The sequence below is a fragment of the Saccopteryx bilineata genome, chromosome 7 (genome assembly GCF_036850765.1).
Source record: "Saccopteryx bilineata isolate mSacBil1 chromosome 7, mSacBil1_pri_phased_curated, whole genome shotgun sequence".
Classification (NCBI taxonomy): domain Eukaryota; kingdom Metazoa; phylum Chordata; class Mammalia; order Chiroptera; family Emballonuridae; genus Saccopteryx; species Saccopteryx bilineata.
Window position 1 is genome coordinate 41560708 of NC_089496.1, and position 125208 is coordinate 41685915.

General features: G+C 40.5%; 2 protein-coding genes and 1 long non-coding RNA gene across 6 annotated transcripts; 2 read left to right on the forward strand and 1 right to left on the reverse strand.

Moving 5' to 3' along the window:
* Window positions 1-38104: 38104 nt before the first annotated feature.
* On the reverse strand, window positions 38105-45208 carry LOC136310159 (uncharacterized). The gene is made up of 3 exons (XR_010726521.1): window positions 44879-45208; window positions 40545-40618; window positions 38105-38508 (listed from the first exon to the last, which is right to left on the reverse strand). It is a non-coding gene; the product is annotated as an uncharacterized lncRNA (long non-coding RNA).
* A 7719-nt stretch (window positions 45209-52927) lies between these two features.
* KLHL7 (kelch like family member 7) lies at window positions 52928-95896 on the forward strand. 4 transcript variants are annotated; one of them, XM_066238342.1, is made up of 12 exons: window positions 53155-53290; window positions 59939-59988; window positions 61523-61625; window positions 62501-62594; window positions 62849-62973; window positions 66422-66597; window positions 68846-69020; window positions 73083-73225; window positions 87297-87537; window positions 89725-89926; window positions 93771-93868; window positions 94840-95896. In XM_066238342.1, exons 2-12 carry the CDS (start codon window positions 59950-59952, stop codon window positions 95121-95123), a joined length of 1680 nt encoding a protein of 559 aa, XP_066094439.1. In that variant the 5' UTR covers window positions 53155-53290; window positions 59939-59949; the 3' UTR covers window positions 95124-95896. The 4 variants fall into 4 exon arrangements, with proteins under 4 accessions (XP_066094437.1, XP_066094439.1, XP_066094440.1 ...); XM_066238341.1 differs by lacking the exon at window positions 53155-53290 and adding an exon at window positions 53786-53917; XM_066238340.1 differs by lacking the exon at window positions 59939-59988 and having other exon boundaries at window positions 52928-53290.
* Window positions 95897-100976: 5080 nt separating this feature from the next.
* NUP42 (nucleoporin 42) lies at window positions 100977-114936 on the forward strand. Its single transcript, XM_066238345.1, has 7 exons — window positions 100977-101173; window positions 106595-106826; window positions 108289-108383; window positions 111338-111414; window positions 112162-112248; window positions 113441-113525; window positions 114140-114936. Exons 1-7 carry the CDS (start codon window positions 101065-101067, stop codon window positions 114742-114744), a joined length of 1290 nt encoding a protein of 429 aa, XP_066094442.1. The 5' UTR covers window positions 100977-101064; the 3' UTR covers window positions 114745-114936.
* The last annotated feature ends 10272 nt before the right edge of the window (window positions 114937-125208 follow it).

Genomic DNA, 125208 nt, shown 5'->3' on the forward strand with positions numbered 1-125208 from the left:
ATGCAGGTTATTTTGTGTAACCACTGGAACCTGAGCACATCTGAGCCAGCTCCTACATACAGTCTGTCTGTTTTTTACCTTGTTAACTCCTCCTACCTCATCCCTCTCAAATCAAATAAGAATTAATTAGAAAACAAATAGACCAATCTGGAAGACAGGAAGTCATTCTGGGTTTTTACTAGAAATGGGAAAAAAACTTCTAAAGCAACAAATGATCTTTTCAAACATGCCACACATAAATAAGAAAATATGTTACTTGTGAAGCAAACATATTCAGGTAATAAGGCAGACCTATAGATCAAACAGAACCCCCTTTCCACGAGCATAGCTAGGATTATTAGCAAATAATAGCAAAATGCAGTGATAAGGGCAACAGAGCTAGGTTCAAAGAACAAGAAGAACACACAGGAAGAAATTATTGTGGTTAATAAAGGCAGAGAACTTCACAAGGAAGGTGACATTTTAATTGGATCTTAAAAGGTAGATAGGAGTTTGCCAGAGAATAAAGTCAAAGGGCATTTCAGGAAGAGGAAAACAGCATGTTCAAAGGCATGGAGTCGTGAAAGGGCACTGAGTAGATGGTCAGATTGAAAAATGGGCAGAGCTGAAAGGTGAGTAGCAGCCAAAAATTTAGAGCGAAAGGTTGAGAGGACTGTAAAAGGCCTCATGAGCTACACTAAGGTATTTAGCTGAGCACTGTCCAACATAGCTTTCTGCAAAGATGGATGTGTTCTATATTTGTGTTGTCTAATATGATAGCCACTAGCCACGTGTGACTACCAAGTACATGAAATATGGCATAAAGAACTCAATTTCTATTTGAAGTTTAACAAGTCCTATATTAGCTCAGATTTATACTTATTCTATAGGCAATGAGGGACCAACAGAGTCTTTTAATCATGTGGACAACACAATCAGGTTTCTTTTAAACGGTGAGAATCCTAAAACCAGTGTAAAGAGTATCTGTTCTCTTAGGACAATCTGACTTTGGGCGAGGGGTACGCAACATAATTTAATGACAAAATAACCTAGACATGTTTTCTTTGAATATATGTACCCTGATTTATTAATGTCATCCCATTACCATTAATAAAAATTTATTTGCGTCGACCTGGAAATGCTGAGGTCGCCGGTTCGAAACCCTGGGCTTGCCTGGTCAAGGCACATATGGGAGTTGATGCTTCCTGCTCCTCCCCCTCCTCTCTCTCTCTCCACCCCCCCTTTCTAAAATGAATAAAAACAAACAAACAAACATAAAAATTTATTTAAAAAAAAAAAAAAAGAGTATCTGTTCTCTTAGAGGGGAATCTTGACAGATCACACCAGGGTATTGATGGAGGATTGGCAGGCTATTTTAGGTCAGCTTTGTCAAAGCATGACCATGGGAAGTGTTTACCCAAAGGATAGGGACAGGAAGATCTAAAGAGTAGGTCATACTCTGACATCTTAGGGAACAAAAGTAGTCAAAACCAGAGAAATTGAATTCTGCTTTCAAGTACTGGAAGAATAGACAGTAGGAGAGTGAGGGGTCAAAAAGAAAAAAAAAAGCCAAAGGGTCACCTAGCTCATAAAACAGAAAGAGAGCAAGAGCAAACGGAGAAGTACACACAATCAGCTTTATTGGTCATTATACATGTGAGCCACCATATGTTGGCCTGATTTAAAGTGCCAAAGAATGTAGTGTCACAAAGGCCTATTAGGACCAGGGCAAAACTCCAGGAGAGATGAAGACCTAAACCACACCTGTGGAAGTAGGGATGGCAGAGAGGGGCAAATATTTATTGACTTTCTGCACTATGTAAGGCATTCAGTTTGACAAGGACACAAAGGAATGCTAGAAGCTTATGGTTTACATAACTGGATAACAAACAGGTGAAAAGTTAAGCAAATATTAATTATTCAACATAACAGTAGAAGAGATGACACAAAACCATACATGACTGATGAATTATTCAGATGATTTCCTAAGCAATAACTGCGGTGTGAGTTCAGAAGAAGCAAGCTCTGTAGTCAAGGGCAGTCAGGGAAAATTTTACAAAGGAGGTAATACTAATCCAGATCTTGAAAAATGGATGGAAATTTGAATCAGAAAAAAAAAAAAAGTATGAGGAAGAACCTCCAAGAGTGCCTGGAAAAGGGTTAACAGAGGAGAAGCACAAGCAATGGGCAGAGGGTATGGGAGGCCATTTGGGCTGGCCAAAGCCTGGCAAGCTAGGTTGGGAATAGAAAATAGAGCACCTTGAATACAAATTCAAATGTTCAGGTTCTGTCTTTTTGCCTAGTGGCTTCCTGCCTGTTTCTTAGAATTACTTAGGATACCTTCTAACAACATAAATGGCCTGACCTGGTGGTGGCGCAGTGGATAGAGCGTCGGACTGGGATGTAGAAGGACCCAGGTTCGAGACCCTGAGCTCACCAGCTTGAGTGCAGGCTCATTTGGTTTGAGCGAGGCTCACCAGTTTGGACCCAAGGTCGCTGGCTCCAGCAAGGGGTTGCTCGGTCTGCTGAAGGCCCGCGGTCAAGGCACATGTGAGAAAGCAATCAATGAACAACTAAGGTGTTGCAATGCGCACTGAAAAACTAATGATTGATGCTTCTCATCTCTCTCCGTCCCTTTCTATCCCTCTCTCTGACTCACTCTCTGTCTCTGTAAAAAATAAATAAATAAAATTTAAAAAAAAAATTAAAAACATAAATGCCCAACCATACCCAAACCAAATAAATCAGAAAATTGAGGGTGGGGGGCTGGAAGTAGGGTTTATTTTAAAAGCCTCCCAGGTGATTCTAACATACATCCAGGGTTGAGAACATAGAAATGACAGCATAACATTTTTCTAATGCCAAAATCAGGACCGTGCATAGGATGGATTCCGTGGAGAGAGAACTGAAGGCTGCCTAGCATATTTACATATCTGTTTCCTTTCTGCAAGAAGACAGGAAGTAGTTTTCTGCCTGACTTCACTTCCCGTTTTGCAGTGGTAAGATGAATTAGAAGGCATTTTAAGTTGTCTGTCCTCTAGAGTAAAACCAAAACATAAATTTGTGTTTGTAATCTATTCTCCTTTTTGTTACAATTTGTGCATATAAAAATAATTTTTAACAATAATAGTCTGTCGTTAACCATTGCATATAGCTGTTAATATTTTAGCAGTAAAGCATCAGGAAAATGCCTGAGAACATTCTATTATAAAAAGGAAATTATTTTAACCTACTTTTTTGAAGTCAGCATATTCCAGACCTTCCCCACCCGCGTTTTAGCTAACTTCTGATAGCCGTAGGCACAATTCTACATTAACTATTAAAATGCATTTCCCTTCTTGCGAATAAGTTTATTAAAATGTCAGTTGAACATTATAAAGCACGAACATTTTCCCAATAATATTAAATTTTAGGAACTTTAATTTAGCTCAAATATATTTCTATTAAAATCATCCAGAAAATAGCTAGCTAATATGACTATTTTTAACAGCTTTATTGAGATATAATTGACATATAACATTGTGGATGTTTAAAGGTGTACAATGTGATAAATATATATATATGGTGAAATATATATATATGGTGAAATGATTTATAAGGTTAGTTAACACATCCATCACATCATATAGTTACCTTGTGTGTGTGTGTGTGTGTGTGTGTGTGTGGAACATCTAAGGTCTACTCTCAGCAACTTTAAAGCATATGATACAGTATTATTAATTATAATCATCATGTTGTACATTACATCCCCAGAACTTATTTATCTTATAACTGGAAGTTTGTACCCTTTGACCAAGATCTCCCCATTTCCCCAACCTGGACTCCGGTCTTTGGCAACCACCAACTTATACTTTGTTTCTGTGTAATGTGACTGTTTTAAATGAAAGAATCAGGAGAATTTTGTCTTGACAAGACATGAAAAATATGTTACTTTAATGGTCAGTATATTTTTTTAAAAATCAAAACAAAAAGAATGTGACTCAGAGGTCATTCTGTCTGGCTGTGCCAGATTCCCCTTCTAGGACAGCTGCTCCAGCCAGTGCCCCTAGCTGAGGCACCAGCTTAAGCCATAATCTGTACTATACAACCCCCTCCATAGAATCAGATAACTGAAGGGCAGCCAGGTCAGTGAGCGGATGTGAACACTCTACCAAAACAGGGATGGTGGTGACTACCTACACCCATTCCCTTTCAAGAATTTGAACTGGAAATGAAAAGGAAAATCAATCACGTGGAAGGAGTTGAAGCTAAAAAGTAAGGCAGTAGGAAGAAGCCCTGAGAAGCCCTAAGTGGGGCAAGTTATGGGTAAACAGAAGACATTAGGCAGAGAAAAGACATATAAAGTGGAGGGTGAAGTAATTGGTTACAAAGGAGCAGTAGAAGTAGAGACAGAGTAGAGTAAGTCACTGTAGCAAGATGGGGACCAATGATGTCCTGCTGTCCAGAGGACGAGGAGATAGCCCACTTTCTACACAGCTGCACAGAATGACTCCAGAGCCTGGTGTTTGTGTACAACATCTGTAAGGTCCAATGGCAGCAATTCCCAGACCCATATAAGACTCCCATGTGTATCACCTAAGATATTCTAAGTGAACTGTTGTATAAACCAGTAAGTAGACTTCCAGAATGATAGACCAAATTAAAGAAGCTGGACCAGTTGCATTTTGTAAAGATACATTTATCTATCAATGGTGGTTACAGGTTTTTCTGAGAATGACATCTAGAAAGAAGAAAACATTCTCCATATCTTTGAAAAAGACTCATGTATTATTTTTAATATCTTGATAACAGATATTTTAAGGGAAAAGTCTTCCTTCTCTTATCTTTTAATAGTGGCACCAGAGCCAATTATATTTATATTTACTAGAAAGCTATGTAGATAGGCGTGGAAAACCTAATGACTAACTGCTACCCTCAAATTATTGGAAATTAAAAATATCCACATATGTCTTCTTAGACATTTTATTAACCAATCTCTTCTAGAAGAATTATTGTTGGATGAATCTAGTTATGCAGCTTTTGTGAATCACATTTTTGAAAAATACTTACTTTACGACTGGGGAAAAAGATGAAAAGATGAATACAAAACAGCATACATGACATGGTCACAATTTTGCAAAATGTTTGGGTCAGGAGACTATTATTGGCAACATGTAAGCATGGAGAAATCATGGGTGAATTTTTTTTCTTCTTCACATGTTTTTTTTTTTTTTAAGATTTTTATTTTTATTTTTATTTTTTTTTTTTTTTTTTACAGGGACAGAGCGTCAGAGAGAGGGATAGATAGGGACAGACAGGCAGGAACGAAGAGATGAGAAGCATCAATCATTAGTTCCTCGTTGCGACACCTTAGTTGTTCATTGATTGCTTTCTCATATGTGCTTTGACCACGGGCCTTCAGCAGACCGAGTAACCCCTTGCTGGGGCCAGCGACCTTGGGTCCAAGCTGGTGAGCCTTTTGCTCAAGCCAGATGAGTCCACACTCAAGCTGGCGACCTCAGGGTCTCGAACCTGGGTCCTCCGCATCCCAGTCTGACGCTCTATCCACTGCGCCACCGCCTGGTCAGGCTTCTTCACATGTTTTTAATTACCAAATATTCTACAATAAATAGGAGTTAGTTTCATAACCAAAAGAAGAAGAAGTACACATTATTTTTTTAAAAGAAGTAACATATTGCACATCACTTATTGTTGGTTCTGCCCAAGTGAACCTCAGTTAAAACATTTTTTCTTTTACTTTCAGTCAATTTATTATTCAAAAGTCTTTAAAGTGCTCTCTGAAATCCACAGAGAAGCTCCTATTGCTGCTGAAAGCCAAAGACTTCGCTAGTGAGTACTTAGTACAGAAGCACAAACTTGTATGTAAATTGTCTCTTCCAATTGGGGGCCCAGATAACAAAAAACACAGAAAAAATAAATATAGATAGATACCTTTAATAAACAGGGACACCAGTCCCTTGAAGCAGAACTGTGCTTTTTCATCTTTGGGACCCACAACAGTAATAGTAATAGCATGGCCCACAGAACTTCAGAAATACAGGCTAAAAGGAGAACATGAAAAGATGGCAGTTTCCTCTGCTGTTTCAGTTTGATTTACCCATCTTTCTCAGGTTTGACACCCATCCCCAAGTCCATAGGCCATATGGAATCATGATATCTCCCCTTTATAATCACTCACTATTCATCAGAGGCAAAGTACTTCAGTTCTATTCAGTGTAGCACTTCATTGTATATCACCTTGAATATTACCAAAATTGTCTCCTATGTGTTAACACTCAGTGAGTTGAGGCAGCAATCGGTCACAGACTTCTTTGGTTTCCTTGCTGAGTGGTATCCCCAAATAATTCAACAAGCACATGTAATGGTTGATGGGTAGATGAGTCTGGGAAAGAGAGGGATGAAAAAGAAATGGCAGGAAGAGCCACACTCCTTTGTCAGCCCATTGACATTGGTATGTAATTCTTGGGCTATGCGAGTCCAATGTATGAATAATACTTCCATTTTCCAAATTTGTTCTCATATACTTAGTCACCATCACCACACCCTGATATTTATGCCAATAAAAAGTTTCAGAGAGCAAATTCAACATCATCAGCAATGTTCAGCAAGGACACTCTCAAGCTGGTCTTTCCTAATACCCGTTATGCTGGCGGAACCAAGGATGCCACCTCTAGACTTCTCTATTCAGCTGAGGCATGTCCTCAGCACAAGCATGGGATATGTGTTCAAGCCCAGCTACCTTATATCATTCAGAGGATACCATCCCCAAATAACTTCTACCTCTATGAGCTGAACCATGCTACTAATCCATAAATTCATTCTTAGGGATTATTTTTTCAAGTTTAAATTACACTAAGAGAAGAAAAAGTCTTATCAGTTATTAAAAAATTAGCAAAGATTAAATGATTGCATCCCTAAGAAAGGTCAGAACAAGCTTTAGGAAAGAAAATAGGGAGGCAAAGGGAAGGACTGTAGATGTCTGAGCATAACAGTATCTAAGGACATCTCTCACTCTGGAGACCTTGGGCAGTAAGACCCTAATAGGAGCTTAGAAAAATCAGGGGACTGTGGAGGGAAATAGATGCTAAAAGGGTCAAGGAGGGGCAAACTGTGTTGAGTTGGCCCATTCTTGCCACTCTGTGATTTTAATTATTTTTTTAGTTGAAAGTACAGATACAAAAAATTAGAGAAAACAAAAATATTATCTCAGTGGACTGTTACAGATAAACACTGAAACCACTGACCCAGATCAAGAAAAAGAACATTGACAACAATCCAGAAGCCCCATTGCTCCTAATCCTTACTCCTTCCTTCCTTCCTTCCCAAAAATAACCTCAGTTTTGACTCCTACTGCTTTAATGGGTCTATGCCTATTACATTTTTTTTTCAGGGACAGAGAGAGGGATAGATAGGGACAGACAGACAGGAACGAAGAGAGATGAGAAGCATCAATCATCAGTTTTTCATTCCGACACCTTAGTTGTTCATTGATTGCTCTCTCATATGTGCCTTGACCGCAGGTCTTCAGCAGACCAAGTGACCCCTTGCTCGAGCCAGCAACCTTGGGTCCAAGCTGGTGAGCTTTTTGCTCAAGCCAGATGAGCCCGCACTCAAGCTGGCGACCTCGGGGTCTATAACCTGGGTTTTCCACGTCCCAGTCTGACGCTCTATCCACTGTGCCACTGCCTGGTCAGGCCCTACTACATTTTATGTAAGTGGAATCATACAGAATATATACTTCTGCGTCTGACTTTTTCTTTCCCTGTTGTGTTTGTGGAGTCTATCCATATTTCTTGTTGTAATTATAGGGGTTTTTTTCTTGCTGTATGATAGTCTACTATATGAACATGCCACAATATATCTGACAATTCTACAGCTGGTGGATGTTTGGGTTGTTTTCAGTAGAGGGCTATTACAAATAACGCTCCCGGGAGCAGTCTTGTACGTTACTCCCAATGCACATTATCTGCACTTTGGTAATATAGTTCCAGGAGTAGAATTACTGGGTTTAAGGTCAGCATATGCTCTTATTTGCATAATACTGTCAAATCATTTTGCAAAGTAATTATGTCATTTACACATTCATCAGTAGAATATGAGAGTTCCAGTTGCTCAACATCCTTGTCAATATTTATATTACCAGTCTTCTAAATTCCAGCTACTCAGGTGGGTATGTAATGGTATTTAATTGTGGTTTTAATTTGCATTTCCCTGATGACTAATGCAGACCTTTTCATGCTCTGCAATTTTAAGACATCTCTGTAGGTCTGTTTCAATGCAAATCACTGCTCAGCCACATTTTAATTCAGAATCAATAATAATTTTTAATTAAAATATATTTGACTTGCAACATTGTATAAATTTAAGGTGCACAGCATTTTGACTTTATACATTTATATATTGTAATATGATTATCATTGTAGCTATAGTTCTCACCTCTAACATATCACATAATTATCATTTCTTTTTTAGGGCTGGAATAATTAAGATCTAGACTCTTAGCAAGTTTTAGGATTATAATACAATATTGTTGTCTATAGTCACTGTGCTGTACTGTATATCAGTTCTCTAGGACCTTGGTGACAAGATCAACAATCATTTCTGAAGTCACTATTGTGAGCCTCAGACTGTGTGTTAGTTGCCTCCATGTACATGGCCTAAGGTTGATGGTGAGAGATTTTTCTGGTCCGGACGATTTCTGGTCTGTCCTGCTGGTTTAGTTCAAGTACACTGTCACTGACGTTGTAGATGTGCCAACAAGGGTGAGGGGAGGGGAGTGGGAAAGAGGTTGAGTATAAAGAGTAAAAACCAGGCTGGGTTTTCAAACTTTACAGCTTGAAAATAGTTAATGACAGTTTGTACCACTAAATAATTTAACCTATCAGACATAAAATAAGGTGATTAATAATGGAATAGATAATACCAGTCCTTATAAATGAAGGAAACAGTGAACTTTGATGGCCGTTTGGTGGTATTGTGAAATAAAAATCTCCTAGAAAGATCTTTCTTTGAATGACTCATAGACAGAATGGATTCGCTGAAAATGTGACTTAACCTTTGACAGAATTATGTTCTCTGAGGGCCAAAGAAGGGTTTAGCTTGGCCTCCAATCCCATCTGACAGTTTTTTACAGAGCTGGTTGCTAATTACCTTCTTTTGCATCTCAACCAAGAAGTGGTGCTAGAGCAGTGGTGGTCAACCTGGTCCCTACCGCCCACTAGTGGGCGTTCCAGCTTTCATAGTGGGTGGTAGCAGAGCAACCAAGTAATAAATAAAAGATAGATTTAACTATAGTAAGTTGTTTTATAAAGATTTATTCTGCCAAACTTAGCGAAAATCCGACATAAAGTACTTGGTAAGTAATTATTACTATATGCTTTAACTTGCTGTAACTCTGCATTATAAATTTTATAAAGTAAAGTTACTTCCCTACTTTATAAATCACCATTACTGTGGAACCGGTGGGCGGTTAGAAATTTTTACTACTAACAGAGATACAAAAGTGGGTGGTAGGTATAAAAAGGTTGACTACCCCTGTGCTAGATGATGTCACCTCCATCACAGAATGACTGAAGAATGTGAATATCCCATCCCAGGCTTCATTTATGAATTACTGTGCATGTGGAAACCGTGGCCAGGAATGAGAATATGAGGAAAGTATTTGGGAAGGGTAATATTACACACTAAGTAACAACCTTAAACAGGTAAACACACCTTTGTTTAGCAGATCTCCTACTGAAATCTCACTGAAAGGGAAGCCTTAAAAGACATGGACCTTCTCTGAGCACAGGGCCAAGGGCTGTCTGAAATGCTGAGCCACATTCAAGGGAGCCAAATTCAGGGTGGGAGGAAGGCCAGCTCCTGGCTGAGCCGGAACTAGCTTTCGATGACAAGGAGTGAAGGGGAGGAAGGAACCTTGGAGGAGTGGGCAGAAAACAACTTAAGGCAAAAGTCAACCATTTTCCAATATTTCCTGAGGCTGGCACCAAAATATTGGAACCTAAAGTGTCCTGCATTCCTCGGAAGGCCAAAGCCACCACTGAGCCTAATAATAGACTTAGCATTTTGACCACCTTAATTACCTATTTATTACATGTGGTGCATTTGAAACGATCAAGCTGACCTCTCCTGGTGAGCCAGTTTTTTCTTTTCTTTTCTTTTCTTTTTTTTTTTTTTTTTTTTTTTTTTTGTATTTTTCTGAAGCTGGAAACGGGGGAGAGACAGTCAGACAGACTCCCGCATGCGCCCAACCAGGATCCACCCGGCATGCCCACCAGGGGCGATGCTCTGCCCACCAGGGGGCAATGCTCTGCCCCTCCAGGGCGTCGCTCTGCCACGACCAGAGCCACTCTAGCGCCTGGGGCAGAGGCCAAGGAGCCATCCCCAGCGCCCGGGCCATCTTTGCTCCAATGGAGCCTTGGCTGCAGGAGTGGAAGAGAGAGACAGAGAGGAAGGAGAGGGGGAGGGGTGGAGAAGCAAATGGGCGCTTCTCCTATGTGCCCTGGCCGGGAACCGAACCCGGGTCCCCCGCACGCCAGGCCGACGCTTTACCGCTGAGCCAACCGGCCAGGGCCCAGTTTTTTCTAATTCATCCAGTTTGCCCAAAGAGATTAAAGGTGGGCTTTAATATAATCACATTTTCATTTCTCTGAAATTTGTACCTTATTTGGATAAACAGCCTAGTGTTGGTGGCCTATACCTGCCTAGAGAGAGAATCTTCATCCTTCCTTTTCCTTTCTAAAAGACACAGAAGGCCTGAGAAACTGAATTTTGTGGCAGAAATAAGATAACCAGCAGACCCAGACAGTCTAAGAGATGCAGAGTGGGAAAGTGGAAAGGACATATTGTGGAACTAGAAGTCGGGATTAGGCTGAAACCTCATATTGATCTTGTAAGATGTGTGACTTTGCACAGCTCTGTGGATCTCAGTTTTGTCATCTGTAAAATGAGGATATTAGACTCTGATCTGAAAGTAAAATGTTCCCTTAGTTGACACATTTGGAGTTTTGCTCAAAGTTGTTACCCAGAAAGTTAGAAGTGTGGCAAAATAAGCCTAACTCTTGTCTATCTCCTTCTTAGAGATTGCTGGCTCTGGTCCCCAGGAGACTGTCACTACTCATATCGCAGCTCTTAGGCTGTTTTGATCTCTGGTTTTGTCTGGTTTGGGTCAGTGGGAGATTCCTGCAGGAGAATTGAGGGCTTAGAGGAAAAGAGAGGAAGAGGCAGAGGAAAAGGGGGGAGGGGAGATAGAGATTTCTTTCCTGCTTCCTTGTCCTGCATCTACAGGCCCAGCCTCCACGGGGTGACCTCTTCTCCAGCTGCTCACACTTTTGCTGTTCTTGCCTCCCCAAATTTACAATGGTAACAGCTTCCCACTGTCACTAGTACCTCAACATCCTTGCTGGCTCCCTCACCCATGCCCTCATCTCTGTAAATAGTCCCTTTACTAATTAATACCTCTTCCGCTGAATGGTTTTGAGCAGGGAATTCAGTTTCCTCCAGGATCCTGGTTTATCCAAAAACTTCCTCTTCAAAAAGGAAGCTGTGGATTATAGAACTCCCTATGCCCTCTCTCCTCCCACTTGATGCTAGCTATTATTTTTATTTCCAGAGAATGATGAGGTCTGATGGACATTGGAGAAGGGAAATTTACAGAGTTAAGAGTTTTTATTATTATTATTATTATTATTATTATTATTACTTACACTATTCTTTTCTAGCTGGACTTCTTCAGGGCAGCAACTCACAATAATATGCAGGTATACTCTTTACATAAAAGAAATCCAAGTTTGGAAATGGTTATTTGGCTAACATAAATGTCAAATCACAGGATCCAAGTTCTGAAGACCATTTCCTCCCTCTCTACACTTCCTCCAACAAGAATTATTGGACTTAACTTTGAAACGTAACCAGATTAAACAGTTTCCAAAATTTCCCTTCTGTTTTTGCATCCAAGGTATCTCAGTCCATGACTTTATTTTTTATGCATTTTGGTTGTAGTTGGTAGTTTTTTAGAAGGGCTGTACCAAATTTCACTTAGTTACTGAAGTTTACATATTTTCCTTTCTGACTATAACCCCTCTCCCTATGTCTCCTTCTTCCCTTCTCCCCCAATCATTAAGAATCGAGGCCACTTTGTCATCTTGGACCAAAGGGATTTGAGAACCTTATAGATTATCTGAAGTTTGACTAGAAATGTCTGTGATGTCTGAAAACTAGACATGTTGAAGACGCAGAAGATTGGCAGGGAGGTGGGGAGTTTGCAATGGTGGAGAATTAAAACTGGAGCTTTCAGCCTGACCAGGCGGTGATGCAGTGGATAAAGCATTGGACTGGGATGTTGAAGGACCCAGGTTCGAGACCCCGAGGTCACCAGCTTGAGCATGGGCTCATCTGGCTTGAGCAAAAACTCACCAGCTTGGACCCAGGGTCGCTGGCTCCAGCAAGGGGTTACTCAGTCTGCTGAAGGCCCGCAGTCAAGGCACGTTCAATTAACAACTAAGAAGTCGCAACGCGCAACGAAAAACTAATGATTGATGCTTCTCATCTGTCTCCATTCCTGTCTGTCTGACCCTGTCTATCCCTCTGACTCTCTCTCTGTCTCTGTAAAAATTAAAAAAATTAAAAAAAATTAAAAATAAAAAATAAAAATTAAAAAAAATTAAAAAAAACTGGAGCTTTCAGAACACTAGAAAGCTTTGAGGTGGAGAGAAAAAAAAGCTTTTAAAAGAAAAAAATAGCTTGGCTTAGCCTTTGCTGAAGTGTGTGCCATGGAACCCTGACACTGAACTTCCTGTGCGGGTAGAAGGGGGGGATGGGTCATGGTCAAATGAGTTTGGGAACTACACAGTGCAGAATGCAGCACCTGCTTGGAGAGCCCAGAAGCACATTGAAGGCACTGAGAACTCCTGTGGTAACGAATTCTGTTTAATGGCTGAATCCCCATGTTCTCCCTCAAAATGTTTAGTCATGGAAACTTTTAAAATAACACCTATTATCCTCCTCTTGCAGAGTGATCAAGGAATAAACTTTCAGAAATACAGTACGTCATACTAGAGGCAGAAGCTCGGCGAGCGCAAAGGAGAAGACATGATTTCTATCTTCTCCATCTCCTAAGCAATGTGGCTCTTGCCCCGGGATCCCAAAGCAACCTGCAGCTCTTCTGCACCCTGATGAACGAACGTTCTGGCTCAAAATGGTCTTAGTACCAGACTGGCAATTGTGAGGTGTCGCACCAAATGTTTGTTGAATGAATTAATGATTGGATGAAATAAGCCCTTAGCACAATGCCTGACACAGCGTACTAAGTAGCAACAGATGCTATTATTTTTTAATGTTTATTTTAATAATATTAGCAGTAGATAGAACGAGGGAGAGAAAGACAGACAGACAGACAGACAGACAGGAACAGTGATCCATTCCTGTATGTGTCCCAACCAGGAATAGAACCAGCAACTTCTGCACTTTGGGACAATGCTCTAACCAACCGAGTCATCCAGCTAGGGCACAAAAGATGCTATTTTTACTACTCATCATGATCTTTGGTTTAGGAGAAACAGAAGAACTCAAAACTTGTTACTGGTCTCTCAAAGTAACTGAAAAGCTTAGTTAGGTTCTGTCCTCAACAACATACATTTCCTGAGAAAAGAGAGGACCTAATGTTCATGCAACAGTAAAATGACCTTCCGGAGAGGAGTCTGATATGGAAACATATCAGAATCACAGACAAAAAAGGTTGTTTGTTTATAGTCATAAAGAATGAATGGTATGATATATGTATGTAGATATAGCTACACATATACATATCTCTATGCACATATATATGGAATATATGTATATATATATTCCAGTTCTGTGATGCAAGAAGGAAAAGCTAATATGTTATTTCAGAGTTTTGCTTTTTTATTTTTATTATCCTCATAATTACAGTCATTTACAGTAACAATATACAGCATGAAGGCGGTGAGGTCATTTATTTCACTTCTGCTCCTACCTAGTCTTATAAAACGGAATGAAGGCTCTAACAACCTGCAGTTATTGAGACGATGTGGATCAGCTTCTTTAGAAAGAATGTATCTTGCTTAAGAATTTCAAGTGTTTCCTAATTTAGGAATGTACTGGAATATGTTTCTCACTGACAACTACTAACTAAACGAATCTTCTGAAAGAAAATTGTTTTCCTGCTCACAGTATATTGTGAAAGCATTAAGAATAGGGTCACTGAGTGCTTTCTGTGACTTAAAGCATAGAAATAGATTATTATTTATATATGTGTTATCTCATTAACAAAAGATATCATTGTCAAGTTATTTGGGAAAGGAAAAGCTGGCAGTAAATTAAAATATTACTTATTTCAAATACTGGACATGTGTTTTCATTTCATTGAGTTTTGGGAATTTATTTGACATTAAGTAGTTACGTGCGGCCAAAGTAACAGAAGCTCTGATTTAAAGTAACTTAAACAAGGAAACTGGCACGGTCTTGCATACCAGAAGGTGCAGAGGAAGATCAAGTTTCTGGCTTAGTTGATTCAGTGGCTCAATAATGTCATCAAAGGCTTGGGCTCTGTTCCTCTCTCTAATCTGTCATCTATAGCCCTGGCTTATTACTAAAGCTCAGTCTCTCCTCGTGGCAATAAGATGGCTGCCAGCAACCAATAATTAATTGTTCATTATTCATCTACATCAGGAAGGAGTAAATCCTCCAACCAAGAAATATGAATTCTTGCCTTTAGTCAGGTTGGGCCAATTTTACTACATTTGCTCATCCGCAGAACAGAGGAATAACATTGATTGTTCTAAACCAGTGATTGTCAAAGTGCAGTCCCCAGATAAGTAGCTTAAGTTTCTGAGAACCTGGAAATTTGTTAGAAAAGCAAGTCCTCAGTCCTCTCTCCAGCTCTACTGAATGAGAAATGCTCAGGGTGAGGACCAGCAATCTGAGTTTTAATAAGTCTTCCATGTATTCTAAAGTTTGAGGACCAATGCCAAAATTCACCCTTGGAGACAGGGAAAGGGTGGATACCTGGACCAATTAGGGTTATGTTAGGAAGGAGGAAGAGAAAGTTATGCCTTTTGAGATATTAACAGTGTCCCCAGCCTGGATTTTTTATGAATAGTTCTGGTTTCAAATATTCCATTCCATGGGGTTTATAAGCATGGTCATCTTTAAGAGGACCATCTCAAAAACGCTCTTGAAACCCTCTCATGAATGTACTACCTTGAAAAGATGATGAGCATATATCAGGACTTAAAAGAGCTGAGTTCCAATTCTATTTCTGTCACTGATTAACTCTATATCCTTGAGAAATTCACTTAGACTCTCTGAACCCCAGTTTTCACCTCTGTAAAGGTATTGGAAACAGAAAACCTTTACGTGCCTAAAAATAAAGACAATTATAGCCACAATTTATTGAGCACTTACTACATGCCATGCACTGCCAAGGATTTTATTTAATGCACTACCATTTAAAACTTAGAATAGCCCCCTTTAAAGCCTATTGAGTTTGGGCAAGTTACACTCAATAGGCTGCTGAATGAAGAATCTGGGATTCAGGTCTATCTGCCCTTATACCCATGTGTTAATACTGGCTAACATTGGCTCTATATTGTCCCATTCTCTCCCAACCCCCATCAAACTAACACTTTGTGATTCTATCATTTATTTGGTTTCATATGGTTTAGCTCATCATGCTTTTTTATTTTTATTTTTTGCCTTTTTTTTTTTAAGACGCAGTTTGATATAATGAAAAGAACATGGATATTGAATTCAGGCTACAATTTGCATTTTGGCTTCACCACATTCCTGATCTATGACTTTAGGAAAATTACTTAGCTTCTCTGAAACTTAAATTATCAAGCTGTAGAAATAACACTTTGTATGGTATTTTTAAGGATTAAAAGAGATAAGACATATAAAAGTGCTTAGCACAGTTCCCGAACTACAGTTGGTATTGAATAAATGTTTATTTCCTCCCTGCCTACTGCCTATTGGGAAATGTCATTTGCTGAATAAGGGCAGGGGGGAGGGGAGGTGGGGAGTTGTAAACATTTATCCATTTATTTCCCCAAATATTTCCACTCATTAGTGACCTTATTAAGTAGCATGAGAAATGGAAAACTCAGCCTGTGACTTCTTGGCCAAAACTTTTCTAAATGTAAGAACCCAGGTAGGGAGGCTCATGCAGGACAAGAACAACTCTAGAATTCTCATCAGTCCTCCCCCCAAGCCCCCACCACCCTTATGCATGCTCTCCTAATCAGCTCTTCCCAGAGTCTTTTCAAGTAGGTATGCAGCTCTACATTTGAATTTGGAAGACCATTTCCAGGTATCAGAAGTATCCCTCTTAACCTGTGTTCATCGCAAAATAGAGCAGTCACTCTGGGGTGAGGATTCCCCTCTTTCCCTTCACAGGCTCCCCTGCAACAGAGGGTTGACAGCGCCCGCCCATAGATGGAGTTCTAGGGAAGTTACTTGGCTCGTGATAACAAAGGCCATGGCTCCCTAGGAAAGAATCCTCTCTTTGAAGCAACTACATCAACAAGGGAAGAATTTTATCCTCCAAGATCAGAGTGTGTGTTGTGCATATTTCATGAGTCACTCCCATTGGATTTAAAGGCTTGTTTAAGAAAAAAAAAATTGTTATGGCTCTATCAACACATCATTTTTTAAAGTAAAGTGGAGTGGAGTTAGGAAACAAAGCCCTTTCAAAACCTTGAAAAATAAGAAGCTCTTATGTTTGCTTTAAATTTTAATGTTATAGATGGTTGTGAGCTGTTTCATTTTGCCATCTTGAAAAAATAACAGATTTTTGGAGTAAATTTACAATAAATGGTTTATGAAGTTATTTAAAGCTTATACTTTCTTTTAACACTATTCAAGCAGAGTGGACATTTATAGCTTTATGTTTTCCAAGGGCATGACCAATATCCCTTATAGTCATATTGTGAAGCAAGTGTTTGGCATTAGAAATTAATGCAGAGACTAACTCTCTAAAATGTTCCTTATTGGAACCAGGAAGCAGTAGTAGGTCATAAAGATGAATGTATGTTATTATCCCTCTGGTTGATATAAAAAACACAAAATGATAAAAATCTTGTTTTATGGTCTCTCTTTATCTAACACAATACCAAGAAAGCCTACGGCCATTTATCTTGTGTCTTTACGAGCAGAGGAGAATATGAAACTGGGAAATATCCAAAAATGTCATTATTGATAGTCATCCTTAATAATTCAACTCTATAACTGTGCCACATTTTCCTATAAAGTTTTATTTATAGTATGTACTTATTTTACATTTGTGTATTTATATAATATACATATGAAATGGATAAATGTTTTTAATTACTAACTACCAGAGCTGGATTAATAACCAAGGATCTTGAAACTCTATGCAGTGAAACCCAGACACAAGTTTTTAAAGCTCCCCAGGTGGTCGTAATCTACAAGCTCAGTTGAACGCCACTCATCCAAAATGTTCTACCAACCACGCATGGACAAGAACATATATACTTTAACTTCACTGGGAACATCTAAGACTAGTAATAAAGACTCATAGCACAGACAAGTTCAAAAGCCTTGCTACTTGCTTTCTGCCTGCTTTCTCTCTCCATTATCCATCCCTCTTTAATATCTCCTTGAGTAGAATATCCAAGACTGGTTTGCCTCTGTGTGTGTATGTGTGTGTGTGTGTGTGTGTGTGCGCGCGCGCCTTATACATTTATCAGCAAAACCTTGTTCTTCTACCAAATGGTATTTCCTTCAGACCCAGCGAATGAAACTGGACAAAGCAGAACTTACAGAAGGGAAGTGGAGTACCTCAACCCCTTCTGCTCTCCTACCCCCTTCTCCATCATCATTGAAACCCCAGGGCTTCCAAGAGAACCATTTTAAAACCTCCCATTCAGACCCAACAGACCTTGGTTGTGTTATTTAGGGGCTGCCAGAAATCTTCTTTCAAATGCGAGAGGAAGAGCCCCAGAACAATCTTCGGGATTATACCATAAGCCAGTGGTCCCCAACCCCCGGACCAGTACTGGTCCGTGGGCCATTTGGTATCGGTCCGCAGAGAAAGAATAAATAACTTACATTATTCCTGTTTTATTTAAGTCTGAACGATGTTTTATTTTTTTTTAAATGACCAGATTCGCTCTGTCACATCCGTCTAAGACTCACTCTTGATGCTTGTCTCGTAAGTTCGACAATTATATTTTAAAATGCCACAGTCTTTACGCCAGTCACATAATTTTATTTTGTGCATTTATCGGTCCCACCCTAAAGGCCAGTCCGTGAAAATATTTTCTGACATTAAACCGGTCCGTGGCCCAAAAAAGGTTGGGGACCACTGCCATAAGCAACTCCACCCAGGCAGGTCCTGGATCAATCTCTGCTTTCCTATGACCATGTCATGAAATACCAGTAACTGTGGATTTTTATAAGATTGTTCTCCTCCAGTAATTGGTGTGAATTGTTCTAAGCAGGGCTTTTTCTAATGAGTAATAGAGTGAAGCAAACTATACTGTGTTCTCCCCTTTCTGCTGTCTCCCTGACTCAAAATCAGTCTCAGAGAATGTCCCAAGGGACCAGAAAAGAGACTGCCAGTCATGAACAAGCAGTATATGGCCTGAAAGGGATGTGAGGAGTAAGGAAGGGCAGTTTTACCCTCTTTGCTTTGATGGTTTGAGGAAGTACTCTTGTTGTGGGCAGGTAGCAAATAAGTCTTGATCTATGTGAAAAATAAAACAAAGAAAGGCTGGTTGACATCATGTGCTCTCTCTGGCTACCTCTTGTGGGAGACTGCAGGGGCAAAAACCTTTGTAAGTTCAAGGCTTAGCAAAAGGCTAAGTTCTCCCCCACCACCACCACCACTGCCTCCATATTGGCATTGAAGCTGAGTATTTGCACTCATCCCATACCCCCACTTCACTTGCTTGCTTAAGTTGCCAGAAGCAATTTATGTGCCCTTCCTCTCACCCTTTTTTTGTTCAGATGTTGATTGATTCAGTTATACATGGTGGGGGGATTCCTGTTTATGCCTTAAGAGAATTTCTGTTTTTGCTTCAGATGTGTGATTTTGTATCAAAGACTTCCTTATTTGCATATGGCTATATAATAAAGCAAACCGGAGGCTGTTGTGTTCTGACTTGCCATCAGCTTGCAGAGGCCTCCCAATCCCATCCTTTTTCTCTTTAAGTCTGTTTTCTTCATTCCACATCTTTCTCTCTCAGGACCTGGAATTACTAGCAGTTGTGGTTCCTGGCAACCTCTCAGTCTTTACCACTAGTCTTTGTGAGCCTTCCTCTAAGGGCTTGAGACCTGGACTCATCATTTTGATTCACCACACAAAAGGAGGCCTGGCTGGAGCTGCTACCTGCATAAATGTTCTGTGCCTGACAACAGCCCAATGGCTAATCTCAGAACCAGTGCTTAGAAAAGCTAACCAACTTGGCTGACACAGAGTGGTGGAGACAGCATTCCACTCCGTCCCTGTCTGACTCCAAAGCCCACAGGCTTTCCATTGCCTTCTCTTGTCCTTGGGGGATGAGGTAAATTTAGAGTCAAACCAGGCCTAAGTTACCGTATTTCCCCATGTATAAGGCAATCCCGTGTATAAGATGCACCTTAATTTGGGGGCCTGAAATATGAAAAAATAAATAAAGTTACATAAAATTATTGAACTCAAATTCTATTCATCATAAAATTCGTACAACTCCTCAACAAGCACAAAAAAGTGAGAAATACACAAGTAAAAAATCTACATCCACTGTATAAGATGCACCCAGTTTTTAGACCCCAAATTTTTCAAAAACAGTACATCCTATACGTGGAGAAATATGGTAGGTTTGTTAGTAGTGGTCCCTAGGAAGACACAGGGAAACATGGAGGGAGGGAGAGGACAAAGCGAGGGAGAACACTACAGACAAACATCACCTATTCCAAAACACTGGACCATCATGAAACAGATTCCGGGCCCTGGACATCACTAGATGTTGTATAAAAACTAAATATGCAAAGCTCTTACACTTTTTTGTTGTGTGACGTTTTAATTTGACATTTCAAATTCTGTGCTCTCTTAATTCTTTATCATGTTTGTGAAGCTGTTAGCCCAGGAAGATAATCTGGCTTGTCATAGGTGGTCAAACATTGTGAAACTTTGCACATTGGTTAAGGTGCCAAAGTGACGATTTATCTCACACAGATCACTAACAGGGTTGACTTCCGGCCATGCTATTCCTTGGCTGTATCAGAAATAGGTAAAAGGAATCACAATGTACAAACTTCCAGTTACGAATTAAATAAGTCCTGGGAGTGTAATGTACAGCATGGTGACTACAGTTAATAGTGCTGTATCATGCCTGAAAGTTGCTAAGAGAGTAGATGGTAAAGGTTCTTATCACAAGAAAAAAATGTAACTATATATGGTGATGGATATTAACTAGACTCATCATAGAGATCATTTTGCAATATATACAAATACTGAATAATTATGGTGTACATTTTAAACTAATGTTATAGGACAATTATATATCAATTGAAAAAAATAAAATAAATAGACTCCCAGGTCACTCCCTGACTCAGTAGTTCATTCACAATTTGTCACTGAACTCCTCCTAGCTGATAGGCACATGGATGTGATAATAGACAAACCAAAAGGAGGTGGCGTTTTAACAAATTTAAACAATGTAGCATAAGTAAAAATTAGCTCCAATTATCCTATTTCAACCAATCGTTAAAAAAACGTATAAGGCAATCAGGAAAATATGGACATTGTATATTTGATAATGTTAAGGAATTTACTGCCTACTTCTTTTGCTGTAATAATGATATTCTTGTTAGTTTTGGGTGTTTTTTTTTTAAAGAATATTTACCTTTTAAAGCTACATACAAAAATATTTACTGATGAGCCGATAAGTCTGGGATTTGCTACACAATCATTCAGTGTTAGTGGGAGGGAGTGAAGAAGAAGTAGGCAAATACAGATGAAAAAAGATTGGCTGAATTAATAATTGGAGAAGCTGGGTGAAGGGTACATGGAGGTTCATTATACTATCCCTTCTTCTTTTGTTTATGTTTAAATTTTTTTATTACAATGTTTTGCTTTTCTATACATAGATCTAATTAATATGACATAATTGAAATTGCAAGGGCTTTGGAATCAAGTAGATATGAGTACAGGTACTGGTTCTTTTCACTAACCAGTTAGGGAGACTGAGCAAGATTCTTAAATTCACGGAGCTGCTTCTTCATAGTTAAAAGGATGAGACTAACTTGTACCTTATAGGTATATTGATAATTAAAGAAATAATATCACTAAAGCAGCTAGCACAGAGCCTGATACATAGTTGACACTCTGTAACTATAGTTATAATTGTATGTTGTATATTGTATATTGCAGAAGTAGGCATTTCAAAGAAACTTGGAACAACATGTTTTAAGAGTTCAGCAGTGGAAATAAATCTCAAAGCAGAATGAAGTGAACCAACAAAGAGGCAGAGGTGGTACCTTTCACAGAGAGCCTGAGGTTAGAATTTATCTTCCTAGGCAACAAGGCAATTGTTTGGAACACAAAAGGGAACAACTTTCTGTTTATCTCATTTCTAAGGTAACCACTGTATCACTAGTGAAACAGCTCAGGTGTAAATTGGACATGGTTTGCAAGGTCTCAAATTCCATTTTGTTTCAGTATTCAAATGAGAAGGAGCAGAAAAACATGTCCTTGACTGGGGAAGAGGAAAATAGGATCCAGATTATTTTTTTATTAACATTTTTTCTCTAACTTAAATTTGTACTGATTTTGGATCTCTTGTGTGAAAATGGATTTTTATTAGACAATTGTGCTTAAAATTTGCTCTTTCTTCTATTATAAATTAACCAATTAACGGCTTTACCATCCAGCTACTCAAACAAGAACACTGTTATATATACTCGGTAAGGCCAGGGGCCACCGCCAACATCGCAGCCGTTCACATGCAGGTTCTCATTGAATTCCGACAGATGGTAGAAAAACAGCAGAGCCAAAGATTGGTGGGTCATACCTTTTATTCTAGCCTGGCACCCAGCTGGAGAGTAAACACAAACACACAGAGGGCTCCAAAACCCACTCACTCAGAGCTCACAAAGCTACTGACATCCGAGTTTTCCTAGAATCAAAGGTCCCTACTAGCTTAGTCACCTCTAGTTCCCCATCTCCTCCTCTCTGCACAAACTGGCTTCTCCTCAGTACCCCGCCATCTTGGCTGCCTTCTCTTCTTTTTTTTTTTTTAATTTATTCATTTTAGAGAGGAGAGGGAGAGACAGAGAGAGAGAGAGGAGAGACAGAGAGAGAGAAGGGGGGGAGGAGCTGGAAGCATCAACTCCCATATGTGCCTTGACCAGGCAAGCCCAGGGTTTCGAATCGGCGACCTCAGCATTTCTAGGTCGATGCTTTATCCACTGCGCCACCACAGGTCAGGCCGGCTGCCTTCTCTTCAACAACATGGCCTCCTGCCTCCTACCTCCTTCTTCTTCCCCTTCTTAAAACTTTTGGTGCAAAAACCCCTCCTCCAGCAAACATTAGCATAACCAAGCCCCTTCCCATGCAGGAAGATAAGTAGCCGTATCACTGGACAGCGCCATTTTTAACAATAAAAGTGAGCAAAACCAAAAAATACAGATTTTACAAACTCATTTGCCCAACATACTCATTTCCCTTCCCCCCTAACCTCCCATACACTCTCAATTAGTTTCCAAGTTCATCAGTTTCATTCTCACTTATCTTTTAAAAGTGTGCGGTCACTGTCTTACACCAAGTCCTCAGCACCCCACAATTAAATGACTGTAGCAATCACCAAACTGGTTTCTCTATCTTTAGTTTCTTTTTCTTTTTTTTTTTTTTTTAATCTTTTTATTTATTTATTTATTTACAGGGACAGAGAGAGAGTCAGATAGAGGGATAGATAGGGAGAGACAGACAGGAACGGAGAGAGATGAGAAGCATCAATCATCAGTTTTTTGTTGCGACACCGTAGTTGTTCATTGATTGCTTTCTCATATGTGCCATGACCGTGGGCCTTCAGCAGACTGAGCAACCCCCTGCTCGAGCCAGTGACCTTGGGTCCATGCTAGTGAGCTTTTTGCTCAAGCCAGATGAGCCCACACTCAAGCTGGCAACTCTGGGGTCTTGAACCTGGGTCCTTCGGCATCCCAGTCCAACGCTCTATCCACTGCGCCACCGCCTGGTCAGGCTATCTTTAGTTTCTTATTTCTTCAAATCATATTCTAAAATCCTAGCAAAATAGCATGTTTACACTCAAATCTGATGTTATCACCCTGGGTAAAATACTTCAGTAGCTCCCAGAAGTCCAGATTCCTTAGCATGGCGTACAAAGACCCCTTGTCCACGTTTCTAGCCGTCTGTCCTCTTTGCCTGTGCATTCAAAAGCACCTCGTCCCTTGCTCTCTAGCCACACTAAATGACTTGTCATTTTCTCCAGGTGCCATGTTCTCTTCTGCTGCTATCTGTTTTTGCTTATGCTATTCCCTCTTGCCTCTCTGTTTGACAAACCTTGTTTATATTTCAAGACCCAGCTTGAATCTCCTTCTTTGGTCAAGTTTATCTTTTCATTACCAGTTGCTCACAGCTGCCCTATTTAGTTAGACCTGCTGGTCTCTGAGCAATATGCATATGCTTGCATATAGCCCTATTTCAAAACCTTCTAACAGTAGTGTGTGTGTGTGTGTGTGTGTGTGTGTGTGTACTAGCCCATGAGCACCTGGAGAACAGAAATCACAGCTCATTTATCTTTGTCTCCTTAAGCCTTATCCAGTACCTGACACAAAGCTAGGTGCTCAGGAATATATAAAATGAATAATGGGGCCCTGGCCGGTTGGTTCAGTGGTAGAGCGTCAGCCTGGCGTGCAGGAGTCCCGGGTTTAATTCCCGGCCAGGGCACACAGGAGAAGCACCCATCTGCTTCTCCACCTCTCCCCCTCTCCTTCCTCTCTGTCTCTCTCTTCCCCTCCCGCAGTAAAGGCTCCATTGGAGCAGAGATGGCTCAGGCACTGAGGATGGCTCCATGGCCTCTGCCTCAGGCGCTAGAATGGCTCTGGTTGCAACAGAGCAATGCCCCAGATGGGCAGAGCATTGCCCCCTGGTGGGCATGCCAGGTGGATCCTGGTTGGGTGCATGCAGGAGTCTGTCTGACTGCCTCCCCGTTTCCAACTTCAGAAAAATAAAATGAATAATAGAGGGAATAAATTAAGCATAAGAAAAGCTAACAAATATAATTAAATAACTGTGCTTGAATCTTTCAAAAATATTTATCTTTCCTAGAATGCACTTTGGTAGCTTGGTCCCTTGGTACCTTGCGTTGCTTCTGTCTAAAATACCTTTCTTTTTCAATTTTATCCTTGGTTGATTCTTCAAGAAACTATTCAAGAAATAATATCATTATCTCGGTTAGGCTTGGTCTCAGCCTCCAGGCAGAGTTTCCTACCTTCTCCCTTGGATGCCCGTAGGCTCCTCATATAAATAATGACTTACTAGTCGCTTGAATTGTTGGAATTGTTATTAGGATTGACTGGATCTATCATTAATTTGGGAATGATTAGCATCTTAACAATATTGAGTCTTCCAGTCAATGAACACAGATATTTCTTTCTTTAGAGATTTTAATTCTGTCATAAATGTTCCCTACTTTTCAGGATACAAACTTTACACATATTTTGTAAAATGTATACATAAATATTGAATGGTTTTAGTACTATTGTGAGGTGATACTTTTATTCCAATTTCCCATTGTTTATTGCTAATATATAAAAATACAATTGATTTTTGTGCGCAGCCATGTTAAATTCAGTTATTAGTTCCAGTAGCTATTTGATCGATTCTTTGGGATCATTTACGTAGGCAATCATATCATCTATAAATAGAGGCTGTTATATTTCTTCCATTTCAGGCTTTGCATTTTTTTGCCCCTTTTTTATTGCACTAACTATGCTCTCCAGTAAAATGTTGACAAGTAGTGGTGAGAGTGTACAATCCTCCCTCGTTTCCGACCTTAGGGGCGAGCATGCAGTCTCTCCATTACTTATGATGCTAGCCGTACATTTTTCATAGATACCCTTTATTAAATTGAGGAAGTTCCCTTCTATTACTAGTCTGATTAAGAGTTTTTATCATGGCCCTGGCCGGTTGGCTCAGCGGTAGAGCGTCGGCCTGGCATGCGGGGGACCCGGGTTCGATTCCCGGCCAGGGCACATAGGAGAAGCGCCCATTTGCTTCTCCACCCCCACCCCTCCTTCCTCTCTGTCTCTCTCTTCCCCTCCTGCAGCCAAGGCTCCATTGGAGCAAAGATGGCCCGGGCGCTGGGGATGGCTCCTTGGCCTCTGTCCCAGGCGCTAGACTGGCTCTGGTCGCAGCAAAGCGACGCCCCAGAGGGGCAGAGCATCGCCCCCTGGTGGGCAGAGCATCGCCCCTGGTGGGCGTGCCGGGTGGATCCCGGTCGGGCGCATGCGGGAGTCTGTCTGACTGTCTCTCCCCGTTTCCAGCTTCAGAAAAATACAAAAAAAAAAAAAAGAGTTTTTATCATGAGAGAATATTGAATTTATTTAAATGCTTCTTCTGTATCTATTGGTCATACAGTTTTTCTTCTTTGGTCTATTGATATGATGAACTATATTGATTTAGTTTCAGTACTGAGAAACCTTACCTTTCTGGGATGATCAGGATGCATTCTCTTTTTTATATATTGCTGGATTTGATTGCTAACACTTTGTTGGTCATTTGGGGGCCTCTGTTTATGCAAGATATTGGTCAGTAGTTTTCCTATAATGATTCGTCTGCTTTCAGTATCAGGATAATGCTGGCCTCATAAAATAAGTTTTCCACATCAACCTTTCAAGTACAAATTAGGCAGCTTTTCAATTTTTACCCACTTATTTGATGAACATATTTAAAAACAAAAGAGGCTCTTCAAAGAGATCCCCCACACAGGCATACCTCGTTTCACTACACTTTGCTTTAGTATGAAAAAGCATGTACGTTGACAAAGCCTCTTTAGGATATGGATGCCAAGCAGGAAGCTAGACATACGCATTGGTTCAGTACCAGGATCCAAGACCCCAGCTCCTCCATCTTTAAAGTTTTTTAAAAGAATTCTAAGGCTCACTGTTATTGTGTATTTGTGTATATTGGTCTCTCATTTTGGGACTAGCCAAAAAAAACACCTGTTACATCCAACTGAGTCTGTATCTATGTAATTACTACTCTAATTTTTGTTTCTAAAAAAACAAAAACAAAATTCTTTCTCACCATAATATAATCTCCTTATGGTATTCATCTTTTGTATTCACAATGCTATTACAAGGCTTGGGCATTAACACAATTTAATGAACGAATGAGCACTTTAAAAATTAAAACAAAGCTTTCTTCCTTTCACAAAATTCTTCTTATATCAGAATAATCTCTGAAATAACATAGATGTCATAAATTTTAAAATTTAAATCTTTCACTTCTGCTAGAAGCATTCAGTTTGTCTTTGAGTTTTAAAGAGAGGAAGTCTGATGTTATTAAATCTAAGTAATGGTTATTGTTAGGTTTTCGTTACATGAAGGCTTTTATAAATCTCCATATAATGTTGAAAGCTTAATAGTCTCAAGTTGCCCATTACATTATATTTCAGGAGTTATAATATTGTTGGTTATAATATTCCTTTTGTAAAAATATTTTTTTTAGTCAGGCTTTGAAATCTCCTTTGACTTTCAAAATAACCACAATTTTATAGTTATAGTAGCTTTTTGTGTGTGTCAGTATGAAGCCTTTTTAATATGTATGTACATCATGATGCAAGACATCATGCATCCAAAAAAAAATTTTTCTTTTCCATTTTATACCTTCAATCTAGCTAACCAGTTAGCTGGCCTACACTACAATAACATCTATTGGCACAAACAGGACTGAGCACCCAGAGGTAATCAAAATCAAGAATGACAAAGCAGTCCTTGGGTCTTCCTCTGTGATTACTGGCTGACAACATGAGTTATACAAGCCTGACTCTCTTAAGAACAGATATCATGTGTTGTTTTTATTTTTTGTTGGTTTGGGGTTTTTTTGTATTTTTCGGAAGCTGGAAACGGGGAGAGACAGTCAGACTCCCGCATGCGCCCTACCGGGATCCACCCGGCATGCCCACAAGGGGCAATGCTCTGCCCACCAGGGGGCAATGCTCTGCCCCTCCGGGGCGTCGCTCTGCCGCGACCAGAGCCACTCTAGCACCTGGGGCAGAGGCCAAGGAGCAATCCCCAGCGCCAGGGCCATCTTTGCTCCAATGGAGCCTTGGCTGTGGGAGGGGAAGAGAGAGACAGAGAGGAAGGAGGGGGTGGGGGTGGAGAAGCAAATGGGCGCTTCTCCTATGTGCCCTGGCCAGGAATCGAACCCGGGTCCCCCGCATGCCAGGCCGACGCTCTACCGCTGAGCCAACTGGCCAGGGTTATCATGTGTTTTTTAACTCTGTATCTCCAGTGCCTAATTTTGTGCTCATTGCATTAAAGATGCTCCCAAAATTTGTTGGATGATCATAAATGTTAGTGCTTATAATCCTTTTAAAAAAGCATGGTATCCAAACAATACTGCAAAAGTGATTTCAATTTTAAAGTAATAATAATAAAATGTACTAAAAGAGAAGCTCCTCATCTTTGTGGTTAATAAAATTCTTTAAATTCTAACAATAAAAATGTCCCATGTCCCAAAAAGAATACACAATTTTATATACAATTTCATAAAGATCCTAAACACTATCTCTCTACTCCAGGTTAAGAACCACAGATCAGGAGGTAGTGATATGTTTTTTAGACACTTTAAAATGCATGTGGATAACCTCACACCTGTTCGATTAGCTATTATTAACAAGACAGGTAATAGCAAATGTTGGAGAGGCTGTGGAGAAAAAGGAACCCTCATACACTGTTGGTGGGAATGTAAAGTAGTACAACCATTATAGAAGAAAGTATGGTGGTTCCTCAAAAAACTAAAAATAGAACTACCTTATGACCCAGCAATCCCTCTACTGGGTATATACCCCAAAAACTCAGAAACATTGATACGTAAAGACACATGCAGCCCCATGTTTATTGCAGCATTGTTCACAGTGGCCAGGACATGGAAACAACCAAAAAGGCCGTCAATAGATGACTGGATAAAGAAGAGGTGGCACATATACACCATGGAATACTACTCAGCCATAAGAAATGATGACATCAGATCATTTACAGCAAAATGGTGGGATCTTGATAACATGATACGAAGCGAAATAAGTAAATCAGAAAAAACCAGGAACTGCATTATTCCATACGTAGGTGGGACATAAAAGTGAAACTAAGAGACATTGATAAGAGTGTGGTGGTTACAGGGGGGAGGGGGGAAAGGGAGAGGGAAAGGGGGAGGGGGAAGGGCACAAAGAAAACTAGATAGAAGGTGACAGAGGACAATCTGACTTTGGGTGATGGGTATGCAACATAATTGAACGACAAGATAACCTGGACTTGTTATCTTTGAATATATGTATCCTGATTTATTGATGTCGCCCTATTAAAAAAATAAAATAAAATAAATGCATGTGGATAAATAAAAACAATAATGAAATACTGCCACTTACCTATTAGAATGGCTAAAATCCAAAACATGGACAACACTAGATGTTGACAAGGATGTGAAACAACAAGCATCTATTATATTGAGACAAATAGAATCTATTTATTACAGTGGGAAAAAATGCATGCAGTCCCTTTAAGAAATTAATAGAACAGGCTTATAGTCCAATGTTTATCTCTGCTGCATTTTAAATAACACATCATCTATGCCAGAATTTTACTTTATAAGTGCTCATATAATCAAGTCTCTCTATAACAGAAGGTTATTTTGCTATTATAAGCCCAAAGGAGGAAAAAAAAAAAAAAAAAACCCTTTTACTTAATCCTTGGGTTGATGAAATTAAACACTTCATTTGGTGTGCTTTTCATTTTGATGTCCCTTAGGACTAAGAATTGCCTTTCTCAGAAAGTACTGTAAATCGACTGTGAATTGCTGCGGTGAGACAAGGAAGAAGTACGACTCTATTATAGCTTCTGCCAAGAGCTCTCCGGCACATCTAGCAAGCCGCTGCCAAGAAATGTTTAATAGTGTGGCGGGACTTCTACTCCCCCGATCCTTGTGAAATACTGAAAATTGCTTTTGGTCTGTCAGTTCCATTATAAAAACATCCTAGGCTTTAAAGTTGATTACCATTTTATCTCAGAAAGCAGAGCAGAACGGCAGCCCAGCAAATCCTGATTCCTGTAAGTCCTCATCTGAACCCCTAATGCTTCTGTCAGAGGAAATTCATGCCCCCTACCCTTCTTTCGTTCTTATGGTAGACTGATAATAAAATGATAAAAAATTGACACAGTACTAGTCTTAACAGGAGAAAACCCAATTTAATGCATGTACAGGGGGAGAAAAAATCACAATATGATGCTCAGATCATAAAATGCGGCTCAAAGGAATGATCAGATCAGGCATTTTAAAAATACTTTTTGGGGCCCTGGCTGGTTGGCTCAATGGTAGAGCGTCAGCCTGGCGTGCGGAGGACCTGGGTTCGATTCCCGGCCAGGGCACACAAGAGAAGCGCCCATCTGCTTCTCCACCCCTCCCCCTCTCCTTCCTCTCTGTGTCTCTCTTCCCCTCCCGCAGCCAAGGCTCCACTGGAGCAAAGAGAGCCCGGGCGCTGGGGATGGCTCTGTGGCCTCTGCCTCAGGCGCTAGAGTGGCTCTGGTCGCAACATGGCGACGCCCAGGATGGGCAGAGCATCGCCCCCTGGTGGGCAGAGCGTCGCCCCATGGTGGGCGTGCCGGGTGACCCGGTCGGGTCTGACTGTCTCTCCCTGTTTCCAGCTTCAGAAAAATGCAAAAAAAAAAAATACTTTTTGGACAAACAAACAATAAATTTGTTAGAAATTTGCAGGACAAAGAAAATTAAAGCTCACTAGAATGGACTGTAAGCAAGATGCGGGCTTAGGCAGTATAGTAGTAAAGCATTACAAGGTTTACTTATACAGGCTCTTTTGACTTGGTATTTTTGTTTAATTCTTGTGATAAGGTTGTCTCCCAGGCCTAAGGAGTAGGGAGGGAGCCTATCACATGGAGACTTATTTCCTGCATTTAGAGAGACAGAGAACAGCCAGATGTCCCCTCCCACTCTTGCTACTGCTCAAGTGATTTTAATGCTAAATGATCAATATGCCATTGTGGGATCTCTTGGGTTGGGTTGCCCTGTGTCCCCACACTCACCAAGGAGGAACTATTTTGAGTTCTTTATAAAGCTCAAAGGGAAGTGGACATTTGGGCAGCAGTTGAATGATTTTAGAGCAGCAATTTGTCTTTTGGCTTGAGTTTTGTGGAGTTTGGCTCTGTTATAATAAAACATTCACAAGATAATAACTTTCTGCCTTTACTACTGAGGAAGCCTAACCTTAACTAACAGGGAAAAAATATAATTGGATGATAAAATCATAACCAGGACTGTTCATATTATTCAGGTTAAAAGATATTGTTTTGGTCTGGTGTTATTAAATGTGCTATATACTGTGGTCTAAGGAAAAGACCCAGCCCCAAATGAAGATATAAAACCAATGCAGATGAATCTCTTGCGCCTCCGTTGAGTCCTACCTTGCACGTAGCTTGCTCAGGGTATACCTAGGTACAGATACTAATATCTAATCCACCCAAAGTTCTGGGACACTTTTGATGGAGAGAGCAGATCATGGGAGATGTGAAAGGCCTTGGAGAATCTCCTACTCTAAAATCTCTACCTAAACTCCTCTTAGAAATGCACTTTGCATTGGAAATTTCAATTCTTTTCGTTCAATCACTGTAAATGGCAGTTACAGAGGCCCTAACACTTTTTGGGTGAATTCATTTCCCTCTTCTGTAGAATTTGGCCAAGAACAAGGCCCTAAAGAAATTATATAATCTGGTAAACCTGTTGAAGAAAGGGGAAGACACTTGTGAGGGGTGTACCCAAATACACTACAGCAGCAACACTCCTGGCTTTAAAGTATTTATTACAGACAGCAACAGCAACTAGTCAGACATCTTTGCCTTCTATTCAGTACCCAAATTTATTTGCTAAAAAATTCAGAGGATAAACTACCGATGAATACCTGTTATCACCTTTCCTAACATTCCCCTCCTTTTCTTCAGTACTAAACGTTTTACATATTGTGGCACTCCTTTGGCTAGATCTTAATTTGAAAAGCAACACTGAGGTCTATAGTTATCTTTAAGGTAGAGGAGTCTGAGTTGCTATATTCAAACCAGCATCAACCTGATACTAGTAAGTCATTCAGTATCAGTCAGACCTATCAAGAAAGAATTAGGATTATAGAGAAGGGGTAATATTGTAGACATAACATTAAAACATCATATTCTTAAAACTCATTTATTAACACAGTCATCCATTAGGCCCAGAGAGTCCAGCATTTTGGCCAGAGTCACACAGATGTTAAATAACAGTTAGGATTCCAACCCTTGCCCATCTCATTCAAAGCCCACATCATTTCCACATCCTCTCAATGACCCATTCCATTCAGCCACTATTTTAAGTGCTTTATATTTATTAACTCACTTAATCTTCCCTGTAGCCCTGTGCAGTAGGCACTATTATCCCAATTTATACATGAAGACCCCGAGGCGGTGACAGCTGAAATAACTTGCCCGTGGTCATGCAGCTAGTAAGTAGTAAAGCTTGGATTTGACCCCAGGTGGCCTTGACCATGGTGATCCATTTCAGCCATTAGAAAACGTCCTTCTTTTCGCTCTCTTTCCCCACCCTGGCTCTTCCTGTGCAGCAGCTGAGCTCATGAGCACAGTGGGAGCAGACCACCGTAGCCAATCATCAGGCTCACTCGGAGGCAGTTGACAAAGCCTAGATCTCAGTCCTAGCAGCAAGTCCTATCACCTTTTTCTTACTTTTCTCATCTGTGAAATGGGAACATTCAACCCTATTCCATGAAATTGTTACAAGAATTAAAAATGTATGTTCGTATAAATATTTTTCAGCCTAGTAGCTGACACCATCCAATACATGGTAGCTCTCATTAGTAGTATCATTACAGTTCTAATTATATTGCTCTGTTATTATTATACTAGGGACATAAAATATGATGCTGAAAGTGCTTGCCATTTTTAGTTATATATTTGTGTGCTATTTCCAAAGGGAGGTACTCACATTTCCAATCCTGTGACAGATGACTCATTGTTCTTTCCTCAAAAACATTTGAAGCAAAGTAATAAAAATTTGGAACAATAATATGCTTTATATTAAAACACTGTGTGCCGGAGAATGGCAATTATTTCTCACAAGTACAGTCAGAAACTGGAACCCAACTATTTCCATCAAGCCATGGGGCAAGGATGACAGAAAGACATTAGTTATGAAGGAGGATCTTCTCCAAAATACAAGCACAGTGACTCAGCACAGTGGCTCAGTCCACACGGGTCCATTTCCCTTTACTTACAGTGGTTTAAGGACGAAAGGGTGACACGATAGGGCTCAGTCATTTATAAGGGAAAATCAGCTAAGGGTTACTAAAGAGATTTTCTTCCCTGCTAACAGAGAAAGTTATATGAGAAGAAAGCCCTTTGTTTTTGCCGGTATTGTCCGATGAGGGTGTGATGTTTAGAACAGTGGCAGCTATCTTGTGACCACGAGGGGAAAGCCGAGAGGCTCGCAGCCCAGCTGACAACCCAGGCATCATTAAACCTTCTGGAACCTCCCATCTCTAGGCGTCTTTTTATGTGAGATAACAGACCCATATTATTTAGTCATGTTTAGTCAGATATTCTGTTACCTGCAACCTAAAGCTTCTCAATTAAATTCAAACCATAATGCATTAGGTTCTAAACTAAAATAACTGATGTGTGAAGTTAGGAGAGTTCCTATAGCCCTCTATGAGGGATATGTTACAAGGAAATGAGCAATACACAATTTAACTAGACTCATACCCACAAATTCCTCCATACAGCAGAATGAGAAAAGAATGAAAAGAAGCTGATTTTAAGGATGAGACAGGTATGGACTTGAATCCTGGCTCTGCCGCCTCCCCCCTTGTGTGACCTTAGGCAAATTAGTTAACATACCTAAAACTCGCTTTTGAAATATGTCAAATGAGAAGAAGAACATTTACCTGGTAGCACTTGTGGTAAGGGTCATCTGGGAATAGGTAGAAAGCATTCTCTTGCTTACTCTCTCTCTCAGCTCTGAAGACCCTGATACATAGGAGGGGCTTTGATTCAGTGATTGTGGGATTTGTTGCTTAAACGGGGACCGATCCGAGAAACCGAGACCTAGTCATCCTAGGTTAATAAATCTCCCTTCTCTGCCTTCAGCTAACTCTCTCTTTTTCTCTCTCTCCAACTTAGAAATAATCTTATTTAACAGGGAAAGTTTATTTAATATTTAGTTCCCAGAGTGTGTTAAAATATTAAGTAGACTTTAAAAGTTAATATCTTCTCTTAGAGATTCTGAAATACCCCTTCAGAGGTGATACCCACCCCACATCCATGTAGTTAAGAAATAGCTCTGTTTTATACATAAAAAATATTAAGTCTTCTTGAGGCTCTTCTTAAAGCCCTAGATATCTCTGAAACCACCCAAATTTGGTGCCTGGATCAAAGATCAGTAAGGACCTTTGCCCAGATATAAAAAAGAAATCTAACTTTGATGAGCTATAAATGGTGGTTAAATTGGGCATGTTATAATTAGGATCCCCTTGGTTCATAAGATTGGGAAAGATCTGTCTGTATCAGGGATCAGTAAGACCTGAGCTTTCAGACATCATTGTAATCACTCATTTGCTTTCCTTATGACCGGGAGCAGGTTGGGGTTGGGACGCTCCTATAAAGCCATAAGAGTCAAGATGACTATGCCCTGTAGATTTGAACACAACTCTAGCCCCACTGTCCTATACTAATGCTATCTGAGCTCAAACTGTAGAGAACAGGCAGTCATACAGCAGTGGTCCCTAGAATGCTGTTTCTCTCTTTGCCCAGAATGACTAAACTATTTACAGCTCTCCTCTTGATGAGATAACCAATTTGACAGTCTAGATTTCCCCATAAAGTTTATATCAATATGATTCTGAGTTTTAAAGGGATTTTGAAGGAGATGTATGAGGGAGATAATATCTTCTACTGAGAAAACCTTCTCAGAGTATCACTACACAGGGCGTGATACAATCAGTGTTTTGTTATCATGGCATCTCTGCTAGTCCTAGGTGCCAGCACAGTAATAGAGTAGGTAGAGTGGATGTGGCATTTCCCTCTCTTTCAAGAAATCAGTTCATCTCCCAGATTGTAGCAAGTCCCAATAGAGTGGGGAATTTGTTTGAAATCTTTTCTGGGAGATTCTATAAAACTCTGCTCTGGATAGGATTTGATAAGCTGAACGTTGCATATGAAGTGGTTTCCACTTCTTAAAAAGCCCAAAGAGCAGGAGTGGCGTTAATTCTGTGAGTTATGTATGGCTCCTGCTAGAATAGTGCTCCTGACCTTCCCAAGTGGCTGTCAACCAAGAGAAAAGACGGTATCTCCTTCAGAGGTGCTGAATGCCACAAAGCAGCAATTTATTGTCCTAAAGTTGAATAGCCCAGAGTCTGGCCACAAGAGAGAGGGCAAGAGAAATTATGACAATGTATGACTTCTTTTGATCAAAGATTAAGGGTGGATAATAAATATGACAAGATTCTTATTGCCTTGCCTGCAATGACAGTAATTTGGAGGGGATTAAATTATCTTTTTTTTTTTTTTCTTTTTGACAGAGACAGAGAGAAGAATAGATAGGGACTGACAGGAGGGAGAGAGATGAGAAGCATCAATTCTTCATTGCGGCACCTTAGTTGTTCATTGATTGCTTTCTCATATGTGCCTTGACCGGGGAGCTACAGCAGAGCAAGGGACCCCTTGCTCAAGCCAGTGACCTTGGTCTTCAGGCCAGTGACCATGCAGTCCATGACCCCATACTCTAGCTGGTGAGCCCACACTCGAGCTGAAAGAGCTCATGCTCAAGCCTGCAATCTCAGGGTTTCAAACCTGGGTCCTCTGCGTCCCAGTCCGACGCTCTATCCACTGCGCCACTGCCTGGTCAGGCTTTATCATTCTATCTTAATTTTAGATAATCCTCATCACCCCTGGCTGTCCCCCAACTCCCAGAACACACACAGACATAAAGTTTATGGCTGTTTCCAAGTGAACGTCAACTTTCATATCATGTGCGTCCTAGATTGCTCTCCACAGTGTTGCCTAAGAAGATAATAGACCTAAAAGTGGAAACAAACCTGATTTTCTGAAATATTATTTAACTTGAGCTCTGACAAACACAAAGTGTCAGTGTCGCAACAGCAGAACTTTGAAAAATGCACAGGCTTTTCTCTTCTACTTTTCCTAGTCATGGTTTTCCCTTTAAAGAGCTAAATGCATCCATCTGTGTGCCTACTGGGTGGGGGGTAGTAATTAGGAATGAAAGAAGTTAACAGCCCCTGACATATAAACTAAGATTTTGCAGTGAGAAACTGTCAAGGTGAAAGAGATTTTTTTCTTTATCACTTCAGCTCCCACTTAACATGTTAGGAGCTATACTTGGCAAAGCAAACCCTAAGCTTTTCTCTCTGCCTATTACACTATGCCAAGAAACTTTCTACACTGTGGTGGAAAGACGATGTGATAGAGGACAAGTAAAAGTGAAGTTTCCTCTTGTGGTCCAGGAGATGGTGAGAAGGAAAAGAAAGATCAGAGGAAGGAAAAGGTAGACATTGAGAAACTCATGCTCCAAGGTGGTCATCTGGCCCCATCTTGTGGGATTCTGGAATAGCTACACTGAGTGGCTTCATCGAACACAAGAGGTCCTGGCATGATTAGGAGAATGGAGTGATGAGGTCTGAGAGGAGAGAGAGGGAGAGAGAGAATCTAATCTGTACTCCCAAGCCTCTCTTGGTAACAGAGTTGAGAGCCCACAGCCTGGCGTGGGATCTGTTGTGGCAGTAAAAGATCCCACAGGCCCTGGCCGGTTGGCTCAACGGTAGAGCGTTGGCCTGGCATGCGGGGGACCCGGGTTCAATTCCCGGCCAGGGCACATAGGAGAAGCGCCCATTTGCTTCTCCACCCCCCCTTCCTCTCTGTCTCTCTCTTCCCCTCCCGCAGCCAAAGATCCATTGGAGCAAAGATGGCCCGGGTGCTGGGGATAGCTCCTTGGCCTCTGCCCCAGGCGCTGGAGTGGCTCTGGTCACGGCAAAGTGACGCCCCGGAGGGGCAGAGCATCGCCCCCTGGTGGGCGTGCCGGGTGGATCCCGGTCGGGCGCATGCGGGAGTCTGTCTGACTGTCTCTCCCCGTTTCTAGCTTTTAAAAAAAAAAAACAGAGAAAAAAAAAAAAGAAAAAAAAAGATCCCACAGGATGAACAGCTTGACCAGGAGCTGGATGGGGGGGGGGGGGGGGGGGGGGGGGGGGGCGAGCCAACAAAGAAGGCTGACAAGGTCTTGACTGAACCAGAAAAAAATAACTTTAGCAGCCCCTGAAGTCTATAGCCAAAACTTAAATATACTAACCAGTACACAATTCAGAACCAGGGAAGACCATAGGGCCTCTCTCCTCACCCCATATCATAAGAATACCATAATCTATACTCCTCCATGTTCTTTCAAATAACAGGGCAGTGAGGTGTGAAAATAGGGGAAATCCAAGAACCTGAGAATCACCTAATGAGGTGGTTTAAATTACTGGATCAGAACACATTTTAAACCAGATTAAATTGAGTTTGGTTTGGTTTTTTTCTTTCCAGCTATAAGACCAAATTAGCTATAGACAAAATAAAGAAACTAAACCCCGCCTAAATTTCTATATCATGAGTAATTTTGCAATCCTGCTACAAAAACACCTAGATCAAATAACGTTAAGTTCTCATCGTATTGCACTTGACCACACAAAAATAAATGGTCTTTCACTACCCAGACCTTTGCAATAGAAGGTCTTTTATTTATGAGAGGCTTTTGCGCATGGAAAATGATCACTACTGTCTGTGGTTCAGTTAGTATGAAATGTTTTTTACCTCATGGATATCTTGAGTGTGGTAGATTACATTATTTGCTCCCAATTCTGCCCTCCCACCCCCCACTTTGGCCACGGTTCAGGAATGCAGGTAGAGAATTCTTCCCTGCCTCTTTGATGTTGGCCTTGGCCATGTGACTTGCTTTAGACAATGGAATGTGGACCAGAAAGAGCGCCTGCCAGTTTTGAGCCAAGGAATTAAGGTAGTCACATGTTTCCACTGTCCTGTCTTGCAATTCTGCCATCTACCTTAAGAAGAGCCCTGAGAAACCACTGGTCCCACCACAGAAACACATGTAATATGCCTAAACTTAACTCACAGTCTGAAGGAGAGCCTCCCCAGACCACCTGCAGACCGAAAATATGAAATGCACGACTTGCAAATTGCATTTATACACCATTATTGCAGAAGAAACCTAACTGATGCATTAAACAATTAGCATTTCTTTAAGTACTAAACAATCAACATTATCCTAAACATTCATACACTGTTCATACAACTGATACACCAAATCACAGATTCAACAACAAAATTTCCCAGATATTCAGTGATTACAAACTTATTTAAATATACACTGTAAATAAGTACTTAAAATCACAAATTTAACAGATCAGGTTCTTATAAATATTTTAAGCAACCTGTAACAGAGACAAACACACTCACAATATTATATTGATTACCAGCACTGCAGGGTTTGGGTAGTCAAATGACTGCTGCTCAGTTGGATTTGGAATCCAATCATAGTCCAAAATGATTCTACCCCAAACCACATTATTAAATTAAACCTTTAAGTTAAAACTCACTTTTACTTTTAATTAGTTGCCTTTCCTATAGATTTTCTATTTTTGATACATGGTTTCTCTATATAAAATGATCCATTCTTTCATGTATTTTAGTTCTGGCAGTATCTAACCAATAGCCTTACCACTGTAATATATATAATAGTCTGGCCTGAAGTTACAATAAAAAACTTCTGTTTCGTGAATATCTTACTATAATTAGCAGACTGGCTAGATCAGGGTTTTGTAAACTTTAAAGTGCATATGAATCATCTGTGAATCTTGTTAAAATACAGACTTTGGTTTAGTACGTCTGGAATAGAACCTGAGATTCTGCATTTCTAATAAACTACCAAGTGATGGCAACACTATTCGTCTTTGAACTATATTTTGCATAGCAAAGACGTAGAGATAGCTTCTCCTGGGTGGTGAGGGATTGAGTCTGTGTAATTAATTCTCTTCTTTAGGATATCTGGCTCTTTTATTTCCTTGCAATACATTATCTTCCTGCATGACTATTTACGTGTCCTGAATAATTGTCAAACCTCCATCCTCTTGGTTACTTCAGGTGGTTGCTGGTGTTGGTCTTTTCCTTTCTTGGAACAATATCTGCTTCTGGTGTTCTTTTTGTATATTCTTTCTGAAAGGCAGAAACCGTGGAACGAACCAAAATCATGAGGCTAGTGTGTTCGAAAAGAAAAATTTATTTTAAAAGCATTTGGGTGCAAGTGGGCTGAGATCAGCAACAGGTGTCAGCCCCAAGGGAGGGCTAGGGCAGGAGTTATACAGAATAATCAAAGGGCCCGGGGCATTGCTGCCTCTGCTGGTGCGAGACAGTTTCCTCTGTCTGTGGATTGTAGTGGCATCACAGCTCCTCAAAATCTGATTGTACCCTGACTCAACCGGGGGTATTTGGGCCAGGCTACTGAGTAAGTAAGACCTTCTTCCTCCTCCAGGCCTGCATTGTTCTCGAGTTGGCAGTTGAGTAGCCATTTTATCTATCACTTTCCTTTATACAGACTTATAAATAAAGACATTTATATACTTTATAAATAGACTGTCAGAAAAAAATATGAAAGATGTTGAAATAGGCAGAAAAAACATATATATTGGCTGTCCTGTCTGGCACATTTTCCAGGTTCCATTGTCTTTGAACTTGATGGGCCATCCCAAAATATGGTACATTGACATGTTGAATATTTTAAGCTGAAGGAATCGGAGAAATGGCATGAGCAAGAAGAACTTCCTGACCTTCCCCTGAAATAGGTCATAAAACCCTCAGTGAGAGGTGCCCTCCCTATTCCCAGAGGAAAGGAACACCCTTATCTACAAGATAGGAATCTGAGCAAACAGGCCTTGTTGTTTACCCCAGTTTGTTATATTCAGCTTATAACTTTTATTTTTATTTTTTTGTCCTATCACATTTTTCTACCACTCTCAACTCTTTATCAAACCTAGCATTGAAACAGTCAGGTATAACCACTTCTTCAGGTCTTCATTTCTTTATGAAGACTCCTTTTTGTGTGTGTGTGGGTTTTTTTCTGAAGTTGGAAATAGGGAGGCAGTCAGACAGACTCCCGCAAGCACCGGACCGGGATCCACCCGCACGCACACCAGGGGGCGATCCTCCACCCATCTGGGACATCGCTCTGTTGCAACCAGAGCCATTCTAGCGCCTGGGGCAGAGGCCAAGGAGCCATCCCCAGCGCCCGGGCCATCTTTTGCTCCAATGGAGCCTCGCTGCGGGAGGGGAAGAGAGAGACAGAGAGGAAGGAGAGCGGGAGGGGTGGAGAAGCAGATGGGCGCCTCTCCTGTGTGCCCTGGCCAGGAATCGAACCCAGGACTCCTGCATGCCAGGCCAACGCTCTACCACTGAGCCAACCAGCCAGGGCCTATTCTTTTAAGTTATTATGAACTTAAAATAGTAAAAATAATCATTTAATACTTAATTTTTTCCAAATTTAGCCGGTGGGAACACTGTTAATCTGCTCCTTTCCCCTGTCAGTACTGACCTTACTATATATATATTTTTAAAGAATTCGTGTTTTCTGGCAACAGAAGGATATTTCCTGACCCGTTTACATTTCTTTTCCTGTCTCTAATCTTGGAAACTGCTATAGTGTGAGGAGTCCAGGCTCCTTCTAGTGGAGAAAAGTAGCAAAGGCCCAAATCTGAGCATCATCAGTACCCATGAGAGCTGTTGGTTTGCTGGGGGCATTTGAGAAGTTGCAGAGCTGGAAAATATGCATTGAGTTTCTACTGATTTTTCCAAGCATATTTAATTGCTATGTCCTACTTTTCTTAAAGGCTGAGGTTTATCACTGACCTCTGAGACTTTCTACCAGGTTTCTGCCAAGGGAAAGATGCTAATCTGTAGAAAAACACAGACATAAATAAGTTTCCAGGTGCGAAGAAGGGTTTGGGAGAGGACTGCAGAACAAAAACTGTTTTAATTCTGATTTATTTCCTTACTCTAATATCATATGGGTATTTATTTACACATATCCAGAGAAAAGAAGAGGGTGGGAAACCACAAGGATTTGGAAAACTCACTTTAGAGACAGAATGAGGACAAAATATGAACTATAAGCAAGAAATCAAGCATTGTGTCTCAAGCAAATCTTCATTCCTCTGAGGTTACACTGAGTTCCAAAATGGATGAAGTAAAATATTCACCCTTGGCAGTGATAGAGAAGTCCATGTTCTCCAAGGACAGCACAGCTGTGGTTTGTGATCCCCTGAAGCTTTCTCTAAAACAGGAAATACAATTTTTTTTTCACTATGGGTTTTTTTTTCTTTGCCTATGAAAATCAAGTATCACTTGATTCTAAGGAGTTTTCCTCTTACTAGCTAGTTTCCAACTGAGTTTCCTCCCCTTCGTTGCAGTTCTCACCAAAGCAAATTAATTGCATCCTGCCCCACCCCGAGGACAGGAACCATGACTAATGTCAGATTCTTGGATCTGGGCATGAAATATAATCACATTTGAGTTAGAGGGTTTAGGCCTCCTCCCAGTCCCTTCGTAAGGCAGTCAGAAGAGAGAGAGGATGCTCTTGTCCCGTGCATTCGTTATGCCCTCGCACAGAGCTCATGTGATCTGGACCCAACAACTCTCTAAAACTCTAGATTGTTTCTCAAACAAACAAAAAAAATCAAGTCAAGCATTTAAACGCCCTCTCTCTTTCTCTCCCCCTCTCTCCCTCACACACATGTACACGAACACCTCCCCCCCCACACACACAAATATACACACAAAATAGTAGTTAAATGCTTTTGTGTTACAATAAGATTCTTCCTAAGACTATATCACCAATTACCAGGCAAAGGATATACTTGAATGATTTTTATCCATTTTGAGGGAATACTATAGATTCTGCCAACTGATAATATATATTTCAGTCTTGAAAACAACTTTTCCCACGCTTGTCTGAAGCAAGCAACAAATTTATTGCTAAATTTATTTCTGATCACTGAGAAATTAATAGTGCTCCCCAAAGAAGAGAAGTTATCCTTTAAAAGTCACAAACAAGCTCTGGCTGGTTGGCTCAGTGGTAGAGCATCGGCCTGGCGTGCAGGAGTCCCAGGTTCGATTCCCGGCCAGGGCACACAGGAGAAGCACCCATCTGCTTCTCTATTCCTCCCTCTCTCCTTCCTCTCTGTCTCTCTCTTCCCCTCCCGCAGCCAAGGCTCCATTGGAGCAGTTTGCCCGGGTGCTGAGGATGGCTCTGTGGCCTCTGCCTCAGGCGCTAGAATGGCTCTGGTTGCGGCAGAGCGACGCCCCAAGATGGGCAGAGCATCGCCCCCTGGTGGGCGCGCCGGGTAGATCCTGGTCGGGCGCATGCAGGAGTCTATCTGACTGCCTCCCCATTTCCAGCTTCAGAAAAAAATAATAATAATAAAATAAAATAAAAATCACAAATGAACCAAATTTGGGAATCCATTTGAGTTACTAGATCTTTTGTAGCATTTATAAGAGAAAAAATTGGGGGATGTGTAGCCTCACAAATACAGAAGGATGAAGAAATTTATAAAAGATATTTCATAATTAAAGATGAAGGTAGGGCCCTGGCCGGTTGGCTCAGCGGTAGAGCGTCGGCCTAGCGTGCGGAGGACCCGGGTTCGATTCCCGGCCAGGGCACATAGGAGAAGAGCCCATTTGCTTCTCCACCCCTCCGCCGCGCCTTCCTCTCTGTCTCTCTCTTCCCCTCCCGCAGCCAAGGCTCCATTGGAGCAAAGATGGCCCGGGCGCTGGGGATGGCTCTGTGGCCTCTGCCCCAGGCGCTAGAGTGGCTCTGGTCGCAACATGGCGACACCCAGGAGGGTCGCAACATGGCGACGCCCAGGATGGGCAGAGCATCGCCCCCTGGTGGGCAGAGCGTCGCCCCCTGGTGAGCGTGCCGGGTGGATCCCGGTCGGGCGCATGCGGGAGTCTGTCTGACTGTCTCTCCCTGTTTCTAGCTTCAGAAAAATGCAAAAAAAAAAAAGATGAAGGTAGGGTTAACAGGACATTTAATTGCCTTGTTTTCTGAAAAAGATACTGAAATTTGAGCAGGCATTTCACAAACCTCATTTATCCAATTTCAACACATTCCGAGGTAAAGTTCATGGGCAAGAGGTATTTATACTCTAGTTAGGCTTGAATATATTTGCTTCATTTAGTGACTCTGCTCAGTCCTATATTAGGACTAAGGATACAAAGATAAGGAGAAAAAATCCCTACCATCCACAGGATTTCTCTGGGTCCTGGCTTAATAAACAGTTCTCTGGCTCTTGTATTCAAGAGAAGCAGCAGTGGTTGTAAAGGCAGCTCTAAAGGGAGCAGGTTTTTTTTGTTTTGGGGTTTGTTGTTTTTTTTGCCAAAATAGAACTTTGTGGGGAATTAGCTGGTGAGCTAAAGAGGTTTCTGAGCTACCAAAACTGATTTCACGCATTCCAAATACTGAAAGTCATGGGTGGTGTAGAAAAATACCAGCTCCCATACAAAGATAAATGTTGAGAACTTTCAAAGTTAATACTGGAAGAAAGACTGAGTGAAACCATGCAGTCTTGGTTTACCCTTATCTCATTTTAGTAGTCATGATCACTTTGTTTTCAAAGTATATTTGACTTTACAATCCACAACTGATAAAAGAGCAAATGGTACTACAGCCTTGTGAAGTTAGAGGTTACCTGAAGGGTTGGATAAGCTGTTCTGATTTTATAGCTTTTAGAGTAATCAACCACAAGTATGTTATTATTTTATTGTCCTGTAGAATGTTAACCAGTTTTGTATCTCCATTAGTGTTTTCTTTTGCCAACTCTGTGTGTGTGTGTGTGTGTGTGTGTAAGCATTTAAGGAAATCAAATCTTTTATCTATTCCTTGATTCCCTCACTGAGTTCAGTAAAAATCATATTCATTCAAATAACTTTAAGAATTTTGCTTTTAAAACTCTGTATTGTTCCACACATTATCTGAGATACCTGCCTGCCCTTCAAACACTGACATTCACAGGTACTCAACCTCTGTCACTTTCCTCTTAGCTCCTCCCCTGCCTATAGAAGGAGGGAGCCATCCTAATACTCACCCAAGAGCACTGCTTTCTTTATAGTTTTGATGCCTTGGTGGTTGTGACCAAGAGAGAGAGATTATTTTTCTCACAGCAGCTGTCCGGACCTGTTCTTCCCAGCCTCTCAGCAGCAGACTGCCACCGTGAGAGACCTGACCTGGACTTTTAGATACAGTAGTACAACCATCTTACTCTAATAAAATACCAAAGCTCTGTGCAAGAGAAATGGCCCCCACAAGGAGATCCTGTTTTCAGGAATTATGAGAATCTTCTCTTTTTTTCTTCTTCTTTTTTTTTTTTTTTTACTTTTTATTTCTGTTCAAATATCTCTCATCCCCATAAATATAAGCATTGTTAGCAACTTGTTTTGTAATTTAGTTTCTGGACAGTTTTTCTATGTGTTTTCACATGTTCTGCTATCTTTCCACATCAGAAGGCTGCCCCTTTGAACCGCTGCCTCAAAATAATGAAAGATTTTCCTAACAGAGTGTAACTGTTGGTACAGCAATGGAAAAGCTGGGTATCATGGTCAACCTATTTTGAGGATTTAGAAAATCCTTGTTTGTAATTTTTTCCCTGTGTGTTTGGTCTGTTTTTGGAAATGCTTACCGAGTATGGGGAAAGCTATGTGGAAAAGTAGAAGGGAAGAGGATAGGCAATAAACCTAGAGAAGATGGACAGCTACCTAGAACATCTGGTCTGCAAGTCCCCAGTAACAAGGGAGTGGGGGGCAGAATTCCACTGACTTTACAGGGTCACTCTAATGTGTGTGTTTGTGGGATACAGGAGAGGGCAGTGAGGGAGAACAGAGATAAATATAAGCTCAAGAGAATACAACTCCCCTTGAAATGGTTTGCGGGAAAGGCTGCAAATGGACATTTACGATAAACTGGAGAAAGATGTTGAAGCTCAGCGGCCGCAACCAGCTCGGCAATGGGCGCGCACGAAAGGAAGGCGCCCCCAAGCCTTAGGTATTAGAGATGGATTTGGTAACCCTGGTTGTAAAGCTCCCATAGGTTGAATTACTGCATCTACTGCACGTAAATCTGTCAAAAACCTCCACTTCCCCGGATTTTTCTTAATCACAAACACTAGAGAATTCCATGGGCTAAATGATTCCTCGAATCTATATGTCCTTTTTCTAATTGCTCGAATACTAATTCTTGAAGAGCCTCCAATTTTTCTTTAGTGAATGATCACTGTTCAATCCAAACAGGCTTATCCATTTTAAAAGCACTGCTTGGGGTTTAGAGAGGAGGCTTTTGTGAACAGTAGCTACTAGAGATACTCTATTCCTTGTCTATGGCCTCTTATTATTTTAGGCTGTCTAAAAGTTTCGCTTCGCTGGCTTTAGCCCTGCCAGCCTTCAACAATTGTTTTAAGAGACAGATATAGAGACGGCGTATCATAACACTGTCCCCTTTCCGCATTGTCACCCTGTATTTCCCCGAGGGTGTCCTTACCACTTACCTGTGATGGACTGAACTGAGGTCTCTATTCCCTCTCGGTGTCCAGCAGTTGTTTCCTCACTTTAACGCTCTGGCGATCCTTCTTCCAATCACGTCACTGTTCCAATCGAGTCCCTGTCTGGGTGCCACTTGCCGCGACCAGCTCAGCAATGGGTGCGCACAGAAAGGAAGGCGCTACAGGATTTAAGAAAAAACACATACAAGACACAACATAGAGAAAAGATGGCTACAGGGAACTCCCATCCTCTAGGACTGAGAGCCCAGATAGCTGCAGCCTCATCATATGTATTCGTTCCCTTGCTCATCAAGCAAATTAGCAGAGCCTGGGTCAAATTAGTCTCGAATAGATTTGGATGCAGAACTAATACCTTTCAGGTATATAGGAAAAAGGCTATAGGGATCAGCTGTTTCTAAACAGTGTTATAAACAATCTTATCAGTGCTTGCCGGGGCGGCATTCTGCCCCTGCAGGACTTGGCGTTCCGAAGTCCACACCAAAGACTTGTTCCAGGGCAGCAAGCAGTCTCCAGCCATTTTCCTACACTCAGTGGAAATGAATTCAGAAAAAGGGACATTTGTTCTCCAGCCAACTTGACCTGAGTTCTGAGGAAGAACGAAATGCCTTGGGCTGAAATCCTTTCATAGATGGATTTCATTGTCATGTTGTCTTAAGTAAAACAGCATTTTAATTACAAGCCATGGTTACAGTGAATTAGTATATGACCCACAGGCAAAAGAGTCAATTAAGCAATTACAAGAAAAAACATTCCAATCTTCAATTGAGGATGTGACTAAATTTTATAATTTTGTCCCACTTAAGACTCCCATGAGTTTGAAAGATTCTGTATGTTTGGCACTTTAATTGTGGAGGGGGGGGGGAAGAACCACTCCACGGCTGGGCACGGCCCCTTGACATATTGGCATATGGGCTGAAGACTACTATCTTGTTCCTTTCCTTCGCATTTGAAAGAATGTTGACTCCTTATGTTATGCTTTCAGTATCAGATTTTTCCCTTTGGGATTTAGACCAAAAGTGAATGGCTTTGAAAGACATATCTATTATAGCCTTCTTGCCTAGATATGAATATTATGTTGGGAAAGTCAAGGCAATCTAATCACCCCGGAAGCCCTCAAATTTGAGATATGAAAGAAAAAAAACAACAACAGTGCTTGGCAATTGAATTACTCAGTTAAGAGTTTAGAGCAGACCCCATTTTTCTGGCTGTTTCTTTCATGTTCAAGGAGCTTTTAATTGAGTCTAGGTTAAAAAATGAGAATAAGTAGATATGTAGAAAACATGGGAAATAAGTTCCCACTCCTTCAGGCAAGGTCTTTTTTGCAGTTAACAAAAAAATAATAATAATAACAATACATACACTGGTTTGGATTATCTAGAAGGTGCCAAACACCCTTCTAGGTGCTCTAATTCCCACAGTAATCCTGGAGGACATGAATTATTATCTTCACTTCCCAGCTGAGGAACCTCACGTTCAGAGACGTTGGGTAACACACCCAGTATTACCCAGCTAATAAGAAATGGAACCTGGGATCAAATCAGGTCGCCTTGATTCTATTACGCTACTTTACCTCTTAAAAGTTAAAGCAACAAAAACTTTTTCACAAAGTTTTGCCTGAGATCAGGGATGGATCCAGGTTTTATGAAACTTAAAGTTTTTTTTTACCTAGAGGGAGAGAACTTCTTTGAGAAAAAGTATACAAAAAGATCTACTTTGGCAAATGTTACAAAAATGTATGAGCTTATGACTACACTGTGAGGGTGCTCGCTTAGTAGGGGCCAAGGCAAGTGACATTTAAGCTTCATTAACCGATAGAAAGCCCACCTCTGCAGGACCCTCAACATTTTAGGGTAACTTTGCCTCATTAAGAGAATGAGAGAAGGTGCTCTTGTGATACAACAGGATTTTTAAAATTTTTTCTTTTTCAATTACAGTTTACATTCAATATTATTTTGTATCAGTTTCAGGTGTACAGCATAGTGTATTTTGTATCAGTTACAGGTCTACAGAATAGTGGTTAAATAATTATATACTTTACAAAGTGTTCCCCCCTCCTGAGATTTCTGGTATCTACCTGATATTATTCATAGTTATTACATTATTGACTATATTCCCTGTGCTGCATTTTACATCCCTATGACATTTTGTAAGTACTAATTTGTACTTTTCAAACCCTTCACTTTTTTTTTTACCTAGTCCCCCAAACCCCATCCCCTCTGGTAACCATTAGTCTGTTCTCTGTATCTATGAGTTACAACAGAACATTTTGATAGCACCCTCCCACCTCCAAACATACCTATTGGCTGTTGAAAACTTAGATGCTGCTGAGAATGAGAATGTATTAGTATTAGTCAGAGCCCTCAACACATAATAGTACTCTTGTGAGGAATGGAAGTGAGAATGTGTCTCTTCTCCTCTCACATTCAAGTGAATGACAATTATTTGATGGACTTAAATTAGGCAACAGAAAAAAAAAAGTGAAATAATCAGCTTGGAAAAGTGAATCCTGGTCTGGATTCATTAGTGGATATGCCCCAACACAGCCGCCCAGAGGCAGGCACTTACCCCAGAGAAATGAGTGTGAATTGGAAGAGTTTGAAAGTGGTGAGGCTAGGTCACATATGGTGTAGGTTCCATTTGATAACACATTATGCATTTCCCTCTGTACTATGAGGAACAACCATAACCTGGGTTAGGAGCTGCAATATTCCTGTTGGCATAATTAGAGCCACAGCAGTTTCAGCTTCAGCAATAGTAGTGATAGTGCAGATGGTCACTGGGCAATGAGAGCATGGTCTGGTCAGGGCACGCCTTTAGACCGCTGGGGTTTCAGGGGGCAGTGTACCCAGTGTCTTAGTCAACACTGTATGAGTAGCACGCTCTGGAGTTACAGAATTGGGAAGGCTCTGTGGAATCCGCTAACCTCAAGGGAGCACATTGATTGAGTTTTGGGCTGACTTAAAAAAAATAATAGCTAGAAGACAAACATTTGGACATGAATCAGCACCTCTGGGGCTTCTTAGATATACCTGAGAAATAAAATTCAAAAAAGACTGGACTTCCTGCAGGAATCCATGCCACACTGAATTGTATAGGCAAAGAAAATGTGACTGCTAGGATCATATAAGGACATGTTTTTCTAGGTCGCTTCTGAATACTTCTTTGCCTCTGCTGGATCTTTTTCCTCCTTGAGCTGTCAATCAATAATCTGCTTTTGCTCATTTATATCTTTTTCTTGGAGAACTCATCCTGCATTTTCAATGACTTACTGGACATTTGTACAAATATATGAGCTCAAACTCAGTTTGCCTAAAACCTGCCTCAACAAAGAATGCTGACCAATCGATAAGCAAAATGTTCACAATAGAAATATCTGTACACAAGGAGCTATATATAGAATAGCATGTTCATAGCAATTTTTAAAAAGATTTTCTACTTACTGATTTTAAAGATAGAGATAGAAAGAAAGGAGAGAGACACACACAGGTAGAATAGTAGTTGCTTCTCATATGTGCCTTGACTGGACAAGCCCAGGGTTTTGAGCTGGCGACCTCAGCATTCCAGGTCAACGCTTTATCCATTGCACCACCACAGATCAGGCACAATTTTTTTTTGATAATAGAAAAAAGCCTAAACAACTTTAATGTCTACTAATAGGAAATGGATGAAGAATTGATGTTGATATAACAAAAAATTATATTTCAGTTTAAAGTGAATGAATTAGAACTATAATTATCAACATAGATGGACTTCATCAACATAATATTGAGGAAAGAAAGAAAGACACAAAAAATACTACTTGGATTGTTGCAAGCCTTTATTAGCTTCCAACATTCTGAAAAAGTTGATTTTGACAATATTCCAGTGTTTTTGTTACTTTTATGGAGGAATGGATTTTCAGAAGTCCTTACTATGCCATTCTGGAAATTGAGGTCACATTTATAATTTGTATGCTATATTATAACTATAAAATACATGCATGACAAGTATATGACATTCATTTTTTACTAAAGTACAATGGCTACTAAATATTTTTCTTATCATTTTGCATATCTGAAAATTGAAAGAATTCTCTACAAACCAGCTTCTGGCTTTATACATTTCAAACTTGTTTCTCCTGCACTTCTTACATTAAGCTTCAGTGTTGGACACTGTAGGGCATATTGTGAGAAGATTTCTAGCCCTGCATCTTTTTATTACAGCACAGTTGGCACAGTGGGCACACTGAAAGTCTTACCTACAACAGAAAAGCTAAAAATAACTTAACTACATGTAAGTAACTATGATCTACAAAAATATAAGGTCTACCGGAAAGTTCTGTCGTTTTTGGAATAAAACAAAATACACATTTTTTTTACTGTCAATAAACTTTATTAAATAATATAATTGCCATTATTATTAATGATTTCTTGCCAGCGTTTGTCGGAGGGTGCTAAGTCCAGGGAATATGGTGGATGCGATGGACATGCTTCTGTAGCATTTCTTCCTTGTTGAAATTCGTAAAAATTACAGTGGCGTAAATGAACTTTATCAGTAGCCATGGGTACACTATGGTTTCACACATAAGACTAACGTGAATCAACTTTGTTTTAATTTGCTACGTCAGTATGTATACATTAAGTGATAAAAATAGAGAGGCACACATGCAACAAATAAACATGTGCTTACATGTCAAAACTTGTGATAGGCCCGGGCGCTGGGGATGGCTCCTTGGCCTCTGCCCCAGGCGCTAGAGTAGCTCTGGTCGCAATGCCCCGGATGGGCAGAGCATCGCCCCCTGGTGGGCATGCCAGGTGGATCCTGGTTGGGCGCACACGGGAGTCTGTCTGACTGCCTCCTCGTTTCCAGCTTCAGGAAAAAAAAAAAATGTTGTGATAGAAACGGACAGAACTTTCCAGTAGACCTTATATATCCTATTCAACTCCAATTCAATTTGTCCTTAGTTCCCAAAAATATCATGTCCATTCCAAATCCACCTGATAGTAAAAGAGGGATGATCGAGGCAAAATCAAAGTAGAATGAGACAACAAACTCAACTGATTGTGTTTAAAATATTTACTTTTATAAATTTTACAAATCCAAATGACCATGAGAACACACTGCTAGAACCAAGTCTTGAAAGAAGCCTGTTAAAGTTAGAGATCCTGAATTTTAAGCTTATTTAACTTTACTCTAGCTCCCTCTCCCTCTCTCCTCCTCTCTTCTATTCCCTCTCTCTCTCTTACCACCTGGTCTCTTCCCTGACTTCTGTCTGGGTTTCTGTTTTATTCTTTCTTTCTGAAGTCTAGCAGACCTGTCTCTGTTTACCTGTGCACATGGTCCAAAGATGGCTGCTTACACCCTTTGTACGTATTCCCCGTAGAGCTGCCACATACCAGCTCACCAACATCTATCTCCAGTCTCCAGAGAGAATATGATGCTCTTCACCCCAGTTTATTAATTAGCTTTCTTTGGTTCAGGTGTTCAGCCTTGATGCAATCAGCTGAAACCAACTACTGTATAATAAAGTATATAGTATAGAACAAGTGCTGCTTTAGGACCCCATTCTCTAAGTCAGGGGTCCCCAAACTTTTTACACAGGGGGCCAGTTCACTGTCCCTCAGACCGTTGGAGGGCCGGACTATAAAAAAAAACTATGAACAAATTCCTATGCACACTGCACATATCTTATTTTAAAGTAAAAAAACAAAATGGGAACAAATACAATATTTAAAATAAAGAACAAGTAAATTTAAATCAACAAACTGACCAATATTTCAATGGGAACTATGCTCCTCTCACTGACCACCAATGAAAGAGGTACCCTTCCAGAAGTGCGGCGGGGGCCAGATAAATGGCCTCAGGGGGCCGCATGTGGCCCGTGGGCCGTAGTTTGGGGACCCCTGCTCTAAGTGAATAGAAGATTGAAAAATTCATGGAAAATTGGAAATGGCTGACTTGACACCTCAAAAGCCAGCATACCACAGCAAAGCTGATTAGGTTCAAGCAATAGGTACAGTTAGAGTCCAAAAACTTAATATGCAAATGTGTTCAGGATTTTCTCCAAGAAGGACATATTATTTGCCAAAGTTGAATTACCAGGGGTCCTACTCTGGGGAGAGTGGGGATGATTTATAGCACTGGTATTCTGAGGGACACATTTTGGGAAATGCTGGATTAAATAATAATAGTTAATGTTATTGACTCAGTCATACCGTTTGCCTTGTCTTGGCACCAATCTAAGTGTCTCATAATCCTTATACGAGTTCCATGTGGTAGGTTCTATTTTTACAGTTAAGGTGTCTAAGGCATAAGAGAGTGGGGCTGCTTGACTTTGCATCCAGGAAAAGTCACACACAACCTGTGTGCAATATAACCTCCATGGTCTCTTTAAGCTCTGTATCATATGGCTCTTCCATGTCTCTTGGTGTTCTGCAATATGTGAAAGAACTGTCCAAACATCAAGTAGGAAGGATGCTATCCTTTTTGTCTTGTTACAGAATAGCACTTAATCTCATCACCTACGTTTCTGCCTTTGAATCATATCCTTAGTGTCTCTCAAAGCCTTCTAGTTAGACAGGTTTCCACTTCCTTTAAATTAAAAACTGCTTGTGTTCTTATTCTTCAGTGTCCTGCGTCATTTAGTAAAATGAGCAAAAATTTCCTAGTTTCTAACATCCTTAGGAATAAATGGTTTCTATTGTCAGGGTCCACTTGAAAACCTCAAATTAGTGACTAGTTAAAATTGAAGAATATCTGTGAACCCCTAGATTAAAAGTAAAAACAACTGCCCTGGCCGGTTGGCTCAGTGATAGAGCGTCGGCCTGGCGTGCAGAAGTCCCGGGTTCGATTCCCGGCCAGGGCACACAGGAGAAGCGCCCATCTGCTTCTCCACCCCTCCCCCTCTCCTTCCTCTCTGTCTCTTTCTTCCCCTCCCGCAGCGGAGGCTCCATTGGAGCAAAGACGGCCCGGCTCTGGGGATGGCTCCTTGGCCTCTGCCCCAGGCGCTCGAGTGGCTCTGGTCCCAACAGAGCGACGCCCCGGAGGGCCAGAGCATTGCCCCCTGGTGGGCAGAGCGTCGCCCCCTGGTGGGCATGCCGGGTGGATCCTGGTCGGGCACATGCGGGAGTCTGTCTCTCTCCCGGTTTCCAACTTCAGAAAAATACAAAAAAAAAAAAAAAAGTAAAAACAATAAAATGCACAGAGACATGTCTTGTTCTTTGTAAAAATGGAGGCTTATCTGCCCCTTGCTCTTTGTTAGGTCATATTGTTTGTCGTTATCAAGAGAAAGCATAATACTTCCACAGTGTAAATTATTTTACATAAAATATGTCTCTGTATATTCCTATATAGACCTAAATAGAAAATTAAGGAGATGAGTAGAAAGTTTTCAGAATGTATATTACAAACAATCCTGTATATTACCACACACTAAAAAGAATAAATTATTATAGTTACAAAAAGCATTAACATCACTTCTGTGATTGAGTTTCCTGTTCCCGCAGAACACCTGCAGAAGCCTAACTGAAGATTTCTGGAGCTCACACCTGAACTTAAAACACAGATAAGCAAACCAACCTACGCAGTCAGGCATTCCGTATCAAGGAGACACCCACCGGACTGTATGTTCTTGCTTTATGAATCTCAAATAAATCTTGGGTTCCATGCCATAAGCCTTTACTTTGCAGTACGTGATAAATACTTATTGAGCGCCTGTGGTATGCCAATCTCTGGTGTTGTGCAGTGAAGGAAACACCAGCCCTGTTCTTACAGAGATGATACTAATGGGAAATACTTCAATGTAGTCAACATTATCCAAAATAGGTCATCTCGCCACGTAATCTAAACTGGTGGTCTTGGACAAAGGTAAGGAGACGCGCCACCTGGGCCAGCTGGAAGTCAAACCTCAGGCGACTCCAGGCGGGTACCAAGGCAACCGCGGCACGCCCGCGTTGCGTGGCTGAGAGGCACGCCGCTGTGACGCAGGCCCCGCCCCCTGCTCCCTTCATAGCGCCCCCGCCTCTCCAGCGCATTGCGCAGGCCCAGTCGCCCTCTCTTCTCTCCGGGATGCACCCGGGCCCGCGAGGCTGCCTCCCCGGGAGCTTGTAAGGGACCTGCAGGCCTCGTTCTTCCGCAGTGGCCGCGACCCAGCCGCCCGCGCGCTCGGGAGCAAGGCGCTGCAGCCGCACACCCTGCCGCGGTGTTTGGGAAGCATCAGCCCCAGCCTGCCGGGAGCGAGCAACCCCTCGCCCGGCCCGGCGAGCCCCGGGCGTACACCGAATTGACGGAGGATGGCAGCCTCCGTGGTGGAGAAAACCTGCAAGAAGAAGACCGAGAAGAAACTCGCTGCTCGGGAAGAAGCTAAATTGTTGGCGGGCTTCATGGGCGTCATGAACAGTATGCGGAAACAGGTACCGCCTGTGTGGGAGTGACGGGCGGCTGGGGGGCGGAGGGGGGCGGGCGGTGGTCCTGGTCCTGGTCCTGGGTTCGGGCCCCTGGCTCCCAGCGCCGGAACCTGCGCCCTAAGGATGGAGAGAGACCCTCTGCTGCCTCTGTCCTCGCCCTCCCTCGCATTGTCGCACGCTAGCAAAGCTGCTGTTAGTAGAGACTCCACCAGCGCCTGCTCGTCGGCCGGTGCTGTGACTCCCAAGTCGGATCCGTGCGGGACTCCTCGGGATGGCATTCGGCTCTGGGTGTCGGTTGTGTAATAGCTCTGCCCTAGTTATCTCGTGGTGAGGCCAGGATCCCTCCATTGGCTAGCCGAGGAAGGTGTTGCCAGAGCCCAAGCCGGAGCCCCCCAACGAGGGAGAAGCATTGCTGGGCCTGAAATCGGCGACTCGCTCGTCCCGATCCCCGCCCCCTTCTGCGTGGCCGGGTGGAGCGCGCTGCGGTGCCCTCCTGTCCGCGTTCGTTTAGAGCAGGAACAGCCGCGGGGCGGTCCTGTTAGTGCTCTGGGCGCCTCTGCTGGGATAAGGACCCCTTTGTTCTGTCTTGGGTCTGTAGCGCATTAATGAACGTCTTCACGCCATCGGCGAAAGGTGGGTTTTGAAAAGAACGGATTATAGGACACCGGAGAATTAGAGACGTTTGTGTGGGGGGAGGGGCTGTTTGTTTTTTTCAAATTCCATAACATAGTATGCCAAAAAAGCATCAGAAACAAAAGTCACACTTAGTTGCGTTTGGATTCTGTCAACTTTATAGAAAATACGCGTCTAAGGAGATTGGTGGGAATGTTTCGGTTTTGTGACAGTGGTCCTGTTTTTCAAGAGAACAAAAGCAAGTTCTGTGAGTAATTGCAGAACCTGGTTTGCTTATCTAGTGGTTCTGGTGGGAATGTGGGTAACAGTAGAGGAATTTAGACCTTTATGAAGCTTTTTGGCTTCTTTAAGGGAGTTCTGACTGCCGGGATCTTGTCTTTGTTCCTCAGCTCCTGGGGTGGTGCAGGAATGCGGAGGCTGTCTCTGTGGGATGCCTTTAAATCTTTCCTGGCCTTTGTGCCGAAGGAGCTATGAATGTCTCAATTCAGTATTTTATGTAACTTTTGTGCGTCTGTTTTTAGAAATACTTGTTCCTTTCATGCAAACCTTTCCATATATACAGCACCACTGACTTCAAATTACTGTTGCACTTAACTAGTAGTGCTTGCCTGAAATGGTAGTTGAACACAGTTTGCCAGTGCTCAAATTTGTTTCCAGTAACCTTCCCACTCCCCCAAATAATGTTTTCATCCGTGGACTCTAGCATCGTGAAGCATTGTCTCATTTCTTAAAATACACAAGGTGCAATTGGCTTGCGGCATCAATTGTATCCTTGAGGAGGGAGGGGTTGCGGCATCAAATGTATCCTTGTCGGAGGCTGTATAATTTAGCTCTTTGGGTTTAAAATTTGATTTATATCTGTTTCTTAAACTTAGCTTTAGACATATTAACATCTGTTTATTTACTGTCAAAATAGAAATACAGTTACTGAAAAATCAGGATTCTGTAACTGAGCAGGAAGGGAAAATGGATGCTGGGGCGGCATCTCTTCCGCGATGTAAGTTAATTGACCTTAATCTGATGGATTCTCCTTTTGCCAGTGACTTTGCATGTAAGTCCAACAGTTCTCCAGCAACACTTACCGACTTCATGGAATCTTGCACCTTTTATGAGTTGTGTAGGTTCACTTTGCAGTTGATTTACATTATACTCGTATTGTTCTGGGTAACATAATGCTGTAGAGACTCACCAAGAATGACTGACAATGGCAGTTGATGGGAACTGGCAGAAGTAGAAGCTGGTCTGAGCCAGTGGAGGAATGTTTGAGTGAGGGCTAATTTTATAAGTGTCCTTATTCTTGCATGAATATTTTCGTTATGACTATTTTTGCTTCCCCTATGACTCATTGCTTTGGGGATCAGGATAATGAGTACCTGAATGGTAAGGATTCCTCTATATACACCCAGAAACATTTCTACAAGAGTTTAAGAACACTGTGAAATTAGAAAACCTGAATTCTGATCCCTGCTCTACTATTAATTAGTTTTGTGATTTCGGCCATTTCATCTCTCTGAAACATAGCAGCCAATCCTAGACATAGTGGTGGCAGGGGGGTTTGCACATCCAGCACCCTCAGCTTCTGTTTGTTTGTTTGTTTTTTGTTTTTAGCCTCAGCTTCTTATGGAACCTTTCCTCTGTCACCCTTTCAGTCATTTTCAGCCTTTTGTTTTTAAGTAAATTTTCCAATGTAGAGGATTCACGTAAAAAGATCCAAAGAGGCCCTGGCCGGTTGGCTCAGTGGTGGAGTGTCGGCCTGGCGTGCAGGAATCCCGGGTTCGATTCCCGGCCAGGGCACATAGGAGAAGCGCCCATCTGCTTCTCCACCCCTCTCCCTCTCCTTCCTCTCTGTCTCTCTCTTCCCCTCCCGCAGCCGAGGCTCCATTGGAGCAAAAGATGGCCCAGGCGCTGGGGATGGCTCCTTGGCCTCTGCCCCAGGCGCTAGAGTGGCTCTGGTCTCGACGGAGTGACGCCCCGGATGGGCAGAGCCATCACCCCCTGGTGGGCGAGCCGGGTGGATCCTGGTCGAGCGCATGCGGGAGTCTGTCTGACTGCCTCCCCATTTCCAGCTTCAGAGAAGTGCAGGAAAAAAAAAAAAGATCCAAAGATACAAATCATAAACCTGCAGCTCAATGAATTGTCACAAAGTGACCACACCACCAGCAAGAAATAGAACATGACTAATATACCAGAGGTCCTTCTTTATGCCCTTCTCAATCACTACCCCTCAAAGGTAAAAATTATTCTTTGAGCACAATAGATTTTTTTTTTTACTTTTTATTTGAACTTACATACATGGAATCATGCGGTAAATATTTTTGTGTCTTGGTTTCTGAAAGACTACAGTATGTTTGTGCGATTTATCTATGTTGTGTATAACTCTAGTTCATCCTTATTGTATATAGTATTCCATTGTATAAATACACCACAGTTTATCCATTCTATCATTATGGATGTGTGGTTTATTTCCAGTTTTGGACTATTAAGAATAGTATTGCCTGACCTGTGGTGGCGCAGTGGATAAAGCATCAACCTGGAACGCTGAGGTCGCTGGTTCAAAACCCTGCATTTGCCTGGCCAAGGCACATATGGGAGTTGATGCTCTCTGCTCCTTCCCCCTTCTCTCTCTCTCTCTCTCTCTCAAGTGAATAAAGTCTGAAAACAATAACAAAGTTCCCCTGAAAACAGTAGTCCCCAACCTTTTTTGGGCCACAGACCGGTTTAATGTCAGAAAATATTTTCATGGACCGGCCTTTAGGGTGGGATGGATAAATGTATCACGTGACCGAGACAAGCGTCAAGAGTGAGTCTTACACGGATATAACAGAGGGAATCTGGTCGTTTTTTAAAAAATAAAACATCGTTCAGACTTAAATATAAGTAAAACGGAAATAATGTAAGTTATTTATTCTTTCTCTGCGGACTTATACCAAATGAATGGCCCACGGACCAATACCGGTCCGCGGCCCGGGGGTTGGGGACCACTGCCTTAAAATGAATCCCTTTCTCTTTAAAAAGAAAAAAAGAATAGTACTACTTTGAACATTTTTGTACATTGTATACATGTCTTTTAACGTACAAATGTATGTATTTCTGTTAGGACATAAACTTAAGATTGGAGTTGTTGAGTTATAGGTTATGCTACATAAAGCTCTAATAGATAACTATCATAGTTTCCAAAATTTTGCCAGTTTACACTTCAAGATTACTATGCAGGAATTGTCATAACCACTTGTTTTTTGCTGCCATAAAGCTGGTTTTCTTTCCATCTATCATTCACTTAAGGTTCAGAATCCTGGAAGTAGATGTCTAATTGGCTAGCCTTATATCTTTTGCCAAATTTGGGCTTTGCTAAGGAGTGAATATAGAGGAAATACCTGACTTCTGGCTTCCATAATGAGAGGCAGGCTCTGAGATTGCCCTTTTTACAAGATAGTTCATAATGAGGAATTTTCTGGAAGTGGGAGCTTAGGGTTCTACTAGGCAAGGCTAATTATATGCTAGAAGCCAAAATTCATAAATGTCTACTGTTGTATATATCCTACATGCATGCATGCTCTTATTCTCATTTCTATAATTAAAAAACAGTCACTAATCAAGTCTTTTTTACTAACCATATCTAACTCCAAGTTCAAGATCACTTAGTGATATCCATTTCTTCTATACTCATTTCAAGATCCTAATGATTAAGTAATAATAGATTTTTTTTGTATGATTGTGGATGGAAAAGAAGAAAGAAAAATAATTAAAACTTATTTTGTTTGTTTGTTTGTATTTTTCCGAAGCTAGAAACTGGGAGGCAGTCAGACAGACTCCCACATGTGCCCGACCAGGATCTACCTGGCATGCCCACCAGGGGGAGATGCTCTGCCCATCTTGGGTCGTTGCTCTGCCACAATCAGAGCCATTCTAGCGCCTGAGGCAGAGGCCACAGAGCCATCCTCAGTGCCCAGGCAAACTTTGCTCCAGTGGAGCCTTGGCTGCGGGAGGGGAAGAGAGAGACAGAGAGGAAGGAGAGGGGGAGGGGTGGAGAAGCAGATGGGCGCTTCTCCTGTGTGCCCGGGCTGAGAATTAAACCCGGGACTCCTGCATGCCTGGGCGACGCTCTACCACTGAGCCAACCGGCCAGGGCCAAAACTTATTTAATTATAAGGACAAGGATGAAAATGGAAGAAGCCACATTCATTTTTTGTTTATATTAATATTTTTATTATTCATTTATTGTTATATTTATGACTACTTCTTTCACTGCCTTTAGCAAACTCCTCAAGGTTCTTTATCTGATGGGATGACCTAATCCCTTAGTCCTAGGTATCTTAAATCTTTGGTCTTGCTGGTCACTTCAGTTTTTCATTAACATTTACCACTAGTTTTGTCAATACCAGTGTTGGGTCTGGGATTTGATTTTATGCTACTTAAAAGGTGACTAGCCTGTTGCTGTTAATGGTGGTTGGCATAAGACATGAGACTCCTGGCCCTGGCCAGTTGGCTCAGTGGTAGAGCGTAGGCCTGGTGTGCAGGAGTCCTGGGTTCAATTCCCGGCCAGGGCACACAGGAGAAGCGCCCATCTGCTTCTCCACCCCTCCCCCTCTCCTTCCTCTCTGTCTCTCTCTTCCCCTCCCGCAGCCAAGGCTCCATTGGAGCAAAGTTTGCCCGGGAGCTGAGGATGGCTCTGTGGCCTCTGCCTCAGGTGCTAGAATGGCTCTGGTTGCAACAGAACGAAGCCCCAGATGGGCAGAGCATTGCCCCCTGGTGGGCATGCCTGGTGGATCCCGGTCCGGCGCATGAGGGAGTCTGTCTGACCGCCTCCCCGTTTCCAACTTCAGAAAGATACAAAAAAAAAAAAAAAAAGACATGAGATTCCTATGTCAGAGATACAGACCTGATTACTCACAGCACAGCATCATGAGTGTCAGCATGTATGTTTCACTGCCCCTTGCACTTAGAAGTGCTATAAAGGCAACATGGTGGGGCCCAGATGGATATCCACACAGTGGCTTTGTGTTGCAGCTAAGGAGTGAACATTGAGCTTAAGGAGTCTGCCATTTTTATAACAAGCAATCAGCTGCCTGCTCTTTTCCTTGGAGAGGAGGGATTATTTTATCCCTATGGTCTCTTTCTGCCAAAACAACCCTAAGAAGCGGTGGCCTGGGAAAAAGTGGCAGGGCTTTGCATACGTAGGAATTCATGGAGTGCTGTGTCTCCCAACAGCCACAAGTTTACCCCAGGGGGTCCCCTGAGTTCCAGCCATCTTCTGCCCCATGGATGGCCAGGGTCAGGCACCTAGCCCAGTGTAATAAGTTTTGTTCTTTTTTACCCAGTGGCACGAGGAGCCCAAAATGACCAGGTCTCAGTCTTAACTTGAAGTTCTGTAAAAATATTATATCACTTGGTTGAATTGTTCATTTTAGGGTTCCCAAATCTCTAAATTTGCAGAATCCACCTCCAGAAAGACTAATTGCTGAAATTTAAAATTTTTTGTAAGTGAATCATTAAGTGTAATATGAGGAGAACCTTTTCCATCCCTTGGTTGCCAGGCTAGTTCTGGCTACAAAGAAACCATTCTGTCTTTATAAATTACATAAAATCAGATCATTTGAAAATGGATTCTGCTGCTTAAGGAAAAAGTTTGAAAACCACTGATAAGGCTTTTCCCTGAAAGGAGAATTTACTGTGTGTGCATGCGTGCGTGTGTGTGTGCGTGTGCGTGTGCGTGTGTGTGTGTGTGTGTGTGTGTGTGTGTGTGTTGTTGGGAACAGAGGGCAAAGGGACAGAAAATTGGAAGGGTAGAACATTTCTGGCCTTCACCCTACCCAAAGGAAAGAAAATGAGGCTCGAGCTTATATCTCTCTTCCTAATTTTGCCCTGTGAGGATGAGAGAGATTCTAATCTAAGTTAGAATTTAAGACATTACTGTTCTATTCTGTTGAGACCCACTTCTACTTAAGCAGGACCATAAGGTGTGTCTTATGGTGGACTCTATAAGCTGGATTTGGGCCCAGCCATCTTTTTTTTTCCTTGCAGGACATAAAATTATGCAGATTCCAAAATTTAGATTATTGGGGTGTGCAGAGGTGAGTAGAAAGGCCTATACATGGGCTTCTCAAGCAAAGCCTAATTTTTCAACTTTATTTTATTAAGCGCTGTATATTGGGATTACCAAGTACTTGCCCATCTGTCAGGAGTGTGTTTTGTTGTGTCTCATTTGGACATTAATCCTTATATAAACTCCCTGTATTGGTAGAATTCAGACAGCGAAGTCCCACCCCACCCACTCCCAACAGAAGTTAGCTGTAGGTTCTTATTTCTAAATTTGCTTTGTCTTTTAGGTTTTCTGTTTTTCTTACTGGCGCAGGGAGTGCTTTGTTCTGCCTTCAGTGATGACGAGGCATCCTCTATCAATAACTGTTCTTTGGTGTATCCTCTGAAGACCGTTTAGGAGGCTATTGAAGTTTTTACTCCAGAAATATTTGAAATGGATAGATTAACTCCAGACTGGAAGTTTACTTCCAGTTCCCATCTAAATTTTTTTCAAGATATCATTTATAGTTTCCAGATTATAGCTTAAATAAATCACTTTGTCTAAGTCCATACTAGCAACATAAAATCCCCTAAATTTGACCCTCTTATTAAATTCCCGTATCTATGATTTCCCTGTAAATTAAAATGAAAGTTATTGAGTTGCAAATGTCTGCTCTCCCTGGTTTCTTATGTTGCTTGGTCTCAGCAGTAAGGCATTTGCTCACCGTGTCTTTGGGTTGTCAGGATTACTTCTTCAGCCGCTGTAGCATGGGCTGTCTTCCATTGGAGTAGATTTATTTCACTGCCTCCAAAGCTGAATTTCTCAGGTTTCAAGTTAGTTGGTGCCGCATGCTTTTTGCATTGCAAAGGGACCCTACAACTCTTAAATTTAGCTCAGCGTCATCCCCACCTCCACAAACCTTAGATCCAAGCAATACTCCCATCTCTATAATAAAGAGTGCAGATGTTGACAGTCCTAACCCGCATTATTGTTCCCAGCCAAAAATGGAACAGAAATCTTGGTTTCTGAAGGAACAGAGGGTTTTCAAAGAAAATCTTGGCTTTGGTTTTGACAGGTTGCCAATCAGTGTGGCAACCTGATTGAACACACAAAACAGGGTACAGATGATGTGTTGTGGAATTGTGCACCTGAAACGTATAATTTTGTTAACTAGTGTCACCTCAATAAATTCAATAAAAAGGCAAAAAAAAAAAAACCCCAAAAACCATCAAGGACATTGTCATGTCATTTACTGTCCCCATAAAATCTCACTATGATAGAGAGCTTAGAATTTGTCTCAGAAAAATAAAATAACCTCCTTAGGATTAGTAGACTACTTCTTTGCTGATTATAAAGATTTTCCTGACTGTTGGTAAGCCCAGTGCCTGATTTTGATACAGCCGACTCACGACAGCAACTCTGTAAGTCCTTCCTAAATAGGTCTTATAAGCAAATTCTGCACTGGAAAAAAGACTGGATCTAAATAGAAAATAGACATAAAGCATTTGACAAGCACCTGTTTTATATGTTTGCTAAACTAGGCCCAGTGAGCCTCTTTTGATTTTATTTATTTCTCTCTTGATTAGAAAACATTGTGTGATGTGATCCTTATGGTCCAGGAAAGAAAAATTCCTGCTCACCGTGTTGTCCTTGCTGCAGCCAGTCATTTTTTTAACTTAATGTTCACAAGTAAGTATCTTAAGGTCAAAAACATTCATTCTATGAGAATGAGTTGGGTCTAAATGAAAATATACCATTTTCCCTCATTTTTAAAGAACTTAAGAAATTAAGGCCATAGAACAGTGAAGAGATTAAAATTTGGTCATGGTTATGATTAATCTAAGGAAACATGTCCTTTCATTCTCCCTAAAGGCCCAAAGTCTTTACTCATGGAGCTAGAGCTTCTACTTGAATGGCTAGGGTTTTATTCTTAACCTCAGGTAGACAGGCAGAGGAACAGGTAAACCTTATAACATTTTATCTAGCACTTGAAACTAAATAAAAATGAAATATATCAGACTAGAATGAACCCTAGATTTGAAATTGAGAACTGGGTCCAAGTCCTGATTCCTTACTGAGTACTGTTTTTAAAAAGAGTTGGATCAGGTTATGAAATGTATCTACTTGGATTTTCTCTTTGATGTTCTGGCACTCTGCCAGGGCTTGAAGAAAGAGAGAGAGCTTTGCCGATTGTAGCTGACTACATATAATGGTCATTGTTTTCATAGGTTTGTTCTAGCTACACCAGAAGCATTTAGCCCACAGCAATTTAAAAGAGTGCTTCTAAATTATTTTAGTAGTCGGGAAAATAATAAATCTAGTTTTATGTCTCTCTGTTCACTTGGACTTTTTGTTAAAAGAAGTACACCAATCTCCTAATTTCTTAGATTACTTTAAGGCATATCTCATGTGTGGAGAATCAGTTTGCTCTTGTTATAGGAACATTGGTCTTTCTGGGGTAGTCTCTGTCCTATTGTTCGTCTCCAAATTTACCACGGCCTGAAATGATCCGGTTCCTCAGTGGTAGTACTCATGCCATTTATGTTTCTCCTCTCTGTTTTTAGCTAACATGCTTGAATCAAAGTCCTTTGAAGTAGAACTCAAAGATGCTGAACCTGATATTATTGAACAACTTGTGGAATTTGCTTATACTGCTAGGTAAGTTAAGAAGGATCATTTCTGTTGTGGAGGGTATGGTTGGGATCTATCATGGCAAAGCATTGGAACAAATCAGTGTGTTCTGGATTGGGGGTGGCAAGGGGGGGCGTTGAAGAGTCTCTGCCATACTAATTTAAAGACTGAAAAGCTTAATTTTTTTGCTTATGTTCAGAGATGAGTGGGATACATTCTACAGTAGCATTATTTAAATAAAAAATTTTAGGAAACTAATATTCACTTTAACTTATTTGCAGAATTTCTGTGAATAGCAACAATGTTCAGTCTTTATTAGATGCAGCAAACCAGTACCAGATTGAACCTGTAAAGAAAATGTGTGTTGATTTTTTGAAAGAACAAGTTGATGCTTCAAATTGTCTTGGTAAGAAGTTAGATTCCTTTTTTTGTCTTTTAATTTTATGTGTATTTTAATTTTAAAAAAGTGGTTATAAGTATCCTCATTTAATCTTAAAGACATTGTGCACTAGGAATTTTTCTAGTGATACATTTTAAGAGCTTAAGGAAGTGCATATTAACTTGTGCAGCAATGAGCTTATTAAATACCATATCAGTATTTTCCAGAATTTAAAATAGCTTTAATAATGAGTTTTTGTTTGTCTAGGACAGGGAGTAAGGACTGCATCTGGTGGTGGTGTGTGGTATATGGCAATATAAACTCGAATGTTTAACTCTGTGAAGTCCTTATGACTACTGTGGTCTGTCGCAGATAAGGAAGCTGAGGTCATGTAGCTGGTATGTGGAGGCTGGGGTTGGAATTCAGGTCATCATCTTCTTCATTACTACACTGCACTGCCCCTCACACTGTCAGATATGCTAACTGTTGTGTACCGGGAGACTTACAAAAATCCCAGACTGTCAATTAAGATGTTAATTAAGGAACAGCTATAGCACTCCACTTTAAGGCCATTAAGAAAGTATTTTGTTTTTGATACCAGGAGAAGCAAAGAAAGTTGATCCGAGTTTTCCAGAGTGTGGTGTGTCACGCTTTCCACTGTGAGATCATGCTTAGCAGCACGAGAGAGCCCCTCGATCTTTGTAATTACATTTTCCTACCCTTGCTGTGATTCAGACAGGAAGAGGATCAGGGCAGGAGTGGTAGGAAAGCAGAAAGGAAAGGAAGCAGAATCAAGGACAATAGAGAAAGAGATGGGGAATTCAGCCAGTGCTGGGTTTTGGCCCACAGCAGATGAGCGGTGCTGGAGACAAGAAGCCCAAGGCTGGGGTGGAGGGCTCCTGGAGATGCACAAGAACTCTGCAAGCTGCCTCTGCTCCCCCTTTTTGAGGCTTCCCTCCTCCTAGACAGTTTTGTTACACCATCTGACACACTCCCCCACTATGGGTGTAGAGAAAGGGTCTTAGAAGGTAGGTACAAAGGAAGCAGAATAAATTTTAGGGAGACATCAAAGTTTGGCAACGGGGATAAGAAGGAGATTGTTGCTGGTATCCAGAACAGGAAATGGACCAGAGGAAACAGGAGAAATAAAGGGAGCCATTGGTTTACATAGTCAAGGAATTCCTGTATTAGGCAATAAAGACCAGCCTTCAATCCCAGTAGATACACTCTGGGATGAGTTCCTCTGTCTCTCTGTGTCATAATTTGGGGTCCATTTGTCAGTAACATTTATATTCTTGAGGTTAAAATTCATTTTTCTTTATATAAATAAATATGCTCAAAAATTATAAAAGGAATTTTAAAGATGCTTTTGGAAGATGATGGCTTAAAGTACATTTCCCTAGCTCCCTAGCACTCTAAATTTCATTCTGGAGTGATTGAACTAGAGTATAGGGAGTGGATGTGGCAGACATGGCCCGATGTGGAGAATTGGAAGCAAGTTTGTTTGCGCTAACTACATTTTAGCTGTGGGCTTCTGAGAAGACTATTTAGGAGTTTTACGTCTGTCTTCTGTCCTCGTTGATTACAAAGCTGGGAGGAAGGGCAGCCTAGGTGCCTGGAAGGGAGCCTGATACTCGGCTAAACCTGGGCAAAGACAGGGGCCCCCAGTCACGCCAAGTGCAGCTATTCAGCACCCTGAGAAACTACTTCAGCCGCTTTCTATTAGCCCTGAGCATGGCTCTCCCTGAGAGCCGATTGAAAAATTCCTGTCTTATTTTTCATCACTTGTCAATTTCTGCTTCTCAGTAGATCCTAAAATCTGACTTCTGTGAGTGCTAAAGGAATCCATGACAGCTGATGGAATTAGACAAAGATCATACGCACAAAGTTAAAGGAAACCCGATAGTTTGAGGGACAGGAACCCAAGCTAAACAGCCAAAACGAGTGGTTCCGATAGCCAAATTTAATGTAAGACATGGAAAAGGACTTAAAATAGAATCCATCTGGAGAGGGGAAAAACATGATTGCCTCATGATCCAAAACAAAAATGCAAACACATGGAACTGATTAGTGAAAAGATAAAGGACATGAAAGGAAGTACAGGGACACTAATGTGAAACAGGAATTCCAGAAGGAACAGCTAGAGGAAAAGCAGTAACTTCGAGTCTGAGTACAGAATCCCTCTAAAATTTTAGTGCTTCCCCAGATCTTATCAGTTGTCTTGGTCATGCCTAATGTGAGCTTTTTCCAAATCTGTCTTAAACTTGAGATTAGTTTTCATAGAAACAACTACTTTTCACATTATTTGACTGATCTGTGTGATACTTAATTAGGTTGTAAAATTGAAACACATCCAACTGCCAAAAAACTAGTCAATAAATACATACTAGTTCTTGTTGAAAATGTCAGCTCCATGATGGAACCATATGTGTATACAGGTTGTCAACTGCTTGCTATGAATATCTCCAGTGCCATGGCATTGGTTAGTGCAGTTATAAAATGACAGATAATATGACAAGTTTGTTAGCAGGCATCAATTATGAGAACCTTTATGGTGTAAATATGAAAGCTTTAAAACTCATTATCTAAAGACATCATGAAGTTGAAACATGGAAAATCAAGATAATGAACTGAAAAATTTTATCTCACGACTTTGAAGGGAGATCATATACAATAATAAGTGGTTTTATTTAAAAGAGGAGTTGGGAAACGTTTTCTGTCAAGGGCCAGATAGTATTATATTTAGACCTTGTGTCACATGTCCTTGTCACTCCTCCTTGTCTTTCTTGTTCTCCTGCTCCCTTCTCTGCCTCCCGTTCCCTTGATTCTTTTACTGCCTTTTTTTTTTTTTTGCAACCTTTTAAAAATATTATTAAAAATTCTTAGCTACGGACCCTACAACTGGATGTGGGCTGGGTTTGGCCCATGAACAGGAAGTAATTTGCAGACTCCTGATAATGTAACATTAACATCAATGAATAACTTCTCTCCCAAATAAAAATTAAATTAGCTAGGGAAAGGATAATGGGAAATATATAGGGTTCCTGTGAAGAAAGTTGTATAATTACATTGACAGTCAAAAAATTTGAAAAAAATGGAGATATGTCATGTTCCTAAGTGGAGCTCCTCTGAATGGTCACCTGTCCCCAAAGTAATTTAAAAATTGTGAAATCCTAATTAAAATCATATCAGGATTTTTAAAGTAGAATGTGATAAGCTTATTTTAAAATTAATGTATAAGAAAAAAATGTTGAACAGTAACAAAGAAAAGATGGAAAAAACATTGAAGGGTGCTTTTCCTACAAAATTTCAAAATCAGCCATACATAAGATATCATAAAAATAAATCAATGGAACAAAAAATGAGTCCAGTTTTATGAAACTCATGCAGTCTTCCTATAATCATATTTTATCTGCAACGTGTGTTTGTGTTTTTCTCTAAAGGGGTGTGCTACTCATTTTCTGTCTGTGTTTAGGCATCAGTGTGCTAGCAGAGTGTCTGGACTGTCCTGAATTGAAAGCGACTGCAGATGACTTTATTCATCAGCATTTTACTGAAGTTTACAAAACTGATGAATTCCTACAACTTGATGTCAAGCGAGTTACACATCTCCTCAACCAGGACACTCTGACCGTGAGAGCCGAGGATCAGGTGACTGAATTGCCTTCTCACGTTTTACTTATTTAAAAATGTTGGTATTGATTTCTTATGCTTCATGTTGGGATACATGACAAGTAAAAGGATCCTATTAGGAGAGAATGTATTTTTTACATTAGAGTATTCCAAAGTCTGTCTCATAAGAAAAATAAGTCTGAGGTATTTGTAAGGGGGTGAGTATATGAGAAATAGGCCACTTGGCAGAGAAAGCTATTTGTGGGCAGAGCAGTGCCTCCTCAAAAGATGTCTATATCCTAATCCCCAAATCTATGAATAGGTTATCTTGCGTGGCAAATGGACTTTAAGGATCTTGAGATGAGGCGAGTATCCCGGTGAGTCCTGTGTAATCATAAGGGTCCTTCAATGTGGAGAGGGAGGCAGAAGAGTCAGCATCAGAGTGATGCAGCGTGAGAAAGACTGGGCTGGCCATCACTGACGTAGGAGATGGAGGAAGGGGTTGCAAGCCAAGAAATGCAAGTGACTACTGGATGCTGGCAAAGACGGGAAATGGTTTCTCCTCCACAGCCTGAGGCAGCCTTGCTGACACTTAATTGTAGCTCAATGTGACCCATATTGGACTCTGCCCTTCAGAACTGTCAAATGAACTGTCAGAGGTGTAAGCTGGGGGAGGCATTTGGAGTGAGGTGGGTTAATGCCTTGATATGCAGACCATCACTTAATCCCTCTTTTCAGTCCCACACTCTTCTCTGCATTTTAAGCCATTAAGTTTGTGGTAATTTGCTACAGCTCTAACAAGAATAGAGGTACTGTAAGGCTTTGAGTCACTGTTGTTTTAAAGATAAAAGGTTTGCACTGAGCCATGTTCTTTTGTCCTGTCTTCTTCGTGGCCCAGAGCATTAGTTTCCAGGTTCACAGTTTGGACCTGAAGGACCTGACTAGGCAGAAAGAAAAAGCTCAGTTCTGTGGTCAAAATTAACTGACTTACACGCAGTCTGGAAAGGGAAGAAAACTAACTCCAGACTGAAGAAACCTGACAGACACTACCTACAGGCTGACATCAGCAGTGATCATTCGTGTTGATAGCATGCACTCTTGATAATGATGTGATGAGAATGGCATGTCACCTCTGTGGTCTTTCTCCCCAAAATCTACAACCCTAGTCTAACCATGAGAATAACATCAGACAAGCCCAAATTGAGGGACATTCTACAAAATATCTCTGACCAGCACTCAAAATTGTCAGTCATCAAAAACAAGGCAAGTCTGAGAAAACTGTCAAGTCTAGAGGAGCATAAGGTGACATAGTAAAGTGTAATGTGGTATTCTTTATGGGGTTGGGACAGAGAAAGAACATCGGATAAAAACTAAAATTGTGTAGAAGTACAGACTTTAGTTAATAATGTATCAATGTTGGTTCATCAGTTGTAATAAGAGTGTCATATCAATGTAACATTTGAACAACTGGACATAGGATATTTGGGAACTATGAACTTCCTTTGCAACTTTTCTTTAAACCTAAAACTACTCCAAAAGAAAAAGTTCATTTTAACCAATAGACCAATTCCCATAAAATATTAGCTAACTCAGAGACCAGAACTTAGGCCTTATGAACACCAACCCCAAATTAACAAATTTAACTGGCTTGAGCGCCTGTGTGGTGGATAGGCATGTGCATATATGAAATTACGTTTATTTTTGGTGTGTTTAAACTGATTTGTTAATTGAATTGTGTTAATAAACAGTTAAATTAGTGCCACAGCATTGTTTTAGAAAACAATTCTTATGTAATGATCCTGTAGTGGTTTTTTTTTTTAATATAGAATTTGTATATTACAATAAAATTTCTGGAAAACAGATAAATCTGTCAATTCACAGTTCAGGAATATTGGATTGAAATAAAGTCATAGGTGACCTTCACATCTTAATAAATTAACCTGTTTTCCTGTTACCAAATGAACATATTTTGAAACTATCATTAACCACTAGATTTTTTTTCCAGTAGAAATGTGCATCATATCTCCTTCCAAAAAGGAAGTGACTTTTTAAAAAAAAAATCATAAATTCAACATTCTCCCTGTCACTACATTATGGAATAGTAATTCTAAAATAAACATGTTACCTAAAAAAATCACTAGAGCAGTGTATAAACTGTTATAGACAAGTGTTTGGGGATGGGAATAAGTGGTTATGAGATTCTCCCCCTTCAGTGTGAAAGTAAGTCATTGTAATTGGAAATGTTCCTGCCATCTAAGAACTTGACTCTGCTGTTCTCCCCCCTTAGGTTTATGATGCCGCAGTCCGGTGGTTGAAATACGATGAACCGAATCGCCAGCCATTTATGGTTGACATCCTTGCTAAAGTCAGGTTTCCTCTTATATCAAAGAATTTCTTAAGCAAAACGGTACAAGCTGAACCACTTATTCAAGACAATCCTGAATGCCTTAAGATGGTGATAAGTAAGTTACCTTAAATATCCATTTATAAACTGATCACGTAGCCAATTTTTCATGAGCTTCAAAAAACCTTTTAGAATAAATCAGGCTCAGTAGCCAGAGAGAAACATTCAAGACTTTGCTTTTCCAGGTAATTAATCCATTGGGTTTCTCAGCTGTCTATCTGGAGGAGACTTAGCCCCAGCACTTATTTTGTAGGGACGTGTGTGATAGAAGGTAAAAAATAAGTACCTATTACTTACGCTTTGTCTCCTTTTTGTGTATGATAGCTTTCATGTACTGTTTCTAGTGTTTCCTTCTTTAATTTAGTGTACTGTGATCACATTTCCTTCTTCCCTCCCTCCCTCCCTCCCTCCCTTCCTTCCAAGAAGAGGGGAGATAATGAGACAGATTCCTGCATGTGCCCCTACCAGGATCCACCTGGCAACCCCCACCTGGGGCTGATGCTTTACTCAGCCAAGCTATTTTTAGTGCCTGCAACTGACATGCTGGGACCAACTGAGCTATCCTCAGCACCCAGGCTGATGCTCAAATCAGTCAAGCCACTGGCAGAGGAAGGAGAAGAGGAAGAAAGGGGAAAAGGGAGGGGGAGAGAAGAAGATGGTTGCTTCTTTTGTGTGCCCTGACTGGGAATCGAATCTGGGACGTCCATACGCTGGGCTGACGTTCTATTCACTGAGCCAACCAGCCAGGGCCCACATTTTCCATTTTCTTTCTTAAATAGCTTCTTTTTTTTTTTTTTTTTTTTTTTTTTTTTTTTTTTTTTTTTTTTTTTTTTTTTTGGCCTGGAGCTAATACTTGCCACATTTTTTTTTTACTAGTTTTTCTTGACTTGCTGGCTAGCTGCCAACCCCTCTGTAAAATGCCACTTGATAAAATTGTATAACTGAACACTCTTTTACTTTTATTTACTTCTTGGATATCCTTCATAGAGCCTTCCTCCTGCCTGTTCCAATATGGACTGTTTGCTCCCTAGGCCTAAGGCACGGTTTTTGTCTTTGGGCTCCACCTCTCTCATCCTGGGATGTCCTTCTACTCCCCTTCTGTGTTAGATCCGCTATCTTCCCGGACCCAAAGTCTTCCCCTTTCTTAATTCTATTTGTTGGAACATATCCCCAGAGGTTCCTGAGAAAGAGTATACAATCAGTAAGTATTTGGAACTTGGACAAATCTCATATCTTTATTTTATCATAAGGTGGAGGAATAGTTAAACTGGTTACAGAATTGTGTTGAAAATCATGTTCAGTTAGAATTTGAAGGCATTGCTCCATTATTTACTAGCTTCCAGTGTTACTTTTGAGAAATCTGATGTCAATCTGATCTTTATTTTTTTATCCCTCTCTGTACAAATACGAAATCTTTTATTATTTTATCCCTGATTTTTGAAATGTCACAGTAATATACCTTGGTGTGCATCCTTTTTAAAATTTTTTTAAGTTATCATGTTGGGTATTCTCTATCGTTTCAGCCACAGATTACTCAGTTTTCTGTTGGCAGTGCAATTCTTCAGTGACTGAATCTCTCTTCTTACCCATCCTTGCCTCTTTGTTCTATATTCTGGTAGATTGCCTTAATTTTTCTTTCAACACTTTAATTCCAGCTATTTTTAATTTCTGTGAGTTTTTACCCATTCTCTAATTTCTTATATTATGTCTATAATATCATTCTAAAGTAGTATTACAGTGCCTTTGTTTTTTATCTTGTCTGCATTTTCTGTATTGCTTTTGAAATTTTTTCTGTTTTTGTTTTTCTTGGAAGCTTTTTAAAAATGTTTGGTTTCATTCTGAATCACATTTATAAGAGTGAGCTATTATAAAACTGATCAAATAAGCTGCATATGTGAGTGGGCTTTTCAGTTCTTGGGTGAACTATATGGTAATTACTATAGCCAGATAATTTTTTAATTGGGGATCCCCAAATGTCAGTGTCTGTAAATATTTTCTCGGGGAGCTAGGTACATCATTATAATTTGATATCTACGTACATTTGTCATCTAGTTATTTTATGTTCTGCGTTTGATAATACCAGTATTTGAAGTCTTTGAAGACCAAATGTTACTCTTTGTTAGTTCTGTTTATTTCTGAAGGCTTAATTCCTTGTGTTTTGTAATTAGCTTATGAGTTTATATTTGACTGATTTTAATTGCCAGTACTCTTGGGAGGCCTGGGTTGTATTCCTGCAGGTCATTCCTGTTCTTCTCAAGAGGAAAGTAGTATTTGCTTTTGCTAGGTACCCTGGGACACAACAATAAAGGACAACTTTGAATTTTTCTTGGCATATGGTTTCCTAGACGTATGGGTAGTAAATTCAAACCTCAAACCTGCAGGAGACCAGGGCTGTCATTATAAATTCTCAAAGGAGGGCTACTGTACCTCCACCTACCTGTATATTCTCCCAAAGGTAGTCTTGAGTCTCTGCATTCACAATCATTTACTTATTACGCTTATATAACTTTCATATATAAATATATATATGCATAAAAATACAAATTTTTTAAATAATAGTTTCACACTGTATACTCTTCTACATCTTGTTTTTTTGCATTACATGTTATTTCTTGGATACCTTTCATGTCTACATATTTACTCTTCCTCATTCTTCTTAACAGCCACATATAGTATTCCATTGTATGGATATACCATAACTTTTAACAATCTCCCTGAAATGAACTTCTGGTTGATAAACTAAAAGGGGAATTACTGGCTCAAGGGTGTGTGTATTTGCAGTTTTCATGGATTACGCTATTTGCCTCCCGGAGAGTGTGTACCTTCCACATCCCTTCAGCAATGCAGGGCGGTGCTGCTTCCCACACCTTCCCCTGCATGCCAGACAGTTTGATCTTGGCCAATCTGATAAGTGAAAAAAATATTTTAATTTGTATTTTTCTAACTTATTCACTTGAGCATCTTTTTCACATGTTTAAGAGTTGCTTGTAGGCCTTTTTCTGTGAACTATGTTCAGATACTTAATCACCTTTTCTGTTGCTGGTCTTAATCTTGTTAATTAATAGGACATCTTTTATATTTGTTTTTTATATGATTTTTAAATATTTTCCTAGTTTGCCACTATCTTTTTAATTTTTTTCACCATGCTGTAATTTAACTTAAATCTTACATAGTTTAGTCTGAATATTCTTTTTATGGCTTCTGTGTTTTTTTACTTGTTTTAGGTTTCCCCATTATAAGCCTAGTTTTTTTAAAAACTGTCCTTTTTTATAGTATGTTGATGAGATTTTTTGCATATTCATATATTCTGTTGATTTTAAATTTACTTTAGAGTAAATATGAAGGGACAAATTTTTTCTCCATATCATTGTCTAACATTATTTATTGAACAATCTACCTTTTCTACAGTGATCTGAAATGACACCTTAAAAGTTTTTAATTGTTATGTGGCCCTTGACAAAATCAAGGATTTGCTAAAGGCTCATGTTAGATTACAATCATTTTCTGAATCCTCACTGCATTTTAGAATAATCTAAGGCAGTACATCTCAGTTTTATGTGTATCTGAATTACCTTGATATTTTGTCTAAAATGCAGATTCTGGTTCAGTAGATACAGGGTACGTTCTGGAATTCAGTTTTAAGAAGCTCCCAGACGCTGAAGCTGCTGGTCTTTGAACCACATTTTAAGTGGCAAGACCAGTACCTGGGCCCTCTCACCAGAGATTTTGATTTAGTTAATCTGTGGTATGCCCAGGCTTGGTTTCAGAGATTTCCTAGGTGATTTCTTAAGTTTGAGAACTGCTGGGTTAGGAGAAAGGAGTTTCAATAATTACTTTGGCACCTTTGCTTGAAGAGCCAAATAATTCACTGGTATGTAGTAAGTGGGTGTGGCCATCAGCCTAATGTAATTGCTGAGAGTAATAAATTGGTTAGGACTCAGATCCTCATACACTTCTCCTGCCTCTTCCCCCTCAGTCTTTACTTAGATGCTAGAGAGGGATGATAGGAAAAGTAACACAGATAAAAAGCACTGTTATGTTTGGGGGCTTTGGTTTTCTTATTTCCCTAAAACATGAAAGTGCCTGAAGCTCTAAAGAGTTGCCATGCATTTTTCTACAGGTGGAATGAGGTATCACCTCTTGTCCCCCGAGGATCGAGAAGAACTGGTAGAGGGCACGAGACCCAGAAGAAAGAAACATGACTACCGCATAGCCCTTTTTGGAGGCTCTCAACCACAATCTTGTAGATACTTTAACCCAAAGGTAACTAAGTTTTCTTGTTTCCGTTCTGAAGGCGTTCAGCACATCTACACTCACCTACCGACAGTCGCAATAACTCATGCTTATAGACCTCTTGCTGATTGGGGTGTTCTTTCACATTCCTTATGAGACACTTAGTGATCTTCATTTTCAAGTGAGGAGATTGAGGCTTCGTCAGATTTCAGATATTTCCATAATTCCTCTGGGATGCTGCCACAAAAGAAAGTGGAAACTAGTTGTCCTATCTCACCTCATTTTGTTTGCAACTCCTTGCTTCCCTTATGTGCCATTTTCAGTGAAAATCTTCTGGAGCTGTATGTGGGGTTTTTTAGTTTAGTAATTATGTTTTAGTACAAAATAATACTTAAGCATTTTAGAAAATTTGGAAAACCTATAAAATCACAAAGAAAAAATATAAAATGACCTCTAATCCAACCAGCTGGAACTGATCACCAATTTTAATGTTTTCCAGTATATGTTATGCTGGTTGGCCCAGCAGAGCCTGAGTCATAGGTCTAGGGACATATTTTTTAAAATAGTTTATTAATTGTAACCTTAATAGAGTCCACTCACATTTCTTCCTTTTTGTTTCTTAGACCTGTGTTTTTGGCTGTGGGGGAGTTAATACAATATTTTGCTGATGCTACATGTATTGCTGGGACAGAGCAAATACCACTGTCCTGAAAGATAGCACCCCAGCCTTGCAAGTTCATAACTGGTGTTGAATCTAAGCACATAAGGGTCTCTTCATCACTCTGTAGGCCTCTTTTTGGTTGATGATAGATACCTGAAGAGGACAGAGCATCCTATTGACATCCGGGTATTTGTCTGATCTCTCTCACTGAAATATGGGTCCTTGGAGGCATTGTGTATAACACTGAAGTGGTGATGTACAAAGCATTCATAAAAGCACATATGGTGGTATTGTTAAGAGTGCAAAAGACCACAGAGGCCAATCCAAATCCAGAGTAAGGATCAGTTTCAGTGAGGGCAGGACATTGTCCCTTCAACAATGAAAGGGTCCCAGTATAGTTAGCCTGGTATTAAGAAACTAACTGGTTCCCTCAAGATATGATAATATATTAAGGGCTTACAATTGGCCAATATTGCTGACACAGTGGGTACTGGGAAGTAGTGGTACCCACATTGACCTTAGGGAAGGGGGGAGTTCATTAGTGTTTATAGCTGCTGACGGATACAAGCCTCTAACGTTGCCCCTGTGGTCACTCACAAGGCAGTTGAGCAAGTATTAGATTGGGGAGGGAAGATACACATTCAGCGTTGTCCACGTGATGATTAAGAGACTTAGCTGCAATTATGGGCCCTCTGGAAAGAATTCATACAGGACACAAATTTGTGTGCTTTCTGGGTGGCCATCTACTTTATCTTCTCTCAGTTCTCCTTGACAGCAATCTTCATTCTTGCTTATTTCAATTCTACATCCCTACATCCCATTTGGGTAAACAATTAGCCACTGTTCAAGAACTGGTAAAAAAACTGACCAAAACTTTTTCATCCTGAAAGGTATAATGGCATTAGAATGGACTGCTTGACATTTTGCCAAATCAGAATACGTTTCTTTTGTATTGCCCTTCAGTGCCGTCCCTGCAGGGACGAATGCTTTCGGGGTCCACTTCTGGCTAGTACTATCACAAATGAACAAGCTCAGGTCTCTCAAATGTATCAGCTGATTTATAGGGACTGCCTCCGTGAAGATATAATTCTGGTTCACGGAAAAAGCCTACCTGGTAAAGATTATAATTAGCTTATTCAGATATCCTGTGGGACCTGCATAAGCCCAGACTTATATTTACATAACAGATTGTTGATTTAAAAGCGTACCATTTATGATTTGGTAGATCAGGTAAAACTTCAAAGAGGATTAATGCAGTGGTCACCTGGATTCCCTTGGTGTCAGGCATTGATGTCTGTTAGGACCTAGTGACCAGCCATGAACTGTTCACTGAGAAAAGGTACCTGCTTAAAATAGGTTGGCCTTGCTTCAGAATCCCAGGGCCATGCGCTGTGGTCACACTGGGACATGCCGCAAGCTAAATGCAGCATCCTGGTCTGCATCCTGATGCCCCAGGACCACGGTGTGGCCTGAGCAGCCGAGCCAACTACTGTAGCCTGTCCCACTTACAGAACATGCTCCTGCTCTAAGTTCTGCTTGCAGTTGGCAGCTTTTTGGTTTACCCAGTAAAAGTATAAAAGTGGGACACCCAGATACAGGAGATGTATCATCTGTAATGTGTAGGGGATTCTTGGAGCAGCAAGCTAGCCTTCATTTCCAAGGGGTTATACCAACATGCATTCATCAGGGCTTGGCAAACTTTTTCTAGGAAGGAGCAGATAATAAATATTTTCGGCTTTGTAGACTAAATAATCTCTGTTGTAACTGTTCGGCTCTGATGCTGTAGCAGGAAATCAGCCGTCAACAGCACATAAACAGATGGGCAGGTCTGTATTACAACACAGCTTTATTTACAGAAACAGGCAGCAGGCTAGTGTGGCATCGCAGGCTTTGTTCTAGATCTCTGGACAGCTACGGGCTTTTAAATGACCAAGTGTTCTAGGATAACTTCTGTCCTGTCCTGTCAAGCACTTACCAAGACACACAAGAAAGATCCTTTCCACTTCCTGTTCTCCAGAACTGATGCATATTATGCGCATTAATATAGGAGACCGGTGTGTGATGGACTACCTTTGGGAAGGTGAGATAGTCCAGGGCCCCTGCAGCTTAGATTGTGGCGTACAGCTAGAGAGTCAAAGAGATCCTCAAGGTTAGAGCATGAAGTGATTTTATTTTCCTTGCCACTTGAAAAGAAATTCCATCTGATGATCTGGGTAGACAGTAACAGAAATAGTCATCAGCCAGAGTGTTAGCTATATACCAAGTTTTAGTGGTGGTTTCAGTTTGGTCCAGGGAGACCCCGTCTGGCCTGGCTGTAACACAGTCACCCGGCTTGGCAATTCCTTCTCCATTTGCATAGAAAAGGAGACCTGCAACACCTTCTCCTTCTGATTATAACACTTACCACCATAACTCATAGAGTAAATATGCTGCCATATATCAGAAAGACCCCTTCAAGGAAGGAGGATCAGGTTTGACTGGTTAAATACCATCATATTTGAGCTGTCCCTGTTGGGCTGCTCTCAGCTCATATATCCATTTCTGGTCCATTTCTCCATCTCCAGAATACAGGCTGATTTCTTTTTTTTTTTTTTTTTTTAATTTTTTTTTTTTATATTTTATTTATTAATTTTTAGAGAGAGAGGAGAGAGAGAGAGAGAAGGGGAGGGAGGAGCAGGAAGCATCAACTCCCATATGTGCCTTGACCGGGCAAGCCCAAGGTTTCGAACCGGCAACCTCAGTGTTCCAGGTCGACGCTTTATCCACTGCGCCACCACAGGTCAGGCCAGGCTGATTTCTTACGAAGACATTTGACTTCTTTGTTCAGTAGAAGCCTGAGTATTGGCAGGTACCATGAGGCTTCATTGCCTGTGCAGTACAATCCAATTAGCACAATGTCAGTGTACTTAAGAGGTTGCACACCTGCACATCTATTTCACACCAGGTAATGTTAACACTATTGACACTTCAGTGGCTATTTAAGTGTTTTAAATATTTTCAGGATCCTTTTCAGTCAAGAGCAGGAAATTTAGAAATGTACATTTTTCCCAAGCAAAACTGAAATCATTGGAGTTTTTATTATAGTTCTGTAAACCACAGCTTTCAGATGTTGATAATAGTTATACTAACCCTCTTGTTGCCCAAAGCCTAACTGTAGTGTTGGATTTGATAGTTAAAGAATTAAACTTATTTTAGTAGAAATACTTTATATTAATGTACACAACAACAAGGAGAATCCTAATTTTATTTAGGAGACAGTGAGCACTGTTTCTAGAATAAGGCAAATGAGGAATGACTTAGCACTTTGTAGTTCTAACACTTTCTGTGATTTTTTTTTTATTGGACAGTTGAAAAGACCAGCCTGGAAGTGAGACTGTAACTTCAGCGTTCTCATTTGATGTCTTAACTTGCTCTTTCTCATAAATGGCCCATACTTACTGCTACATTGTATACTCAACCACAGATTTTTAGACTTCCAGTGAAAAAATTTAAATAATTGAGGAAATAACTACTAATAAAAACATCATTCCCTCAATTTTTTCTTTTTCCCTGAATAAGAATCTCATTACATTATTAGATAACTCTCATTACATTATTTATTATTTCTGTTAGAAATATCAGCCCCTCCCTTCTTTTTGCTATAAAACTTCATCTTGAAAAGTTTGCACCATTCACTATTCTTTGTATATGATATTTTAATATGAGTTGATTAGTCTTTATTCTGCCTAATATTAAAACAACCGGGAAGGCTGATTTAATTATAAATTATTATTTACCTTGAATCTTCCAAAGCAAATGTTACATTATTATTCAAGTGGACTGCTTAATGAGAAGTACTATATAAGAATTGTTTTATTTTAAAATTCTTGTACTTAATATTTCCGCAAATATTTTTAAATGGTTTAACTATCATTAATTACCTAGAATTAAGCCAGTATCCCTGTAAACTATTTAAATATTCTTTGGATATCACTGGTGAGAGGAGGCAAATATTTGTATTAATTGCTGATTGAAAAAATGATAAGAAAGAATATCTTAATATTTTTTTCTGAGAATTGACAGAGACATCTTAGGTTGCTGTACTGTCTTGTTATGGTCCCTATATAAAGCCTGCTGGGCCTTCCCTTCCCCTCCCCACATGTACCAATTTTTTTAAGTTTTCAAGTGCTTAGTGATTACTAAAAGAGTGATTTATCTGTTTCCAGTTCTATAGTCTCTTAGTGTTGGTGTTTTCAAATAATAGCATGGGAATGTCATATGATATTGATGCCTAAATAAAAGTTGACTTAATTGACCAGTTTTAATTTGGACCCTTCTTGTCAAGGGAATGATGAGCTCTGAGGGCTTAGAACTTTGTGAGGGTGTTGGTTCCCTACTTCCATATGGTGGAGAAATCGAAGACTGTGCCCTAGAGAGAAGGGATTCTGCATATTTCCTGTCAAAAACAAACAAGGAGTGACTTCAGAGTGAGGGCTAGAGCAGGTAAATTATAAAGGCAGAAAAACCATAGGATGCCATATTCTGTGGAACCCTCAGGTCCAGGTTTACCCTGAGGGCGTGTTCTTACTCGGAACTCTGAAGTGGACTCATCACTGAGATCTGTGTCCAGCTCAGTGTGGGTGCAGCACACCTCGTTTTATTTTGCTTCACAGGTGATGCATTTTTTACAAATTGTAGATTACACCTTCAACGAGCAACAAGATTATGAATCACTTTGTGCCATACTCGATGGTGGTGATCTGGAACCACACCAGTGATATCTCTGAGATAAGTCTATCCACAGGGTTGTTAGGGTGAATGAGCCATATACCTTTATGTAACATTTCACAGGCAACTTTATCAGTTGGCTTTTTAGGACTGGATTTAAATATACATTAGCCCTATATCAAAAGAAATAAAGTTACCTTCAAGTCAAAGCACAATTTTCTATTGGAAATAAATTGTTTTTTAAAGGTATCACAGTGCCTCTCTCAAATCATCATGGCTACTTTTCCTCTTAAACAGGCCTCTACTGAGGAGACACTCCCATTCTGTGGTCAGGGTGGAAATCAGCAATTATAGTGTATTACATATGACTTTAAAGAACATGTGCATAAAATAAGTATAAACCATAAAGGAAAATGGTGTTATGTTAAATAACACGGCTTTTATAAGGGTAGATGAGTAGTGTTACCCTCAGCAAAGGAGTATTGCTGAAGCAGTACTTTCAGGTAAAAGACAGCACTGCTACGGTGATCAGGGCATCTACAGGAAAAATGTGTCCGAAATAGGCAGCAGTCATCTCAGGCGGATGAGTGCCCCGGGACTGACATCCCTTAAGCTTCCTTAGTCATCAGTATACAGCACTAGGCACCCAGTGGTAAAAAAACAATGTTCTCTGCAGCTTGTGCGCAGCAAGTATTCCTCCTGCCTGATTGTTTGCAAGCAGTTTGGTTAGACAGGCGGTCTTAACATTTATGTAGAAGAGGTTGAAACATACTCAGGTAATTTCTGAGAAAGGTTCTCTGCCTTCCTAGAATGTCTTCCAAAATAGGAATATTGTGAGCCTTGGTGGGGGTTTTTCCCCCAAGCATCTCCATAACATTGTTTTTGTAGTTTTGTTCTAAAATCAACCTGAGTCCCTTGTACCGCACACAGGTGCAATGCCTGAGGTTCCACCTTCAGGATCTGTTTCCTTTTGTCTTTAGTTAATGCATCTGCAAGAAACCCCAATGAATATCTGACTGTCCATGGGGGGATGGCGTCAAACTCATTCTGTGTAAGCCACAGCCAGCCGTGATTATAAATTAACAGATCAGTCCCCTAAAAAGGCTGGGCAAGAGCAGAAACAGAGCAGTAGGTGTTTTTTCCCCCATTAATTTGAGAGAAGAGGAAGGGGGAGAAGGGAAAGAAAGAGAGAAGCACCAACTCGTTTCACTTAGTTCCGTTTAGTTGTGCACTCATTGATTGCTTCTCATACTTTCCCAGACCAGGGATTGAACCTGTGACCTTGGTCTACTGCGACAATGCTTTATCCACTGAGACACCCAGCCAGGGCTCCTTGCCTTTTTTTTTTTTTTTTTTTGTATTTTTCTGAAGTTGGAAACGGGGAGGCAGTCACACAGACTCCCGCATGCGCCCGACCAGGATCCACCCGGCACGCCCACCAGGGGGCGATGCTCTGCCCCTCTGTGGCGTTGCTCTGTTGCAACCAGAGCCATTCTAGCACCTGAGGCAGAGGCCACAGAACCATCCTCAGCACCCAGGCCAACTTTGTTCCAATGGAGCCTTGGCTGCAGGAGGGGAAGAGAGAGACAGAGAGGAAGGAGAGGGGGAAGGGTGGAGAAGCAGATGAGCGCTTCTCCTGTGTGCCCTGGCTGGGAATTGAACCCGGGACTCCTGCATGCCAGGCCAACGCTCTACCACTGAGCCAACCGGCCAGGGCTCCTTGCTCATTTTAACTAATCATTAACAGCTCAGAAACACCCATTTATATATTCATTGTTCCTAGTTTTTTTGTTTTTTTTGTTTTTTTTTTTACAGAGGCAGAGATAGACAGGGACAGACAGACAGGAACGGAGAGAGATGAGAAGCATCAATCATCAGTTTCTCGTTGCGTGTTGCGACTTCTTAGTTGTTCATTGATTGCTTTCTCACATGTGCCTTGACCGTGGGCCTTCAGCAGACTGAGTAACCCCTTGCTGGAGCCAGCAACCTTGGGTCTAAGCTGGTGAGCTCTTTGCTCAAGCCAGATGAGCCCGCGCTCAAGCTGGCGACCTCGGGGTCTCGAACCTGGGTCCTTCCGCATCCCAGTCCGACGCTCTATCCACTGCGCCACCACCTGGTCAGGCTCATTGTTCCTAGTTTTATCTATCAGCTTACAATAGCACAGTCATTCCCTATCCACCCCCAACTGTGGAATCTCCTCTTTTTTTTTTTTTTTTTTATCACAATGCTAAATTTCTTGAAGAACTTAAGTTACAAAGGTATTTCCTCCTAAAGGCTGATTATTAAATTCCTTTCTGGACTTTGGGGGGGTATTATATTTCCAACAATATTTGTGTGACCCTGTTGAAAATGAGTGCAGTTCACAGTAGGGATAGCCTGTGTTACTTGGCATGATCAATTGTTTACTTCTGGAAAACCAGAGTGTACTCATAAGGGTGCTGTTTGGCAGGAAGGCAGAGACTATTTCTGATCCATCTTATAGTTGAAATCCAGCTTAACAGTGTAACTTTTTTTTTTTTTTTAAGAGAGAGAGGGATGGACAGAAAGGGAGAGAGATGAGAAGCATCAACTCATAGTTGTGGCATCTTAGTTGTTCATTGATTGCTTTCTCATATGTACCCTGACCAGGGGGATCCGGCTGAGCCAGTGACCCCTTGCTCAAGCCAGTGATCTTGGGCTGCAAGCCAACAACCGTGGGGTCATGTCTATGATCCCACACTCAAGTTGGCAACCCCATGCTCAAGCCGGCAATTGAAGGTTTTGAACCTGGTCCTCAGCATCCAAGGCCAACGCTCTATCCACTGCGCCACTGTCTGGTCAGGCAGAGTATAACTCTTTACAAAAGCCTTACATTAGTTTTAAATTTCACATTTCTGTTAAAACATTTAGCACTATTATAAGTGTAAGAAGATATTGTTTTCCTCATATCATTTTTGGTACCATTTGTCTGGTTGTTAAATTTACTGTTTCTGTTTAAAAAAAAAATAACATGCTCACTGTAGAAAAATCAAATATAGCAGGATCTAAAGGAGAATGCCAAAGTGTTCCCAACATCAAAAGACAGACATTGATAGTGAGCATCATTTTTAGTCCTCTCATTTTACATATATGGCATCATGCCATGAATGCGAAAACTTTTTTTACTCTCTTTTATATTATGAAGGTACTTTCATGTCACTTAAAATACCATCCTTTTGAAGGGCTGTAGAGTATCCTGTCACTAGGATATACTATAATTTGTTTAATGCCGGTCTTCATGCACATTTGGCCTATTTCCCATTTTGCCCTATTAAAATATCCCTACAGGGAAACATCCTTCTATATGCCAACTTTGTACACTGTCCCATCTTTTCTGTAGGGTAAATTCCTATGAAAAGAATTGCTCTAACAAAGGATAAAAATGGAAACTATTTAGATTTATCCAAAAAATGGATGAAATCTAGTCCCTAAATTCAGTTAGTATGTGTCGGTTGGTCACAGGTCTTCTTGTGCCTCACCACGGGGCCAGGAGCCATAGTAACAAGATGCGCATTGTAGTCAGTGTTATTTAAGGACAGTGCTGCCGTGAGGAACTAACTGGTCCAGACTAGGAGTCAGCTGTCATTTCTACAGCCTTTGACCTTTAGAAGATCAAAAATAAAGGTGGCTCAACTAGATGAGCTATACTTTCCTACAAATGTGGCCTGTCGACCTATACAAACATTCCCTTAAACATGCTGAGCCCTGGGCCAAATACCACATCAAGCCCTGAGGAAAACCCTTTTTCTCAGAGAAGCTGTGGTTTTAGTGGTTGAGCACTGTGGAGGCTACACAAGACCTCAGTAGTTACCCTGCCAACATCCTGATTTTACAGCAGAGGCTATTGAGGGTTCTCAATGTCAAGTCAAATGCCCAGTCATTTAGCTAGAAACACAGTGGGAATAAGAAGAACCCAGATTACTTCACCGCAATCCAGTGTCTCTTTCTAGGTGGCTGTGTAAGAAGATTAATAGAGAAGCAGGGCAGTGCAGCAGTTAAGAGCACACTTAGGAGTCTGATGCATTTAGACTTAAATCTTGGATTCACTACTCTTTAACTCTGTGACCTTTGACAAGATATTTCACATCTCTAAGATTGAGTTTTCTTATCTGTAAAGTGAGGATCTTACCTCATAGGATTGTTGAAGAAATAATATAATGTTGTAAGATATTTTACCATAGTTCTTGGAAAGGGAATTGCTCAATAATGAATAAATTAGTAGTAGCTTTTTGTTTGGGGGTCTAAATCATTTGGACTCCAAGATTATTGGATTTTAGGGCTGAAAGGGAGGAGTCCTAAGATCATCTGGTTGTCTTTTTGTTTTACACATAAGGAAACTTAACATCCTGAGAGGTTAACTGACTTATATGAGACCTATGGTCCTTCAAACAGAGCCTAGCTCAGTGCCCAAGTTGACTAGTTCCTTGGAGCTATGTTCTTTGTGACTTTGTGAAATAAATGAAACCAAAAATGTTCCTTTTATGTATTTTTCATGAAATTACTTCTAGGAATGCTCTGGCATCTGAATATGCTTTTGATATAGATTGTCACCATAGTTCTGAGATTTTTTTTTTTTTTTTGATAACTCTTTAAGAATCTAAGTTAAATCAGATAATGGCTTAAGAGAAAGTGCTTATAGTTTGGTCTTTAACTCAGATTGACTCCTCAAGTTTTCTGCAAGAAATCTTAAGGTTGTTTACTATTTTGTTAATTTTGCTTTCCTTTTTTCTAAGACCCTATCTTCCCTAATTTTGCTTGGCTTTCTCTCAGAATGATCCAAAATAAAATTCTTAAGTCTTAAAAATAAAAAGTATTTTTCATTTTGGATTTAGGTTGTCTTGATTATTAAAACCTACATTTGTTGTGTTATTTTTTTGTAGTGTTTCTTTTTTGAGGATTCATGTGTTTTCAGAATACAGATTATATAAAATCAGTTATTACTCCCAAGAGAAATAGTAGACTGATGTTTTTGCCTTGAGCCTTTTAGACACAATGTCAGAGCCCCTCACCTCAAGAAGCGCTTTCCTCTCCAGTTGCCTTCAGCTGCAGCTGGGAAATCACACAGGACACGGTGTAATGCAGGGCCCCATCATCAGTGCGGGGGGATTCAGAGAAGAGATCAGAAACCTACAAAAAGAAAAGGAGTCTTGAACTCAAAAAACTGTCTACAATGTGGTAAATCACAGCAGAGGCTAGAAAAGCTGACCAGGACCAGGGAAGACAGGACTTCTTACATTGGAGTGTCTACATGTGTGTGTGTGGATGCATGTTGGTATGATGTGCAAAAACTTAAGAAACCCTTTTGCCTGTGTCTTTTCCAGGTTTTTCACTTTTCCCATTTTCATATATTCTCAGCAGAACCTTGCATAGAATAAACTCAAACTTAAATGAATTAAATTATATTGTTAGGGTAACAGTTCCCAGCCCATACACATACACTGTGCCCCCAGTGCTGTTCATTCATCTTGTTGATAACAAGAAAGCTGCATGTCCCTCTAGCTTGCCCTGTAGCCCAGGAGTGCAAGGACTGCAGGCCCCAGGTTGGGGGTGGCCCACTGCTAGGATAGGAAGACCCTGTGCTCATACCTATTTAGCTGACAATCCTTTCTTCCCGTCTGTTTTCCCCTCTGCTTACTTTCTCAACTAGACAGATTACCTCCTAGGCAGTAACAAGTTACTGAAGGGCAGCATCAAATCACCTCCTCAGTAGTCTGTTTCAGATGAGGGTTTATTAGGTAGATTGGAGGAGCTAGAGACTCCCCAGGGAGGCTTACACACACACACACACACACACACACACACACACAGATGAGGGTTTATTAGGTAGATTGGAGGAGCTAGAGACTCCCCAGGGAGGCTTACACACACACACACACACACACACACACACACACACACACACAGATGAGGGTTTATTAGGTAGATTGGAGGAGCTAGAGACTCCCCAGGGAGGCTTACACACACACACACACACACACACACACACAGTGAAAAGATCATGAGTGCCCCCCATACATACACACAACCAAAGCCAGATAGGCTCAGACACAGGTGTACTTAACACCTGACAGATTTAATGAGCCCAGATGTAAAACATGACATTTTAACTGACGTATTATTAGAAGGTCAATAGTAGCCTAATGCTATGTCACAATGTCTCCGTTATTCACCGCAGTTCACCTCATCACATAGATATTCTATGATCTCACATCATCAGAAGAAGGATGAGTAGAGGACAATAAGATATTTTGAGAGACTCCACATTCATATAACTTTTACAGTATATTATAATCTGTTTTATTCTTTCTTACTGTGCCTAATTCATATATTTTTTTTAATTTTTATTTTTTTAACAAGAAAGAAGGGGAGGGCTACAGAAGAGACAGACAGACAGGAAGGGAGAGAGTGATAAGCATCAATTCTTTGTTGCAGCACCTTAGTTGTTCATTGATCACTTTCTCATATGTGCCTTGACTGGAGAGAGGGGAGGCTGCAGCCAAGTCAGCGACTTTGGGCTTTAAGCTAGTGACCATAGGGTCATGTCTAGGATCCACTCAAGCCAGCGACCCCATGCTCAAGTCGGATGAGCCTGCGCTCAAGCCAGCAACCTCAGGGTTTCAAACCTGGGTCACCTGTGCCCCAGGCCAACACTCTATCCTCTGTGCTACCACCTGGTCGGGCATAAATTAAATTTATCATGTATGTATAGGGAAAAAATGTAGTACATATGGGCCCTGGCCAGTTAGCTCAGTTGGTTAGAGCTTCCTGAACACCAAGGTTGTGGGTTCGATCCCCAATTGGAGCACATACCAGAAGCAACTGGTGAATGCACAACTATATAATTGTAACAATAAAAATGAATGCTGCTCTCTTCCTCTAACATCAATAAAAAGTAAAAAAAAAAAAGGAACATATTGCAAATATTCATTCTTTTGGGGTTTTTGTTTTTTTTTTCCGAAGCTGGAAACGGGGAGGCAGTCAGACAGACTCCTGCATGTGCCCAACCGGGATCCACCCGGCATGCCCACCAGGGGGCAATGCTCTGCCCATCTGGGGTGTTGCTCTGTTGCAACCAGAGCCATTCTAATGCCTGAGGCAGAGGCTATGGAGCCATCCTCAGTGCCCGGGCCAACTTTGGTCCAGTGGAGCCTTGGCTGCGGGAGGGGAAGAGAGAGACAGAGAGGAAGGAGAGAGGGAGGGGTGGAGAAGCAGATGGGCGCTTCTCCTGTGTGCCCTGGCCAGGAATCAAACCCAGGACTCCTGTACGCCAGGCCGACGCTCTACCACTGAGCCAACTGGCCACGGCTGCAAATGTTCATTCTTTAAAAAAAATGTAGTAGAGCCTGTCCTGTGTTTGCACAGTGGATAAAGTCTTGACCTGGAACGCTGAGGTTGTCACTGGTTCAAACCCCAGGCCTGATCAAGGCACATACAGGAAGCAACTCTGAGTTGATGCTTTCTGCTTCTCTCTCCCACCTTTTTCTCTCTCTCTCCTCTCTCTAAAATCAATAAATAAAATCTTTTTTAAATGTAATATAGATGGATTCAGGACTATCCACAGTTCCAGGCATTCACTCGGGGTCTTGGAACAAATCACCGTGGATCATGGGGAACTACTGTATTCAAGTATTTCATAATATCACAGCTTTAAGCATCTGGCTGACAACCTTGGCTCAACTGAATGTTTACAGAAAATATCTCACACAAGTCTACAAAATACCTTCTAGCTTTAGACATCAGGAGGATAATGGTAGTTTAAACTTGATATTAACCATTGATTCATCACATTCTATACATCTGACAGGGAAAGAATGAGGATATTTACAATTTTTTTAAACTTTTTGTTTTCAAGATTTTTATTATTGATTTTATACAGAGGGAGTCAGGGAGTGACACATATAGTTGCTTCACTTTAATCATTCTTTGCTTGCTTGTTGTTATGTGCCTAGACCCAGGGTTTCAGGGTTTCAGACCAGCAACCTCAGTGTTCCAGGTCTATGCTCTATCCACTGTACCACCACAGGCAAAGCAAAAAAAAAAAGAAAAAGCTCTTTTGAAATAAAACCAGGCACTGGCCAGTTGGCTCTGTGGTAGAGTGTCAGCCTGGTGTGTGGATATCCCATGTTCAATTCCCAGTCAAGGCACACAGGAGAAGTGACCATCTGCTTTTTCCACCCCTCTTCCTCCTTTCTCTTTCGCTCTCTTCCCCTGCCACAACCAGTGCTCGATTGGTCCAAGCACATCAGCTCTGAGCACTGAGGATGGTTCTGTGGAGCCTCTGTCTCAGGTGCTAAAAATAGCTGGCTTGTGAGCATGGCCCGAAAGGGGCAGAGCATTAGCCCCAGATGAATCACCAGGTGGATCTTGACTGGGGTGCATACAGGAGTCTAACTCCTCTCTTCTCACTTGGAAAAAGAAGAAAAAAAGTACTTATTTAGAATTTTCTTGTAATATTATCCTCAGTAGTAGAAGGAATAGAAGACTGGGTGATGATGATACATTAAAGTTTATTTTAGACCCAGAAAAGACCCAAAGCAGCCACTGTCTCTTTGCCCTCTGCCAACATTTTGAAAATAATCACACAGATTAAATAATAGTCTCAAGCCAAGCATTTTGCTATGTACTCTAGTAAATGAAAATATTCTTGTATTTTCTCAACTGTATCTTTCTTTATCCTTTTCATTACCCAAAACCTCCTGTCCTTTCCTGTTACAGGACTATAGCTGGACAGACATCCGCTGCCCTTTTGAAAAACGAAGAGATGCAGCATGTGTGTTTTGGGACAATGTCGTATACATTTTGGGTGGCTCTCAGCTTTTCCCCATAAAACGAATGGACTGCTATAATGTCGTGAAGGATAGCTGGTATTCCAAACTGGGCCCCCCAACACCTAGAGACAGCCTTGCTGCTTGTGCCGCAGAGGGCAAAATTTATACATCTGGAGGTTCGGAAGTTGGTAAGGACTTACTCAGTGTTTCTGTTTGGGGTATGTGCTTTAAAGCCAAGGATCTTGGCTTTCATAGTTAAATAAAAAGTTGCTTCTTTATAAAGCATTAGTTTACAAGAACTACAGCTTCCTAGATTGTTAATTGTCCGTTTAGACCCTATAGGACTGCTTTATAACAGTTAAGCTTTTAAAATTTGTATTTCTTTGCCTTTCTTTGTATCAGAAAAATATTAAGAATGAACTTTTTGTTTTTTTCTTTACCTTTTTAATGTAATAACTGATAGTAGTATTTTCTGCCTGTTATCAGAACAGGGTGTAGGTACAGAGGTAGAAACGTTTCTTGTTGATGGATAATAAGTTAGTGTCCAGTAGTAGTCTTTTTATAAATGAGTAACTTTTTGTTTGTTTTATTTTTAAATTACAGTTGACATCCAATATTATATTAGTTTTAGGTATACAGCATAGTTAGACATTTATATAACTTAATAAAGTGATCTACTCTGATAAATCTAGTACTTAATGAATAATTTTTTCTTAATCAGTATTCTGGGTGCAGATTGACCACATGAAAGCTTTTACATGCTTTCATCTTTCAAGTAATTTCTTTAGCTAAATAATGGGCTAAAATAAAGAAAACGAGGAAGACTATGTAAACCAAAAATACAGTTTTATTTTCTTTTTGTCTTTTTATTTTCTTTAATGATTTCATATTGGCCCAAAGAATGTTTTACTTTTATCCAGCATATTTATCTGTTTTAAGTTTTCACCACCTTTCAGATAAATACAAGAAAAAATGTGATTTCCTAAATGTGATTTAAGAGGTGACCCTTTCCCCTCTTTAAAAGCATTTTAAACGGAATGTCTAATACATCATTTTTCAATACAATAAATGCTAAACATAATAAAATGTAGCTATTCTGTAAATGTTTTTTTGTAGCATATATAATAGATAACTTCACTTATTAAGCACTTATACTCTAAGTCAGTTTTTTACTTAGTTTTTTATATCTGCTATATACTGTGTATTTCCCCCTAATGTCAACCAATTAAACCTAACAAATTGGAAATGTTTAAAAAGTTTTTAAAAAAGAAGTTATTGTTAGTCATAACCATTGCTTTTTCCATTTATTATTCTCTGATCTTTGCTTTCATAGACTTTGGTTGTGATTGAGAATTGTAAGTGTGGCAGTGTTATTGTTGTTTTAAGCATTAGCAAAGTTCAGAAGAGTGGGAGATGAGAAATAATTTGGTGAAGTTCTAACATTTTTTTCTTGGGAAGGAAAAACACTTGATTTTTTTTTTTTTCAGATGGAACTTTTACTTATGTTTGAAAGTGAGAAAAATAAAAAAGTTTTTTGTCAACTGTAGCCACTGGAATTAGGATCATCACTTTCATGGTATCAGATACCATGTGAAAATCTGTATTCTTAAAAGAAAGCTCTAATTTATGTAATACCGTCTCCCACCAACCTGTTTTTGTTTTTGTTTTTTTTAATTTTTTTATTTTAATGGGGTGACATCAATAAATCAGGGTACATATATTCAAAGAAAACATGTCCAGGTTATCTTGTCATTCAATTATGTTGCATACCAAAACACTTGATCTTTAATAGTATCATTTCTAAAACTTTTTATGGAGCTCCTATAATGTGCAGAAGTTGCAAAACAGAATAAATACTTGTTTTGCCATTAAAAGGTATAATCGAAGACCAGCATGACCTTAGGGCTCAGTCACACAACCACTGAGAATAAGCAGGAAGAGTGGTTTTGTTAATGGTGCAGTCGCTGTTACAGAATATAAATCAGGTTGTGGTTTTCATATTTAAGGTATGGATTTACCATCTTTCGATAGTTACGCTTTTCACCTCTATATGAAAATTTCAAGTTTGGATAATTCCCAACATGCACAACTGGGCTTGAGGACATACATAAAGTTTCTTATTTTTCTTTTGAAAGCAAACCAATTTCTTTTTCTCAGATTTGTTTACCAATGAATTTCTCCAACAGATCCTTCTATGAATATTTTCCAAGGTCTCTCCCAACTATTCCTACAATTTGCTGCTGCTGTTGATTGAACATAGAAAACTCGATCATTCTAAATTTTTTCTCCCAATAACTTACCCAGCTCTCCGGTCAGCTTGCTCCGAGCCCACACACACACTACGCCGAGCATGATGGGGCCCTCTTCTTTTACAGGAAACTCAGCTCTGTATTTATTTGAGTGTTATGACACGAGAACTGAAAGCTGGCACACAAAGCCCAGCATGCTCACCCAGCGCTGCAGCCATGGGATGGTGGAAGCCAACGGCCTGATCTATGTTTGTGGCGGGAGCTTAGGGAACAATGTTTCTGGCCGAGTGTTGAATTCCTGTGAAGTTTATGATCCTGCCACAGAAACGTATGTATCCATTTAAAACTCTCATTTCACAGTATTGTATTCTGTAAGCTCAGTGGAAGAATATGTCAAAAGGCAGAAAGAACCCAGCAGAAGAATTTAGCTCTTTGATTAAGAATTTACATACTCTTTTAAATGTGCTAAAGTTAAGGACATGTTTATAGCCTGGACCCTTTCTCTATACCTGAGGAAATGGCTTCAGCTCATTCCTGTGACAGCCCCCTCTCTTTCTCTTCCTCCTTGTAGACAGTAAATGTCTATGAATGAGACAAGTCTGACGGATCAAACTTGTGAAATATCTTTGTTTTAGAAAAACGGGCAGGAAATGTAGGGGAGGAGGGTGCAAATTATGATCAGTAGAAAGTTTACCTTTAGAAATACTATATGTCGGTTCATGACAATAACTCAGGTATAATGTCTTTTGTGAGTTTGTGCTTACTAAAGTGTATTTGGATTCTTATTTATTAAACAAAACTATTCCTAAGTTAACTGGGAAGTAAGTAACTGCTTTTTAAAAAAGCAAAATGCTAAAGAAATGACTAGCCAGTTCTTCTGACCTTGTAATTAATTAATGGTAAAACCCATTCAGTGTAGCCAAAGGGAATGGTGGTAAGGACAGTGACGTGAAACTAATGAGGGCATAAACACAGGTACTGTCCTAGTCAGACCTCCTGTTGATACTCAGAAACACCCAAAGAAGTGCAGTAAGAAAATTCACTTGCTTTTAAAAGGATTGTTTTTCTTTACCAGAACAAATTATTGGGTAAATATGTTCAACTTAAATGTTGTGCCAAAGAGCCGCACCAAAACTCTTGTGCTCAAACTTTATAGTTAGGAAATATTGCCAGACTGCAAATCATAGAAGTCTTCCACTCCAGCTACTGCTTTTTTAAAATTAAGAGTAACAACTTAATTATAAAATATCAGTCGTGTGCATTTATTATTTATGGTAGGAAGCATAATTTTAAGAATTTAAGAAAGCATAATCAGTAACTCCTTTCCCAAACAAAAAGCGGTTACAGTGGTTTATAACTCATATTTTGCTCAACTTGTTACCAATGTTAGAAATAGAATTAAAAGCAACATATCTTGAAACTTGTCTTTTGCTAGTGTTGAGACTAGGAAATCTCAAGATCATCAGATTTATTACACCTTTCCAAATGTACCTTCGTACTTACCAGATCACACAGGGGATACCCCCTTATCTTCATGCTATCATGCCTCAGTTCAACTATCTATTCCATCATTTCCCACCCCACTGGAGTGGGGGGCTGTATACCAACAGTCCCCTCTCCTAAATCAGTCTCGACTTTACCTCCTGTAAACCTTGTGCTCAAAACATGTTACAGCATGCAAATTGGGAAACTGTAGGCTCATTCATCCTGCTTCTTAATTCTTTTTCATTTCTAAAAAAATCTCTTAAAGTGGAACCCATACCGTATGAACTCCAGGCTTCTAAAATTTGAGGACTTTGTTCAGGCAATATCAATGTAGACAAATGTATTATTGTTCATAATAGCAGAAAAGAAATATTAAGGAATTCTACAACCCCAATATTTTTTTAAAGCTAGGTGACTATATTCCAGTTTGGGAATATTTTGTAACTTACAACACAAGTTAACATTTCTTTCATTTTGTATATATTGAGCTTGTGTGTTAAATTTGAATTCTTTATATTCTTTTCAATGGTCTTAAGTTTTAAGTGAAAAATGTGAGACTATAATTATCAAAATCTCAAAATGAAAAATGAGTTATATACTAAGATTTCCTTTCTAATATGTGGTTTGTTCATCCAAGTTACATTTTATGAGAATGTTTCTTCCCAGTTTTAACTATTTTCTTAAATGTCTTATAAGTAGAATGTGTTTAATTGGAGGCTATGAAATGAAACCTATGCAGTCCAAATTTTAAGAAAGGTTTTTTATGAAACTTCCTTAATTCTAAACCTTCAGGAAACTTACATATACATAAAAATACGCTCTTTATATCATGGACATATGTGAAGGAGAGAGGGATATATGTATTGAATTTTTCCAAGTCAGATACTATGTTAAATGCACTTTGACAGTTCACTGTAAAGCTCACTGCATGGGGAGGCATGGAGGCCTAGTGCTGGCTGTCCCACCTTCCAGCTGTGTGCTGGTCTCCTCACCTGGATGGGCATGCTTATCCTGAAAAACAGGAGCAAGGCTGCCCACCTCCGTTTACAGACTGCTCTGAAAATGGGAGTGGTGACCGCCAAACCATTTTTTAAAAATACATAAATAGCCTGACCTGTGGTGGCATAGTGGACGCTGGTTGTCGTTTTGCGACCCTCAGGTTGCCCAGTCAAGGTAGATTCAAGAAGCAAGCTGATACTTCCCAGTTTTCCTCTCATCCTGTCTCTCTTTCCTCCCTCCAAAATCAATAAATAAAACCTTTAAAAAATACATAAATAAATATAAGGCAACACATAAGTTGCTACTGTTTCATAATCATGCCTTAATTATGTTTTGAAAAGTTAAATTGATTATTGTTTAAAAGAATAGACATCACCACATTAGAGAGTTAACGCTTATGCCAAATTTTGCTTTTGTTGTTTAGAGTATTTTGGTTATTAGCTGTTAGGAACACAAGCCTGTGTACCAGTACCATCTTCACAAACATAAATGTCAGTTGTGTGTATGGGAATATATGCAAAAGAATCTCAGGAAAAAATAGCTGATGACATTGTCTGTGATGGATATGTATATGACGCTGTTCCTGTGAATTACTGTCCTTCTGTATGGACATGTATTCTCTGTCTCAATATTTGTACTAGTAGCTGTGAACACAGTGACATGCTAACAAGTTGTTAAACTTGACAGATAGACTTTTGTTACTAGAGCTAGCGAAAGTTCTAAGTTTAGGTTTGAAGATGAGTGTGTGAATAGTAACAGATCTACTAATTTGCTGATTGCTAGAGGCTCGTGATAAATTTGTCTCACTTATTCATAAGTTCTTGTGAACTACAGCTAGTGCTCAACTTACGACCACGATTGGTTCCGACAGACCAGTCGTAACACGATTTGGTCGTAAGTTGATGAGGCTGTATGTGTACAGTACTGTGAAATGATGTTATAAAAATCTTTAAGTCATATTTTATCATAATTTTCTTTCATTATGGTTAGATATCATAATTTTCTTTGTTCATTTTATGCCATTTGTATCATCTCTACACCATTTTGTTTCTTATTTTTACATTCGTCAGGTTTAAGTAAAACACTGCATTACCAGTACAACTGGTTTAATATTTGCAAAGACAGTTTCCTCTTGGTAGACATCTTGGGAGGGGTTTGATGAAAAATATCCAAGACACAAAACACAAATTGCTGTACCGAGTCTGGGATAACAGTTGAAATGGTGCACACGGAGATGGTAGTGCTGCCGGAAGCTGGTCCGCACTGTCATATGCCCAGCTGGGCAACGCTTGCGCTGCCAGACGTGGAGCAGTCGTGCCTAGCGATTGTGGTCGTAAAGTCAAATGGTCGTAAGTTGCATAGGTCGTAAGTCTATCAATATTTGTATAGGAAATAAATTTCTTCCAAAAATGTACTACTAGTCTTAAAATATCCTCTATATCTCCTATCCTATCAGATTTGAAGGAAAAAAATCTGTATTTACCCACCTATAAATAAGTTACTTACAACCACTGTTCAGATTTTGTTTTAGCCTTCCAGATACGTGTGTGTGTGTGTGTCTGTGTGCGCGTGCACATATGCAAGTGGTAAATGAGCACTTAGTGGGAACAACAGATCTTTCTTATAAATTAACCCATGTCCTTTTACTACCTGTGAACAAGTACACTAAAAACTTTTTATCTTTTCAGATGGACTGAGCTGTGTCCAATGATTGAGGCCAGAAAGAATCACGGACTGGTGTTTGTAAAAGACAAGATATTTGCTGTGGGTGGTCAGAATGGCATAGGTGTGTGATATTAATTCACTATTCAACTTTCCCAATGAGTTTACTGGTATTTCCTTATCTTAAGTTGTGGAAACATTTCTTAAAATCTTGATTGAGGAATATATATCAGTATACTTATTTTTATAGTGTCTGGGAACGTTTTATGAACTTTGGAGTATGTTTAACATCTTTTTCCATGAAATATGGGTGATGGCCACAAGTCATTCTGACAGTTTCAGATGGCTTCCACACATTTCTAAAGACCCCCTAGGATATGGTATCACACTAGTTTTTAAAACTATTAAGTGATAGAAATATTTGAACTTTAAAAAAAGTTTTAAAAAAATTTTAAATACAGGTTTTAGGACTGGTGTCCAGGCTCTGGCAAATTTTTAAATATTGCATGAAAGTATGAATATTACTATTTTTAAATGAGTAAATTATACCATTTTGTTTTCTTAAATAATATACTAAAATCTTAAATAATTGCTTTAAATAAATAATGGAGAATCAGGACTGAATCTTTAGATACTTCACAAACCTCATTTTAGTCAGTACCTTGAAGCATTACTTAAGTGTAACAATAAGATAACGTCTTTCCTTTCTCCTGTCTCTGTTCATTGCTATTTTCTATAAACTGCTGAAAGATAAATAGTAGGACAGAGTGAGACATTTGAATAATATAATTAAAAGTAATCAAAAGGAAAATCCACAGATTGGTTTACTTTTTTATTTTTCTAGAACAGATAGAAAATTGCTTACTTTGTAGAATTAAATACTTATGATTCCAAAATGACAAATAAAAATTAAACCTGTTGTGTTAAGGTAAGAATAAGAATCTAAATGGTAGCTATGTGGGCATTGTACAATTCTTAACACCTACTCTGCATGCTTGAAATTCTTCATAAGTGTTGGAAAAAAAATGCAAAGAATTATTACTTTAAGAGCTCTTAAAATTGTTCATATAATTCATGTTGTTTTATTCTTTGAAGGTGGTCTGGACAATGTGGAATATTATGATATTAAATTAAATGAATGGAAGATGGTCTCACCGATGCCGTGGAAGGGCGTGACGGTGAAGTGTGCAGCAGTTGGCTCTGTAGTTTATGTCTTGGCTGGTTTTCAAGGAGTGGGCCGATTAGGACACATCCTTGAATATAATACTGAAACAGACAAATGGGTTGCCAATTCGAAAGTTCGAGCTTTTCCAGTAACAAGTTGTTTAATTTGTGTTGTTGATACTTGTGGAGCAAATGAAGAAACCCTTGAAACATGAAAAGTGAGTGGACTTCAAGACTCATCAGAGACTCAAAAACATGGCCACCAGTGCTTTGTTCCAAGTGTTCGGTTACAAAGTTTTAGTTCGGTGGGTTTTTGTTGTTTTGGAAGGAAGTTTCAAGTAAAGAAAGATCCCTGTAAAATAGATTTTTAAAAATATGGATTTCCTTAATTCAAAGACCATATTTTAGCTGGTCGTGTAATCATGAATATGTCTAGCAAGGAAACTTGAAAAATAATAAGCATGTGGTGAAAATATAAATTCTTTAAACGAATTTCACATTTGTAACTATGATAATGACAGTGGAGTATCAGCTCCTCAGTGAAAGTCTCATCTTAGCTCTAGGCTATTTCCATATATCACAGAAGTGCTTAGGTCCGTTTTGGTTCAATCAAAAACTAAAAAACAGTATGGAGCAGCTTAGACTCACATAATTTTGCTTGTCTTCATTTGGTCCATTGAGTGCCAAATGTGTGCCCTTTTTAAAAGTGAGGTAGAGTGGGTCAAGGTCTACAAATACTATCTCACCAACTTCATAATTACATTTGGGGACTTAAAATATACTAAACTCCTGAAGAAATATATTTAATTCAGTTAAATATATTCCATCTTATAGACACAACTGTCAAGGTTAGCACCCATCATTAATTTGTACCACTATTGTACGCAGAGCTTAAAAAATAATTATGTCCCTTCAGCCCTCACTTTAAATAAAATCCAATTATAATAAGAATGATTGACTAGCCAAAAATAAAGCTATTTAGAGCAAATTTATAGGTCATTAGAATAGTATTTCTACAATATCAATGTTGACTTTGAACTTCTTACAGATTAAAAGGTACATGATATCTTTTCCTTAGCAAAACACATCAGAGATATTTGACCCCACTGCATCTAAATGTAATAACTTGTGGCAGGGGGAGAGAAATAAATGTAGTGATTTAGATTAAATATTTGTCATATTAATTGCTTTTTGTGGTCAGTAAATCTTTTACACATTCATTTACTCATTTCTTTCCTAGTAATGTTTTGTCCTTTTACATTATGAAATGTATGGAATGGGCCATATAAAGCTGTCACCATAAATGTTTTTATCTGGTAATATTAAATATTTTAACTTAAAATAGACTGCTATGTTTTATTCATTCTTTATTTTAGATGTGATGTGTTAGATAATGATTGTTTTTAAAATTTGTGAAGCAGTGTTTTCTTTATATGGAAGTAATATAATCTTAAACACTAAAAATGTTTAAATGAAAACAGAATTGTAAAAAGCATAATAATATATTTCTATTTATGTGGGGTTTTTGTGTACATAACAGCTCTACTGAAATATAATTTACACATCAAACAATTCACTGTTTGATGTAGACCATTCAGCCCTGACCAGGTAGCTCAATTGGTTAGCGCATTGCCCCAGTACACCAAGGTTATGGGTTCAGTCCCCAGTCAGGGTACGTATAAGAAGCAACCAAGGAATCTATAAATAAACAGAACAACAAATCAGTGTTTCTCTACCTCTCTCCTTTTCCTCTCTCTCTAAAAAGTCCATAAATAGCCCTGGCAGTGTGCTCAGTGGATAGGGCACCATCCTGGCACACCAAGGTCCTGGTTTAATCCCCAGGACACATAGGAGAAGCAATGAGTGCACAACTAAATGCAATAACTAAGTGGAACAGCATGTTGATGCTTCACTCCCTTCCTCTCTGTCTCTCTTTCTCTCAAATCAATGGAAAAATATTTTTTAAACAAAGCATCTTAAAAATAAATAATAAAGTACCATTCAATGGTCTTTATTATATTCACAGAATTGTGACACTGTCACCACAATTTTGGAACATTTTCATCACGAAAAAATAAAAACTATGCTCAGTAGCAGTCACTCCCCATTTTGCCCATGTGTTATTTTTCTATAGCTCTTGCAACAAATTACCACAAACTTGGTGGCTTAAAAAACGCAAAATTATTCTTCCTCATCTCAGGAGGCCAGAAGTCCTACGCCAAGATGATATCAGTTTTGCTTCCTTCTGGAGGCCCTGAAACAAGCCTTGCCTAGCTTCTGGTGGTTGCTGGCAAGCCTTACTGTTCCTTGGCTTATAACTACCTCACTCCATTCACTACCTCTGTGTGTTTACATGGCCTTCCCTGCGTGTCTCTCTGTGGCTTTATGTGGTATTATAAGGACAAGTCATTGGATATAGCCCATCCTCCCCCTCACATCTTAACTAATGACATTTGCAAAGACCCCTTTTCCAAATAATGTCACATTCTGATGTTCTGGGTAGACATGAATTTGAGGGGGACCTTATTCAACCCAGTTACATCCAAACACCAGCCCTAAGCAACCATTACTCTTTCTCTAAATTTGCTATTCTGAACATTTTTATGTTGGGCTTTTTAAATTTTTCACCCCATTTGGAAAAAAATGAGAAAACAAATCTGCATGGAGGAACTTCTACAAAATAACAACCTATAATCTTAATAGTGTCAAGATCATGAAAGTTCAAGAAAGACTCAGAAAATGTTCCAGAATGAAGGAGACTAAAGAAATATGAGTAAGGCAATATATGATCAATTAACATGACAGAGGCGGCAGGAATGGGGTAAAGACCTTCTATTTAGTAACTGCTGTTGGGAAAATTGGACAGATACATGCAAAAACATGAAACGAGACCACCTTCTTACACCATATACAAGAATAACCTCAAAATGGATTAAAGAATTAAACGTAAGAGAACCATAAAACTTAGAAGAAAGCATTGTCAAAATCTCTGACATCTCTTGTAGCAATATTTTTTCTAATATTTTTCCTCCAGCAAGGGAAAAATAAATGGGGACTACATCCAACTAAAGTTTTTGCATAGTAAAAGAAACCAACTAAATGAAAAAGCCTACTGAATAGAAGAAGATATTTGCCATTGATACATCTGATAAGGGGTTAATATCCAAAATTTATAAAGAATTCATACAACTCAACATGAAAAAAAGAGAAAGTTTAAAAAATGGGCATAGGCCCTGGCCGGTTGGCTCAGTGGTAGAGCGTCGGCCTGGCGTGCAGAAGTCCCGGGTTCGATTCCCGGCCAGGGCACACAGGAGAAGCGCCCATCTGCTTCTCCACCCCTCCCCTTCTCCTTCCTCTCTGTCTCGCTCTTTCCCTCCCGCAGCAGAGGCTCCATTGGAGCAAAGATGGCCCGGGGCGCTGGGGATGGCTCCTTGGCCTCTGCCCCAGGCGCTAGACTGGCTCTGGTGGCAACAGAGCGATACCCCAGAGGGGCAGAGCATCGCCCCTGGTGGGCGTGCCGAGTGGATCCCCGTCGGGCGCATGCGGGAGTCTGTCTGACTTTCTCTCCCCGTTTCCAGCTTCAGAAAAATAAAAAAAATAAAAAATAAAAAAATAAAATGGGCATAGGACCTGAATAGACACTTCTCCAAAGAGGACATACAGGTAGCCAACAGACATGTAAAGATGCTCACTAATTATGAGAAATGCAATTAAATCCACAAAATATCACCTCACACCTGTCGGAATGGCCATCAATAAATCAAGTGTTGGCAAGGATGCAAAGAAAAGGGAACCCTCATGCACTGTTGGGAATGTAGACTAGTGTAGCCACTGTGGAAAGCAGTGTGGAGTTACCTCAAATAATTAAAAATGGAACTGCCTTGGGCCTGACCTGTGGTGGCGCAGTGGATAAAGCGTCGACCTGGAATGCTGAGGTCACTGGTTCAAAACCCTGGGCTTGCCTGGTCAAGGCACATATGGGAGTTGATGCTTCCTGCTCCTCCCCCTGTCCTCTCTCTATCTCTCCCTCTCTCTCCTCTGTCTCTCATAAAAAAAATGAATAAATAAAAAAATCTAAAAAAGTAAAAATGGAACTGCCTTATGACCCAGTGAGTCCACTTCTAGGTATATATCCAAAGAAACATGAAATACTAACTCAGAAGAATATATGCAACCCCTATATTCATTGTAGTGTTATTTCCAATAGACAAGATAAGGAAGCAACCCAAGTGCTCATCAATAGATGTGTGGATAAAAAAAAAAGTGGTGGTACATATATATAATGGAATATTACTCATGCAATAAAAAAAAGAATGAAATCTTACCCTCTGTGACATGAATGGACCTAGGAGGCATTATGCTAAGTAAATTAAGTCACAGACAAATACTGTATGATTTCACTTATATGTAGAATCTAAAGAGCAAAATAAATGTACAAACATAATAGAAACAGGCTCATAGATAGAGAACAGACTGATAGATGCCAGAGGGGAGGGAAGTTGGGGAGCTGGGTGAAAAAGGTGAAGAGGTTAAGAAGTACAAATTGGTGGTTAAAAAAGTGACAGGGATGTAAAGTACAGCAAAGATGAAATAGTCAATAATATTGTAATAACTGTATTTGGTGCCAGGTGGGTACTAGAAATATAGGAGGGAATACTTTGTAAAGTACATGATTGTCTAACCACTATACTGTACACCTGAAACTAATACAAACTAATTGAAAAATAAGTTTTAAATTAAAAAATAAATATGATTAAGGCAATGATGATTCTGATTCTGGACTGGATTCTTTTCCTTTAAAGGACCTTATTGAGATGTTTGGCAAAACATGAATGGAATTTAAGGATTAAATGGTAGTAATGCATCGATATTAATGTCCTAATTTTGGTGATTGTATTGTGGTTAAGTACGAAAATGTCCTTACCTGTAGGAAATACAGTATATATTTGGGTGATAGGGCACTGGGTCTGCAATATTGTCTCAAATGGCTCAGGAAAAAAACATTCTTTGTACTATATTTGTAACTCAAGTTTGTTTTAAAATAAATGAGTAACACTGATTTTTTTAAAAATAATAATAAACTAGGCTGTTCCTGTAATTCCCAGTGCTCCTGCAGATTCCACTGCCCTCAAAATCCAAAATCTGTGAGCAAGTACAATAGTCACTCATCTTAAACCACCAGGGACAAATCTGCAATCCAACAGTCAGGTTTATTAATTCGTTGCAACCAGGAAGACTGAACACCAGAGGAACCACAATGTTTCACCATACAAAGGAAGAGTTGTAGGATTTGTCCGGAAAGAGGACTTTAGATCCGACTGACAGTAGATGTAGGGTCGTGTCTCCTTGGAAACTACAAAGTTAAAAAAATATAGGACGTTCTTTTCAGGAACCCCTTATCTGAGCTCTGCTCCGGGGCAGAAATAGAGTGCTTCTTTGTTTGTCTTAGATCCTCCAGGCAGGAGCAGGATATTTCATTCCTACTGATATTACTTCAAATAGCAACATTTATGCAACCTTTAAAGAACATTCTCGATGTGCAAGAACATAGTACTCATCCCAAACTGGGGGCTGTTGAGCTGTTATATATAATACTTTTCAGTTGCAGTCTGTCCATAAAAGAAACAGTTTCCTGTTGACGTTACAATTGCCTTTATCTGACACTGTTATCCATCCTGATGAATGGCTGGTCACATTTTTACTTTCTCACCTTTTATAAATGAAAATATAATCGGTCTCTCAAACCACAGCTAATCCTCATCTCCGGGTCTTGCTTAAATTCTGAGTTTGCTCAGCTGGCTTTCTTCACATTTCGATCTCGAACCTCCCTCGCAGGCCCAAGCGCCGCACCAGGTTCCAACGCCCCTCTTTCTCAATTCAAGCTTTCCGCCTTCCTAGGCCATACCTACAGTCTGGGGGAAAGAGGGCGGCTCCCGCTCTTCTCAATTCCTATTGGATAAACCCCACGCCTTTCATCGCACTGGGGGGCCAAATGAAGGGAGAGGGCGGGGGGAGAGAGGAGACAGAAGAGAAAGCGCCTTTCGTAGGCGCTAGAAGATAACGTCACAGTAGCGGGGCCGGACCTTTCCGTTGCTTTTGGGCCTCCACTCGTTGAGGGTGCTCTCTGGGAACCGTTCCGCCCGTGACGCCGTCGCAATGACCATCTGTCAGTTCTTCCTTCAAGGCCGGTGCCGCTTCGGAGAGCGGTGCTGGAACGAACATCCTGGCGCCTGGGGTGCCGGCGGACGGCAGCAGCAGCCCTCAGGTGACGTTGTCCTCGGTCCTCAGCCGCGGCTGGCGGAGCTGGGACGGGCCTGGCGTGGGGTTCAGCGGGTGGGAACGGCCGTCCCGCGGGGCCCCGGCCAGGGGACGCCTGCTCACCGGTCCGGCTCCCAGTTTCTCTCCGACGTGGCTCGCATATGAGGCCCCCGGTCGGTTTTTGTTGAGCGGTTGAAGGCAGGGGCTTGGTCCAGGCTGCTAATACCAGACAATGAGTTTTTTAAGTCGGATGTACGTGTCAAAACTACCCTGTCGGTGGGTGGCAGTGGTTCGGAGAATTGGCACAGGTCACCCAGACGCCTCCTTGCTTTACTATACCCTTCTGGGCATTTGTTTTGTTTTTCTTGACTCGAATATAATCTTTACTAAACTTTTTTTCCGAGGGAGGGAGTAGCTACCGAGATTAGAATCCGGGCACTTAACCTGGGGGGAGTCGCGAACTGCTTTGGAAATATCATAAAAGCCTGCAGAGCCGTTCCTCAGATGCACATGCTCATAAAATTTGGGGTATAACTGGGAAGATGGGATGCCCAATTAAGAACCCTGGGCTGTGAGGGAACGGTTTGTGGAGGACAACGTTGACCTGCTCCCTGGGCCTAAGTCACTGCCGAAGGTTTGGGAATAATTCATTAAGCCAATTATGAACGATGCAAAAAGCAGTCTTCAAGGAGAGGAGGGATCAGACATGAAACCGTAGTACAACACAAGGTTTAAAAATCAGATGAAGAGGTTTTATTTTCTTATAGTTGGAACTTAGTCCTTAAAGGTATCACAGCATGCTGACCCCCTCCCCACACTATCCCCTCCCTCCCCTTCCCTTCTTTAGGGGTATTCACCTGACTTTTCTACCTTGAGTTGCTTTGTGGTTTCACAACTGATCCCTCTTCTTGAAGACAGCCTTTTTGCATTACCCGAAGCAGGTCTAATGAAATATTCCAAACCAAAAATTAGGACTAGGGGTCCAATAAATGTGAGTGTACTTCCATGAACAACAGAACGTGATATTTGTCAACACTCACTTTAAATGTAGTAATTAGAAAGTAAACGTTGGGCCTGACCTGTGGTGGCGCAGTGGATAAAGCATCGACCAGGAACGCTGAGGTCGCAGGTTTGAAACCCTGGGCTTGCCTGGTCAAGGCACATATGGGAGTTGATACTTCTGTCTCCTCACCCCTCCTGTCTCTCCCTCCCCTCCCCCCCCTTTATGAAATAAGGAAAAAATAAAGTCTTAAAAAAAAAAGAAATGTTGAATGGATAGGTTAATTGATGAAAAACAGTATAAATACAACTTGTCAAGTAAACAATGTATTTAGCTACCTGGAACAAGTGAATGCTTCTGGAATTATTAAGTATGAAGGCCAAAAGCTGTATACAAAAGATGAATTTCTTCAGTTGTGTCATTTTCTAAGAAATTTAGACCTTTAGAAAAAGAAAATATCATTAATCCCTACTTGAGGGATCTGGGCCAACAACCTGCTGCCTTTTTCTTTGGTTTTATTAAGTGGTTTTAGAGTTGGCAGGTAAATTTTTATAAAGGACTACCCATTACTCCACTTTTTAATATATTTAATGGAATATCTCCAATTTAGTCAGAAACAAAGTGAATTATCTTGGCCTCAACTACAAAGTGATGAGTAATTGAGATAGTTGAAGTGGTAAGATTTTTTTTTTTTAATTTAGAAACAGAAAGGATAGAGTCCTGTTGGATCATATTGATATTTATGAAATACTAGCTGTACCTGGCCACGCATTGCTGTGGCTCAGTCTGGTTAAATGGAAAAGAAAGAGAAGAGAAAGCGCACGTTTCTAATATGTTTAATTTCACAATGCTTGTGGGTATACAATATTTTTTGTTGTTCCATTGTCTGTGCAGATATAGAGATTGTCTGGTTTGCCGAGTCTAGAACATGCAACATATTTACAATTGTCCATGTGAGAAGCAATCCGTGTGTAGATCTAACGCGCACAATTCTAAAGATTGGCCCTGAGCTTTGTTGATGGTGATTGTAAATGCCAATTGAATTGGGAATTGCAATCTCTTAAATTGAAATGGCGTATCTGTTGGAATCATAGGAATGCAAGGAATGAGGACATCTTCACCTTTAAAAGGTCCTGTCAAGATTGTTGCTTCTACGACGATGCTCATTAACTTTTTTATACATAAAGTTTTATTTTAATGGGGTGACATCAATAAATCAGGATACATATATTCAAAGAAAACATGTCCAGGTTATCTTGTCATTCAATTATGTTGCATACACATCACCCAAAGTCAGATTGATCTCCGTCACCTTCTATCTAGTTTTCTTTGTGCCCCTCCCTTTTCCCCTCCCCCTCTCCCTTCTTCCCTCCCCCCCATAACCACCACACTCTTGTCCATATCTCTTAGTCTCATTTTTTATGTCCCACCAATGTGTGGAATCATGCACTTCTTGGTTTTTTCTGATTTACTTATTTCACTTCATATAATGTTATCAAGATCCCACCATTTTGTTGTAGATGATCCGATGTCATCATTTCTTATAGCTGAGTAGTATACCATAGTGTATATGTGCCACATCTTCTTTATCCAGTCATATATATATATTTATATATATATATTTTTTTTTTTTTTTTTACTGTGATTAAAGCCTTTAAGCAAACTCTTGGCCAGTACAACAAGAATCCATAAAAGAGTAGTGTCCTTAACAAGTAGCAGGAGTCCAGAAAAGGTCCACCTCATTAATTTTTTACAGCACACAGACCCAAACTTCATGTTTTACCATGAAATCCATCAGCGATTTCAGCTTCTGTCTGAAACACGTGCTGTGATGTCATGCCTATCCACCTGCAATTGGCCAGGAAGTAAGAGCTGTTGTATATCGTCCCAAGCTGGATTGCATGTGAATGTAATGAATAGGTCTGGACGCCTGTAGTGACGAACATATGCAGTTGCATCTTGAGCATACTCATGCATATGACATGGACTGCCTGTATATGAACATGGCAAAATCGTTAGTCTTCCAACGTTAGTTGTATTACCGTCATTTACAACTGCATCTCGCAAATGAACGTATTCTTCAGAGCGAAGCTTGGTCTGATTCAAACAGATGAATATCAAACGTTTTCAATTTTTGCATACATATCTATGATGTATTGGTGAAACAATTGATAGCATTTCAAAATGTGATTGTCTTCATTCTCTCGAATCATTAATTGGTATGAATAATCGTTCATCGCGCAGCATTTCATATTTGTTTCTTCGCCACTGACTGGATTTATCATCTTAACGTTGAAGTGATATCCATCAGCACCATCCCAAAAAATGATTGGATATTGCAGGACATCATAGCATCAATGAGTTTCTGCAAGTTTTGTTAATTGATTGTTCCTCCAATGAAGAACAGTATCTCTAGGTTGGAATTGATCTCCCACTATAACAATTGCCACTTTGTCTAGAGTTGAAGCGTTGAATCTTCACACATGTTCTCCAGCAGCCATTTTGTCAGCATGAATAACAATCTTGTGTGTATCGGATAGCATCATGTCAATTGCTGTTTTGAACAAACGCACTAAATTGTTTTTTTCGTGAAGAAGCTCTTGCAGTTGGGAAACGATGGACCTTTTTATGCCAGTAGTAATTCAGCAGTGTGCATTCAGTTCATCATTGCCATCACCGATGAAATACATTCGTAGGAATTTATGTTGACCATCTGGGAACAGAAGCAAGGAGCCGGCTTTATGATAAATTTGTCCTTTCACTTTGAAAGTTGGCATGAATTGAGCTGTTACAATTTATGCACCAAATGACATCATTTGGAAGCATGAGTTCTATATTCTGTTAGATAGGAAATGCTCTGATTTGGCAGTATATCTGGCAAGCAGTTTTTGTTTTGGGTTTTTTTTTTTTTTTTTTTATTTTGTTTTACTTTTTTTTTTTATTTATTGATTTTTTTTTAGAGAGAGAGGGGAGAGAGAGAGAGGAGAGAGAGAGAGAGAGAGAGGAGAGAGAGAAGGGGGAGGAGCAGGAAGCATCAACTCCCATATGTGCCTTGACCAGGCAAGCCCAGGGTTTCGAACCGGCAACCTCAGTGTTCCAGGTCGACGCTTTATCCCACTGCGCCACCACAGGTCAGGCCTCTGGCAAGCAGTTTTTAATGGCTCTGGCGGTTCTCCAAGTTGAGGCCGTTTAATTTTTCCGCGGTGCAACACATTCCTTTCGTTTCTCCATGAAATTTCAGAGCCTTGCAATAAAGACACACTTCAGTCATAGTGCCGATGAGAACATGCTGGCTCAAACTATCATCATCAGCTGGGTTGTACCAGAATGCAAGGCGATTGTAATTGCGTGATTGCTGAGCACGGAGTCGTGTTTGACGCTGATCTGCTGTTTCTTGTTGACGTCTTTCAGCCACTCACAGCCTGTTGCATTCATTCTGTTGAGAATGAAGCAGATCTGAAGCTGCAGAACGCGATCGCCATGCTCACAACCGTGCATCCTCAAGTCTGGCTGCACATAAATGGATCATAAATCGGAAACATTGAAATGGAATTGTAAAATATTTAGAATAGTGTGTGTTACTTTTACGTCCAACAGATGGCGCTGTTTTTTCAAAAAACATGTTTTTACCTGTCACAAGTGTGACATCTATAGCTATATAATAGTAGGTATATAAAAAAGAGCACGTATTCGAATGCAACGTTTTGTCAACATTTCAAAGCAATCGGTGAAGAACTTTTGGAGATTTAAGATTTTGAACAAACATTTACATTTTTATTTATATTAGTGATATGCTCTCACTAATAGAGCATATCAATAGAGGAACTCAATGTACTTTATTCACATGTAAATCACCTTTATAATCACCCTATGAAAGATAGGTGGGTATATGTTTTCCCAGAGGGAAGACTGAGTCAAATAGATTTAAGCATCTAATCAAGGACAGGGGGTAGGATCTAATCTTTATAGTCAACAAACTTTTTAATATGTTCCTCATTTTTCAGACTTTGTTACTGTATCATTTCAGACTTTATTACTCTGTCCAGTGGGGGAGCAAAGAATGGTAAAGACAGCTTTTTATTCTGAAGGAGCATGTCATTTGGGATATATATACTTTATCCACTCCACTATCAAGCAATTGTTTACTTGATAAGCTTATGTCAGGGATTTACAGTCCTCTCAGTCTTGTTAACCAGAAATGCAATTAGACCATTATATGATTTTTTGATATTACACTGAACTATATACAAGTCAAAACTGTATATTACACTGAACTATATAAGTAAAAAATGAGTTTTATGATTTAAAGTGAATGGAAATATTGAATTTCTGCATAATATCTACATGTGATAAGAAAAAACATAATAAAATTTTTAGAGATTTAAAAAATGAGTTGCTAGTAAAATTGTTTTTGTTGTATTATTTCAGGTGGTAACAGACATGGATGGAATGCCACCAACCAGAGATACTCCAGTGCTACCCAGCCATCCAGTTTCTCTAAATCGACACCATGGGGGGGCAGCAGAGAGCAAGAAAAGCCCTCTTTTGGTTCTTTTGATTCTGGAGCTTCAACTAACAGGAACAGGGGGTTTGGATTTTCTCAGAACCCATTTGATTCTTCACTTAGCTCTGATGTACAGAAAGATGAAAAGAAATTTCTGTAAGTGGAAGCCTCCAGAAAAAGTACTGCCGATTTGCTTTTTTTTTTTTTTTCTTTTCATTTTTCTGAAGCTGGAAACAGGGAGAGACAGTCAGACAGACTCCCGCATGCGCCCGACCGGGATCCACCCGGCACGCCCACCAGGGGGCGACGCTCTGCCCACCAGGGGGCGATGCTCTGCCCATCCTGGGCGTCGCCATGTTGCAACCCTCCTGGGTGTCGCCATATTGCGACCAGAGCCACTCTAGCGCCTGGGGCAGAGGCCACAGAGCCATCCCCAGCGCCCGGGCCATCTTTTGCTCCAATGGAGCCTTGGCTGCGGGAGGGGAAGAGAGAGATAGAGAGGAAAGCGCGGCGGAGGGGTGGAGAAGCAAATGGGCACTTCTCCTATGTGCCCTGGCCGGGAATCAAACCCGGGTCCTCCGCACGCTAGGCCGACGCTCTACCGCTGAGCCAACCGGCTAGGGCCCGATTTGCTTTTTTTAAAAAGAAAACTACCTACAATATGGAGTATTTTTTAAAAGGAAGTAATACATTATTTTTTTAAATCAGAATAAACAAAAAGAAGAAAAAGCACCCATGATCTTATCACTCAGAGATCACCACTATTTTGTATATATATCATACTAGACTTATTTCACTTAAAAATATGTCATCTTTCCATATCAGGACAGTGCCTTCCACTTTTCTATTGATAACACTATATTGTGAATATCTTTCTAAGGTAGTCTTGCCTAAGTTTGTTGTAAATTATTAGACTTTTACAAAGTATGAAGTCATTTAAAGCAACTGTGATCTTGGAGTTCCCATAGCATCTCGTATTTTTCTTTCTAAAACTTTATTTACCTCATTCAATTTGATTTCATTTGATTTCCTTCATTATTATAGAGTAAATTTCTTATCATTTTTTGAGAACATAATATAGATTCTCGATGGCGTCTATCATTTTATTAATTACAGCACTCTGGATGGGGTGGGAGGGGATTTAATTTAGCGCTGACTCTGTCCACAGCTTTGCCAGCAAATTAACTGTACAGGTATGGATCTGTTTCACCTTTTGCAAAATGTGAGGATCAGACAAATGATCTCTCAAGTCCTACCTGTTTTAAAAATGTTATGTACCTACATTACATGGTACTTTCTGTCTTGATGTTTGATAATGAACAAAAAAAGATTAAAGTTGTATCTTTTATTATATTTTAGTTCTTTAATATATGTATAGTACAATAATGGGTTAGGGTACTGGTAAACCAAAATTATGAGCTTCTTTAATATTATAGTATCTGTAACATGAAATGTAGTATATATTTCTAAAAGCTTCTGCTTCAAGGACACTTGAGAAAGTATAATGGAAAAAATCTAAAATTACATAGTACAATTTAGAATTTCAGTCATTGAAAATTATAAATGATAAATTTTAATAAGCAGATGAAAAAGATTCTTTGTTTTTTATTTTTATCAGGGAAGGAATTATGAAAGATATGGAGGTTTGGGAATCATCAGGGCAGTGGATGTTCTCTGTTTATTCACCAGTGAAAAAGAAATCTACTCTTTCAGGTAACCGACAAATTGTATGTTTTTAAAGTATGTTTTACAACTCTTATTTTCTAAAACCAAGACCATGCCAAATAAAGAAATTAACCACAAACTTAGCGACAGTTAGGAGAGTTTGGACATTGTTAAAGTATCTGAGTATTCTAGCAAAACTTCATGATTCAGAGATTGAGGTTGGAAAGTATCATTCTTTTAAGATGTAGTTCTCATGAGGAAATAGTAAATTCAGGACCCACCACAGTTCCAGTTCTGTAAGTCCAGGAAGAGGCTCTGCTTTCTTGGTTCCCTACAGGTACAGCTCCGGAACCTCTTGGCTGCCTGCAGTGAATAGGGGAGTCATATCTTGCCTGCCTGCCATTAAGACCCTGGCTGTCTGATTCTCTTTTCTTTCTTCCCTGTCTTTCCTTTTAAGGATAGTTGTTTTTCATAAAGCCTGTGACGACCTATCCTGGAGATAATGTTTGAAGGTATGGAACTTGACCTGGGCTACAGGGATAGCGTTTCTGTAGAATACCCCTTCCCATTTTCTTTTGTCCACAGTTTCTAAGCCCTTTCTGGGCTGAAATCTAAACCACCACACTTCTCTAAGCCCACTCTGGGTGGTCCTGGTGTCTGCTCTATTGGGTGGACAGCAGGTACCTAGCAAATGACAGCTCTTGAGATCCCTCAGAGCTCTGGGATCTCTACTCTGTCTCAGCTCTCCCTGCTCAGTCTCTGACCATTTGTGTCATACCCCTCCTTAGTTATTTATTTACTCAGTCATTCAACAAATTCTTCTTGAATTTCTTTCATGCCAGGCTCTATTCTAACTGCTAGGGATATAGTGATAAGCAAGATGGACAACATCCCTCCTTTATGAAGTGTATGACTTTGAGAGAGGGAGAGAATAAGTAATACAGGTAAATAAGAGAATTTCAGATAGTGATTTTTCTGTAAAGAAGATAAAGAGTATTACGCCTTTTTAAATCAGTTCAGAATTGAGCCTAGTGCCTAATGAATGCCCTAGAGCAGTGCCTCTGAGAATGTGAAATGTAGAGCCCTGAGTAGGGTTGCCAGATAAAATATGGGGTACCCAGTTAAATTGAAATTTTAGATAAGCAAAGAATAATATTTTTCATGTATGAGTAGCCCATGTAACATTTGTGACAGACTTATACTATAAAAAAGTATTTGTTGTGTATCTGAAATTCAAATTTAACTAGGCCTCCTGTGTTATGAGTTGCTAAATTTAGCAACCCTATTCCTACGGGCTGCACAAGTTCAAAAATATTTTCATAATAATTACTAACACATTAGTTGTCATTTTCACTGTGTCGACATTTGCACTGTTGGTGCAAAAGCATTGATGCAGCAAACTCTTTGTATCTTAGTATAAACCAAGGCAGAGACTATAAACTGTATTAAGAGTTCCCTTGATGAAATGGTAAAAGTCATTAATTTTATTAAGTCTTGGCCTTTGAGTGTAAATCTTTCTACTATTCTGTGTGACAAAATGGAAGCACACACAGTGCTTCTGCCACATGCTCAGGTGTGATGGTTCCTGAGGGAAAGCACCGTGTGGTTGTTTGACTTGTGAGCTGAACTAGACATTTTTTTCCCTATGGGACAAGTTTTATTTGAAAGAATGACTTAAGGTGGTTATTTAAACTTAAGGATTTGGTGAAATTTTTTTTTAAGTGAAAACAATGAAGTGAGCTGTCACTTCATAGAAAACAACTGACAGTGTTTATTGCCAATGATAAAATTCAAGCTTCCAAGTAAAAATTAGACTACGGAAAACTTTTCTGCTAATGTGAGCTTGATGACTTCTTGATACTTAATATCTCTAATGATGAGATGGATAGTGACATTAACAAATATGAATATTTTGATATTGTTAAATGATGTTTGCCAACATTTGGAAGCTCTGGATCACTCGGTGAACCAATATTTTCCAAGTTACCAGTCTATAATGCTTCAAAATTATACATGGCTGAAAAATCCATTCTAAGTGCAAGATAAACCAGTAGATTTAATATAATAGTACAAAAGTTTGAGTCCACATTATAGCTTAGCTTTTAGAAACTGCCACCTGTAAATTTTTTGTGTAATATCAAACAAGAATATTCATAGTTGTCTGAAAGGACCATTGAAGTCATCATTTACCAACTCCCATCTCACATCTGAGTGAGAACAGGTTTTCTCCATCTACTGCAACCAGGCAATAGAGTGCAACAGATTCAGAGTATCCAGGTATTACCTGTGTAAATACTAGAAATTCTATTAAGGTCCGAAGGTATGAACATTTCTAAGGCAATCGATTGATATTTATCGACAATTTTCTCCCAAAAAAGTTGTACATTTTTAATTCCCTTAATGGCAGTTTAGGAGAATGTCCACATTCTAATGACAATATATAACATTTAGTTTTAATTTTTGCCAGTCTGATAAGTAAAGCATTTTATCTATATTTAAGTTGTATTTTTAAATTGAACTCTTTTATTTCATTTATTTACTGACTTTGAATTTCTTGTGACTTGCTTATTATTTTTGTTCATATTAACTTACTTTTCTTATTGATTTCTAAGAGCTAGTCATACATTAGCATTAGCTCTTCTGTTGTGTTGCAATTATGGTTTTTTTAGCTTATCATGTTTTTTAATTTTGCTTATATTATAGTTTCTGACATATGGAATATTTTTTTCAAAAGAAATTTGAATGTATATGTAGTCAACTCTTTTTATTCTCAGTTATTCCTTCCTCTCATTTATCTTTAAAAAAAATTTCCCCCTTCAAAGATCAAATAACCAGCCATGTTTTATTCTAATTTTATACTTTGTTAAACATTAACGAGAGACTTCGAATATTTTTCTTATGATCAACACTAGCATACTTTCTCGTCTAGCACTTCTAACTCTACTATACTATCGAAAGTATTGGCATTTATTTTAAAGATTACACTTGATTCCTCACTTCAGGTTTTACAGACATTTCACCAGAGGAGTTGAGACTTGAGTACCATAACTTCTTATCCAGCAATAACTTACAGAGCTATGTAAGTTTGTTTCCTATTCATGTACCTCAGTAACAGATTAGCTGTTAATTATCACCTTCTCTGTTTGTAATAGAGGCTTGCTTGTGTTCGCCAAGTGGGTTAGGTCTGCATATTTTTCAAGACAAGGCTACTTTTATTTTCTAAATTACTTTCTATGAAATTGATTGGTTGCCTAAAATGGTGATAATATATTTTGTAGTAACTAGGAATGTAATTATTTTATGATACATTATCCAGCAATCAGTCCCAGAAATCAAACCATTTCATCATTTGACAAACATTTCTGGAACATCTTTTAGTTGCAGACACCATGATAAATACTAGAAAAACAAAAGTTTAAATAAAGCAGTCTATTATATAGATTAGCATTCTCACATTTCAGATACCAAAAAGTAAAAAATTGGGCTAGAATAATTTTGGTGCCAAAGTAAATGACAAACTCTGTATTTTTTGTTGTTGTTGCCTACAATCATGATCATGCGTTTTAACTAGCACACATGTTCACCTCCCATACAAATATAACTAACTCGGTGCTACCAGGTGATGCAAGGAGTTGGAGACCAGGGAGAGGGGACTACAGCTGGAATATCTTTAGCAAATCAGGGCAGGTCAATGCAAATATTATAAATTATGGGCCATAAAAACATTTCATAAACTTTTTGTGATGTTGGAAAACATGTAAAGTTTTTGAGATATTAACTTATACACTCAATATTGACTCATTATTTTTCTGTCTTCTCTCTTCAGGTAAATTCCATCCAACAGTTAATAAATCAATGGAGGAACAGGTTAAATGAACTGAAAAATTTAAATACATCAACTACAATAGCTTTGGTGAGTATTGGGGAGTTTGCTACTGTGAAGTGTCTTCTCTCTTGCTTTTTTTTTGCAGAGAATTTTACTTTTAGTTTGGAAAGCTAAGTTAAAATTCTCTGTCAAGAATTATGGCACACATTCTCAAGAACTCTATCATCTATTATCACTTACAGGCAAGATCCTAGAATCACTTTCTGTTCCTTGGTCAGAAAAGCACAGATAATTGTGCTTTTAAAAAACTATTTTAGATGCCTGACCTGGTGGTAGCACAATGGATAGAGTGTTGGACTGAGATGCGGAAGGACCCAAGTTCGAGACCCCGAGGTCGCCAGCTTGAGTACGGGCTCATCTGGTTTGAGCGAAGCTCACCAGCTTGGACCCAAGGTCGCTGGCTCCAGCAAGGGCTTGCTCGGTCTGCTGAAGGCCCACGGTCAAGGCACATGTGAGAAAGCAATCAATGAACAACTAAGGTGTTGCAACGAAAAACTGATGATTGATGCTTCTCATCTCTCTCCGTTCCTGTCTGTCTGTCCCTGTCTATACTTCTCTCTGACTCACTCTCTGTCTCTGTAAAAAATAAATAAATAAATAAAATTTTTAAAAAACCAAAACTATTTTAGAGTAAAGTTTGGTAGTACTAATTTTGAAACTGAAAAATATTATATAAATCCAAGTAGTCCAGGTTATCCGCATTTAAAAAGAAATTGCTTTGAAATATGTATGTTGTGAATGCACATTTAGACTAATGTATGCTTTTGTGACTGAAGAATGCTTACCGTATGTTCCTTGCCTAATACAGAGATGCCGTTAGGAATTATATTCTTCTCACTTGTCCCCAGAGATACAAGATCCTAACTGTAGCATTTTCATTCTCTCTGTCAATAAAGTTATGATTTTTCTACCGCCATAAAAAAAAGGCTTTTCCCCCTGATGTTAATATGTGTTCATTGAAGAAATTTAGGAGGGAGAAATTTAGAAAATATTTTAAAGCATAAATAAAATTGAACCCATAATTCATAAGCCAGTTATTCATAATCTTATAAGTTGGTACACTTTTTTCTATGCATGTTATATTGCACTTTTCTGTGTTAACCATTTAACTTCACATTTTTAAGTGCATATTTTAAAAATTAAATTTGGCACTAAAGTAATTAGAAAAGGTACTTGAGAATTATTCACCAAGTACTTTATTATTTGTCTCTCTTTATAGCTCTGTGATATAAAGAATGGGATAAATCAAGCAGCACCTACATTTGGATTTGGCAGTGGGCAAACAGTCCCATTTGGGTCACCGGGTAAGTGATAAAGTAATTCAGGACTTCACTGATTTAGAAAGATAGGATTTTAGGGATTTTAAGTCATAAAACCTGCAAGTATGTGAAGTACCATTTTAAGTCACCTTTGCCAGTTCTACCACCTTCCATAATGGAGCTTCAAAGAAGTAGACTAATCAAGCATCAATGAAAGGGGGGCCCGCAGGGGCTGGGCTGTTCTTTGAAAGACCCTATGGTCAGGCTTTAGAAGTAAGTATATTTAAGGAATGATTTTTTAAGACTTGCATAGCTATGTTTGAGGACTTTCTTGTCACCGTGTATAACAGCAGAGTATCATCCTCAAGCGACAGCTCTGGTGGGGGGGGGGGGGTGGCTGAAAGTGAAAGCACATTCGCTAATCCGTAAACTCCCAGAGCCGCCCCCTGCGGGAAGGTGAGTCCCGGTGCGGCGCCGTCAGTGCAGCGGAAAGACCGAGGAGCAGGGGTCGCTGGGCTGGTTCCAGCTTCTCGTTTTCACTTTCCTCCCTCCCGATAACCTCTCTGTGACATCCAAGCGTGGCAGGAGTAAGAGGGAAATGGCTACACTTTCTGACTATACTAGACTATTATTTTTTTCTTTTTCTGGTTTATTTGTAGGTTTTCCAGTGAATAACAGCAGGAGTGATAATGCCCAAAATTTTAGTTTTAAAACAGACTCTGGGTTTGCCGCGGCCCCTGCTGGAAGCCCTTCTGTGTTCGGAAATCCTCCAGCATTTGGAGCTGTTCCCTCCACCGGTCCTGCCGTCAGTACTTCCACCCCAGCCATCGGGTTTGGGCAACCTGGAATCACGTCTGCCGCTTCGTTCTCATTTAAAACCGCCGCAGCTCCGGGTTTCGGCTCGCCCGGGATTTCCGGATTCTCGGCTCCCGTGGCAGCAGGCGGCGCTGCTGGGGCCGGGGCTGCGGCTGGGGCTGGGGCTGCGGCTGCCGCGGCCCCCGCCTTCGGAAACAGTGGCTCCGCGACCGGCTTCGGTCGTCCAGACTCGCATCCTGACACTGCTTTTTCCAAGTCGTCCAGTCTTGGAAATAGCGGCACCTCCACCTCTGCCCTCGCCTCCAACGGCGGCACAAAGGCAGGTAATGAATTGTTCACACCCAAGGATCAGCTCACAGCTGAAGAACTGGAGCAGTTTCAGTCCAAGAAGTTTACTCTGGGGAAAATCCCACTGAAGCCCCCACCTGTGGAACTTCTACATATTTAGAAGGACAATTTTAAATACAGAAAAGAATGACTTTTAAAATTGTTTTGAATGGTTCATGTAAAAGAGCATAAATATACACACACATATGTATATACATATGTATTTATGAGGAATATAGCTTTCAGTGATAACTTTATGGATTTGAAATTTAACATTTTTCCTTGAGCCTGACTATTTAAATAAAACCTGATACCCAAGAAGATTCGTTCTTGTACTATAATTATGAATGGAGCTGGAGAAACTCAGTGTGCCCTGCGGAGTCCTCTCATTCTACATCACTTTACTTTCTGACCCTTCAAGTTTTATCTTTAAACATTTTTTTTTTCTTTACAGAGACAGCGAGAGGGATAGACAGGGACAGACAGACAGGAACGGAGAGATGAGAACCATCAATCATTAGTTTTTCGTTGTGCATTGCAACAACTTAGTTGTTCATTGATTGCTTTCTCATATGTGCCTTGACCGCGGGCCTTCAGCAGACCGAGTAACCTCTTGCTTGAGCCAGCGACCTTGAGCTCTAGCTGGTGAGCTTTTGCTCAGACCAGATGAGCCACACTCAAGCTGGCGACCTCAGGGTCTCGAACCTGGGTCTTCAGCATCCCAGTCCGACTCTCTATCCACTGCGCCACCGCCTGGTCAGGCTAAACATTTTTTTAAGAAGGAGATAATTTACAGAACCATTAGAGCAGAGGTCCCCAAACTACGGCCCGCGGGCCGCATGCGGCCCCCTGAGGCCATTTATCAGGCCCCGCTGCACTTCTGGAAGGGGCACCACCATCTCATTAGCCAAAAGCAGGCCCATAGTTCCCATTGAAATACTGATCATTTTATTGATTTAAATTTACTTGTTCTTTATTTTAAATATTGTATTTGTTTCCGTTTTGTTTTTTTTTTTACTTTAAAATAAGATATTTGCAGTGTACATAGGGATTTGTTCATAGTTTTTTTTATAGTCTGGCCCTCCAACGGTCTGAGGAACAGTGAACTGGCCCCCTGTGTAAAAAGTTTGGGGACCCCTGCATTAGAGGGTAAAATACTTAGCCTACTTACCAACTAAACATCAATAGCATGATTTTCCTTCATGTAAAAGAAGATTCTCTTAAAGAGAGAAATAACAGTTTTTAAAGTGAAAACTTATTTTTAGGACCTAAGAGGCATTTTCCCCTCATAATTTTGTTCTCCCCTCCATTTCGGCTGTCTCGCGGACCACTATTTGAGTTTTCTTCAACAATATTAGACTAATTTTAGCTTAATTTTTATATAATTCTATTTATTCCTCACACTATCCCATCGAATAGCTGGACTGTAAGGGAGTAGGAATTGTAATGGTGTGGTTAGTATGAGGGGTCAGGAGCCACCAGCTCTGCTTCTGGAGCTTTTGTTGGAATTCTCAGAAGTGCTTAGATCTCCCGTGTCCCCAGATTGAGGGGTAACATCTTGTATATCTTCTGTATGGTTGATTCAAGGAACCAAAGACCTGGCATGGGTCGAAGCACATAGGTCAGAGCTCTGTGCTCCTTTCTCAAGCCTCAAAAATTACACACCTAGCGCTGTGAGAACAGTTTTGTAACAGAGCTGCTATTGAGCTGATTTTTTTAAGTGAAGATAAAACCCTACCTAATAAAAGATACGCACTCCAAATGATTTTACTTTATGCAAAAGATTATAATCCTCAGAGAATCCAGAGTCTCTGTTATACTTTTCCCCCTAATAGTTCTGGAACCCCAGAATTCAGGATAGACTCTATACCCAAGGACTGTATGTTTGAAACCACCCTCAGTGCAGAGATGGTAAACAGACCTAACCCTGAGTTCCTGCCTTGGTCTCGGGCTCTAAAGACTCGCCAATGTTTATTCCAACTTGCAGCTGATTCCCACCCTGATGGAATGAACCCTACACTACCATAGGTTGGTTACAGGCTTAACGGGCTCCCGTGGGTCCCAGTTGAACTTCCCAGTGTCCTGGAAGCTCTGAGGATGGAGGTAAGGGCCCAGTGTTTCTGAATGTGTCTAATTATAATTATCACGTGGCTACCTGTTAAATAATATCCTCATCGGGTTAGGCCTGGAAATGTGGGTTTTTTTACAAAGTGTTCCATAGATCCTTCAGGGAAGTGTGGGAAGCAGGGCCTAGCCAGCTACTTTTTGGCTGCTTAGTGATATGTGATTTGGGAGTTTTGTTTTAATTTAGTTATGGAAGTCTTTTTTTCTCTGCTCACACCCACAAAAAGAAGTGAACTTAATGAGATCTAAAGTTATCAAATTGTGCAGTTGTCAAAAAGCTCAAATAAGTGCTACACATTACTTAGAAGTGTGAGAAACTAAAGCAAAAATGTTCACAAAGTAGAAGCCAGTAGTATGCATGCCTGTTGGTATCAGGAGTCCAAGAAGGCTAGGACTTCCTAATCCCAGGCTTCAGAAAATCGGGAACGGGTAACAGTGAGGTGGTGGCCAGGCATAGAAGTAGATTCAGTGAGGAACCCTGAGAGGGAGTGGAAGGGAAAAGACGAGCCGAGCATGTGCCGCCATCTGGGTGTATTCAGTGAGGCAAGAACCAGTTCTGGGGGAGCTGGTCTAACTGAAGGGGAGACCCCAAAATAAACAGAAGCTGCCTCCCTTCACTGCTGCAATCGCTGTCGCTTTCACCTAGGACTAAGAGCAAGTGACAGAATTGTAAACTCATTTAACCAGCTTGATTAGAAGGGGAGAAGTGTAATGTCTGAGAGCTGATTAGAAGAGGAGAGATAGAACCAGCTGATGCTAAAACTATTTTAAAAGCATCACAGTGTTTAGTTTTACAGTATTATTCAGAAAGATAAAATAATTCAATCTCTTGTCTAACAACAGGAAATTGATTCATTGTGGTAGATTCATGTATTGGTATACTTCCAGTCTTTCTAAATGACCTAAAAGAAGAACGAATAACTTGGAAAGATTTTACTCTGGTATATGGGCAAAAAGCCTGTTAAAAATTAGCATGTAGCCCTGGCCGGTTGGCTCAGCGGTAGAGCGTCGGCCTAGCGTGCGGAGGACCCGGGTTCGATTCCCGGCCAGGGCACACAGGAGAAGCGCCCATTTGCTTCTCCACCCCTCCGCCGCGCCTTCCTCTCTATCTCTCTCTTCCCCTCCCGCAGCCAAGGCTCCATTGGAGCAAAGATGGCCCGGGCGCTGGGGATGGCTCTGTGGCCTCTGCCCTAGGCGCTAGAGTGGCTCTGGTCGCAACATGGCAACGCCCAGGATGGGCAGAGCATCACCCCCTGGTGGGCAGAGCGTCGCACCTGGTGGGCGTGCCGGGTGGATCCCGGTCAGGCGCATGCAGGAGTCTGTCTGGCTGTCTCTCCCTGTTTCCAGCTTCAGAAAAATGAAAAAAAAAAAAAAATTAGTATGTACGCCTGACCTGTGGTGGCGCAGGGGATAAAGCGTCGACCTGGAAATGCTGAGGTCGCCGGTTCGAAACCCTGGGCTTGCCTGGTTAAGGCACATATGGGAGTTGATGCTTCCAGCTCCTCCCCCCTTCTCTCTCTCTGTCTCTCTCTCCTCTCTCCCTCTCTGACTTTCTCTCCCTCTCTCCTCTCTAAAAAATGAAAAAAATAAAAATAAAATAAAAAAATAAAAAATTATTATGTACAATATCCAATTTGGAGGGAAGTATATATTCATGGGCTGGGGGGTAGGGTGGGGGGAGGTAAAAGTTAATAGCTCAGATTTGTTTTGTTTTGTTTTAATTGTGGAAAAAAGAACACAACATCAAACCTACCATCTTTTAACCATTTTGTGTTTAGTTCAGTAGTGTTAACTACTGTGCACCACATTCACATTGTTGTGTAAAAGATCTCTAGAATTACTTCATCTTGCCACACCGAAACTATACCCACTAAACATTCTCTCTCCCTCTTTCCCGCAACCCTTGGTAACCACATTTTTACTTTCTATTTCTATGATTTTGACTATTTCAGATAACTCATATGAGGAGTTATCACTTATAATGTTCTCAAGGTTCATCCATGTGATAGAATATAATTGAATTTCCTTCTTTTTTAAGGCTGCATAATATTCCATTGTATGTATACACCATATGTTCCTTATCCATTCATCTATCCTTAAAATTTGGGTCGCTTCCACCTCTTGGCTACATAAATATTGCTGTGATGAACGTGAACATGGGTGTGCAGGTATCTCTTTGGGATCCTGCTTTAAATTCTTATGCACATGCACTCAGAAGTAGGATGGCTGGATTGGAGATGTATCCTAGCTGGAGTTTTTTGAATTTCATGAATTTGTATATCCATTTCTAGTCTCAGATTTTGGGAAGTCTGGCCATTTTTTTTTTTTTTTTTTTGTATTTTTCCAAAGTGAGAAGTGGGGAGGCAGTCAGACAGACTCCTGTATGTGCCTGACCAGGATCCACTTGATGTGCCCACTAGAGGGTGATGCTCTGCCCATCTGGGGCATTGTTCCGCTGTGGCCGGAGCCATTCTAGTGCCTGAGGTGGAGGCCATAGAGCTGTCCTCAGTGCCCGGGCCAACTTTGCTCCAATGGAGCCCTGGCTGTAGGATGGGAAGAGAGAGACAGAGAGAAAGGAGAGGGGGAGGGGTGGAGAAGCAGATGGGCGCTTCTCTTGTGTGCCCTGGCCAGGAATCGAACCCGGGACTCCTGCACGCCAGGCCGATGCTCTACTGCTGAGCCAACCGGCCAGGGCTGGCCATTATTTTTTTCAAATAGGTTCCCTGCTCCTCCTCTTCCTTCCCCTTCTCTTCCTTTTTCTTCTAGTAACATTGAAAATGCACATCCTTACAACCTAGCAGTTCCACTCCTCTGTAAAACCCTTGCTCCTCAAAGTGTGATCCTAGGACCAGCAGCATCAACACCACCTGAGAGCTTAATACCAATGCAGGATCCCAGGCCCCGTTTTAAACCTGCTGAATCAGAGTCTGCATTTGAACAAGATTCATCAGATGGTTGTGTGTACATGAATACAGGGGTGGGCAAGAGTAAGTTCACAGTTGTGAATATGACAGTTTATTCTTTCATTATTTACTACTTTTTATTATCATAAACCTACTTTTGCCCACCCCTGCATATGAGAAACTGTTGCATGTGGGGAAAGGAGACCTATAAGAAATACATAGTATTCTTTGTAGTAGCATTCCTCACAGCTTTGCACTGGCTCTGGTCAGGGCTATGTACCTGTCCTGGATCAGTCATGGGATATACAAAAGCTCTTCTGACATCCTCAGCAAACTCTGATAAACAGAGTTGCCTCCTTTTTTACAGCTATATAATAATTATTCCATTGGCCTGACCAGGCAGTGGCGCAGTAGATAGAGCATGAACCTGGGACACTGAAGACCCAGGTTCAAAACCCCAAGGTCACTGGCTTGAGCACAGGATCTCCAGCTTGAGCATGAGATCGTCAACATGACCCCATGGTTGCTGGCTTGAGCAAGGGGTTGCAGGCTCAGATAGACACCCCCCCAGTCAGGCACGTATGAGAGAGCAATTAATGAACAATTAAAATGCCTCAACTACAAGCTGATGCTTCTCATCTCCCTTCCTGTCTCTCTTTCTCTCTCTCCCTCTCTCTCTGTCTCTCTCTCGCTTAAAAAAAAAAGTTATTCCATTGGATAAATGTATCATAATTTATTTAACCTTTCCTTTAAGGATGGACATTTATATTTTTCCAGCAATTAGTAATGCAGTTGATGTCAGAATACACTTTCCTGGACCTTGCCCACCAACTTGCACACACATACTTCTTTTTTTTACCAATCTCAACAAGCATGTGACTGCTGAATTGTGCTTTTCGTGCTTTTAAGGAACTTTTCCTCATCACACCAGCATGTCACATTGTATATTCCTGTGATTACTTTGAGGAAGAGGAGTGAGAAGGGGACTGTGGAGGCTGCAATGTCTAAACTTTTTATTCATTGTCTTCTGTTCACCAAGTGTGGTCCACCAGTCTATAGAGGGGCTCTATGAAGCATCCCCTAAAATTAGGGAGGGAAAGCTTCAAACGTCGATGGAAGCCCTCTAATTTCTCTGGGTTTGCTGGGTGGGTGCACCTTTCTCCTCATCTTTTCTGCCTCGTGATCTCTGCTTTCACCATAACAGTGCAGAAGAACTGGTAAAAACTGTGACAATTTCAATTTCCCATTTGCTATTGTCTAAGGGCTGCTAAAACCCAAGCTATAGAGAAAGCTACTACTGCAACCCATAACCTCTATCCCCAAAGAGATGACATTACCCCCAGGCAATGCCTGACTTGTCAGCCTTAGTCTCAGTCCTCTGGCATCTGGCATTGTGGTGTGTGTACTGTGTACTTGCCTGTCCCACCATGCCCTTATCCCGCCCACCCTTCACCCTGAAGCCATGAGGCAACACTTCTGCCTGAGTGCAGCATCTCTCAGAAGTATGTTGTATGTCCTTTCTGCTTCTGATACCTGAGTTTTTGCAAATCACTTTACAAATCTCTCTGGGCTAGCCTCAGTTTTAGAGTCTAGAACTTCGCTCTAACATTGTTCAGAGCATGAGTTAATACCCAGTGACACTTCCCATTCTCGTTTTATTGCTGATAAGCAAGCTTTTTATTTTTCTCTTTTGCCTTCACACACTCAGCTGAGCCATAGCAAAACACCACCAACCCCATTTTTAACCCTACAGCTGAGGCCCTCTTCCTCCTCCTCCCCTCATGGGCGGCATGGAGTGAAAACAGACTGAAATGCTCTCTCTCCAGCCCCTCTCTGCCGGGGTCCCCATCCCATCAGCATTGGTGCTACCAGGGTTCTCACGGGAACTCCCAGCCTGGTTTAGAATACAGTCTTTTCTCAGGCTACAGCATTTGCTGATATTTTATAAACAAAACTTTTTTAGTGGCACGTGGTAAACTGAATGAACAAGTACTACTCAGAAAATAGAACCTCTAACTGCCAGCGTTGTTTCTAAAGGGCTTTACAAATGCTGCACTAAAGGCCCTGGCTGGTTGGCTCAGTGGTAGAGCATTGGTCCAGCGTGTGGATGTTCAATTCCCCGTCAGGGCACACAGGAGAAGCGCCCATCTGCTTCTCCACCCTTTCTACCTCTAGCTCCTCTTTCCCTCTCTCTCCCTCCCCATCCTACAGCCATGGCTCAATTGGAGCAAGTTGGCCCTGAGTGCTGGGGATGGCTCCATGGCCTCGGCCTCAGGCACTAAGAAGCACTAGGTTGCTGAGCAAAAGAGCAACCCCCAGATGGGCAGAGCATTGCCCCGTGGTGGGCTGGCTGGGTGGATCCCAGTCGGGGTACATGCGGGAGTCCGTCTCTCCCTCCCCTCCTCTCACTGAATGAAAAATGAATGAATGAATGAATAATTTAAAAATACAAATGCTGCACTAAAGGCATTAGTAAACATTTTTTTAAAGGCTCAGTTTTAACTGGAAGCAGTCTCAAAATGGAAACAGGAATGGTGTACAAGTTATAGTCCCTACTTTGTGATTATTTTGGTTTTTCAGAACCTATTTTTTTCTAGATCTATATACATTAGTTATTTTTTTTCCTGTGACATAGCACTTTATCTCAGCATAGCTCCCTAATTCCCATTTAGTCCAGATATTTAATAAGAGGAGCGCAAAAGGAAAGTTGTTCAACCTGAAACAAAATTTCTAAGTAATGCCTGAAGCAGAAGAGAAACCAGCTGGCCTTCTTACCAAATGTAGGTGGACTCAATATTCTAGTGTTTTCGAATTTCATGAATTTTAGGGGTCAGTTACACTTATGGTATTCAATGCTTCTGGCTGGAATAATGTACATCTGTACCTCTGACTCTTTTAAAGGACAGGTCCCCTAGCCCCCCAAATCCCATCATAGCTCGCGCTCTTCTGGGCAGCCCTGAGACCCAGGATCGAGCTCCTCCTTCCGTGTGTCCCAGAGCGCCACACATCGGCCACCGCGGGTACCTGAACACAGGTTTTTGTTTGTTCAGGTTTCTGATATTTATTTTACAAGAAACTACTTCTAATATTTATTTTACAAGAAACTACTTTTCCATAGATAGATTACAGTAGATTATTTTTCTATATTTAGAAGAAAACACAGCTCGTATATCAAACTCCTCAGTTCATGGATACTATTGTTTAGGATGAGAGTCAAATATCACTAGTAGATTTAAAGATAAACATGAAGCAAAAATGATAATAAAAAGTACACAGAGAGGACCAAAAACCATGAAGGTGGTACAAGAATGGCTGAAGCTGAGAAGACCCTGCTCTCTCTCATGTAAAGCATCACGGGACTTTGTCAGAGTTCAATCGTGTGATGCCTGATCCTCATTCATTCTCTTCCTGCAATATTTCAAATAACCCACCACAGATAAAGTAAGTTAACATAGTGGCTGTTTTTCTGGGCTCCTCTGTTTCCTGCTTAACTAATGGATGAATTACTTTGCATTTTGGGTATCAGAGAAGGCCATCGGGCATTTATCTGTCCAGCAGACAGTGAGTTGATTTGGGTTTGTTTTATTGTTTAGAAAGAGGAAGAGGGTGGTAGTGATCTCCCCAGATGCCCTGGGCAGCTGACTTGATGTCACGGGGCTCGCTGGCCCAGAGGCATTTTAACACCAGGCTCAGGGCCTTGCAGAGCAAATCCCATGACTCCATGGGACTGCCCCCTTCTCAAAGTTGCACCAGAATGTTCTAGTGAATAATACTGCTTAAGAGCATAGGTCCTGAAAAGTCTTTTTTGTTTATTGGGATTTTAGGGGAAGAGGGCACTTAATCTTGTAGGGTTTTATATGTTTTAACAATTGTCATTTATTTACTGTTATAACTTTTCCTTAGAAGGGATACGAGATGACTTAACAAAAATACATACAGTAAGATAGAAGTTTAAAAAAAGAGATGAGGAAACTGGGGCTAAAGTGAGGGCCGGAAAAAATAAAATGGAGGCAAGAAGGAGGCCTGTCACCAAGATTTATCGGGCGAGCTCATCAGGCGGGCTCCACACTTGCCAGTGGCGGCGGCAGTTGGAGCTTTTACCCTTTTCACGTTGGGCCCTTCTCTGAGAAGCTAATGGGGCTGTCAATACAGGAGGGGCCCTTTGGATCTAAGGAGGGGTGTGATAAGCCAAACAGTGGCTCTCAAGGGTCTGGGATTTTTAAATACATCTGTGAACATTTCACTGTAAGATCTTACAGGGTTGTGTTGTAGCCCAGAAAGAGGCCTGAGGTAAGAACCGGCACTTCAGTGCCTTCTTGGGACGTACACTCCAAAGGAAGTAAGAGCGAAGGGAGGGAAGGGAGGCAGGGAAGGAGGGATGACCAGGCCATCTCAAGAGCGGCCACATAAAACTACTGTGTCTGAAACAGGCTGTTGTCAGGAAGGAGAAGCAAATCATTTACCTGCAGCCTGCTTCCCATCTCCTCTCTCACCAGCCAAAATCCGCCCTGGGCATCCACTCCCAGACACTTACAAAAGGAATCGGGGAGGCTGCAGCCTCTGCAGGCCTGGGGACTGGGTGCCTGTCTGGCTGTCAGTGGGCTCTGCACGGAAGTATTGCTGGTCAGTGGTGGCTGTGCCTGTGGCCAGGGCTTTCTAACAGCAGGAGAGGGGCAGCCTTCACTCTGACCACACAGGCCGGGAGAGAGGTAAGCAGGGTCAGCAGATCTGGGTGGAGTCCGGGCCTTCAGCCTGTGCACAGAAAGCTCCCCGTATCTGATAGATCTGGAGCTTCCAAAAGAGGTTGTTGTGCATGTTATGAGAAGCAGTCAATGAACAACTAAAATGTGATACAACTATGAGTTGAAGCTTTTCATCGCTCTCTCTCTCTGTGTTTCTCTCTCAAAAAGGAAGGAAGGAAGGAAGGAAGGAAGGAAGGAAGGAAGGAAGGAAGGAAGGAAGGAAGGAAGGAAGGAAGGAAGGGAGGGAAGAAGGGGAAGGGAAAGGAGGAAGAAATGAAGGAAGGAAGGGAGGGAGGGAGGGAGGGAGGGAAGAAGGGGAAGGGAAAGGAGGAAGAAATGAAGGAAGGAAGGGAGGGAGGGAGGGAGGGAGGGAGGGAGGGAGGAAAAGGAAAGGAAAGGAAAGGAGGAAGGAAGGAAGGAAGGAAGGAAGGGAGGGAGGGAGGGAGGGAGGGAGGGAGGGAGGAAAAGGAAAGGAGGAAGGGAGGAAGGGAGGGAGGGAGGGAGGGAGGGAGGGAGGGAGGAAAAATAAAAAATATATGAAGATACATATGTATAGAGGAAGAGTTCATTCTTAAAGCTCCCCGTCCGGCTCCTATATGTTGTTTCCTGATTGTCCCTTTCATTTGTCTCACAAGAGTGTCCCCTTCTGGCCTGCTGTCTTCCTGAAAGATGAACCTAATACAACATATTTCCATAATCCTTTCCTCTTCAAAGTTGGCTTGGCCTTGAAACCCTAGCCCCTGTGGCCTGGCGCTGCCTCCTCAGCAGGTCAGGTGGAGCCCCTGGAGGCTGAAGTGTCTTTGAACAACGGCCCTT

What these genes read in the sequence shown, in the direction of transcription:
- KLHL7 (XM_066238340.1), top strand. Translation starts at nt 53,171, where the DNA reads ATGGCAGCCTCCGTGGTGGAGAAAACCTGCAAGAAGAAGACCGAGAAG. An exon ending in ATGCCTTAAGATGGTGATAA is followed by an intron (nt 69,021 to 73,082) that starts GTAAGTTACCTT and finishes ATTTTTCTACAG; the next exon opens with GTGGAATGAGGTATCACCTC. An exon ending in GGGTGGTCAGAATGGCATAG is followed by an intron (nt 93,869 to 94,839) that starts GTGTGTGATATT and finishes TATTCTTTGAAG; the next exon opens with GTGGTCTGGACAATGTGGAA.
- NUP42 (XM_066238345.1), top strand. Translation starts at nt 101,065, where the DNA reads ATGACCATCTGTCAGTTCTTCCTTCAAGGCCGGTGCCGCTTCGGAGAG. An exon ending in AAAGAAATCTACTCTTTCAG is followed by an intron (nt 108,384 to 111,337) that starts GTAACCGACAAA and finishes TCCTCACTTCAG; the next exon opens with GTTTTACAGACATTTCACCA. An exon ending in CATCAACTACAATAGCTTTG is followed by an intron (nt 112,249 to 113,440) that starts GTGAGTATTGGG and finishes CTCTCTTTATAG; the next exon opens with CTCTGTGATATAAAGAATGG.